The sequence below is a fragment of the Bos taurus genome, chromosome 7 (genome assembly GCF_002263795.3).
Source record: "Bos taurus isolate L1 Dominette 01449 registration number 42190680 breed Hereford chromosome 7, ARS-UCD2.0, whole genome shotgun sequence".
NCBI lineage: Eukaryota > Metazoa > Chordata > Mammalia > Artiodactyla > Bovidae > Bos > Bos taurus.
In genome coordinates this window covers 43,513,615-43,646,672 of record NC_037334.1, presented here as the reverse complement: position 1 = coordinate 43,646,672, position 133,058 = coordinate 43,513,615, and the positions used below count along the sequence as shown (strand labels likewise).

At 58.4% G+C, this 133,058-nt stretch overlaps 8 protein-coding genes and 1 long non-coding RNA gene across 37 annotated transcripts; 4 read left to right on the top strand and 5 right to left on the bottom strand.

Annotated features, from left to right (window-relative positions):
• The first annotated feature begins 12,004 nt into the window (after positions 1–12,004).
• On the top strand, positions 12,005–54,255 carry SBNO2 (strawberry notch homolog 2). Of its 12 annotated transcripts, none has more exons than XM_024994145.2 (32): positions 12,005–12,104; positions 26,270–26,461; positions 29,038–29,111; positions 29,727–29,835; positions 40,799–40,960; positions 42,343–42,426; positions 42,718–42,814; positions 43,219–43,373; positions 43,478–43,611; positions 43,691–43,781; positions 43,880–44,023; positions 45,312–45,429; positions 45,686–45,791; positions 46,172–46,325; positions 46,944–47,120; positions 47,373–47,470; positions 48,173–48,255; positions 49,100–49,291; positions 49,500–49,669; positions 50,100–50,231; positions 50,664–50,799; positions 50,874–50,986; positions 51,087–51,158; positions 51,255–51,363; positions 51,479–51,553; positions 51,669–51,812; positions 51,909–52,003; positions 52,095–52,187; positions 52,327–52,458; positions 52,635–52,711; positions 52,798–52,988; positions 53,085–54,255. In XM_024994145.2, exons 2-32 carry the CDS (start codon positions 26,342–26,344, stop codon positions 53,570–53,572), a joined length of 4,125 nt encoding a protein of 1,374 aa, XP_024849913.1. In that variant the 5' UTR covers positions 12,005–12,104; positions 26,270–26,341; the 3' UTR covers positions 53,573–54,255. The 12 variants fall into 12 exon arrangements, with proteins under 12 accessions (XP_024849913.1, XP_010805540.1, XP_059744095.1 ...); XM_010807238.4 differs by having other exon boundaries at positions 40,787–40,960; XM_059888112.1 differs by having other exon boundaries at positions 12,005–13,805; positions 40,787–40,960.
• A 1,310-nt stretch (positions 54,256–55,565) lies between these two features.
• On the bottom strand, positions 55,566–58,013 carry GPX4 (glutathione peroxidase 4). Of its 3 annotated transcripts, none has more exons than NM_174770.4 (7): positions 57,814–58,013; positions 56,729–56,823; positions 56,507–56,651; positions 56,216–56,367; positions 56,081–56,105; positions 55,883–55,942; positions 55,566–55,810 (listed from the first exon to the last, which is right to left on the bottom strand). In NM_174770.4, the coding sequence occupies exons 1-7, from the start codon at positions 57,895–57,897 to the stop codon at positions 55,778–55,780; spliced, it is 594 nt and encodes a 197-aa protein (NP_777195.1). In that variant the 5' UTR covers positions 57,898–58,013; the 3' UTR covers positions 55,566–55,777. The 3 variants fall into 3 exon arrangements, with proteins under 3 accessions (NP_777195.1, NP_001333360.1, NP_001333359.1); NM_001346431.1 differs by lacking the exon at positions 57,814–58,013 and adding an exon at positions 57,047–57,359; NM_001346430.1 differs by lacking the exon at positions 57,814–58,013 and adding an exon at positions 57,089–57,359.
• Positions 58,014–63,081: 5,068 nt separating this feature from the next.
• Positions 63,082–67,552, top strand: POLR2E (RNA polymerase II, I and III subunit E). Of its 2 annotated transcripts, NM_001038093.2 has the most exon segments (7): positions 63,099–63,227; positions 64,652–64,826; positions 65,638–65,753; positions 66,102–66,182; positions 66,537–66,595; positions 66,708–66,786; positions 66,893–67,552. In NM_001038093.2, coding segments are annotated over 7 exon segments (633 nt in total). In that variant the 5' UTR covers positions 63,099–63,170; the 3' UTR covers positions 66,959–67,552.
• A 1,446-nt stretch (positions 67,553–68,998) lies between these two features.
• Positions 68,999–84,423, bottom strand: ARHGAP45 (Rho GTPase activating protein 45). Of its 5 annotated transcripts, none has more exons than XM_059888115.1 (23): positions 84,271–84,423; positions 81,980–82,310; positions 79,002–79,145; positions 78,717–78,801; positions 78,546–78,618; positions 78,299–78,365; positions 78,040–78,177; positions 77,896–77,960; positions 77,595–77,705; positions 77,443–77,523; positions 75,664–75,852; positions 75,302–75,439; positions 75,021–75,211; positions 74,778–74,902; positions 74,618–74,701; positions 74,382–74,486; positions 74,097–74,269; positions 73,630–73,818; positions 73,399–73,536; positions 72,940–73,166; positions 72,646–72,856; positions 71,879–71,987; positions 68,999–71,502 (listed from the first exon to the last, which is right to left on the bottom strand). In XM_059888115.1, exons 1-23 carry the CDS (start codon positions 84,406–84,408, stop codon positions 71,090–71,092), a joined length of 3,525 nt encoding a protein of 1,174 aa, XP_059744098.1. In that variant the 5' UTR covers positions 84,409–84,423; the 3' UTR covers positions 68,999–71,089. The 5 variants fall into 5 exon arrangements, with proteins under 5 accessions (XP_059744098.1, XP_024849921.1, XP_024849920.1 ...); XM_024994153.2 differs by lacking the exon at positions 84,271–84,423 and adding an exon at positions 83,213–83,411; XM_024994152.2 differs by lacking the exon at positions 84,271–84,423 and adding an exon at positions 82,992–83,185.
• Positions 79,140–85,096, top strand: LOC132345740 (uncharacterized). The gene is made up of 2 exons (XR_009495247.1): positions 79,140–80,265; positions 81,954–85,096. It is a non-coding gene; the product is annotated as an uncharacterized lncRNA (long non-coding RNA).
• On the bottom strand, positions 84,847–103,304 carry ABCA7 (ATP binding cassette subfamily A member 7). 8 transcript variants are annotated; one of them, XM_059888085.1, is made up of 48 exons: positions 102,368–103,304; positions 101,583–101,652; positions 101,293–101,482; positions 101,113–101,206; positions 100,795–100,936; positions 100,599–100,717; positions 100,386–100,462; positions 100,055–100,135; positions 99,610–99,820; positions 99,377–99,516; positions 98,990–99,106; positions 98,598–98,765; positions 98,239–98,456; positions 97,776–97,952; positions 97,219–97,441; positions 96,862–97,083; positions 96,565–96,766; positions 96,199–96,309; positions 95,806–95,977; positions 95,294–95,425; positions 95,056–95,195; positions 94,697–94,834; positions 94,337–94,521; positions 94,172–94,244; positions 93,613–93,815; positions 93,307–93,355; positions 92,996–93,100; positions 92,766–92,920; positions 92,422–92,546; positions 92,237–92,335; positions 91,816–92,103; positions 91,563–91,595; positions 91,283–91,460; positions 91,027–91,196; positions 90,428–90,605; positions 90,078–90,193; positions 89,664–89,808; positions 89,447–89,570; positions 88,958–89,087; positions 88,766–88,886; positions 88,616–88,678; positions 87,496–87,602; positions 87,136–87,277; positions 86,320–86,454; positions 86,142–86,245; positions 85,893–85,985; positions 85,209–85,449; positions 84,855–85,107 (listed from the first exon to the last, which is right to left on the bottom strand). In XM_059888085.1, the coding sequence occupies exons 3-48, from the start codon at positions 101,356–101,358 to the stop codon at positions 84,961–84,963; spliced, it is 6,459 nt and encodes a 2,152-aa protein (XP_059744068.1). In that variant the 5' UTR covers positions 101,359–101,482; positions 101,583–101,652; positions 102,368–103,304; the 3' UTR covers positions 84,855–84,960.
• A 94-nt stretch (positions 103,305–103,398) lies between these two features.
• On the bottom strand, positions 103,399–111,515 carry CNN2 (calponin 2). Of its 2 annotated transcripts, XM_059888327.1 has the most exons (8): positions 111,402–111,507; positions 107,554–107,946; positions 106,960–107,081; positions 106,406–106,472; positions 106,161–106,298; positions 105,138–105,254; positions 104,869–105,015; positions 103,399–104,399 (listed from the first exon to the last, which is right to left on the bottom strand). In XM_059888327.1, exons 2-8 carry the CDS (start codon positions 107,713–107,715, stop codon positions 104,124–104,126), a joined length of 1,029 nt encoding a protein of 342 aa, XP_059744310.1. In that variant the 5' UTR covers positions 107,716–107,946; positions 111,402–111,507; the 3' UTR covers positions 103,399–104,123.
• Positions 111,516–116,116: 4,601 nt separating this feature from the next.
• Positions 116,117–122,988, top strand: TMEM259 (transmembrane protein 259). Of its 3 annotated transcripts, none has more exons than XM_024995108.2 (11): positions 116,117–116,498; positions 119,425–119,700; positions 120,145–120,244; positions 120,356–120,466; positions 120,713–120,835; positions 120,921–121,021; positions 121,110–121,167; positions 121,258–121,338; positions 121,427–121,559; positions 121,632–121,731; positions 121,818–122,988. In XM_024995108.2, the coding sequence occupies exons 1-11, from the start codon at positions 116,253–116,255 to the stop codon at positions 122,361–122,363; spliced, it is 1,875 nt and encodes a 624-aa protein (XP_024850876.1). In that variant the 5' UTR covers positions 116,117–116,252; the 3' UTR covers positions 122,364–122,988. The 3 variants fall into 3 exon arrangements, with proteins under 3 accessions (XP_024850876.1, XP_024850875.1, XP_024850877.1); XM_024995107.2 differs by having other exon boundaries at positions 121,255–121,338; XM_024995109.2 differs by lacking the exon at positions 121,258–121,338.
• Positions 122,916–132,199, bottom strand: GRIN3B (glutamate ionotropic receptor NMDA type subunit 3B). Its single transcript, XM_024995110.2, has 9 exons — positions 131,641–132,199; positions 129,293–129,885; positions 127,806–128,838; positions 124,774–124,919; positions 124,574–124,689; positions 124,320–124,471; positions 123,851–124,015; positions 123,690–123,748; positions 122,916–123,523 (listed from the first exon to the last, which is right to left on the bottom strand). Exons 1-9 carry the CDS (start codon positions 132,064–132,066, stop codon positions 123,121–123,123), a joined length of 3,093 nt encoding a protein of 1,030 aa, XP_024850878.1. The 5' UTR covers positions 132,067–132,199; the 3' UTR covers positions 122,916–123,120.
• Between the last annotated feature and the right edge of the window lie 859 nt (positions 132,200–133,058).

Here is a 133,058-nt window from a genome sequence, read left to right as displayed (position 1 = left end):
TCCCCATCTATTTCCCATGAAGTGATGGGACCGGATGCCATGATCTTTGTTTTTTGAATGTTGAGCTTTAAGCCAACTTTTTCACTCTCCACTTTCACTTTCATCAAGAGGCTTTTGAGTTCCTCTTCAATTTCTGCCATAAGGGTGGTGTCATCTGCATATCTGAGGTTATTGATATTTCTCCCGGCAATCTTGATTCCAGCTTGTGTTTCTTCCAGTCCAGCGTTTCTCATGATATACTCTGTATATAAGTTAAATAAACAGGGTGACAATATACAGCCTTGACGAACTCCTTTTCCTGTTTGGAACCAGTCTGTTGTTCCATGTCCAGTTCTAACTGTTGCTTCCTAACCTGCATACAAATTTCTCAAGAGGCAGATCAGGTGGTCTGGTATTCCCATCTCTTTCAGAATTTTCCACAGTTTATTGTGATCCACACAGTCAAAGGCTTTGGCATACTCAATAAAGCAGAAATAGATGTTTTTCTGGAATTCTCTTGCTTTTTCGATGATCCAGCAGATGTTGGCAATTTGAACTCTGGTTCCTCTGCTTTTTCTAAAACCAGCTTGAACATCAGGAAGTTCACAGTTCACATACTGCTGAAGCCTGGCTTGGAGAATTTTGAGCATTACTTTACTAGCGTGTGAGATGAGTGCAATTGTGCAGTAGTTTGAGCATTCTTTGGCATTGCCTTTCTTTGAGATTGGAATGAAAACTGACCTTTTCCAGTCTTGTGGCCACTGCTGAGTTTTCCAAATTTGCTGGCATATTAAGTGCAGCACTTTCACAGCATCATCTTTTAGGATTTGAAATAGCTCAACTGGAATTCCATCACCTCCACTAGCTTTGTTGATAGTGATGCTTCCTAAGGCACTTGACTTCACATTCCAGGATGTCTGGCTCTAGGTGAGTCATCACACCATTGTGATTATCTGGGTCATGAAGATCTTTTTTGTACAGTTCTTCTGTGTATTCTTGCCACCTCTTCTTAATATCTTCTGCTTCTGTTAGGTCCATACCATTTCTGTCCTTTATCGAGCCCATATTTGCATGAAATGTTCCCTTGGTATCTCTAATTTTCTTGAAGAGATCTTTAGTCTTTCCCATTCTATTGTTTTCCTCTATTTCTTTGCACTGATTACTGAGGAAGGCTTTCTTATCTCTCCTTGCTATTTTGTGGAACTCTGCATTCAAATGGGTATATCTTTCCTTTTCTCCTTTGCTTTTCACTTCTCTCCTTTTCACAGCTATTTGTAAGGCCTCCTCAGACAGCCATTTTGCTTTTTTGCATTTCTTTTTCTTGGGGATGGTCTTGATCCCTGTCTCCTGTACAATGTCATGAACCTCAGTCCATAGTTCATCAGGCACTCTGTCTATCAGATCTAGTCCCTTAAATCTATTTCTCACTCCCACTGTATAATCATAAGCGATTTGATTTAGGTCATACCTGAATAGTCTAGTGGTTTTCCTTACTTTCTTCAATTTTAAGTCTGAATTTGGCAATGAGGTGTTCATGATCTGAGCCATAGTCAGCTCTGGGTTACTTAGGTGGGCACTAAAGCCAATGACAGTTGTCCTTATAAAAATCATACAGGGGAGATCTGACTGCCAGAGAGAAGCCATGTGAAGATGGAGGCAGAGACTGGAGAAGTGCGGCCACAAGCCAGGGCACCTACAGCCCCCAGAAGAGGCAGGAAGGCCCCTGCCCTGGAGCCTCCAACACTGCTGTCACCTTGACCTCTGAAGTCTGGCCTGCACAGTATGACTGTGTACAGTTTTGTTGTTTAAAGGCCATTTGTTATGGCAGACCCAGAAAGCTCATATGCAAGTTTCTGAGAATTATTTATTACAGAAAAATTCACCCTTTTTAAGTGCACAGTTCTATGAATTTTGACAAAAGGATATAGTTGTGTAATCACCACCATAATCAGGAAATAAAATATTTTCATCACCCCAAAAGGTCCCCTTTGCCCCCTGTAGTCACCTCCCTCCACCCCTAGCCCTCCCCAAGCACGCATTGAGTTTGGCCTCATAACTTGGTCTTCTCTGAGGTACCATGCAATGGAGTAGGAAAGTATGATCCTGGCTTCCTTCATTCACCCACAGAATTCGTCTGAGATGCATATGTTGTGACCACTGGCTCCGTGTTAGGTCTGGATGATGTCCGTTCATATGGACATTCTGTGTTGTTGTTTTTTTCCATCCATGCACCAGTTGAGGACCATCTGGGCTGTCTTCAGTTTTCTGCGATTACAAATCCTGCTGCTGTGAATACATGTGCACAGCTTTTTTGGTGTACAGAAGACTTTATTTCTCTTGGGGTAACACCCAAGAGTGGAACAGCTGAATCACCTGGCAATTCTGGATTTCCCATTTTGAGAACCCTTGATCCGTCTCCCAAAGTGGCTGCATTCCACTGGCCAACAACATCTGAGGGGCCCGGTGGTTCTGCCTCCTTGCCAGCAGTTGGTTTTGTCTACTTTTTTTTGGTTTTGGCTTTACCATTCAGATAGGTGGCACATTAACATATGTGTGCGCAAACATGCAGCCACATAGAGGAAAGGATGAATGTTCAGTTATGTGCTAAATAAAGTGTTAGTCGTAGGAAGTAGGTTTTGTGTTTTTAACCACAAAATCCTTTCAATTCTTCTCCACACTTGAAAATATTCATAATAAAAGGTTGGAAAAAAATAATCCAAGGGTGGACTAGAGGGAACACAAGACTCATCTGGAGTCGATACTGGTTGAAGCTAGATAGGGGGATGGAGGGGTCAGTCTACCTTTTCCTCTCCCATGTGTCTGAAGTACTCCACAGCGAAGAGTTGGGAAACTCATACCTCATGCTCCTTAGAATGGCTATGAAGAAAAAGGAAAGCCAGAAATAACAGGCATTGGTGGGGATGTGGAGAAATTTTTTGGAAGCCTTGTGCACAGCTCATGGGAATGTAAAAGGGTGCAAGCACTGTGGAAAGCAGTCAGAAGTTTCCTCAAAACAATTAAACATAGAATTACCACATGACCCAGCAATCCCACTCCTGGGTATAGAACCAAAAGAGTCGAAAGCAGGGACCTGAAGAGATATCGGTAAACTGGTGTTCACAGCAGCATGACTTAAAACAGCCAAAAAGTGCAAGCAACTGAGTGTCCATCGATGGATGATGGACAGACACAATGTGGTCCATTCACACCACGTGGTATATCCATGATCATCCCCAGCCATGAAAAGGACAGAAGCCATGACTCTCGCTACCACATGGACAGACCCTGAGAACACAAAGTTCAATGGGAGAAGTGGACACAGAAGGACAGACACACAGTTTGTGATTCCACTCATAGGAAGTCTTTATGGTAGAGATGGAACTCTCTATGGTGAAGATATAAGTCTTTGTGGTGAAGATGGAAGTCTCTATGGTGAAGATGGAAGCCTTTATGGTAAAAATGGACATCTCTATGGTGAAGATGCTGAGTTTTATGAGGGGGGCATACCTTTTTGTGGTAAAAATCTACATAACATAAAATTCACCATCTCAGCCATTTTTGAGTGCACAGCTCAGTGGCATTAAGCACATTCACATTGTCTTGCAACCATCCCCACCATCATCTCCAGAACTTTCTCATCTTCCCAAATTGAGGCTCTGTCCCTGTGAAACACTGACTCCCTGTCCCCTCCCCCAGTCCCTGGCCCCACCATCTACTTCCTGTCTCTGTGGATCTGACTCCTCTAGGGACCTCCTGTGACTGGAATCAGACAGTGTGTGTCCTTCTGTGTCTGGCTTCTCTCACTGAGCATCACGTCCTCAGGATTCATCCCTGTTGTAGCAGGCGTCAGAACCTCCTTCCTTTTTAAGGCTGAGTAACATTTCACTGTGTGTATGGACCATGTTTGTTCATCCGTCATCCATCGATAGACACTTGGGTTCCTTGTAACTTTGACCATTGTGAACTCACTACCAGGAACAGTCCCACACAAAGGGTAATTGGTCAAGTCTCTGCTTGCAGGGCTTGGGACTCACACCTGGGAAAAGAACTTCTAGGTCAGGTGGTGATTCTGTTCAACATTTTGAGGAGCTGTAGGAGTCTCTCCCTGCAGCTGCCCTCTTGGTGGACTTTTGACTCTCGAGTTTTGAAACAAGGGGATGAACTACATCTTTGAAAATTTAACTCATCACAGGGAAACACATCAGCAAGTTCTAGACTGTGGGAAACTTAACAGGAAAAACAACCGGGTTTCAAGCAAAAAAACAAAACAAAACACACAAAGAACAAAAAAACCCACCAAACCACAGAAAAGAATGGGGGAGGGGAGTACAAAGTTATAAATTGAAATGTGAGCGGCATCAGCTACACTTTGTTTACATGTTTATGCATGAGCAGGTCGGACTGGGTCATCAGGGCTAGCATCTACTCAGACGCTTGGGCACCAGAAACCCTGAGTGGATGAATGGGCGATCAGGGTGACGAGGGGGAGAAAGCCTGCCCAGTGCTAGCCACACTATCCATGCCTGCTCCCGCTCACTCAGGACCCCAGTTCCCAGCTCCAGCTCTGGGGTCTCATACCTCCTTTGGGCCTTGGCAGGCTCACCTGTGCAATGGGCCACTCACTGGGACCCAGGATTCCTGGATGACTGTGGAATCACCAAGGAAGGGGCAAGGCAGGTGGCTAGCCCCGTGAAAGCGGGGTCCTAACAGGCGGGGGTCACTGGATATTCATCCCCAACTGTGCCCAGGACTCTCCTCTCCCTGACACCCACAGCCTCACATTGATCCCTCTTGGCCTGCATGGTAGGGTGGAGGCTCTGGGAGAGAACTTACCAGAATCAGAGAGCAGGGACATTGTCAGCATCCCCCAGCCCCGGACCATTGGCCCATTCCATTGCTCAGTTTGGCCTGGGGAGCCAGAGATGTGGTGGCCAGCTTGGCACACAGTCAGGCCAGCACAGACCTGAAATTCCAGGACATCACTGGGCTCTGGCCACCATTCTGCAACTGGGGTCAGTGAGGCTTGGGGGAAGCTGGACTGGAGGTGGAGAGGGCCCCGCCAGCTCTGTGTGCTCAGGTGTGGCCTTGGCTAGGGGTCATTTTGCTCCAGCCACATTGTCTTTTCATCTCCAGTCATCAGACCAACTTCTACCTCACCCCAGGGCCTTTGCTCTTGCCCCTTCCCTGCAAGTGTCCACACCACTCCCTCTTTCACTCATTCTAGTTGCGGCTTCATGTCCCCTGACCTCCCTGGCTAAGCCCCTACCCCTGATATACACTTGCTGCCCCCATCAATGCAGGCTGCAGGGTCCTGTTGCCCCATTTGAGATGATCTCACAAGGTTGTGCTATGGTTCTAAGACCATTAGAATGTGCAGAATGTGGCTGCGTTTCCCACCTGCTGCCTGTGGATGCCCCTGCCCCAGGCCACCCGAAGAGCGACAGTGATCATCACCCAAAGGTCACCTCTTGCTGGCCTGGTGGCCAAGGTCCTTCCTTCCTCTCACCACCCCATTTGAGAGAGGAGATTTCTGGGCTAAGAGAGATTACAGCATCCTTTTTCAGGGGCATCATCATCGTTCAGTTGCTTAGTCATGTCTGATTCTCTGTGTCCCCATGGACTAGAGCACACCAGGCTTCCCTGTCCTTCACTATCTCCTGGAGTTTGTTCAAACTCATGTCTGTTGAATCGGTGGCCATCCAACCATCTCATTCTTTGTTGTCCCCTTCTCCTCCTGCCTTCAGTTTTTCCTAGCATCAGAGTCTTTTCCAATGAGTCAGTTCTTTGCATCAGGTAGCCAAAGTATTAGAGCTTCAGCTTTAGTATCTGTCCTTCCAATGAGTATTCAGTGTTGATTTCCTTTAGGATTGACTGGTTTGATCTCCTTGCTGTCCAAGAGACTCAAGAGTCTTGTCCACCACAGTTCAAAAGCCAGGAACATAGGACCACGTAGAGCAGGGCTCAGCCAGCCCTTTGTGTCAAGGGCCTGAGAACAAACATTTTCAGCTTTGTGACTTGCTGGACTCTCTTGATTGTCCACCTCTGTCCATCATGTCATGGAAGCAGTCACAACAGATGCTTAGTGGGAGGTATACATCTTTGCCAGGGAAACTTTACTGGTGGACACCAACATGTGAATTTCATGTCATTTTCATGTGTCACGAAAGAAGTCTCCTTCATTTTTTTCACCTACTTTGAAACGTAGACATCACTCATAGGGTGATGCAGTCCTCATACACACGGACGGCAGTTGGCCCGGGCTCATGGGCCGGGATCTATGGATGTCCCTCCAGGCGATGTCACTCTGACACTCAAGCTCTGAGCTACACAAGGCTGATGTTTCCGCTGCTGAACCTGGAGGCTGTGTGGATGACAGACCCTAATGTGACCCAGATCCTACCTCCTGCTGGCCACTTCCCTTGAGAGGGTGGGGCCAACAGACTGTGGACAAGGTGACATCATGCCATGCATGGTCAGACCTATATCCCCTCCCTGTGGGTTTGACAATGTGAGTATCCGAGTTGGAGGAGCCCACGTGTGGCTGAGGGCAGCCTCCAGTCAACACCTAGCAAGAAAAGGGTCCTCAGTCCTAAAGCAGCAAGAGTATAAATCCTGCAACAATGTGAGGGGGCTGGAAAGTGACCCCCTCCCCAGTCAAGCCTCCCAATGAGCTCTGATCCCTGGTCAACACCAGTGATGCAGCCTATGCAAAGGACCCAGCTCCACTGGCCCTTGGAGGGCCACATAATCAATGTGTGTGTTGTTTTAAGCCTCTATTGTTTGGGGAAATTTGTTACATGGCAGCTGCTAACTAATACAGGCCACATGTGGTGATAACCCCAGCTTCTGCCATTTGTCCATCCACTCACTACTTTACATCCAGCATGCATTTACTGAGCACTACTGGAGAAGGCAATGGCACCCTACTCCAGTACTCTTGCCTGGAAAATCCCATGGATGGAGGAGCCTGGTGGGCTGCGGTCCACGGGGTCACTAGGAGTCGGACATGACTGAGCAACTTCACTTTCACTTTTCACTTTCATGCATTGGAGAAGGAAATGGCAACCCACTCCATTATTCTTGCCTGGAGAATCCCAGGGATGGGGGAGCCTGGTGGGCTGTCGTCTATGGGGTTGCACAGAGTCGGACACGACTGAAGCGACTTAGCAGCAGCAGCAGCAGTATACCACTCACTCATTTATTAATGCTGCCCTGCTAAAGCCCACAGTGGGATGACAGGCCAACCTTGCCCAGCAGGAGACTCTACTGCCCAGGGCTACTCCCCCTGCTTCCAATCCAGTCCACAGTGTACTCACCCCATTGGCTGACTCCATATACCCCATTGGCTGACATCATGGGGTTCTAACCCCATTGACTGACTCCGTACAATCATGTGATCCCAGTTTGGCCAATGAGGGCTTTCCCTTACCTGGCCACAGAGACTGATTCAACAAGGACATGTGACTAAAGTTGGGCCAATCAAAACCTTCCCTGGGACTTTTGCTGCTTCTCTTGCAGAAGAGGTGCTGACCTTTTGCTGGGGCTGTTAAGCTCATGTGGGGATTTAGTCAAGGGCTGCTGCTACCATCTTTGTCCCAAGGTGGGGAGACTTGAGGAAAAAAACCAAGAGCAAAGATGGCAGAATTGAGAGATGGAGAGGTGGACAAATCTTTGTGACACTATTTGAGGGTCCTGGATCCAGCTGAGTCTGAAACCAGCTGGATCAGAGGGAGTCCTGCTCCCAGGGATACTGGGGCATCTGTGGTTGTCAAGACTGTGGGGCTCCTGGCATCGGGTGGGTAGGGAGCAGGGATGCTGTCCATACCCCATAGTGCCCAGGACAGCTGTAAAACACAAAGAACCATCTAGTCCCAAATGTCAGCTGTGCTAAGGGGGAGAACTCTGAGTTAAATCTATCCCTGGACCTTTCAGTTCCACAAGCCCAAAATTCCCATTTAAAAGAGGAAAAAAAAAAAAAAAAACCTGCCAGTTTCAGTTGCAGTTTCTATCACTTGCAACCAAAATATTCTAACCAAACTTGGAGGGAAGACTCATGCAGGGGGTTTTGGCAATGGAAGCTGCAGGCGTCCAGCCAAGGTGGGCTTCATCCCATGGGGTGGCGTGGGAGGATGGATCAGGTCTTATACTTTGATCATTTTTAATATGTTTAGAAATCTAAAGTTGCAGGGAATGGTACAGGGAGTTCTCGTCTTCTGGCACCCATTTTGTCCTGACGTTAACATCTTCCATGAGTGTAGAGCATGTCATTATATTGTGAGCGACTAAATTTCTCACTTCAAAAAAAATATTTCTTTAGTTTTTCCCTAAGGTCCTTTTTCTGCCCCAAGACTCCCCATCAGGATCCCACATGACATTTAGTTATTACATCTCTGGGTTGTGACAGTTTTTCAGGCTTACCTTGTTTTTACTTATTTATTTATTTATTATGGCTGCATTACAGGGTATTTGGGACCTTTGTTCCCCTGAGCAGATGTCGAACCTGTGCGCCCGCGTTAGAAGTGTGGAGCCTTAACCACTGGACCACCAGGGAAGTCCAGATTTTCCTTGTTTTTGATAACTGGACAGCTTTGAAGGGAGACTGGTGGGATATCTTGTAGAATGTCCCTTGATTTTTTCCAGTATTGTTCTCAGACCTTCACAGGCAGCGCTAGTGGTAAAGAACCCATCTGCCAATGCAAGTAGATGTAAGAGATGTGGGTTTGATCCCTGGGTCAGGAATATCCCCTGAAGGAGGGCATGGCAACCCACTCCAGTATTCCTGCCGGAAGAATCTCATGGACAGAGGAACCTGGTGGGCTACAATCCATAGAGTTGCACAGAGTCAAACACGACAGAAAGCAACTTAGCATACATGATGTTGTTCTCAAGGTTAGACCAGGGTGATGGGCTTGGGGAGGAAGACCACAGGGTGAGGAGCTATCCCAGCCCATTACAACAAGGGTCCCTGCTGTCCACACTGAAGATCACGGTCAGTGGTCATGGAATTTCTCCAGTGTGTCTGAAACCTGTTTCTTTTGGAGGCCTTCCTGGGATCTGAATGCAACTTTAGGATTTCATGACAACTTGATTGTGACATCTGTCACCCCTTTGATTACAGGGTTGATTGCCTTTTGCTTTCTCCTTCGTTAGTCTGGTGAAATTCACATGACATACAATTAACTGTTTTAGTATTATTGCTTATTTATTTTGGCTACTCTGTGCCCAGACTTTGTCTAGTTGTGGCAAGCAGGGGCTACTCTCTAGTTGGGGTATGCGGGCTTCTCTTGTTCATGAGCATAGGTAGGGCACTTGCGCATCAATAGTTGTAGCACATGGGCATATTTGTCCCTTAGCTTATGAGATTTTCCCTGACCAGGGATATTGAACCTGTGTCCCTTGATTGGCAGGTGGACTTTTAACCACCAGGGAAGTCCACAATGGACCATTTTAAACTGTACAGTCCCGTGGCGTTTAGTACATTTACCTTGTACAACCACCACCTCTAATTTCAAAACATGGTCATCACCCCTTTAAAACATCGAATCCCCAATAAGCAGTCATCTTCACCCCCTCCCTAGCCCCTGACAACCAGGAACCCACTCTCTGTGTCTGTGGATCTTCCTGTTCTGGATGTTTCCCATCAGTGGAATCACACCCTGTGTGTCTGTCTGTCTGCTTCTGTCACTGAGCATCATGTTCTTGGGGTCCATCCATGTGGTACGGAGTGTCAGGGCTTCATCCCTTTTCATGATGAATGATGTTCCTGTGTGTGGAGGGACTGGTGTGTGTGTCCACCCATTAACTGAAGTTGACGTTGTTCTTGTTCAGTCGTGTCCAACTCTTTGCGACCCCATGGACTGCAGCACACCAGGCTTCTCTGTCCTTTTCACCATCTCCTGGAGTTTGCTCAAATTCATGTCCATTGAGTTGGTGATGCCATCCAACCATCTCATTCTCTGTCATCCCCTTCTCCTCCTGCCTTCAATCTTTCCTAGCACCAGGGTCTTTTCCAACGAGTCAGCTCTTCGCATCAGGTGGCCAAAGTATTGGAGCTTCAGCTTCAGCATCAGTCCTTCCAATGAATATTCAGGGTTGACTTTCTTTAGGATCGACTGATTTGATCTCTTTGCAGTCCAAGGGACTCTCAGGAGTCTTCTCCAGCAACATAGTTCAAAAGCATCAATTCTTTGGTGCTCAGCCTTCTTTATGGTTCAGCTCTCACATCTGTACGTGACTACATTAACTGAAGTACATGGGGTTGTTTCCACTTCTGTTATGAATTGTGTTGTGATGAATGTTTTTTTAAAACATTTTTACCATAACGTCCCCAAGCTCACAGTGATCCTCACCAAATTCTCACAAAAACCCTCCAAAGGAGGTACTGTGATTTTTCCATTTTACAGGTGGAGAAACTGAGGCACGTGGAGGTTAAGTAACCTGCCTGGGGTCCCAGAGCCACTAGCAGAGCTGGGATTTGAACCCAGGAGGTAGTAACCTCATGCTCTGCTACTGGAGCTCCATCCTCTTGGCTGGTCATTTGTACAGCCCTGGGGATATCAAATGACCAGCTCAGTATCCCACTTGGAGAACAGCTCTGATACCCCCAAATTCTCACCCTTTGTAACCCAGCTTCCTGGCTTCACCCAGCAGGTTCTGATGGGGACTCCTGAGCTGAGGCTGGGGAGTCTGGCTTCTCCCTAAGCCTGGGGGCAGATCCCACAGAGTGATCCAAATGCCCCCGATGCCCCTCAGGAACCTGGCCACTTGCACGCCACTGGAGCCTGGACATGAGTCAGCTGGTCCCCGCCTGGCTTGGAATTTCCCTGTGGGTCTGGGCAGATCCAAGGTGAAGGTTCAGGAAGTCCCAGCACAGGTGACATCAGTGCTCAGAGCTGGCTGTGGTTTATAGCCGGGAGGTCAGGCTGGGGCAAGGCAGGGCCTGGTCCACCTGCCTGGATCCTCCTCTGGCACTTGTGTTGCAGGGACCTGTCCTGCGCCACAGGGGCAGGGGGCCCATTTCCTTATGACCCAGGAGCATAACGGATGTGTCCGGTGCTCTGTTCTATCCCTCGTGCCTGGCCCCGGGATGATAAACATTTAGTGGATGAATGCATGGCATGGCACCAAAGCTGAGGTCCACCTCCTCCCCTCACCACAGCCCTCCCACCCTCCTCTGGGTAAGCACCCCCCACCCCTGGCCTACATCTACTCCTGCTCCCCTCACCAACCACCCCCACCTTGGCCAGCTCACTACTGGCCCTGGATAGAAAGAAATGCAGAGGGACTTCCCTGGGGTTCCAGCAGTTAAGAATCCACCTTCCAATGGAGGGGAAGCGGGTTAGATCCCTAGTTGGGGAACTGGGATTCTACATGTCTCAGTTAAGCCTGTGCACTGCAAATAAGATTCAATGCAGCCAAAAAGAAATAAATAAGAAAGAAATACAAACTTTGGCTCTTTTGGCTTTGGGGCAACAGCTCCACCTCCTCCAGCCTCTGTCTTTCCACCAGATGAAATTCGCAGATGTGGCCTCTTGTCCAGCATATGTGGCAGATCAGGTGACCTCCAGCCCCACCCTGACCATACCATACCATTGCTTCAGAACCTTCAGTGGCTCCCTAGTGCTCCAAAGGCCTCGCCCTAGCTTTCTGTTGGGTGGGGGGTGGGAGGAAGGGTAACAACACCTCCTCCCTCTTCGAAGCCTCACTGCCCGTGCCCCCCATAGGTGTTCCTTGGGACCTTGGCACATGCCAGCTCTCCCCCTACACTTCTTCCCCTGTGGGCTTGGTGGGTGAACTGCTGATCTTTCTTCCCCTCCCACCTGCTCCCCAACCTCAGGGCCCAGCCAGGACCCAGCCTGGGGTTGGGGGGTAGTAGTCAGGTGTCACATTTAACCCCTGCAACCCTGGTGTCCCCGGCCCAGCGGAGAGGCGGGAAGCCCTGTCTGGGGCGGATCTCAAACCTGTTGGACAGGTTTGCGGTTCCCAGAAGTGGCCCCGGCTCAGAGGCAGCCTAACCGAGCCTGGCAGGATCCAGCTCCCGGTCAGACCCGGCGGGAGGGAGCTGTAGGGCCCTGGAAATCGCCAGCCAACGCCGGTGACTGAGGACGCCTCGGGGCAAGTGTCAGGTGGGCACAAAGGGGGCGTGGTGGCTGGACAGGGCGGAGTCGGCTCCGTGTGTGCGGGAGGACTGGTGGAGCCGGGGACAGAGGTTGGGACGAACCGAGGGACAAGGGGACAGCGATCGAGAGAGAGACTCGGGGTGGGGGCGGAGGAAAGACGGAAAGTGACCGGAGGCCGGGGGACACGGACATGGCTCGTGGGACCTTGCTGCCTCGGTTTTCTGTTCTGCACCCTGGAGGCGCCGACTGGGTCTCCAGGAGGAGAGAAAAAAGGAGAGCCGGAGAAGAGATGGGAAAAGGAGAGGAGGCGGGGAGAGGAGGGGAGAGGGAGCCGGGAACCGACCACTGGGCTGGGGGGAAGCGGGTGCAGAAAGGAGAAGTGGTGAGGGACCCGGGCCCGGAGGAGCGGGGAGGGAGGAGGCGCTCCGCGGCCCGGGAACGCTGGGGCTTTCCAGAATGTGGAGAAACAGGAAGTGGCAAGTCCCCGCCCCTGCCCCCGGGCCGGGTCCACCTGCCCCGCCTCACCTGCTCATCACCCGGCTCCTCCTCCCTGGGCGGGCCTAGCTCCGGGGTCCTTCCCGGGAGGGAAACCGAGGCTGGTGGGGGACACCTGACTTAGGCCGAGAATCGCCTGGCTCAAAGGGAAGCCCCCAGTTATCTGACCTCCATCCGTGTGAAGTTTTCTGCTCTTTTGAAATAATGATCCGCATGGGGAACTCGCCTGTGTGTTTGGTGCTAACATCTCGCCCATTTAGCAGGTGGGAACGCCAAGGCTCCGCGAGAGGGAGCCGCTCGCCAGGGCTTCTCCTGGGTCCCATTTCTGTCCGTGGTACTTCCCACGTCGAGTGCCTGAATTTCACCAATAAAAACATAGGACTTCCATCCCAGTTAGATGTGAATTTCAGATACACGGAGGGTAGTTCTTTGGTATAAATATAGCCGTAACGTTGCCTGGGCTCTACTGGCAAGAAAAATTATTCTTCCTGTACTTGAAATTCACACTTAACTTTGTGTCCTGCATTTTATATGGCGACCCTACTTCCTTGAGCCTGGTCAAAGTGTCTGGGGGACAGTCAGGTGCCCCTCCATGGGGCAGGGGCAGAGGGAGGGGTTGAAGAAGAGGCTCTTTAACTTTAAACAGAACTCCACCAGCAGACCCGTGGTCTTCTGTGAGCCTGTCCCCACCAGATGAAAAGCCTTGGTCACTTCTGACGATTGAATGGGGTCACTTAGGTGACCCCATGATCCAGACATTCACCTGGAAACATTCATAACATCTTAATACTAGGCACTGTTCATTTAGCTGTCTGAAAAATAATAGCCACTATTATCTGTGGGAAATGGAGGCACAGAGAGGTTAAGTCACTTTCTGGGGGTCACACAGCACCTAGGGCCAGGTTTTGAGCTCCAAAGCAGCATCCATTCTGGTCTCCCAGGCTGCCTTTCGCAATTCCCTGGAAATCCCCAAATCTGACTAATTCCCTAGACATCCCCAGACTTGGCAGTTTCCTCCATGCTGAGATGGCTGGACCCACCCCGGCCTGGGCAAACTGCCCCCATTTCAGGCAGAATTACCCATAGAGATCTCGTGCTTTTCTGAGGTGGACGTGGTGGAGGTCAAGTCCACGCCTTTCAGCGGCTCTCTCTGTGACCTGGGCCATCTGTGGAACAGTTCTGCGCCTCAGTTTCCCCACCGGCAAAATGCAGGTACTATCAGTCAGACCCCAAAGGGCCACAGTGGGGGCAGGGCCAGCTTCATGGGTGTGTAACTTGGGACTTCACTCAGGCCTGGAGCTTGGGGGGCTGTGCTCAGTTTAACGGTCCCAGTCTTGAAGTTCTTGCTACTTTTTGAACAAGGGGCCCTGCGTTTTCACATGTCACTGGGCCCTGCAAATTGTTTGATGGTGTTGTGTGAGCAGAAACTGGAACATGCCACCAGATGGTCCGCAAATCAGTTTATTCACCCTTTTGAAGCTTAAGTCTGTTGCTCAATTGGATTTCTTCTCATTAGCTATAAAGAATAGTTCCAGGGTCAGGGTTACAACTCAATTGCCAAAGAACGCACGCCAAAGTGAAGCTCCATCTGGATATGACTTCTCTCTGGGTCCCAGTTTCCCCATCTGCTCCCTTGTGCCTGTGGGTTTGGGTACAGGAGGTCCTGAATTTTTAGGGCAAACAGATTTTTTTCTTTTTTTGGCCACACCCCATTGGGTTGGGATCTTAGTTTCCCAACCACGGATTGAACCCACACCCCCTCCAGTGGATGCAAGGAATCTTAACCACTGGACTGCCAGGGATGTCCCAAGGCAAACAGATTTTTTAAACATACTCATCTTCCTTACCAGATCTGGCCTTTGAACAGCTTTTAATTTGCTCTTCCTAAGTTTAACTGTCTGGGAAACTCCTACTTGAACTTCAAAGCCTCAGCCTCAACACCCTCTCAACACCACCCTCCATGATGCCCTAGGCAGACTTTGTTCCTCACTGGCCCTATGCCTGATCTTGCAGATGGGAGTGTCTGGTCCCAGCTCTGTTTCCCCTAGACTGGAGGCTTCCTGAGGGCAAGGATGAGAACTGAGTCCTCTCTGGGGGCCCCGGACTTGTCCAGCTCAAGGCCAGGCACATAGCAGCATCCATAAGAGTTCACTGAATAGACAAGCAAGTGAAGAGGTGGCCTCTAAATTCAAGGGGTTGGACCAGGTACAGGAGGTCTCTGGCTGGCTGGTGAGGTGGGTCCAGCAAAAGGCGGCAGTGTCTTCATTCCCTGCTGGGGAGGGGGTGGTGCCTCCTGCACTGGCTCTGTCTGACCTGCCAGGCCCAGCCCCTGGTGGGTCCAGTAGTTGCCAGTCACAGGAACACAGCAGGCCTGTGCCACAGCTGAGTCCCATCCTGTGCCTGACAATGAGGCAGATCCCAGCGTTGTTTGCATGAGGCCCCTGGAAGCCCTGATGGGGAAGGAGACAGCAGGGAAGCCACTCAGGTCTCAAGGCCCCTGCCTGAGAGGATCCTGCTTTTCTCAGGGTGGCCTCTGGGGCTAATCAGACCCTGTGTGCCTGGCTCCCTGTCCGGGGGCGGGTGGTCCCAGGACTCCTATTCTAGACTGGAGATAGATTAATGAGGAGACTACTATTGGTAGGGAAGCAACAAAGAGAGGGAGCATGATAGGGGGACCCAGGTCCCTTTCAGATGGTTGCGAGGCCAAGGTCTGGGCTGTCCGAGAACCCCAGTGGCTGAAAGGTCAGGGTCAGAGTGCACCAAGGGAGGGCAGAGTTATGCAAAGATCTGCAGGTAGGCATTGTACTTCATGCTGCAGAGGAGGAAACTGAGGCTCACTCGAGAATTCGAGCCCCTTCCAAAGGCAGAAGGGCTTCAAGGGGCTGGGGGAGGGGGGTCACCGCGAGAAGGCCCCGCGCCCAAACCCCGCCCACCAGAGGTTCCGCCCCCACGGCATGACCGGAAGTGCGCGAGCCCCCCCAAGATGGCGCTCGAAACCCGGAAGTGAGCGCTGCCGCGGCGAAGCTCGGAAAAACGGAGGCGCCGCGGGCTCCGCGCCCGGCCGGACCCGGGTCCGAGGTGAGGCGCGCCCGGCTCCACCCCTGGCCCGCTCCCGCTACCCCTGCCCGGCCAAGCCGCTCTCCCCGGCCCGCGCAGGCCATGGCACCTCGCGGCCGCCCGCGCCCCGAGCCGGGGGTTACGGAATTCTGGGGTTCCGGGACCGCGGGCGGGGGGAGCGCGGCGGCGTATCCCCGCCCTCATGGGCGACCCCCTGATCCCGCCCTCCGCCGCGACCCTCCCGATCCCGTCCTTCGCAGTCAACTCTAACCCGGTCCTCGGCGACCCCGGACCTTGCGCCGCTCCGTCACCCCTGCCTGACACCCGCCTTGGCATGAACCCTGAAACAGGGCGACTCCCAACCCTTTCCTCTTTCCTCGCTGATTCCCTGATCCCCCTCTATCTGGCGCTCCCTGGTGATACCCGGACTTCACTTTGGTGACCCTTGACCCCGTGCTTCTCTGCTACTCTCCTGCACTTGGTGATTTCCTGGCTGCTCCCGGGTCATTCCTTGACTCTTCTCTTCTTGTGACTCTCCAGCTCCGTAACTATAGCCCCTCCCTCTCTGGGTGACCCCTGATCTCAGGCTCCTCGCAGATTCCCACCCTTTCTCCGCAGTGACCCTTCTCCCCAGATTCCTGCAGTCCTGGCTTCTCCGCCCTGCGTTTTTACTGGTGGGATCCCATGGCCTTGGGATGGGACCCTTGCTGGTATAAATTGAGCAGGCAGAGCATGTTGGGTGGGAGTGTCTCCTGGAGCTGGGCGGGGAGCGCTGGTGGGCAGAGGTGGCCCCCACCCCAAGGCTGCCGAGACCTGGAGCCTGTGGAGCAGTAGCCTGTGTGGATTGATGGGGAAGGTGAGGTGTCCTCCCGGCACCAGAGCACTGGCAGGGAGAAGCTGGTGCCTGGGAGCAGAGGCGTGGATAGCCCGGCAGGAGTGTCTAGCATCATGTTGTTACATTCTGGAAAGGGAGAGAGAGCTGAGTGTGGGAAGTGTGTTGGTCCTGCCTACCCTGGGCCTCCTTTCTGCCTGTCCACTGCCTGACTGGCCAGGTATGGTCCCCTCTGTTTGCACCTGGCCTGGAAGCTGTCTGGGAGGAAGCCTGCTGGCAGTTGGAGGGGTGGTGAATGTTGCACCTGTGATGAGGGGGACTGGTGTTGGACAGACTTCAGGTGGGAACCTGCCTACCTCCTGCCAGGCTAGGTGACCCAACTCAGAGGCCAGTGTGGTGGATCTGTCCCTGCAGGAAAGATTTGAGGCAAGTGGGGCTGGGCCCCCAGAGTCCAGAGGGAAGAAGGGCCACCTGTCAGAGGCTGAGGTTCCAGGGAAATCTGGAAATCCAGCCTGAGCTGGATCTGACCCTGATTTTGTGTCCCCGCCTGGGGCTCTGTGTACCTGACTGGGGGCGGGGGGGCTCAACAGTTACAGAAGCTGCAAGCAGAGGAGTGGCTGTGTACCCCATCCTTGGGCTGAGACTTGGGCCTGCTGGGCGGCCTGGGGAGGCCACTCCCTGCCCATCTGCACTTTTTCTTCCAAAGGCCCTGTATTTTCCTAGGGGAGTCCCCAGAGGTGGGTGATGGCTCCTCAGGGCTGTCTGCTTGGGCCCTGGGTGAATGGGCAGGAGATGGGTGATCCCTGGACACCCCTGAGCCGGGGAGACCCAGGTGGGCATCGGACAGACCCTGGGGAGTCTGACAAGCGTGAGATGCTATCCCCAGGGACAGCCAATGTGAGGACCTAGGGGAAGGCATTCGGGGATTTCAGAGGGCGGGAGGGCCCTTTGTTTAACTCTGCCTCTGAGCAGACGTCTGCTCACACCTGTCTGGAGCTGGACCTGCCGTGTGTGTGTGTGTGTGTGTGTGTGTGTGTGTGTGTGTACGCGCACGCACATTTGGGGGAGATGTCTATGCTTTGATAAGCGGGTGAGGGGCTTTGTTTCCAGGGGAACCTGTGTGGCAGAGCACAGAGGAGGCAGTTGGCTTTGAAGTTGGGGTGGGGCAGCATTGGCCTCAGGTGTGCAGTCCAGGGCCAGGTCTCTCCAGCTGCCTGACCACCCCGACCCTTGGTGGGGTGGGGAACAGAGGCTGGACCGCCACTGCGGACATGACCAGCTGGCTGGCCCAGCTCATTTCTAGTAAAGTCTCAGAGCACCCCCCACCCCACCCCCACCAACCAACAGGAGCTGGGCCGGAAACGCTGACCCAGCAGAGGGCTCTGGCCTCATGAGCGAGCCGGCTGGGAATAAAGAGGCAACTGTGTCCAGTCTCCAGAGGCTGCCTCCCTCCTCACAGGGCCTCCGCCCCGTGAAGCTTTCACAGTTGCTGGCGGGGGCGGGGTCTGCCTGTTCCTCATGTGGGGTCAGGTCATGGAGAGGTGGGGGCACCTAGAGGCTGACACGAAGAGTGGGGACATGGGCCCCCTGGGCAGCCGCACAGGTCCAGGGTGTGTGTGTGAGTCTGCCCACGTATGTGCCAGTGTGTGTCTGTGGACACACATGTGCAGCAGTGCACGTACTTGCTGGAGTGTGCGTGTGTCACGTGTGAGTGCTGCGTGCACACGTGTGCGTGGTGTTGCCTGTGTGCATACATGTGAGAGTTGATGCATGTGTGCCTTGCGTATGTGCAATCAGTCAGTGGGCCAGCTTGGAGCATCTCCAGCCACTTTTCCGCAGCCAAGGGCTGCGTGGTCAGGCTCAGGGAGGGCTGGCTGCAGCCAGCCGCCTGGGGTGGCCAGGAGCAAGGTCACTCAGGCCCAAGCTTGGCCAGCCCTGCTCGCCCACCATCTCCCTGTCTGCTCAGCCCAGATACGGCCTGGTGTCTGTGGGCCCGTATTCCCCCTGGAACTGCCCTCTCCCCTGCTGCTGGCAGGTCAGTCCCCCTTGGGACAGCTGAGCAGGGCTGGGACAGAGCCAACTTTCTGCATCTTTCTGCCATGGTGACAGCCGCCAGCCTCCCTCGCTGGGGGGTGTGGCTGCCCTGTCCTCAAGTGGGTGTCTCAGGTGAGGGCGATTTCTGATGCTCTGGGCTGGCCCAGGTACCCAGGGGTGCCAAAGCCTGTCATTTATATATGGTGATGTGGATCCTGAGAACACAATGCTCAGTGAGGGAAGCAGACACAGAACGACACGCACGGTGCGATTCCACTGATGGGAAATGTCCAGAACAGGCAGATCCACAGACACAGAGAGTAGGTTCCTGGTTGTCAGGGGCTGGGGAGGGCGTGGGGGAGACTACTGATGGGAGTGAGCTTTTCTTTTGGGGGTGATGGAATGTTCTGGAATTAGATGGAGGTGGTGGTTGCACAAGTCTGTGGATGTATTGAAGGCCACTGTGCTGTTCACTTTAGATGGATGAAGTGTATGGCACGTGAATTGTGTCTCCATAAAACAGAAAAGTAGTTAAAAAAGAGAGACAAAAAAAAAAAAAGACAGCAGGGCCTGGCCTGGGGTGAGTGGGTGTTGGCTGGCCCCACGAAGAGGGCAGAGGAGGTGCTGTCTCCCTGTTTTATGGAGGGTGAACAAGACTCCCCTGGGAGCTCCCCAAGCCCCAGCTCTGCCCTGACAGCTGCCGGCAGGAAGTGGGCTTGTGGGGAGGCAGGCTCCTGGTGCAGGGGTGCCTGAGCCGGGTGTGGGCAGTAGGAGGTCCAGGAGCCCCTCCCTGAAGCCTGGCCCTGTGGGAGGAGGCGCCCTGGTAGCTGTAGATGGTAGTGCCCTGACGCTCCTGTAGGCTCCCGGTTGGCTGCGATACCTGGCACGTTTCCCCAACCCCTCCCCCTCCACCCCCCCATTACTGTGACTCCTCTCCGGTCAGCCCTACACTCCCCCTGTGCTGCCCACGGGGCAGAAAGGGAGTCCACGGCCAGCTATGCTGGGACACTTCAGGGAAGGCGTTGACTTGACCCCTGCAGGGGGTGGGGCGGGGGAGCAGTGGTCACCCAGCACCTCCCTGGGTCCTCAGGCACCCCTTCCGTGCCAGGCGCTGCCTAGCCTCCCCTGGGCCCCAGAGAGGGGCAGGTGCCTCCAGCCTGGCCTCCGTCCCCAAGTGAAACCGAAAGTGGCCTCCCTGGCCTTCCTGCCGGGCCACATCCCGGAAGGCTGGCGCCTGGCATTTCCCGGGAGTCCCGGGTGGGTGGGAGTCACAGCAGGCTGAGGTCAGAGGCTGACCCAGGAAGTGGGGACGAAGTGGGGAGGAGTAGTATTGCGGGGCAGGGGGCCTGTGTGGCTCCGAGTCACAAACTCGGATGGGGTGAGAGTCCCGCCCAGAGATGCCCAGAGCCAGCAGGAGCCAGGGCCGCCCCCCCGCCCCCCGCCCCGCCTCCGGAGGTGAGGTGCAGTGAGGGAAGGCTGATCTAGGAACTGTGACAGTAGGGGCAGGGGTGGATGGACAAGCCTGAGCACTCCGCCCCTGAGCTCTCTCCTATTCTGAACATTCGGGTGTGTCCTCAAAGATCAATGCCACCAGGGCCACTCTTCCCCAGCTTGAGGGTGTGGCTTCGCCCTGGAAGCTGCAAAGTGGGGTAAGAGACCCCTCCCTACCACCTACCAATAGCCCTGTGGGGGCCCTTCTGCTGTCGCTTGGGGTATGTCAGCTGACTGGAGATTTGAGGAGGGGTTTCATCAGATTTGGGAGCTCAGCCTGTTGTCTGGGGGCAGGACTCAGAGTGAGTGAGCCCCCAGGTGGGCGTCGGGGGCTGTCCGGGACACCCTTGGGGGTGGGTGATCTTTACCGTGGGAACCTGGAGGAAGGCGCCCCGTGCTGGGACAGAATTGGAGTGCAGCTGCCCCCACCAGATCCAGACCTGCCACTTGACTTGCAGAACCTGCCCATCTAGACTCCCCAGCACATTCCTGCACTTGAGAGGGGGAGGCCCCACCAGCCTACAGCTCCTCCGTGGCGCTGAAGAGGCTGCCCCGTGAGGGGCCACTGGGGGCTTCATCACCTCCAGGCACTTCTGGGGTCTTACTGTGCCTAGCCCTACCGGCCACCTGTCTACTCACGGGCTGTGTCCTAGCTGTGTTCTGGGGTCAGCTCAGTAAGGGCCCCGGAGATGCCCCCGTCCTGATCCTGGGACCTGCAGATGTGTCCCTTCACATAAAAAGGGATTTCGCAGGTGGGATTAAACTAGGGGCCCTGAGATGGGGTGACCCTGGGTCCCTGGGGCTCCAGCATCATCACGGGGTCCTCATGAGCCGAGGACTCTCTCCAATGAGGCCAAAAGGGACGGAGGGTCAGAGTTCAGTGTCTGTGTGCTGCGACTGCGGCTGCCCTAAGCATGGGGCAGCCCCTTGGAGAGCTCTGCCCTGCTGGCAGTGTCAGCGCTGAGCCAACCTTGGGAGACCCAAAGCCAAGGCTGGTAAGCTTGCTTGGACGTCTGACCTGCAGGCCTGGGGGAGGATTTGAGTTTGTGGATGCTCATCTGCACAGGAAAAGCAGACATAGGCCTGTTGGTGGGTCTTGGGACCCCTGCTGCTGCGACTTAGGAGTGTCTGCCCTCTTCCCAGCACAGACCCTTTCTCCTGCGGCACAGGGGTGCCCTTTGGCTTGGGCGAAGGTCTCTTGTGATGTTCTTGGCACCAGGCTGGACCATAGGAGCCCAAGGAGGGCGCTGGCCAGTCTCACCACTCGCCCAGGACTAGTGTGATCTAGCCGTGGGGAGCACCCTCCTCTCTCCATCTCTGGGCTCTCCAAGGAGCTGGGCAGAGGGACGTGGTGTGCCAGCTGGCCTGAGACTCTTGTCATCAAGCAGCAAGCGTCAGGAGGAACAGACTCTTCTCCCTGCCGACCCTGGACATCAGTGTCCAAGGACTAGGATGTCAGGCCTGCGGGATTCAACTTAATGTCCACTCAGGGGAGGAAGATCCGGGGGTCCAAGGAGACCACAAGCTCAGTGTATCTAAAGCCTTTTCAAGACCACGAATAAACACGAGCCCTGAACAGGCACTTCCCAGAAGAGGAAGCCTGCGTGCATGTGCCCTGTCATCATGGGCAGCCACTCCAAACCTGTCCACACAGATGCAGGTTGGAAGGTCCATCAGCTGCAAGGGGAGGCCAGCTGGAGTGCCATCCTGCGGGCTCTCTCCTGATAAGGCTGGACTGCACCTGAGAGTGGGGACCAGGGATCAGGGCCCCGAGACCTAGGCTCAGCATTTCCAGCTGTGACTAAAGAAGCTCCTTGTCCTCATCCCCCTTCCCTTCTGGGCTATTGACTGGGTATGAAGGGCTCCATGCCCCTAAGCTGTGTCCTCAGAGCTGGTGGGGGTGCTGGCTGACCTCCCGAGGGCTGTGAGACTCTGACAGGTCCTTATAGATTTGAGGTGGCCCTCTAGGTGTGGGAGCTGCTTTGAGAAGCACCTGGCTTGCGGTCAGCCCTCAGAGTACCCTGGGCCAGCAGCTCTGTGCCCGCTAGCGCACAGGTCTGCGGGCGCAGACACAACCAGCGCAGGTGACCCTGAATCGGTGCCCACAGGACTCAGCCTTAGGGTCTCCTCTTCTCCATAAACGTTCATTTCCTCAAACATCACTCCGTCACCTGGGTCTGGGGTTGGTTCTCCTCCAGCTAGGGTTTGTCTTTGCCTTCCATCTGAACGTCCATGGGCGGCTGTAACAGCTGACCACAGGCTCAACTTAAACCACAGGGATTTACTCTCCCAGTTCTGGAGACCAGCTGTCTGAGATCAAGGTGCAGCAGGGCGGTGCTCCCTCCACCCACTCCAGGAAAGGGTCCTTCCTTCCTCTCCCAGTTTCTGGAATGGCCTGTGGTCCTTGGTGTCCTGGCCTTGTGGGCACAGCACCCGTCTCTGCCTCCATTACCACACGGCCACTCCCAGGGTCTCTGTGTCCAGATTTCCCTCTTGTAAAGACACAGGCCCCACCACCCCATCTTAACTGGTTTTGTCTGTGAAGAGCCTGCTTCTAATTAAGGGCCTGTTCCTGGTGGACCTGAGCTTGGGGGTCACCCCTCTCTCCAGCATGCCTCCTCTGTTCCGTCATTTCCGCCCACACACGCTGGGCCCTCCTCCATAGCCCTCTGCCTCCATTGCCCACCAGCTGGCCCTGTGTCCCCATGTGTCCCACCTGAGTACCTGGCCTGGTCAGTCAGTGAGGAGGGGCCCCTGAGGCTTCCCTTGGGACCCACCCCCTCCCTTTTTGGCCCACCCACGGAGATGGCCATCCAGGGGCCTTTGCCCTTCCAGGGGTCCTGACAGAGTAAGCTATGCCAGCCAGCCCAGATGGGACCTCAGGACGTGGCCAGTGCCCCCAGAACAGAGCTCCTTCCCCTTGCCTGACCTTCCCTACCCCTCTGCCCCTCCGACTGCAGCACATCCTGACCCGGCTGGACCCCTCTATCAGGAGCAGAGGAGACTCTCCGACTACCCCTGCTGGGGACTGACCCTAGGCTTTCTCTGACCAGTAGGGCAAGAAGGGGCGTCCCCACCCCAGCCCTCCCCCAGACATCCCGGCCCCGGCCCCCTGATTCCACCCAGGCCACTGCCCCCACCAGCCCCCCAACTCATTCCCCCATCCCAGATCCCAGGGCCAATGCTCAGAGTCTAGCCGAGGGGTGGCCAGAGGGACTGCTGTCCTGTGGCCTGGGGGAGACTGGCAGGTCCCTGATGCCTGGAGAGGGGGTTCCTGGGGGGCCTGGTAACACGTGACCACCTGGGCCCAGGCAGCACCAGGCAGGGGTCCGGGTGGCTGGTTCCGAGGGTGCCTGGGAGGCTGAGCCCTTGGTGCGCATCAAATGGCCCACTCTTGGGGCACTGGCCCTGCACTGAGGTCTGGCCAGGGCACCGAGGTGAAGTGGGCTCAGCTGAGAGGCAGGAGTGGCCATGGTCACCCACCAGCTGGATGTATCCCAGGGATCAGGCTGCCCCAGACCTGGCCTCTTCCCACATTCCATCCCCTGCCCCACCATCGTCCTGTCCAGGCCACCAATTCCTTGATCTTTCTGTTGTACAATGACTCATTTGAAATGTGATCTCAAAAGGAAATCCTGCAACTCAAAGCTGGATGAAGTGCTGGCCCCTCCCCGAGAGCACCTTGCAAGCAGCCCTGCTGCACGTGCCATGGGGCTCACGTCTCAGCAAACATATGCTGTGGTCCGGCCTCCTTCATACCCGGGTAGTGCAGCCTCTGAAGCTTGGGAGCTGGTAATGCTGTCCTGACCCCAGGGAGGTGGGCAGGTTGGGGCCGCTCAGCAGAGGTCAGAAAGTTAGGGGATGGGAGGACTGTGTTTGAGTGTGCAACAGGGTGAAGTGGGCTGAAGTTGGTGGTGGGCCCCAGAGATGACCTTGAGTCTGGGCATCCAAGGACGGCGATGCTGTAAGGGTGGCCTCTGGGGCTGTGGGGATGGTGGTGGGCACAGTGTCAGCCCCACCCCAGCCCCTGACAACCAGGAACCCACTCTCTGTGTCTGTGGAGCATCCTGTTCTGGACATTTCCCGTCAGTAGAATCACACCCTTTGTGTCCTTCTGTGTCTGCTTCTCTCACTGAGCATTGTGTTCTCAGGGTCCATCCACATGGTAGCGAGTGTCAGGGCTTCACCCCTTTTTGTGGTTGAGGGGTGGTCCCAGGTGTGGAGGGACACGTGTGTTGATCCATCACCCGCTCGGGGACACTCGGGCTGTATATGCCCTTTGGCTTTTGTGGATGTGAGTGTTCAGGTTGCTGTGTGGGTGTGTCTCCATTCCCCCGGCTGGACACGTGGGAGCAGGACTGCTACCTCCGAGGTTACTGTGTAGCCAGGGGAGGTGCTGCCAAGCCCCAGGTGGCACCATGTCCCCTCCCCCCATTTGGGTTCACGATCCCCAGCGGCCCTCTTGACTCGCAGCCCCATTGATCCCCTCCCCACAGCCCCCCCCAGGTCTAGGTCTGAATGCTCTGCTTGGTCAGAGAAGACCTCTGGGGTCCCCAGGGCATGCCCCCCCACATGTCTTGGTAGGACAGGACAGACAGGTCCCGTCACAGTAACCCCCCTTCCAGTCATGACTTCCCCATGGAGCATAGAGAGGCCTCCCCACGGGGACAGCCTCTTCCTCTGGAAGGATGTGATGCCCTGGGTTGTGATGTGGGGCCTGAGCCTGCAGGGCCAAACGCTCAGAATGGGTGTAACACAGGCCTGGCCTGCTGCCAGTGGGGGTCCCTGGGGCTCCATGCACCCCAAGGACAGCCCAGGGGTCCCCCTCCTGTGCCATTCGGCCATGGTCTCTGGATGGTGCTTCCCAAGGGAGCAGCCCCAGCCTCTGCAGGTGTGGAGCTGAGAAGCGCCTGGGAGTGAGTATAGTATTGACCCCATGTAGACCTGTTGAGGAGTCTCTTAAATCAAGGAGCTTGAATTGAGGTTTTCTGTGATAGCGCAGTCACTTGAGTGGCTTGGGGTCTTGGAGGCTTCAGGTTCCATGGAGCTCCTGACAAGCCTTATGCCCAAACAGCCCATTCTCCTGATGATCAGACTGAGGCTCACGGAGCTCTGGGCCCTGAATCTTTGGAGGTTATCCAACCCTTAGACGTGGAGCTGGGTTTGACCATCCGCTTGACCGAGGCCACGGGTCCCAGAGCAGCCATGTGTTCCTCCTGGTGCCGCCAGGTCCTGCTGAGAGCCGGGGGGACTGGCGTCCTGCCAGCGTCTCTAGCCGAGGCGGGGCGGCCCAGCCCCCAGGCTTCCTGAAGGGCTGGATGCAGCCCCTGTCCCTCTGGACCTCGGGTGAGGCACTCACGGTCAGCGAGTGGGTGCAGGCGGCTCTCCCCGCCCCCCCGCAGGATTGCACAAGACTACGTGTGGCAGAGATTACTGGAAGTCCTGAGGATTTCTTCACTCAGGGCTTGGCCGGGAGTGGCAGCCGCCTCCCCTTCCTGCCTCTCTGGGTGATTAACGTCCCGAGGCCTTGTCCTGAGGGGCGCTCAGTCAGCCTGGGGTCCCCACCCTCCACTGGCGATGTGGCCTGCAGTATGTTGGTCTTACCCAGGCCATGGGCAGGTGGGCATGGCGGGGTGGGGAGATCACATGGGGCTGGGTCGTCCCCTGTGCTTTCCCCAGCTGGGTGTCTGCCCCCTTGTCAGTGGGACCCTATGTGACCCTACCTAGCCCCACCCAGGTCTGGGGGCTCCTCCTGGCTCAGCCCAGCTGCCCAGAGAGCCTCGGCACACTTGACCTGGCTGCAGTAGGATGGGGCTCCCGTGGCCCTGCGGCCCCTCCAGCTCAGAGCTGCCAGTTGGCCAAACCTCTTCTCTTCCAGACACTAGTCACAGATCTGGGGGTGTGTCCCTGTGGCTCAAGCTAGGCTCCCAGGGCTCAAGGTTCCCTTTGTGGGTGGTGGGAGCAGCCCCGGAGCCCACAGGATTCAGGGGCCTGAGAACAAGGGTGGGAGTGCAGCAGGGCCCCCACTCCCAAGGGGCTGCCCTCATCCTGGAGGTCTTGGCCATTTGCCTAGGAGGGAGTGATGGGGCAGTTGATGGATCCCCCAGCATAGCCCCCGTGTGGGTGGGCTAGTCAGGTGGGCTGGGGTCATCTGAGGGTTCCCCTAGGGATCCTGCCGCCCCCAGCCCACTGTCCCCAGAGGCACCCTTCCCCATCCTTTGGGGTTGGAGGGCAACCTTGGGACATGCCTGTCTTTCCCCAGGTCATGATGCCACCACCGCGGAGCAAGAAGCCCAGATAGCTGCCCCTGCAGCCTGGCTCCTGGAGCCCCCTGATGCTGGCAGTGGGGCCCGCCATGGATGGGGAGCTCCCTCCGCACGAGGCCCCGCCAGCTGGCAGCGTCCTATACAGCCCGCCGCCGCTGCAGACCCCACTGTGTGGGCCCAGCGTCCAGGTGAGCCCCAGCCCCGGGTGTGTGGGGAGGACCCTCTGGGGGTCATGCGCCACCCCCGAGTCTCTCACACATTTGCTGTATGGTTTCTGATGCCAGGACCACAGCCGGCCCTTGGGAGGCTTGGCCTGGGTTACTGGCCCCACCCACGAGACATCAGTGGCTGGGATTGCTGGCCAGTCACGCTCATCCACTCTGCCACGGCGCTTCTTTCTCCTTATTTTTCAAGACTTTATTTCTGAAGCACTTTTAGGTTCATGGGAAAACTGCACAGAAAGTTCCCATACAACCCTCCCCGCTCCCCTTCCCTCCGTTAGTGTCTCAGGGTCCTCAGGGTGCTGAGCCCAGGAGCCGGTGCCCGTCAGCATCACTGTCTGAGGACCATAGTGACATGTGGTTCACTTTTATTGCTAGGTGTTCTGTGGGTTTTGACAGATGTCAGGTGACCTGTATCCCCTGGTCGGCATTACAGAGCAGTGTCGCCACCTAACCCCACTGCCCCATCCATCCTTCTCTCGAGTCTCACCTTTTTCAGAATGTCCTAGGGAGGACACTAGGACACTGTGTAGACTCTTCAGACCAGCTTCTTCCCTTTAATGATGTGCGTGCAGGGCTCTTCTGAGTCTTTCCATGGCTTCACAGCCCATTTCTTCCCATCGTCCACATGTCCCACGGTTGGTTTATGCTTCCACCTGCCGAGGGACACCTCACTCGCATCTGAGCTCTGACGGCTGCAGTAAAGAACCACAAGTGATAGAATGACTGTGGGTGCTGGGCCTCCTCATGTCACAGAGGGTGTGGAGGCCTTGCACAGAGGGGGCCAGCATACTCCAGAGAGTCCGGCCTGCCTGGAGCAGAACAGGGCTCCTTCCCTGCAGAAAAGAAAAGAAGTTGAATGTCTTGGTGGGGAGACTTGAGCTGCTCGGCAGGGGGAGCAAGTGGGATGTGGGCTGTGTGGGCGCAGCAGCAGCAGCAGGTACACTCAGGCATGTCTTCCCCCGACATCTGCTGGGATGGAAAGGAAAGGCCAGCAGGGGGAGAAAGCAAGGATCCAGCTTGGGGTTCAGAGAGGCTGGGCACTAGGCCACTGGAGCAAGGCAGAGTTCCAGGTCAAGGGCCCAGAGCTGTCAGGAGGCACCCCAGACTTCCAAGTGTAGTATCAGATGGGGCTGTAGGTCATGCACAAACCCAGGATCCACCCCATGCTCAGCTGTGCCCACGAGGCGCCCTGACATGGCAGAGCACAGCACCAGGTCAAGTCGAGCAGGCCTCACTGTTTGGTAGGGAGGGAGTGAAAGCAGATCCAGCTGAAGACCCCCCACAGCCTCAGGCCAGGCCTTCCCCCAGGCACACCTGTACCCATGTAGCTATGCCCACAGGGGCCCTGCCCTCCTCGGCCCTGCCTGTCTCCAAGCCTCTGCCCACCCATGCCCTCTCTGACTTGTGGCATGAGGTGTGTTCCTTCCTCACATGCCATGTCTCTCCGTTTCGTGGGCTTGGAGCCTGTGCCTGTCATTCTTAATAACCCTTCAGGATTCCTCCTCCTCAGCGTCTCATCATCTGCTTAATTATTTCCCCGTTGTTGCGCCTTTGGGGTGACTCTAGTTTTCTGCCGCTATAAATAGTGCCACTGTTTTCTCCCCGCTCCTGGATGAGTCCCTGGGGGTGTGCTTCTGGAGTAGAATTCCTGGGTCAGAGCAAGCCCCAGCTCAGGCAAGTTTGCAGACGAGGGAGCTCTTCTGCAGGGAGTAGGCTCCTGCCATGTCCCATGGTGGTGACCCAGGAAGCCAGCCACAGGCCAGGAGGCAAGCTCTGCAGGGACAGCACATGCGGACCATAGGGGCTGAGATACTGGAATCTGGGGGAGGATGTTTGGGCCGAGATGGGGACCTGAGTACAGGGAGGTGCTTCGTGGGGGCTGAGCTTCTCTCTGGGCAGTTGGAGCCCACAAAGCAGGCTCTTGGGCTGTGCACAGAGCCTGTCTGTCTCTGGCCACTGAACGTGGGGGTGGCCCCTCAGGCCACACTGGGACTGGCCCACAGTATTGACACTAAGAGCTATCTTTTCTTTATCTGAAATTCCAATTTCATTGGCCAGGTTTCACTGGCTGTTCTGTATCTTATCTGGCAGTTCTATATTATCTGCTGCACTGCCTGAGCAGGAGTGTCATCTCCTTCATCAGTTTACATGAGGCCTGGGAAGCTCCTGGCTAATCTCCCAGGACGTTTTCCTCCCCAGGGGAGGGCCAGCCTCTTTTCTCCAGGCAGGCTCTGATTGGCTAGCCTGCATAGGGACCCATCTTGGGACCAGTCAAGTCCCCCAGGCCTGCCTTCTGAAGGCGGTGTCAGTCCCACTGGCTGTAAATATAAAATCCCAGGGAAGGCTCTGACTGATAGGTTGGGGTCATGTGCCCCCTCTCTGAGCCAGTCATATTCTATGAACCTTCCTGTTCACCCTGGCCCTCTGGAGAAACGGAGGCACAGTGAACCTGCTGGGAGGCCCCTGGTGGGAGAGGGGCTCAGTGCCCTCTGGACCCTGCCCCACCACCCCCTCCCCTGATGCCCACTGCTTTGTCATAGGACACCATGCTGCACTACCCCTGGTGGAACAGCTTCTCGCCCACGACATACCCAGCCTTCTCCAGCGAAAGCCAGTAAGTGTCCAGCTCCTAGGGTCCTGCTAAAGGGTCCCCACCCACAGGGCTTCACTTTGCTTCTCCATCCCACAGTTGGGACTAAATGGAACCAGAGCTGTCAGTTGGGGAGTGGGGCCTCAGTGTCCAATCAGGAGGGTTGAGACCCAAGCCCTAGACTGACCTGCTATGATCTGCCTTAACGAGAACCCTCCAGGGAGACAAGCAGCAGTAGTGGGGACAAGGGGCCCAGGAAGGGTCCCACTGTGGGGACATCATGTGGGCAGTGAGAAACTATGGGGCTGAAAGGAGCCTGGAGGGGAACTTCTCTTTGAAGGGCATTGGCAAGCTGGGTTTTGAAGGATAAATAGGAGTTTGCCGGGCGGGGAGCAGGCCTGGAATCTGGCCAAGGAATGGCCCGTGCAAAGGGCATGAAAAGAGCATGCAGCCAGAGCCTCAAGGTTTTTCTGGGGTTCCGTGTCTGGGGATGTGGGCACGTGGGCCCTTCCTAAGCAGGGTTTCTGAGGTACCAGAATTGTTCTTGCAGGCTGGTGACCCCCACCTCTGTCCTGCATGCGGGGTGGGTGGGCAGAGTTCTACCACGCCCACCAGCTCAGCTTCCTTTTCCTCCTGCAGCCAGTTCATGAATTCCTCCTTCATCATGGGCCAGCCCTGCACGGACCCCAGCTATGGCCCCGCGGCCACCGCCCCCAGCTTCCCGCCAAAGAGCAGTGATTTTCCTCAGGTAGGAGACCTTGGCTGGGCTGTGCGCCTCTTGGAGGTGTGAGTGCCAGCGGACGGGGCTTGTGTGGGGGGATAGCCGGTGTCACTTTTCCGTAGCAGGGATGCTGGGTCAGAGGTCATGTCACTGAGGCCAGGGGCCCATCTGCTGTCACTCTCACCTGCATGCAGGTCATAGGCCGTATCACAAGCGCTTTGCCCATGCGCTTTCTCCATTCAGGCGCCTTGGTGGGTCCACAGTCCCCATGCCTCGTCCAGGGGGTTCACAGGTGGTGCCGCGCTTCCCTCCACTCAGCAGCCCTTGATCGAGAGCTGCAGAGGGGTCTGCGGGAAGAAGCCCAGTGCTGTCCTGGGGGGGCCTTAATGCCAGGGTGACCCCCACCTGGGGGCAGGAAGTAGGGGCAACAGGGGCTGTGTGGTGCTGAGTCTCCCTTGGAAGCTTGGAATCCTCGGCCCCCAAGCGGCTTCTGTGTCTGGGCAGACTCAGCGCACAGTCTGGGGACGATCCAGTGGACCGGCTGGGGTGGGGGTGTCAGGTGCTCAGGTTTCCTTCCATAAAGTGGGAGCTTGTGGGCCCCACCAGGTGACAGGCTGAGGAAGGCCATGGACACACAGGCCAGTGCAGGCCTACTGGGCTCTCATGGACGAGGCCAAGGCCCTTCCGACTGGTCTACACCCACTGGGGACAGCAGGACTGGCCAGAGAGCTAGACGGGGCGGTGGGAGTGTGTGCTGCGATGACTGCATCCCCCCAAATTCACATCCTCCTGGGACCTCAGGATGAGAACCTACTCTGCTGTCGGGACTTTGTGGGTCAATTAGTAAAGACAGAGCTGAGGTCATCCTGGTTAGAGTGGCCCTAACCTTGCCAGAAGTCCCTGTAGAGACACAGCATGGGGAGGCATGTGATGAGGGAGGCAGAACCTGGGCACTGGGGAGGCAGGGAGATCCCAGAGCCTGGAGGCGTTTCCCCCATGCCATGCCCTGGACGCCTGCCCTGAACGCAAGATGTGTCTATCATTTGAGCTGCTCCATCAGTGACCTTTATGGCTGCCCAGGAGGTGACATGATGGTCTTGTGGCCTGGGGAGCAGAGCCTGAGACCCCGGGGGACACCTGAGACCCTCAGGGCAAGGGTAGTGGGGTGGGGACAGGAGTCCCGTGGATCTAGCCTCCCGGACTCTATAGAAGGATTTGCGGTTTCCACTGCCGGCCACTGGTCCGTGAGGACACCATTGACCACCAGAAGAGGAAGGTTGGTGGGTTCACACTCCCAGGGCATCTGCCATGACCCCTCATCTCTGGGCATTTGCTAGCCATGCGCTGGCAGCTGATGGGCCTCTTGTCCACTGGGTCCAGGGCCTGACTCTGTGTCCAGGCTTGTTCCCTTGCTGGGACATCCTGTTCTAGATGAATGAGGCCTAGGCCATGCCGAGTCTAGGGCCAGTGGAAGCCTTTGTGGGCTGACCCAGCTCCTGCGGTGGCTCAGGGGCCTCGCTCCCCATCCCACTCAGCGCTTCCACCGTCTCCTGGGCTCTGTCAAGAATTCACACGGCTTCCGAGCCAAGAATCCCCTGGGGCACTACTGCATCCGCTTCTTGCCCCAGGTGGGAAAGAGCACCCTCATTGGAGGTGATTGGAGGTCACATTGGAGGTCACACATCCACCCAACAGAAGCTCAGAGTGTGGCCGCGGCCCACTCATCCTCCAGTCTCCCATGCGGGGGCCGACTTGGACCAGGTCTTCCTTTAAAGCAGTGAAACGTCTTCAAATGAGCTCTCACCCCATTGCCGACCATGGGGTCACACAGGTGCGAGACTGTAGTGCAGCCAGCGTCTGACTCTGTCGTCAGCATCCTCCATCTCCCCTGGGACCCCATGCCTGTAGCCAAAAGCAGGACAGAGTCCAGAGTGGGCCTGGCGTTCAAGGTTGTTCCCAGCCCAGCTCCTGCCTGGTGGGTCCACTCTGCTCCTGGTTCAGACTGAGTGACATCGCATGGTGGTTGGCACAGGGACAGCCCCAAAGACATCCTCATCTTGGGACCTGTGGACGTGTCACCTCATGGGGCAGAGGGGACTTGGCAGGTGGAATTAAGCTAAGGCCCCTGAAATGGGGTTGACCCCTGGGGTCACAGTGTCATCACAGGGTCCTTATAAGAGGGAAGTAGAGGGTCAGAGACATAGAGACAGGAGATGCTGCTCTGCTAGCTGTGAGGATGGAGAGGGAGAGGCTGTGAGCCAGGGATGTGGTACCTCTAGAAGCTGGAAAAGCGGGGAGCCAGTGTTCACTGGAGCCTCCAGAGGTTACCAGTCCCATGAACCCATCTCGTACTTCCGACCTCTAGAACCATGAAGTAATAAATGTGCTGTTGTAAGCCATGGAGTTCGGGGTAGTCTTATTACAGCCGCTTCATCACGTGAAGCCCTCATGAGGCCCATGACACATACCAGCAGCTGTTGCTCCTGTTAGTACATCAGGAGTTTTGGAATGGGGAGTGCAGACCTGGGCTGGCGGCAGGCAGTGGATGTACACCTGCAGGCCCTAACACATCCCCCTGGTAACTAAACCTGAGCCCTGAGTTTCCTGCTGGCCAAAGTGAAAAGGGAAAGACTGTTGGGGGGCTGTGTGACTCTCACAGCCCAGAAGCAGAAAGCTTCCCCCTGCCTTCCCTTGGGGCCTGGAGCAGTTCCCTGGAGGCTCCACACAGCCAGCTTGAGCCCAGGACCTGGTGGGGTCAAGCCTGCCTCTGTGTGGGGTCCCCATCCACCAGTTACCTGGGAGGGATCTACAGCCGAGGGAATTTGTTCAGCCGAGGGAATTTGTTCTGGGGGTCTAGGGCAAGAGGTCAGTCTGGCTCCCACTTGGAGGTAGCTCTCTTTGTCTGGACAGTCCTGGCCATCAGACCAGGCTCCCGCTGAACTGCCACAGCTGGGGGCCCTAGTTCCAGCCAGGGAGGGGTCTGCTGAAAATTTCATCCCTGATGCTCTTTTCTGTATGTTTGAAGGTTTTTGTAAAACACAATGAACTTTAAAATGTTTTAGCCTTACAGGGACTTGGCTGGCAGTCCACTAGATTAGAACTCCTTGCTTCCAATGCAGGGGGATGTGGGTTCCATCCTTGGTCTAGGAGGTAAGGTCCTGCATGCCACATGGTGTGGCCAAAAAATAGAGAAAAAAAAAAATCTTAGATTCTCAGCAAAGTGGCCAAAATGATACAGAAAATCCCTGAGCGCCCTGCCTCATCTTGTGGCTCATATGGTAAAGAATGTGCCAGCAGAAAGAATGAGACCCAGGTTCAATCTCTGGGTCGGGAAGATTACCTGGAGGAGGAAATGACAACCCACTCCAGTATTCTTGCCTGGAAAATCCCATGGACAGAGGAGTATGACGGCCTATAGTCCTTGGGGTCGCGAAGAGTTGGACACGACTGAGCGACTAACACTTCCACTTTTCTCACTGCTTCACCCAGTTTCCCTGCATGTTACATGTACCAGCTTACACGGCCAAGGCCGACATCACAGGTGCAACCCACATGACTACACTTGTGTGCTGAGGCTTTGAGGAGAACCAACCAGGTGTCTATAGGGTGCCCCATGCTGGGAGGGGTCAGAGTCCCTGGCGGGAGGCCCCCAAACATAACACATCAACTCCAAGGCCCTGTGTCAGTGTATCTCGTTGCTGATGGGTTGACTTAGACCCCTGCTGGGGCAGCGTCCACTGAGTCCCTCCACTGTGCACCACGGTTGGCACTAAGCCACTCAGACCCCTACACCCCTGACGGCTCGAGGGGCCCCATGTGGGGTCTCCAGGCCTGGGGTGTACTATGTGTTTGGGGGATATGGCTTTTCTTCATTATTTTTTAAATTAAAATATTATTTGAATTTCTTACAATTTAGCAGTTTTAGTACATTCATAGTTGTACAACCATCACCTTTAGATCCAGAACATTCCATCCTCCAAAAGAAGCCCCACCCCCATGACCAGTCACCCCCACCCCCTTTCCAGTCCCTGACAACCAGGAACCTACTCTCTGTCTGTGGATTGTCCTGTTCTGGACGTTTCCCATCAGTGGAATCACACCCTACGTGTCCTCCTGCCTGCTTCTCTCACTGAGCATCGTGTTCTCAGGTCCCCTCCGTGTTGCAGCCAGGGTCAGGGCTTTAGCCTTTTTCCTGGCTGAATCATATTCCACTGTGTAGAGGGACCACATTGTGTTTATCCATCCTGTGGATGAACTTGTGGGTCATTTCTGCTTTTCCACTACTGTGAATCGTGCTCGTGTGAACATGCATGTACAGACTTTGCTGTGAGTGTGTGTTCCAGATGGGACTGAATCTCCTCGGGGGGATGTTTGGGGCCTTGTTAGGGTCCGGGCTGAGGGGGAGTGCTCAGCCTTCCAGACAATTGTTCAGGCTTTGTACCTCCAGCTGCCCCTACCCCTCCAGGCCCTCCTCTAGTCCTCCTTTTTCTGGAGTCCTGGCTGCAGGGGTAACCAACCCGCCCTCCTCTGTTGCTCCCCAGTGCCCAGCCCCCTGCAGCCCCCCGGGAGCAGGTGCTACCCTGTCCCTTCCTCAATCTTCCCTGGATCCTTGCATCTCTGCCAGGCCCTGGGGAAGGGGACTCTTTGCAGTCCACTGAGCCCTTCTCTGTCTGTCGTCAGGGTGAGCATGTGCCGAGGGTCCCTCCAGGCATCCCAGGTGGGCCTGGATGAGGGTGCTGTCCGTTTGCCAGCTGGGCTTCTGGGAAACAGGATGAGGTCATAGCTTGGGGAAAGTGCTTCGCAAACTCTCAGCAGCATCCTATGCGGGTTGGGGGGAGGAGCAGCATCATCTGCGTTGCGGGTGTATCTCCCACAGTTGGAGGCCCCGCCTACCCAGCCAGCAGTTCCCACAGCTCCTGGTACTGGCCGCCAGCACAGAGTTGCTTCCCACGGGAAGCCCCTGGTTCACTTCCATGGCCAAGGCCCCTGCTCTGGGGTCCTCTGAGGGGAGGGCCTGTCCTGCCTCTCTCAGCACCTGGGCCCCAGGTGTCCCGGGATTGTGGTCCCATCACACCCCTCTCACCTCCATCTTCACCCAGTCTTCTCTTGGTACACATCCAGATCTCCTTTTGTAAGGGCACCAGCCATTACTTTAGCATGACCACATTTTAGTTGACTATTTCTGCAGCAACCCATCCCCAAAGAGGGTCCCATCATGGGCCTCACCCACCCCTACGTGCCCAGCCCGGTGGTGGCCTGGGGACCCGAGAGCATCCTGGCAGCTGGGCAGCCCCATGCCAGTCAGGGACGACCAGCCATCTGGTGATGAGATACAGGGGACCGAGTGTGAGCCCACTCCTGGCAATCTGACCAGTTTCCTGCCCCTGAAATCTAATAACAAAAGTTTGTGCTTGTCCTTTGTGGGTCTTATCATCATGTCAGTTTCCTAGTAGTTCTTTTTAAAACTGAGACAGAATTTACACATCTTAAAATTTATTCCTCCAAAGTATATTTGCACAGCTGTACAACCACCACCTTTATGTAATTCCAGAACAATTCCATTACCCTAAAAAGAAACCCCATCCTCATTAGCAATGACTCCCCAGCCTCTGATAATCAGGCACTCTCTATGTCTGTGGATTGGCTTGTTCTAGACATTTCCCATCAGTGGAATCACACCCTGTGTGTCCTTTGTCTGCTTCTCTCACTGAGCATTGTGTTCTTGGGGTCTGTCCACATGGTAGCAAGTGTCAGGGCTTCCCTGTTTTCCATGGCTGAGTGATGCTCCCGGATATGGAGAGACACGTGGCTGTGTTCACCTTTGGGTGCTTTGCATGTGTGGGTTTCCATGTGGACTTGTGTCTCTGTTGCCCCTCATGGGTGCCTGGCGGTGGAATCACAGGGTCGTGGGGTGACTTTTCTGAGGACGCTGCCCCGTTTCACAGCCCACCTGCTGTGTGGGGTTCCAGTTTCTCCTCATCCTCCCACACTGGTCCCTGCCGGCTTCATGGATCCAGCCATTTGGGCTGGTGTGGAGTGTGTCCTGCTGGTTTCAGTTTGCATTTCCCTGTTGCCAGACTGTGTACGTCCTTACCTCTCCTGGTTGCCATTTCTACATGTTCCTTGCCTTCAGCAGTGGCCTCCAGGCCATGTGCCCCCCCACCTCCTCCCCAGCTGTGGGCTGCAGACTGAGTGGGGCTGCAGCATTGGGCCAAGTTCTCCCTGACCTCTGGGACCCTCCCCAACTAGAGTCCCGGGGCACTGGGCAGGTGCAGGGAGGCCTACAGGCCCACCTGCTTCTCCTGGATATGGGCCAGCATTAAACTGTCCTGGGATGGGGGTGATCAAAAGAAATAGTCCAGGATGGGGCGCCCAGCCTGATGGCTTTGTGCTCCCCAGCCACTGGCCCTGTTTGTATCTCTCCTTCTGTGCTGGGCTATGGGTCGCAGGGGGAGATGGAGCTGGGGAAGGACAGAAACCCCTCGCCAAGGCAGGAATGGGAGCTAGGTGGGATCTCAGAGCCCTGCCAGGGTGGCCCTCTAAGTGGGAGGTGGCGGGGAGGCTACAGCATAGGCAAAGGCCCTGGGCTGAGCCTCCTGGAGAGGCAGACACTGAGGGTCAGCTCTAGGGCAGCCAGGACAGGCAGTGAAGGTCAGGGTATAGGCTGAGGAACCGAGGGCAGACCCAGGAGGGGCCAGCCTTGGTTTCCTCCCTACAGCACGGGGTCTATGCCCCTTGAGTTCCTGCTATGGGCACCCCCAGGACAGCCATGGTCCCTGCCAGGCACAGTTGGGCCTGGGCTCTGGGGGGCAGCAATTTGGGGAAACTGAGGCTAGGGCGGGGAGGGTGCCAGGGCAGCAAGGTACAGGCCAGCAGCAGCAGGGTTCAGGCTGGTGGCGGCAGGCCGGCATTGTTGACAGCCGTCTGTGGCTAGAATCCGCCCCGTTCAGTAATTCTCTGCACTCTGCCAGTAATCGCCCTGACTTACCAGGCAGGCATCATTTCCTGAAAGTCAGCCGGCCTTAGGGGAAGTAGGCGCCGGCGGTGACTAAACCAACATGCAAATGCAGCCGGGCGGGCGCAGGCTGAGGGCTGAGGGCCGGCCGGGCTGAGCCCCCGCGGTCATGAGGCAGCCGCTCCCGCCACCTCCCAGAGACCCTGCCATCACCATGTCCCAGCTGCGCTTCTGGCTGCAGTTCGCCACTATCGGCAAGGTAATCCCGCTCCTGCCAGGCGCCCAGGGCTGGTGGGGTGGTGGGGCGGCGCGGGGGGAGGGGGGGTGGGCGGGCCGGCCCGTGGGAACAACCAGGGTGGGGGTGGGGAGGCGGGCTCCGTCCGGCTTTTTTGGCAGCCAGGGTGATTCCGCTGGAGTTTTCCGGGCAGAGCCACGTGGGATGTGGGGACAGCCAGGGAGGGTAGGCAGCGGGGAAACAGGGGGCCAGAGCCACCCCACCTGGAGTCTCGGGGGCATTCTGGGCACAGCGGCACTGGCTCCATGGGACCAGGTGGGGCACGGCTTGAGACGGGCTCTGATGGGACAGGTAGGAATGGTCCTTTCCTGTCCTTCTGTCCTCCCATCCCTCCGTCCCCCCTTCCCTTCATCCTCCTCTTCTCCATCCCCCTGACCCCATCCTCCCATCCCTCTGTTTCCCGGTCTGCCCTCTGGGCCCTGGATCTGTGTCGAAGGGCGTTTCTGGTGTCGCTTCCCCAGCTGGGAGGGGTTGCTGAGCAGACCCAGAGCCAGGTCCAGCCTCGGGGCTGTCCTATTCCGTCCTGCTGGGTACTCGTGGTGGACGTGAGGGGGCATTGCTGCGTGGGCAGCTCCTCCAGGTCCCCCCAGCTCCTCACTGGTCCGGGGTCTCTGGGATGCTGAGAGAACTGTCAGGGTAACCAGCCAGCTCCCCACTCAGGGGCTGCAGTGGAAGAAGCAGGGTGGGGACACAGGTCAGGAGGTGACAGGGGGTGGGGTGGACACAGGCTGCTGAGTTGGCTCTGGTGAGGGCCGGGGAGCTGCTGCCCTGGCCTGACTGGGCCCTGGGACCCAGAGAGGGTGGATCTGGGTTCAGGTCATCTTGCAGGTCTGTTGTGGCTGCCGAGGGTCAGGTCCTGACATGGGCAGGCGCCTTCTCACTCGAATCCAAACACCCACCCTGCGCAGGGCAGGAGGGGCCCTGGGAGCCCCACCCCCAACCCTGGTGACCCCAGTGAGGCCCCACCTCCCTTTGCCCCTGAGGATTCAGGGGCCCCCAGACGATGCTGGCTGCCCTTCTGGGCATCTGGTAGGGACAGTGTCCACAGACAGGGGAGAGGGCACCCACTTCTTTAATAAATTGTACTTTTCAGAACAGGGTTAGGTTTATAGCGAAGCTGTGGATCAGTTCAGGGTCCCCATGGGTCACACCTCAGCTCAGCACCGCCTGCATCCCAGCTGATGGGCTGGTGCTGATATGTCATCCTCAGCCAAGGTCTGCACGTCCCCTTGTCCTCTCTGCCCCAGGACCCCATGTCACCATGCCCCCTTGGTCTTGCCATTGTCTCCCCTTGGGAATGGGGGCCTGGGCAGTTGTGGGTGGAGAGCTCGGGTCGGTTGTCCTGCAGGATGTCCCCAGTCTGGGCTTGTCTGGTGTTTTCTTATGGTCACCCTGGGACCATGGATTCCTAGGGGAGGGACCCAGGAGGAGACGTGCCCTTCTCATCTGTCACACCAGGGGTTCCTGCTGCCAACCTTGACCTGACCTCCTGGCTCCTCCATGGGGGAGGGGGTGTCCTTCCTCTGCACGCTGTCCTGGGAAGGGTCTCCATGCAGCCCTCTCAGAGGGTATAGTTCCCTTCAGCCCAGGGACTCTACCATGGTCAGGGCTGGCCCCCCAGCCCTGCCCCGCTTGTTGCCCACTGCTCAGCAACTGTTCTGCCTTCAGGGAGCAGGGCAACCCCTCAGGGCTCCAGGTCTGCTGGCTAATGGCTCGGGCCATCGTCACTCTGCCCAAGCTCAGTGCCATGCACTGAGGAGGACCACGCAGATGTGGTGCCAGGGGATTTCAACAATGACAGCTGTCCTTGCTTGTACCCAAACCCACCCCAGCCAGCCTCAGTGTCTGGGGACCTCCTCATTGTCCACCAGGCTCAGGATGGGCCACCTCTGACCCCAGCTGACCAGGGATGGGCTGGGGAGCAGGCAGGCCAGACCCCCCAGCCCTCACTGCCTCAGTGTCCCCTGAGATGGGTGCTCTGGCCTGTTGAGTCACCCAGCTCTTGTGTGAGGGTGCCAGGAGCCTCAAGTGGATCACGGAGCACCTCTTCCCACTCCTGGGGTTGGCATTCCCCTCCTGCTTCCCTTCCTGTTCTGTCCCAACCTCGAAGATTTTATTCACTGCCTCGCCTAGATTTCACCAGGTCATGGGGTCCTGCCATTGCAGGCGGTGGGGGAGGCTGGGGTCTGTCCCCGCAACACCGTGAGACCAGGCTGTGGATGGCAGGGGGCAGAGGCCAGTAGGAGCCTAGTGGGCAGAAAGCTGTCCTTACAAACCCCCCAAGCCAGGGCAACCGGGTTGTGGGAAGCCGTCTTCCCAGGGCCCCCAGCCTCAGACTGGCTGACCTGGCCCTGACCCTGCCATGCCCCTTCCTGCCATTCCCCCTGTCCTCTGGGCATGGTGGGTCCCACCTGCCTGTTTGGGTTCCCCTGCCTGCTAGCATGGGAGCATGGGGGTCTGGGGAAGCTGGTCAGTGTCACCTGGAGGTTCCTTCACCCCAGGGCCGGGGCAGGTGGTTTGCATGTAGATCAGTGGGAGGGGAGCCCCAGAAACACTCTGCAGGGGGGTGGGGCAGGGCTTGGCACTGCCTGAGCCAGGATGCCTAGTCTTAGTGACTTGGGGGGGACGTCCCCCTCTACCCCCCCCACCCAGCCAGGAGCTAGCTCACCTGTGGCCTCCAGGCCCCAGCTGGGCACATCGGGTGGGCCCCACTCCCCAGCATCCCTTCCTCCCCAGAGTCCACTGATCTTGAGTCCCTAGGTTGGAGACCCAGCTGGTCTGTCCCTCCCATCTTCCTTGCCTCCCCCACCCCCTGCCACAGGTTAGTGGGACACATGCAGCCTTCCTGGCAGCCCGCCTGAGCCCACCTGGCTGTGGCCCTCCAACTGCCCTAGTGGGCGGGTGACCTGTGGAAGGTGCGCTGGACTGGGTGCTCCCAAAGGGCTTGTTCCCTCCTCCTCTGCCTTGGCCCCACCTCCTCTTTGGCCCCTCCCTGCTCAGGAAATGCTCTCACTGACATGCCCTCTGGGACCACAGTCTGTCCATAACCCCTGCCCCATGTCAGGCAGGCTTGGGGGCTCATTCCCTGGAGTGATTAGCTGAGCGTACCCCACATTCGGGCACGGAGGGGCTAAGGGAGGTGGTTGGGGCCTTCACCTTCCCCAGCTTCAGGCACTGGGGGGGCCCCCTGCATCTTGGTATCACCCTTCACAAGGATGGGTGTGCCCTAAGTAGACTCCAGCATGTACTTGTGGGGTCTGCTTTCTCTTACCTCCCCTTCCTTTTCCCCTTTCTTTTTTAAAAAGAAAAACCAGCTTTATTACTATAATTCACATACCATACAGTTGACCCATTTGAAATGTGTAATTCAGTGTTTACAGTGCATTTACAGAGTCATGCAAGTGTCATCTCTGTTTAGTTCCAGAACATTCCATTACCCCCCGAAGATACCCCATCCCCAAGAGCAGTCACTCCCCTCTCCTCCCCAGCCCCTGACCACCAGGAACCCACTCACTTTGTGGGTCAGCCTGTTCTGGATGTTTCCCATCAGTGGAATCACATGCTACGTGTCCTTCTCTGTCTGCTTCTCTCACTGAGCATCATGTTCTCAGGGCCCATTGCGTGGTAGCGAATGTCAGGGCTTTATCTCTTTCTATGGCCAAGCATCATCAATGGCATGGCTGGGCCTGTGGCTCTGCCGGTGTGGCCTCACAGCCGCCCATACCTAGCCTGTCTTCCAGGACTCCTCATACCTCGATGACCTCTCCAACGCTTCCATCTTCTCCTCATCCGTGGACTCCCTCTCGGACATAGCCGACACGCCTGACTTTCCGCCCGCTGACAGCCTCAGCCAGGTGCCTACCATCTGGGACGTGAGCACCGGCCCCTCCGCCCACGACAAGGTCAGTGCGCCCAGCCTCCAAGCTGGCAGCCATGCCAAGGCCACTCAGACCCAGACAACACTGCTACTCAAGGTTGCTCCTGTCTCCTATGTGGGCCTAAAGATGCAGGGGCTACCAGGGGGAAGGGGGACTCTGGGGAGCACAGCACACACTAGTGGATATTGGTGGATATCTGCCCAGCTGCCTGACAGGTTCAGTGCCTGTGAAACCCCTGGACCCTCAGGAAGGGTTAGGGAGATGTGACATGCCCAGAGCAGGTGCAGTAGGCAACGCAGGCCCAACCCACCTCTGGCTGCAGGGGCCCAGTGGGGCAGTAACCCTGCCCTCCCCTCACCAGGGCCCTCCCACCAGCTCCTAGCCTCTGCCAGGCCCAAGCGGGCAGCTGAAACCCCACACGTACTCCTGCTGCGGCCAGCAGGGCTGCAGGAACCTGACTCAGCCTTCCAGGAACCTGAGCCCGAGGCTGTTTGTTTGTTTTTGTTAATTAAAAAAAAAAAAAACGGGAGAGGGAATTGAGGGTAGGTTTCTGATCTCCTTGTACCTCATTTCCATTTTATTTTCATTTCAAGAAAACTTTGTGTGTTTTTTTTTTTTTTAACTTCCCTGGTCCAGGGGCTAAGATTGTGCTTCTGCCATAGGGAAACACAGGTTTGATCCCTAGATGGGGAACTAAGATGCCGCATGCTGCACAGCACAGGCCCCCCCCCTCCAAAAAGAAAAGAAAAGGAAACTACACTTTGATTAAAAAAACAAAAGTTTGTTTTTACTTTCCTTCCAGTTTTATTGAGATGTAATTGACACATGGCACTAAGTTTAAGGTGATGCCCACACAGCACAACGATTGACTTGCATATGTCATGAAAAAGGACCACAATAAGTCAGTGAACATCCACTGTCTCGTATCGATATAACGATAAAGAGATAGAGGGACTTCCCTGGTGGTCCAGTGGTTAGAACTTGGCACTGTCACTGCTGGGGGCCTGGGTTCAATACCTGGTTGGGGAACTAAGAGCCCACAAGCCACACAGCATAGCCAAAAGAGGAAAAAAAAAAAAGTAGAAAACCTCTTTTTTTTCCTTGTGCCTAGAACTCCTTGCATTTACTGTTAATTTTCATATACAACGTACAGCAATGTTGTCTACTTATCATGCTGCCTCTTGCGTTCCTAGTTCTTATGTGTCTAGTGCTTTGTATGCCCCTAGTACTTATTTATGCAGCAGATCTAAGCAGGCAGACAGCAGGAGGGAGGCTTGTAGCCAGCTGAGGGGCTTGAGGACAATCAGGCGAGCCCTCCTGGAGGCTGGGGGCCTATCCAGGCACTTCAGCCCCACCTCTGGCCTGCAGGCTCATGCCCCCTCTCCCTGCCTCTCTCTCCTCTCCAGCTGTTCCCGCCCAGTGGGACATTTACAGGCCTCGAGGACCCTGTGTCCTCCCTCTCCAGCACCCCACTTCTCATCAGCTACCAGGTGAGCCAGGTACCTTCCCTAGCCCTGCCCAACCCTCCCGGACACCAGGGAGGGCCACTCAGGCACTTGCTGTGTGCAGTCTGGGCCAGCTTGGGAGCACGGTCTATTTTACAGACGGGAAACTGAGGTCCCAGGAAGGCACCATGCTGTGGGGGGCAGGTGGGGAGGGTAACACCTTCCCATCACCTGAGTCACTGGGCTGGCTAGTGGTTCAGGCTCCTGCCCCTGACGGGGAGGCTGGCGGGCTGCAGGGGACAGGACAGTCCCCAGTGTGACAGCACGTCTCCCCAGGCTCAGAGTCAGCCTGAGGAGGACGACGAGGCTGAGGAGGATGAGGCGGAGGAGCTGGGTCACGCGGAGACGTACGCTGACTACGTGCCATCCAAGTGTGAGTATCCTGCTATGGAGACTCCTAGCTGCACAGCGCCCAGGGCCTGGGTCCTCTGGCCTGGGGCGCCCATTTCGGGGGTCTCTGAAGGTCCCAGGGAACCTTAAACTGCCAGAGCAGGTGTGGGTGGGCTCCTGAGGGACTCTTCTGTAATCAGGGTTGTTTGTGGTCCTCACCTGGCACAAAACCAGCCGCAGGCCAATGTTGCAATGGAGAGGCAGGCCGCCTTCCTCTGCACCTGGGAGGGTTTTAGGAATCTGCCACTAGCTGGCACTATGCTGATGGGCCCTCCCTTCCACTTCGTGGGGCGTGCCCCACCCATCCTGGCCCCAGGTGGACCTCCCTAGTGCCCTGGTCACATCCGGGCCACACCCCTGACCTGCCCCCTCTGCACATCCCTACAGCCAAGATTGGGAGGCAGCACCCGGACCGTGTGGTGGAGACCAGCACGCTGTCTAGCGTCCCGCCGCCAGACATCACCTACACCCTCGCCCTGCCCTCCTCAGACAGCGGGGCCCTGTCTGCCCTGCAGCTGGAGGCCATCACCTATGCCTGTCAGGTGATCCCGGGGTCTCCCACCTGGTCTGCGGCCTGCGTGGGGATAGTCTCAGTGCCCACTCTGACCCTGTCGCACGCTGACCCCCTCTTCCCCCACCCCCGCAGCAACATGAGGTCCTGCTCCCCAGCGGGCAGCGCGCAGGCTTCCTCATTGGCGATGGCGCGGGTGTGGGTAAGGGCCGCACGGTGGCCGGCGTCATCCTGGAGAACTATCTGCGGGGCAGGAAGAAGGCCTTGTGGTGAGCTGCCTCCCCTGGGTGTGGGGCGGGCCCGCAGCCGGGGAGGGGGCTCCTGAAGCCTACTGGCCCGCAACCCCAGGTTCAGCGTCTCCAATGATCTCAAGTACGACGCAGAGCGCGACCTCCGGGACATCGCCGCCCCCGGCATCGCGGTGCACGCACTGAGCAAGGTGGGGTGGCCGCAGCCCCAAACCTGGTGTGGGTCGGGGTCACGGAGCCCAGCTCTGGCCAAGCCACCTCATGCACAGATGTCCGCCCTCTCCCCCAGATCAAGTACGGCGACAACACTACCTCAGAGGGCGTCCTCTTCGCCACCTACTCTGCCCTGATTGGTGAGAGCCAGGCGGGTGGGCAGCACCGCACGCGCATCCGGCAGATCCTGGAGTGGTGCGGGGAGGCCTTCGATGGCGTGGTATCCTCGATGGGATGGGGGCGGAGCCAAGCGCAGAGGCGGGGCTAGAGGGGCAGGGTCTAGGACAGGGGGCTGGGAGACCCTGACAAGTCCCATCCTGGCAGGCTCTGGAGAGGTGGAAGTGCGGGAGGAATTCCCGGCAGGGAGGGTCTGGTGTTGCACGCTCGCCCTCAGTGATCGTTGCTACCCGTCCCTGGCTGGCTGCCTAGGCCTCCTGGCTTCAATGGGCCGGACCCATGTCCACAGGGTCAGGGTGGTGGTGGCTGAGACACTCCAGGGGGTGAGACTCAAGGCCTGGAGAGCACTTCCTGCCCTGTCCTCATCCACCTCCCTAGTAGTGGAGCTGAGTGGGCCGGCTAGGCCAGGCGATCCAAAGGGGAGCCAGGCCAGAGGGCCCCCCTGCCCCAGCTTGGCCAGCTGGTGTGGGTCCCAGGCCTCTCTCCCTCCTTTGCTCTTAAGTCTGAGATCACTTCCTTTTTGTTCACACCAAACTGTAGGAAAATGAAGTGTAGGAGAGTATAAGCTAGAGTCTGATGTTTGTGTCCTGTCCACCTCTTCATGTTTCCACATACTCCTTTTGCCAGTAACAATCTTCCAGAGGACCCACCTTGGCCTCCCTACAGCTTGGGCATTCAAGGGCCACAACTTCTCCTGGGGATTTCTGCAAGGGCCCACAGAGGATCCTCAAGCTCTATCCTCCCAGGATCCACCCTTGTTCCCAGAAGTGGGGTGGCTATATTCTCTGGGGGCTCCCCCTCCCTCTTGATGAGAGGAGACCTGGGGTCCTCTGCTCACAGGGCGAAGTCTGTACAGAGGCCCTCAAGCAAGACACAGCAGCAGGTCTACTGATGCATCAGCTTAGCAACAGCATGAAAAATAACAAGGTTGATCTCACACCCGGGGGCAGCCTGTCAGCATCAGGCTAACCTTCTCACCCATGTTCCCACAAGTTCTCCTTCGACCTTCTGTACATTTGTGTGGACACGTGTGCACACACATGGCACTCACACCTTGTCTTTCAGATAGGTTTGTGACAGACTTACTTGTTCATAACTTGCTCCTCTGAAAACATGAAGAACTGTCTATGTTTTCCAACTTCTGTGAACATCACTGGGGTCTAGAGGCTGTTTTCCAGTGGCCCTGGTGGCCTCACACCCCAAGGACCCCGCCCTGTGGCCAGAGACCCCAGGCACCTTCTGGAGTTCCCCCAGCCAGGAAGGGAGGCAGTGTGGTGGGTCTGTGGGGTGGCCTGCCTTCCAGAACAGTCCTTAACCCATGCCCAACCCAGATTGTGTTCGACGAGTGCCACAAAGCCAAGAACGCAAGCTCCACCAAGATGGGCAAGGCCGTGCTAGACCTGCAGAACAAACTGCCCCTGGCCAGGGTGGTCTATGCCAGCGCCACAGGTGAGGGCCCACTCATCGATGGGTGATACCTGCCCCAGCGCAGCTGTAGGGGCATCCAATCTGCAGCCCAGCTCCTGCCAGCCACCTTGCAGCCTGTCTGCAGAGATACCAGCCCCTGTTACTCTGCCCACTGGCTGTGGGCACTTTTCCAAGAGCCTCAGGTCCTTGTTGCTGGCCCTCATGCCATTTCTGGGACCCCATCCAAGGCTGCCAACCTAGCCAGGTCAGAGGAGCTGACAGTGGCCCCCTTCCCCAGGTGCCTCTGAGCCCCGGAACATGATCTACATGAGCCGCCTGGGCATCTGGGGTGAGGGCACGCCCTTCCGGACCTTTGAGGAATTTCTGCACGCCATTGAGAAGAGGTGCGCTCTTCATGTCCACGTGATGGAGGTGGGGCCACAGAGGGCCCTGCTTGTCATATGTAAAGGTGCACCCCTCCCACTCACTCTCCTGTAGCAACCAGGGGGGGTTTAGAATGAAAATTCCATGCTTTGTCTGCCTGGTACTTCCAATCATCTCAGGATAAGGGCCCTCCCCTGCCCCCTGCCAAGGTAGACCACTTTCTCTTTCCAAGGTGCACCCACAGGGCCTTTGCATATGCTCCCTGCCCCACACACCGCACCCTGTGCACCTAGTCCTTCCTCACTCTCCACAGTGACAGCCCCCACCTCGCTGGCTCCATCTCTTGGGACCCAGCATGTGGTCCCTAGCTGGCACCCAGGCAGCCTGTGCTTGCCCACAGGGGTGTGGGCGCCATGGAGATTGTGGCCATGGACATGAAGGTCAGTGGCATGTACATCGCTCGCCAACTCAGCTTCTCTGGTGTCACCTTCCGCATCGAGGAGATCCCGCTGACCCCGGCCTTCGAGCGCATCTATAACCGGGCAGCCCTGCTGGTAAGCCTCTGACCTAATGGACAGCCTTGGTGTCCCCTTGGAGTTCTGCCTCATGACCTTCAGTGTCTGCCCTTGAGGGTGCCACTCAGATTAGTAAGACTGTAGACAGGAGGAAGCGGCTGACCCACCCACCTCATCCTTGGCGGGAGCCCAGCATCTCAATCCCATTCTAGCTGGGGATTCTGTCGGACTCCCCTCCCCACTTTGCCCCCAGGTGTGATCCAGAGCTTCAGGCTCTCTCTGTGGGGCCGTTCTAGGTGTTACAGGGTGTGGAACAGCCTCTGGCTCCACCAGGTCAACACCAAGAACCCCCTCCCTGGTGACAACTACAGATGCCCCAGACATGGCCCGCTGTCCCCTGGGGGCCAGTGGCAGGAGGCGGGCAGGGCAGATATCCCCACCACTCTGGAGGTGTTGTCCATTTACCCTCTGATTACATGAGTGCCGTTTTCACTGTGGCTTTCTGAATGTTACACATTTTGGATTTTTGGCATTTCTGACCATCCAGCTATCGCCAGGGCCTCTGTATAGCCCCACTTACAGCCCCCATCCTCTGGCCCTACATTTCTGTGGGGCAGGGGCTGGCAGTAGCAAGCTGAGCTGGGCATGTCGTTGCAGTGGGCCGAGGCCCTGGGCGTGTTCCAGCAGGCAGCCGACTGGATCGGCCTGGAGTCGCGCAAGTCCCTGTGGGGCCAGTTCTGGTCAGCCCATCAGCGCTTCTTCAAGTACCTGTGTGTGGCTGCCAAGGTGCACCGGCTGGTGGAGCTGGCCCAGGAGGAGCTGGCCCAGGACAAGGTGAACTGGGCTGGGCTGAGTCCCTAGAAAGAAGCAGGCACAGGCTTATGTGGAGATCGGGGTTGTCTGGGAGCTGAGGCCAGCCATTGGTGCCAGGTTAACATCCCAGGGGATATGGGCTTGTTGGGGTCTGGCAGCCTGAGTAACACAGGGGAGGGGAACGGAGTAACAGGTCAGCCCCAGGTTCCCAGCTGCAGGGGCAGGTGTGGGGGCAGGGGTGCCAAGCCTGCTCACACACACCCACCCCCGCAGTGTGTGGTCATCGGGCTGCAGTCTACAGGTGAGGCGCGGACCCGGGAGGTGCTGGGCGAGAAGGAGGGACAGCTCGATGGCTTCGTGTCCGCTGCCGAGTGAGTGACACATTAGGGCCCTTTCCCTGTGTGACCAACCCTGGGGCCTGGCCCTGCCTGTGACCCCAGCCGAAGGAGCCGACTCCGACCCTCAGAGACCTTAGGTCCAGCCCAGGTTATTAAGCCAGAAGGGGTAACCATGGGGACCTAGGACTCGGTGGGCACCAGCCCAGGGTCCTGAGACTTTTATCGAATGAGGTTTTCCCAGCCTTGCCCCCTGCATGCGTACTGGGCTGATTCAAGGACTGCACAGATTTTAGGGACTGTCCCTGGTGGTTCTTAAAGCCCCTGGCCTCCCTTCTCACCCTGGATGAGGATCCCAGCACAAGGCCCCTTGTCCGCTCTGCCTCATCCCGTCTCTTCCCACATGGTCCAGCATGTCCTTCCTTCCCCTGGGCCCCCCACCCTGGGATGCCCCCCTTCTACTTCAGAGCCATCAGCACTTGCAGGCAGAGCCCCACCCAGCCCCCCACCTATATTTCATCCATTGCCCACCATGTGTGGGTAGGACCCCAGTGGGACCCCTGCCCCGTCCCTGCAGCTCCTTCCCTCTCTTACCCATCTTCTCTGAGCCCCTGTGCCCAGACCCACCCTTTGGGGCCCCTTGGTGCTAGGTGTCCACTCTGCAGAGTAGCCCTTAACACATGGGACCCAACCCCTCCATGTCTCCCAGTGAAAACAAACTCTGTGTCTCACTTTCAGAGGCGTCTTTTTGTCGCTAATTCAGAAGCACTTTCCTTCGACCAAGAGAAGGCGAGAGAGAGGAGCAGGCAGTAAGAGAAAGCGTAAGTGCCCACTGCCTGGACCTTGTGCCTATGGCCCCTCACTGCTCCTGCCGGTCCTCCAGCCTCCCTCCTTTCTGACCCTCGACCTGGGTTGGTGTGCTGCCACACAGCCACATGGCCTGAGCCCGTCCCCACCCTAGCTCTCCAGCGCAGCTGCTCAGTCAGCAAAAAACCCCAGTGCTGCAGGATGACGGTGTGGCTAGTGCATCCCCAAGGCCTCCAGCCTCATCCCCAGAAGGCAGGGCCTCGTATTCCCCAGGTAAAAGTGAGCCTGAGGCTGAAACTGCACTGGTTCAGGGGACCAGGATGGGGCTCATACAAAGCACCCCAGGATAGGGGAGTGGCCCGAGCACCTACCTGCAGGCACACACTGCACCCTGTTCTTGCAGGCAAAGGCTGAGCATCCTCTCATCAGGGGGAAGTGAGGCTCAGAGAGACCAAGCAACTCACCTGAGAGCACACAGCCAGCCTTGGGGCCCAGTCCTGCCCCTCTGGCTGGGAACACCCTGCAGGGTGTCTGGGACAGTATCCAGGTTACTTGGGCCCCTGGACTGCCACCCCCCAGGGTTTGGGCATGTCCTCTGGCCTACCCACCCAGTGCCACCTTGTGAGGTGGGGCACGTGGCCTCCCCGGGCACCACCCAAGGACACACTGCTATGTCAGGAAGTCTGGCAGGGTCGGTAACACGTCCCCACCACCAGCAGCGCCCAGACATGCCACAGCTGCACAGGGGGAAAGGGCTTGGGCTATAAGCCCTAACCATCCAGGCATGCAGCCTGTCCATGGACCACTGGGAGTCTCCCTGGGACCAGGCTGCAGTGACCCTTGACTGCTCCCCTGCAGGGCGGCCACGGGGCCGTGGGGCCAAGGCACCCAGGCTGGTGTATGAGGCAGCAGGTGTGATCCGCATTAGTGACGACAGCAGCACAGAGTCGGACGGTGGCCTGGACAGTGACTTCCACTCCTCCCCCGAGTCCCTGTTGGACGACGATGTGGTCATCGTGGATGCCATCGGGCTCCCAGCCGATGACCGCGGTGAGGCCCAATGCCGCCTTCCCCATCCTTGCTTCTCATGCTCTGAGCAGGAAGTCAGGGGCACATGAGCAGGAGCAGCCAGGGGTTCGGGGAAAGATTCTAGACCCCCACTACCCAGGGACTCCCTCACCCTTGAGGGCCCAGGGAGGGGAGCAGGGCTGTGGACAGGCAGCCTGGCCCAGTTCCCCCTGACCCTCTGGCCCCACAGGCCCCTTGTGCCCCCCACAGCGGGACCTGCATGGCCCCGGAGTCCTGGAGCGGGTTGAGCGGCTGAAGCAGGACCTGCTGGCCAAGGTGCAGGCGCTGGGCCGGGAGCTGCCAGTCAACACCCTGGATGAGCTCATTGACCAGCTAGGGGGCCCAGAGTGCGTGGCTGAGGTGAGCTCTGGTGCCCCCTGGTGGCCAGCTTGGTGGGGGTGGCTGCTGGGTCCAGTGTCCTGCTCTCCCCTTCAGGCAGTGCTGCCCAGGCCCAACCCCCAACCCCCCTCCCTTTCCCTTCCTCTCCCCCTGTGTGCCTGCGCGCTTTCCCGGGACGGGCCCTGGTGCCACCTCAGATCTGTCTTGGTCCTGTGTGGTCGGGTTGCAATAAAAAGACTCAGGAAGATGTAGTGACCGTGCCTGCTGACGACCCCATGGGTACCCGAGCCTAGGGAGAGGCCAGGTTCTGGCAGCCCCCACCACCCACCCACACCCAGGAGCCCCAGGAGCCAGGTGGGGGGACAGATGGGGAAACTGAGGCCCGTGGGGACCAGCCCCTGGGTGGCCACACCAGCTGACAACCTGTCCTCTCTCCCCACCACGGCCATAGATGACCGGCAGGAAGGGCCGTGTAGTGTCCAGACCTGACGGGACGGTGGCGTTTGAGTCACGAGCGGAGCAGGGTCTCTCCATTGATCACGTGAACCTCAGGGAGAAGGAACGCTTCATGAGTGGGGAGAAGGTGGGGGCCCTGGGGCACCCCGGGTGTGGCTGCATGTGGGCTGAGAGGCGCAGGGCTCTTGATAGACTGGCTGGAGGACCACCAGCTGTGTATAGGGGTGTGTGCTGTGCTTGTGTGCCTGAGTGGGCCCCCAGCCCTCACCAGTCCCACTTTCAGTTTGAATCGTCCAGGCCCTCTGTCAGTGCCTAGCCCGCTGATGCTGAGCCACCCCATGGGAGCTGATGTCTGCAGGGCCAGCAGACTCTAGGGGTGCCTCAGGATGGTCCTGACTCTAAGCCCACAGAGGCCCCTCAGGGACACACATACCTGACCTTCTTGTGTGGGTCACCCTGAATGCTTCCAGTTAACCCAGGGCACATGGGGTGTGGGGCAAGGTGGAGCAGGCTGCCCGCCCTGCCACCCCTCTGATCCATCCCCGACCCTGCGTCCCAGCTTGTGGCCATCATCTCAGAGGCCTCCAGCTCCGGTGTCTCCCTCCAAGCTGACCGCCGGGTGCAGAACCAGCGGCGCCGGGTGCACATGACGCTGGAGCTGCCCTGGAGCGCTGACCGAGCCATCCAGCAGTTTGGTGAGCCCTGCTCCCGACCCAGGCCACGCCCCCAGGGGGCCCACCTGGTCCCTAAACACCTCTTCTGCCTCCAGGCCGGACCCACCGCTCCAACCAGGTCTCTGCGCCGGAGTATATCTTCCTCATTTCAGAGCTGGCAGGGGAGCGCAGGTTTGCTTCCATCGTGGCCAAGCGGCTGGAGAGCCTGGTGAGCCTTAGGCCGGGGGCGGGCTGGTAGCTCCCCAAGTGGGGTGGGCCAGGGAGGAGCAACATATGAGTAACATGTGACGGCCTCCCATCCTGGGCAGGGGGCTCTGACCCATGGGGACCGCCGTGCCACTGAGTCCCGGGACCTGAGCAAGTACAACTTTGAGAACAAGGTACCCAAGGAGGTGGGGCCCAGGAGAGGAGTGTTCCCGGGGTGCTGAGACCTGGGGTGCCCTGGTCTCTGACATGGCCCTTGGGCCTCCCCGCAGTATGGTGCCCGGGCGCTCAGCTGTGTCCTCACCACCATCCTAAGCCAGACGGAGAGCAAAGTGCCACTGCCCCAGGGCTACCCTGGAGGGGATGCCGCCTTCTTCCGTGGTGAGCTGGTAGACCCCCCCACACATACACACCAGGGGCACAGGAGACACTGGTGGTGAGGGGGAGCCCTGGTAGGCTGTGGCCAGCAGTCGTGCGAGGCTCCCCCTCCCCACAGACATGAAGCAGGGGCTGCTGTCAGTGGGCATTGGCGGGCGCGAGTCCCGGTCCGGCTGCCTGGACGTGGAGAAGGGTGAGTCCCTCACTGGCTGGCACCTCCAGGATGGGGAGGAGGGGGCAGATATGAGGGGAGAGGGGGAGACAGGGAGGCTGCCTGGACATAGCCTGAGGCACCCTGCCATCCGCAGACTGCTCCATCAGCAAGTTCCTGAACCGCATCCTGGGGTTGGAGGTGCACAAGCAGAACGCACTCTTCCAGTACTTCTCCGACACCTTTGACCACCTTATTGCCGCCGACAAGAGGGAGGGCAAATACGACATGGGCATCCTGGGTGAGCCCTGTGGGGACGCCCTCCCCTGGGCCAGGCCCCAGACTACCACTCGCCCCACTCACCCGCTCGCCCCACTCACCCGCTCGCCCTCTACAGACCTGGCCCCTGGCATTGATGAGATCTATGAGGAAAGCCAGCAGGTGTTCCTGGCGCCTGGACACCCGCAGGATGGACAGGTGGTCTTCTACAAGGTGAGCAGCCCTGCCCCTCCCCGCCCCACTCACTGTCCCTTCCCGCCCTGTTCACTGCCCCTCCCATCACCTGACACCTGCGTGCCCGCAGATCAGTGTGGACCGTGGCCTGAAGTGGGAAGAGGCCTACGCCCGGTCACTTGAGCTGACGGGCACCCACGACGGCTTCTACCTCTCCTACAAGGTGGGCCCTACAGCAAACCCCCAACGCTCTCCCAGGGGCAGGAGCCAGGCTGGTGGGTTGGCAGGGGAGGGCGGTGGCCATCCTCATGCCGTCTCGCTTGACATGCCTTCTCGTATATGTGGTGCACTGCCCCATCCAGGTCCGCGGCAACAAGCCCAGCTGCCTGCTGGCCCAGCAGAACCGCGGCAAGCTCTTCACCGTGTACAAGCCCAATATAGGGCGGCAGAGCCAGCTGGAGTCCTTGGATAGCTTGAGCCGGAGGTTCCGCCGGGTAGGTCCCCGGGGCACCTTCTGTACCCTTAATGCTCCAGTGTCCAGCAGCCCCCAGGCCGCTCTGGCCGCTAGGTGGGGGATGAGCAGCCCTGGGTCCTTTGCACCGCAGTTTCCCCCGACTGGCTAGGGAGCGCAGACAGGCTCTTGCAGGGGCTCAACCCGCTGTGTCCACAGGTGACGGCAGAGGAGGCCAGGGAGCCCTGGGAAAGCAGCTACACCTTCTCGCTGACGCACTGCAGCCACACCACATGGTGAGGGCCCGGGGTGGCCTGGGGGGGACTGTTGGGGGCACGCGCTCGCTTGCGCGGCAGTTGGTTTGAGCCGTGGTCCCCCACAGGAACCGGCACTGCCGGCTGGTGCAGGAGGGCAAGGACTGCGCGCAGGGCCTGCGGCTGCGCCACCACTACATGCTGTGCGGGGCCTTGCTGCGCGTGTGGGGCCGCATCGCCGCCGTCATGGCCGACGTCACCAGCAGCAGCTACCTGCAGATCGTGCGCCTCAAGACCAAGGACAAGAAGAAGCAAGTCGGTGAGTCAAGGCACCAGCGGGCTGGGGGAGGTGGGCGGCCTCAGCCCCGCCCAGCAGGCCCTGATGCTCCAGCCCCGCTCCACCCCGCCCCCACAGGCATCAAGATCCCGGAGGTCTGCGTACGTCGGGTCCTGCAGGAGCTGCAGCTGATGGATGCCGACGTGAAGCGCAAGCAAGCGCGCACTCGGGGTCTCCTCGCGCCGCCTTCCACCCCACGCCCCCTTGCTTTGCCCTTCGGCCCCGGTGAGGTCCTGGACCTCACATATAGCCCGCCGGCCCAGGCCTTCCCCGCGCCCTCACCCTTCACCTTCCCGGCCCTGGGCCCCGGCCCCGGCGGCCAGCTGCTGGGCGCCCCCGACACCCCCGACGCCCCGGCTGACCCCGTGGCACTCCTACACCAGGGCTGCGAAATTAACTTCAAGGAGGTGCTGGAGGACATGCTTCGCTCCCTCAACGCCGCGCCACCCGCCGAGCCGCCCGGCCCTCTGGGCCCTCTGGGTGCAGGGGCTGCGGGCGCACCGGCAGGTGGAGCACCAGAGCGGCAGAGCGTCATCCAGTTCAGCCCCCCCTTTCCCAACTCCTAGGTCCAGGCATCCTTTCCGAACGAAACTTATTTATCCGTAATAGGCTCCCGTCTACACGGGGAAGAGGGTGGCTAGCCGAGCAGGGCCAGGACCCCAGCCGACTACTGAGAGGAGCAGGGCTAGGGGTCCCTCGTCCAGCCTCCCGAGGCCTCTATTGCAGTGCCTTCCCGCCCGGTGCCTGGGCAGATCCCCAAAATGCTGTCTGCCCTGGGGGGCCCTCCAGGGCCTTGCCTGGTGGGCAGTGGCCTAGTGCAGCCCCCACTCAGGATACTTGGGGGCCAGGCAGGGCCTAGAGTGGCGGCCCTTCTTCTCTGTGCCTCTATCCTCTACTGCCCCACTCCAGGCCTGGGTTGGGGCTCCCACCCCACCCACCTTAGAAGGCCCGGTCAGGCCTGTACCCCTGACATCCACAAAACTGGGTGGCCCCAAGAGCTGGAAACTCAGGAAACCCCAGGTGCTCAGGGCCCCACCGCTTCTGGGGGGCTCCAAGGGGCAGATCCCCTCTTAATATATGCAACCCCTCCCTGCTCTCTGTGCCCTAAATTATTGTCCAGCCACCTCTCGGGGGCCTGGAATCCCTGCAGAGCTGGTGGCTGGCCCCCTGATTTCTATGTGTATTTATAATTAATTCAAGTGTATATATGTAAAGAGATCTTTTTTTAAATATATGTGCCTTTTCACTACTTCCCAGGCTGTCTGCTGCTGCTATCTGCAGGGCAGCGGGGCGGGAGGTGGGGCAATGGTGGTGGGTGTGCCCTGCATGTTCCTTCCCAGTGGGGTGTGGGTGAGATCAGAGTGACTTCTGGCCCTCATCTCTGCCAGCTCATCTCACCCACGATGGCACCTGGCCTTGTGGATGCCTGGGGCTAGGCTAGGGGAAACCCCACCCCACTGGGCCCTTTGTCCAGTATGATCCTGGCATCCCCGCAGCAGGCCAGTTGCCTCTGAACTGACTATACCAAGCCCCTGGAGCCTTGGACCAGATACCCTGCTCCCTGCCCACTTGAGATGTGACCCGCCCACCCATCCCACCCCACCCCCATCCCACCCCTCCCCAGGCCCCTCTTGGTGATGCTGAGTCCTGTTCCTTAGAGCCCCTTGATCTGAACTGACTGCCATCTCTGCCTTGGTTTCTTCCCAGGTCTGCTCCAGATGGTGTTGGGTATGGCAGGCAGGGCAGCCCAGGGACAGGAGAGCCCAAGAGTTGGGCTCAGTCTGGAAGGCAGGACCGGATGCCCAGCTGTTCCTGGAAACTGGGGAGCATGCCCAGCCCATAGCCTGGAAGTTGGAGAGGGACTAGGGAGCAGTCAGGAGACCCTGCTATAAGCCGCCAAGGGTGGTGGAGGTGGCTCTTGACCCTCCATCCAGACCCAGCCAGTCCCCTCCCTCATAGGTCCCCCACTCCTGGGGGAAGGCTGCTGATCTTTCTGGCTGGTGGAGGCAGGAGAGGAGCCAGCTCAGCCATTCTACAGCTGTCTGCCCGCCCCCCACTCTCACAGGATGGCCCCTTTGAGCAGCAGGCAGGCTGTACCCACCCACAGCCCTTCCCGGGGAGTGGGGCTGCATCCACCAGGTAAAGCCCATGGGCAGGCCTGATGCCCGGACTCTGTGTCTTCATCACAAGGCCAGCATGGTGAGCAGGCCCTGCCAGGCATGGCTCGGTGCTCAAACCAGCTTGGCCTGATGCCCAGCCTGGGTGCAGCGGGCCTCCCAACAGCAGGGTCACCAGCCCAAGTCCCCTGATGTCCCCACACCTGGGTACACTGGAGGAGACCAAGGCTGAGAGCAGTAGCCAATGAAGAGGCATTATCTCCCCCAGCGGCTGGGCCGGGCTAGGCTGGGCTGAGGAGATTAGCAACCCCAGGCAGGACAGGTGGAGCCCTCTGAATCCTGAAGGAACTCCACCTCCCACTTGCCCCCACCCCCCTCAGCCTAGGGAGTTGATGACACCTGCCCCTGAGCCCTGGGTTAGCAAAAGCCAGGAGCAAGCCAATCTGTGTTGTACATTTTATTCCCACAAGGCAGCCAGAGGTGGGGTTGCCAAGCCGCAGCCAGGCCAAGGGACCTTCCTCCGGAAGGAGTGCACGCCAGGTTCTCAGGTCTGCCCCACCAGGGGCTGGTTTTCAGACAGACCGTCATAGGCACCGGGGGAAGGCTTCTCGGAACACAGGCAACAGGCTTGGGTAGGGGCAGCACCTTGTGGAGCTAGAGGTAGCACGGCAGGTCCTTCTCTATCACCTGCGGGGGAGAAGGGGGTGAGGGATGCCTTTTCCCGAGTCCCCCCAGCGGGCTCCCCAGACAGGCACCTACCAGGGGCTCTTCCATGGGACCATACCGCTTCACCACACAGCCGTTCTTGTCAATGAGGAACTGCAAGGAGGCCACCGTGGGGCTGAAGTGAGCCAGTGGCCCCTACCTGCCGTCCCCATGGCTCTGGACTCTCAAAGCAGTACATCTGTGGCTGGTGGCTGTGTCTGTCCACCCCGCCAGGGCCCCTAACCCCCTTACCTTGGTGAAGTTCCATTTGATGGCGCTACAAAAGAAGCATGAGGTTGTGAGGAATCCCCTGGCAGTTGCAGATCCCCTCTCCACTGCCCTGGGGAAGCCATCCTGTCCTCCCCTGTCCCCCAACCCCCAACTCACTTTCCCAGCATGCCTCTCCCCTTGGGCTGGACTTTCATCCATTTCCACAGAGGGTGGGCGTCGTCCCCATTTACACAGATCTTGCTGAACAAATCGAATTTGACGTTATAGCCAGCGGCGAACTCTTTGATCTCTGCATTACTCCCTGGCTCCTGTGTAGACCCGGGTTGGGAGGAGGGGGTGAGTGGGGAGAGGCCTATACCCACTTCAGTCCCCGCTTCCACAGACAGCTCTTCTCCCCAGCCCGCACAAAGGGACACACAGGGACACCCAGGGCCAGCCACGACGCACCTGCCTCCCAAACTGGTTGCAAGGGAAGGCCAGGATCCGTAAACCACACTCGGCGTATCGGGCGTGCAGGTCGACCAGCTGAGTGTAGTTTACGTCAGTCTTGCCTCATTGCGAGGCCACATTGGTGACGATGCACACGTGGCCCCTGGAGACGGGATGAGGCGGTCAGGTCAGGGCCACGACCTTACCCTCGCCGCCCCCACCAAATGGGCAAGGACCCACCGGTACTTGTCCAGGTTAACCATGCGCCCGTCGATGTCCTTGGCTGAAAATTCGTGCATGGAGCGAGCACAGCGCCAGTCGTCGCGGGACGCGCACTACAAGGCAAGGACTGGCTGAGCGGCCGACTGACCTCGGGGCGTGGCGCCCGCAGCCGTTCGGCCCACTCACCCAGCCTAGGGTACCTAAGGGAGAAAAACCCGGGCCCTGGGACTAAGCAAAATATGAGGCTCCTCCTCAAAGGCTCCCCTGTACAACACGGCGCATTGGGCCGGAGTCATTGAGACCTAGGGAAGCTCGGAACCCTGCCAGGTGCCCCACCGGATGGGGGAGGCCGCTGGGTGTGGGGGCCTCCGTGCGCACCGGGTCTTGGGATTCGGTGGCGCAGCCGCTCTCCCCGGCCGGGGGTCCCGCCAGCCCAGGGCTCTCAGGAGCTGGCCTCCTCCGCCGGGGGCGCGCCCTCCTGCGACGGCATATCCGAGCCCTCCTCCTTCGGGGGGCTCGGCGCCGTCGCCCGGCCGGCAAGCGGCGCCGCTGCCCTCGACGGCCCGGGGAGCAGGCGGCTGCGCGGCCCATGCCCGCAGGTCTCTGACTGAACTTGTGCCCACCGAGCGCCGGGCCCCGGGGACAAAGGGCCGGTAGCCAAGGGCGCCAGGCCGCTCCTCTGTGACGCCACCGCAAGGGGCCCCGGGGCGCGCAGGGCTGGGGAGGGGCAGTGACGACCCGCGGCGCGTGATCCCGGATTTCCACCCCTTCGGCCGCCCCCGCTCTCCAGGCCGCAGTCGGGGAGCCAGAAACCGACGGCGCCACCCTCAGCTGCCCCGATACAGGAGCCTGTGCGCGTCAGGGGCTTCAAACCGTGGGTTCCGACCGCCCAGCCCTGTCCCCGGCCCCCCGGACGCCGCCTCGGTCCCTGACCCAGACTCGGACCGTGACCCCACCCCCCACCCCCCCCCGCGCTCTAGCCCCGGTCCGAATGGCCGCGGAGTGGGGGGGCGACCGGCGCCCCCCGCCCAAGGTCGCCAGAAGGCAGGTCGCGCGCCCGCCCAACGGCCCACTGGCCGGCCGGCCGGCGGCGCCGCACTCACCATGGTGCTGGCCAGGCCCGGCGCAGCCAGAGCCCCGCAGAGTAGCGCTGGCTTGAGCAGGCGGTACAGACGGCTAAAGCTCATCTCGGCGGTGGGGGGCTCGGGAAAGCAGCGCTCCTCCCCTCGCCGAACCGACCAATGGACGCGCGCCGGCGGGCCTCACCTCCCCGCCCTACGCCACGCCCAGCAACACTCTCACTGGTTGGATGCTCAGGCGTCGCAGACGCGTGCCCACACAAGCCAATGGGAGGCCGGAGTGAGGCTGGCGGGGCGGGGCCTGGGCCGGGCTGCGGTTTTTTTCGCTGTATGTGACTGCGCATGCTTATGCGCAGGCGGGCGGGCGGGTCTACGCGGGCGGTGCGTAGATGGGTTGCGGACAGTTATCCGCACTGAAGGATGCCCGACAACTTGAGATACTACTGGAAGCCCGTGGCAGCGGATCGGGGTGGTGGGGGGAAAGGTTGGCTCGAACTTTCAGAAAACATGCCTCAGCTTACTGAAAACGTATTTGTTTCTTTGAAATGTAAATAAAACCACGCTGGGCGTCGGACTACCCCCACTCGGGCTGCGGTGTCGCTACGAGGGCCTGGAGGTCACCGGCGGCGATAGGCCCGGATGGCGGTGGCGCTGCCGCAGGGATGCGCCATGAGCGCACGGCTGAAGGTTGCCGCCCTTGGACAGTGCAGGCTTAGTCGTTTATATAAGTGACACGTGAGCCCTGGGGGGGAAGGGAAGCTCGGGCAGTTACATTGTGGTCCCGCCCCCTTCTCTGAGTGGACTGGCAGGTGTGTGCTTAGAAAGGAAAACACCAGAGAGATTTTTTGTCACTTCCAACGTGACACAGCACGAGTGCACGCGGTAGGGGACAGAGCGCCCGCTGATCTGGCTCCTGGAGCATTTCCCCTCGAGGCTCAGGCGTTGGGCCACCGGCCAGAGAGCAGGCCCATCCCATTCTCGGGACCTGAGTCACGGAATTCCACAGCCCGCCTGGCTGCCCCCCACCCTCAGCCGCGGAAGGACGTTGACCTGCGGCCTGAGGGTGGTTTCAGCTTGTGCTGTTGGTCAGTTTCTCTCTTCTTGGATCCTCCCCCGTGGACGTTTCTGCAGAGGTCTTGGGGGCAGGACTTTTGGGGCTGGGATCATTTGGGGGAACGCCCCCACACACACATACACACACTTCCTGCAACCTAGGCCTGCCCCAGGGGTCTTAGTAGGCCGCATTTGGTGGCAAAGGGGACAGGATCCCTGGGGCCAGGTTGCCACACTCCTGTCTTGCACAACAGCCTTCATGTACTTATGCCTCTCAGCCTGATCAACCAGAGCCGGTGAGTTCTGAAGTCACAACGAGCTGGAGCCCTCATTGTCTCAGCTTGGCTATCTCACTTCTCAGGAAATGCCCCCTCACTTCCGCCGGGGGTGGGGGGCGGGCAGCACTGGGTGTCATCGCCCACACCAGCCAGTCTGAGTGGCCCTTAGAACGACACAGCTGTTCCTAGTTTCCCTTATGGTGGGATCTGTAACTTTGTCATGAAGATGGCCACCCTCTGACTGGTTACTTGAGGGTTTCCAGGAAAATAGCTTAGGATGACTCCCCCTCCCTGTGGAGCCCACTGCAGGGGAGACATGGGCAAGGTCTCACCCCATTCCTGACTTCATACTAGTTACAGTGAGAGCACAGGGGGCAGGACGAGCTGCTGGCTGTGGTTCCACTGGCTCTGGGAGGGCTTTGTGCCTGGGGATTCACTGCTTTTCCAAACATTCCTCCCCTTACAGAGGAGGCAGTGGAATCCTGGGGAAGCCCCAGCCAGACTCCAGGAAGGCTCCCCTGGTGGTGGCCTTTGAGTTTAAAATTCACATGACATAAAATTCACCATTTTCACCAAAGCATACAGTGATTTTTAGAATATTCACAATGTTGTGGGACCATCACCACTACGCAATTCCAGAACATTCTTATCACCCCAAAATAAACTCCATCCCCGTTTGTAGTCACCCACCCCAACCCCTGGCCCCCACCATCTATTTCCTCACCCCGTTCAAACTCCTGTGAGTGGAATTAGACAGCACTTCTTTGCTTTCTATGTCACTTATGTCATTCGAAAAGAAACCCTGTCCCCATTACCAGTCTCCTCCATCTCCTTACCTCAGCCCCTGACAACCATGAATCTACTCTGTGTGGATTTGCCTGTCCTGGACTGTTCACATCAATGGAGTCATATACTGGTGGCCTCTTGTGTGAGGCTTCTCTCTATGAGCATCATGTTTTCAAGGTTCATCCACATTATAGTGTGTGTCAGTGCTGCTTTTCATGGCTGAGTAATATCCTATGATATGAATGGACTATATTGTGTTTACCCATGTATCCATTAATGAGTATTGTGCTGTTGTACCATTTGGCTTTGTGATGCTGTACAAGACTTTTTGCATGGGCTTGTGTTTTCATTTCTCCTGGGCATGCACCATGGAGTGGAATTGCTGGCTCACATGGTCACTTTAGGTGTTAAAAGGAGCTGCCAGGTTTCCCCACAGCTGCTGCTGGATTTCACATCCCTGGCCAGGAGTGTGGGGGTGGTGGCCTGATTTCTGGCCCCTGGGCTCTGCCAATTGGCAGAGCTGCATGGTGGCGGGTTCCCAGGAGAAAGTTGCAACTCCATGTCCCATTGCTGAGGTCATGCAGTCACAGGCAGAATTCTGATTCATGGGCGATGGGGTGGGGCCCACCTGCTTCTGTGAGCCCATTCTCCCCTCTTCCCTGCCCCAAGGAATAGCTGCTGCTGCTGCTAAGTCACTTCAGTCGTGTCCGACTCTGTGTGACCCCATAGACAGCAGCCCACCAGGCTCCCCCGTCCCTGGGATTCTCCAGGCAAGAATACTAGAGTGGGTTGCCATTTCCTTCTCCAATGCATGAAAGTGAAAAGTGAAAGTGAAGTCGTTCAGTCGTGTCTGACCCTCAGCGACCCCATGGACTGCAGCCTACCAGGCTCCTCCGTCCATAGGATTTTCCAGGCAAGAGTACTGGAGTGGGGTCCCATTGCCTTCTCCCCAAGGAACAGCAAGGTCACCTAACATCCCCTGCCACCCACACCTGGGCCTTCCCCGGCTAACCTCTAGGCTGCCCTCGGGAACCTCCAGCAGTTCTGCCCCCTCCCCCACTCAGATTTGCCCATCACCTAGCCAGACACTCTTTCTCCTGTCTTAAAACTCACTCTAGGACATCCCTGGTGGCTCAGTGGTTAAGAATCCACCCGCCAATGGAGGAGACATGGGTTCAATCCCTGGTCCAGGAAGATCTAACATGCTGGAGTAAGCCTGTGAGTCACAACTACTGAGTCCAGGCACCCTAGAGCCTGTGCTCTGCAACAAGAGAAGCCACTGCAATGAGAAGCTTGTGCACCACAACTAGAGAGTAGCCTCCACTTGCCACAACTAGAGAAAGCCTGTGCTCAGCAGCTAATACCCAATGCAGCCAAAAATAAATAAAACCGACTCTAGACTGCCTCTCTTTCTCCCCCGGTCATCCACATCTCCAATTTCTTTCCTCCCATAAAGAAAGTCCCCCTCCCTGGATCTGCCCTCTGTGGTCACAAACAGTGGCCCCTGGGCCAGTCCCCTTCTCAGTCTGCAGACCTGCTTTGACAGCTGCTCCATCCCCCCTCCTCCAGATACCTCCTTCACCTGGCTCCCTCTATTCTGTTTCAGGAACACTTAGGTAGTGCCAGCACCCTGCAGTCTTCAGCCAAGTACATATGCAGTGGGTGCTGTTCTTGCCCCTGTTCTACAAAGGGGGAGGGGGACATTGAGGCACAGAGAGGTTAAGTAATGTGCCCAGGTCACCCAGCCAGCACTGGAGCCCAGGTAGCCACATCTCTTTGCCTTCTGCCGTTTCCTTCCCCCTCCTCCCAGCTTCAGGGCTCAGGCCTGACTTCTGACGTGCTCCGTGACCTCATCAGACTCTCAACTCCAGTCTGCACTGTGAGCCCACAACACCCACATCAGCCTCCACTCCAAGCTCATCCTGAGTTTCAGGCTTGTACCCTACTGTCCCCTGGATGTCTCCCCGTAGGGTCCCCCAGGAGTCCCAAGCTCACTATGTCCAAGATCTGCTCCTGATCTGCCTCCTACGCCTCCCCACCGAGGTCTGTTCTTCCTCCTCTGCTTGTCTCTGTGTCTTTCCACATCCTGTCCACCTACAGATCCTGTGAGCGCTGCCTTCCAGACACCCTGGACCTACCCACAGCTCACCCTTCACTTGAAGCCTCATCTATCTCTGGCCAGGATGGTCCTCCCTAGCCCACTCCTTGGTCTCCCTGTTTCTGCCCTGTGGAGATGCTGAAAATGGCTGCAAACACAAACTTCTCAAACCCAACCAGCAAGGGCTCCCAAGATCTGCCCCACCTGACCTTCTGACCCACAGGCCTCCTTGCTGCCAACACACTAGGCCTCAGGGCCTTTGCACACGCTGTACCCTCCACCTGATACACTTTCCTCGACATCCCCAGGGCTTCTACCCTCTCACCCTTTGGATTTTTGTTGGAACCTTCCCTGACCACATTTGAGAGTGCTCTATTTTTTTTTCCACAACACTGTCTCCTTCTAACACACTGTATCATTCACTTATGTCTACTGTTTCTGTCCTGTCTCTCCCTGGCATGTAAGGATGCTTGGTCTGTTTTGTTCCCCGTCCCTTTGGCTCATTAAATATTGAATCATTGAATTAATATATTACTGAATGAGAAGTTACTGACACAAGTAAGCTGGGCTTAGCAGGCCTGAGCAAACCTCCTGAACGAACTCGGAGGGGAAGGGCCGATGCAGAGGTTGTGCACTCTTGGGGTATCCAAACAGGGGCTGGGCTGGGCCTCAGGGGACAGGAAAGGGGGAGAAGAGAGATGGGTGCATTTCATAAGCACCAGGAACTATACCAAGCTCCTCCCAAGTACGAGCATCTCTTTAGATCCTCTAAAATGGGGGACACTTTATTCTTTCCGTTATAAAACGGAAAACCGAGGCTCCTCTCACACCTCCTCCGACTCTCCAGATTCTAAACACTGTCCAGACTGAAGTTGAGCAAAAACCACCACTCCCGAGAGGGCTTGCGGTCAAAGCATCGCGAGAACTTCCGAGGGGCGGGTGGGCGGTGCTGTTTGAAAAGCTGCTCGCGCAACCAACAGCCGCTTTAGTAAGGCTGGGGCTGCCCTTGGCAGTGCCGCTCCCGAAGGTCGCTGTATTCAGGCGTTCGCCTGCGACAGCCGTGCCCGGGTAGACGACGTGTTGGGGGCCTGATCAGGACTCGGAGTAGGCACAGTGGGCGCGGGTCGTACCGGTCGCAGGCGCAGTGTGTGAGAGCGGCGGCAGTCATGGACGACGAAGAGGAGACATACCGGCTGTGGAAGATCCGCAAGACCATCATGCAGGTGAGCCGCGCGGGGGCCGCCCTCCTTGGAGAACGCGGTGAGGGCGGGCCTGGCTGCGCCAGACGAACTGGGCACGCGGCGGCCGAGGCGTGAACGGCGGGTGCAGGGCCCACTGATGGTGACCAGCCTCTCCATCCGGGGCCGCGCGGCTGGAGCGGAGGAGTCGAGCCCCAGAGCCCCCCGAGAAGGGGTCAGGATCTCGCTCGAGCTGGAGGGAGGGAAGGCGGGACACGCTGGGCCGCCGTGTATTTGTGTTCCTGGAAGGTTGTGGTGTTACAGCCCCTGATCCTTGAAGTTCTTAATCAGTAAGAATTGATAAAAGGCCAGACTAGAAGTTCAGGCAAGGCTTTGTTGGAGCTTATGCTGCAGCAGGAGGGAGCGAAAACAACAGGCGCCCTTCTTAGCTCGTCTTGAATGGGGTGAGGGTGGGCGCGGGTCCAGGGGTCATGCCAGAGTGATGACTTGGGTGGTCTGCCTACCCTCTGGGTGGTGCTGTGTGCAGGGATCACGCCTGGCACCCAGCTTTTGCTCCCGGCACCTCAGAAGTGGCAGTGGAGTTTTTTACTTTTTGTTGTCTATCATTTGCTCCAGCTGGGCCATTGCACAGTTATTTTTAGTCCCGCATAGTTTCTGGGTATTCTTTTGCTGGAGGAGATGTTTGTCCAAGTGCAGGCACTGCTGCAAAGGGTCTCAGCTCCCAGCCTGTCTTATCAGCACCACCTTAAGTGCATAACGCAGAATCCCGGGTTCTTGACGGTGGAAGGAACCCTGGGGCTGGTCTGACCCCTGTCTGGTGGTTACTTAGATGCCTTGCCCACCAACTCAGTCTCAGTGTCACAAAAGTCATACCAGCTTTTTCTGTATACCACATGCTTTAAGCCACCTTGTGAGAGGGGTCCAGTGTGATGCCTTGGGGACTTGATCAAGAGCACCCAGCCTCCTGGGAATTGTGTTGGAGCTAAGGCTGGGCTGTGACCTAGCCTCTCCAACACTTGGCAGAGCTACCCAAGACAGGGCTGGACGAGCTGCGCTTCTACCTGATGGTGTCCGGGCCGCGGGAGAGGAGACCCGGGTCTCTTAAGTGGAGACTCGGTGGGGGGGTGGGGGATGTGGGCAGGGCTGGGTGGCAGCTCCAACCTTCCTTTCTCTGTCCAGGTCCTCACCTAGTCTGTGTGCTCACAGAGCCCCAGTTTCTGAGCAGGACCTTGAACTCCTGGGCCTCACGCTTAGGCCTGGTTTCCCAGCCGACACCCTCCCGGCCTGCTGTACCTGTCAGACCTACATCCTGGGGCCTGGCTCTGGACTCAGCATCCCCGCTTGCATCCCAGGCCTTTCCCCAGTCTCCTCTGTGGTGGCCTCACCCACCGGAGCTCTGGCTGCTGTCCCATCTCCACTGTGCGATCACCTGCCCTTTCTCTCTGCAGCTGTGCCACGACCGTGGCTACCTGGTGACCCAGGATGAGCTGGACCAGACTCTGGAGGAGTTCAAGGCCCAATTTGGGGACAAGCCCAGTGAAGGGCGGCCGAGGCGCACGGACCTCACGGTACTGGTGGCCCACAACGACGACCCCACCGACCAGATGTTTGTCTTCTTCCCAGGTGAGGGCTGCTCAGGGCCAGCTCACAGCAGCCACCTGCTGTGCACCCCAGAGTCATGCACCCACCCTTATCCTTCTGTCCCCTGCCCTCCTTGCTGTGGGGACCCCTTCTCCAGCTTCCCTCTTCTCGATCACCCATCCATTCTCTCTGGGCCTAAAGATCACATTTCCAAATACAGTTTCATTCTGAGATTCTAGGGCCAGTACCCCAACAGAGGGACTTCGGGGGCAGAGTGGGTTAGTGGAATGGGAAGTGAGAGCAGCTTGCGGGGGTGGATGTACTGCACACAGACCGTGGGACTGCCTTAGGTGCTGACCTGCTGGGCTCCTAGGGTCCGGCTGTTCTGTGGTAGGCCCTGCGTGCTGCCAAGATCATGAGGACCCCCACTGCTGCAGCATGGAGATGGGTGGTCTGTGTCTGGCAGGACCATGCTTTCCGGGTCATCTCACCTCAGCTCAAACTCTGAGAACCCCAGCCCTTGTCTTATGAACTCCCAGACTAAACCACTTAATCCAGGGCTTCCCAAACCTCAGAGCCACTGAGTCCTGGGCAAGCCCAGACTCCCAGACCCCACTTCTAGAAGAGGTCCCCGAGGTCCAGGGCGCCTAGGGCACTGTCATCTCCCATGTGACCTGGAGGCAGCCAGCCCCTCCATTCTGGGAACCAGCGCCCAGTTCTTGCTTTGCACATGGGGAGGCTGAGGCCCGAGAGTGGGAGTGGCACCGCAGTGCCTTGGCAGAGCCAGGCTAGAACCTGGGTGCCCGATGGGAAGGGGCCCAGCAGCACAGACCAGCCTGTGCTCTGCCTGCAGAGGAGCCTAAGGTGGGCATCAAGACCATCAAGGTGTACTGTCAGCGCATGCAGGAGGAGAACATCACGCGTGCCCTCATTGTGGTGCAGCAGGGCATGACGCCCTCTGCCAAGCAGGTAAGCCTGCCCCACTGGGGTGGGATGGAGCCTGGCCAGCACCTCTGTCCCCAGGCCCAGGGACCGGCTGCCACACTAGCTCCCAGCAACCCTGGGAGCATCCTGACAGGTGCTCACCTTTCTTGATGTGAGACCAAGGCCTTATTACTGTGCTCAGAGCCTGGGCGGAGTTGGGTGGTGTTTCCCAGTTTATGATGCGAGATGTCTTTCTGAGCCACAAGGGTAAACCTTGCTCCATTTCCAGGGTGCCAGCTGCCCACGAGGAGGAGCTGGGTTGGGGCGGGCCTGGGGGCCACACAGGGGCAGGCAGCTGCCCCTGCTGCACTTGAGGGTTGATGTCTCTTCCAGTCCCTGGTTGACATGGCACCCAAGTACATCTTGGAGCAGTTTCTGCAGCAGGAGCTGCTCATCAACATCACAGAGCATGAGGTAGGGGTGCGGGAGCTCGGGTGGGATGAGATTGGAGACCCACCCCCCAGCCCCTCACCTTTTTAGGAACAGCAGACGTCCGGGGGCCCCCCAGTGTGGAAAGAAAGTAGGGCGATCCAGCCTTCAGTCAGGAGTTGGGGGGCGGGGTGCAGTTTCTATCTCTCCTGGAGCCCTGGCTCCCAGGATTGTGCCCTGTGGCCCATCTGCAGGGCAGGGTTGTAGGCTCCAGACACCACCCCCTCCCTCGCAGTGTGGAGTTAGGACTGGCGCAGACGCCTAGATCCCGAGCTGTACCCATCCCCTGGGGGCTCCCAGGGTCTGTCGTCCCATGGAGCCCGGGTTCTCTTCTCACAGCTGGTCCCGGAGCATGTGGTCATGACCAAGGAAGAGGTAACGGAACTGCTGGCCCGGTAGTATCCTTTCTGGCCCTTGACTGGGCCTAGCTCCTCTCCCCACCCTGCCTTTCACCCCGACCCCAGACCCCCAGTCAGTCCAGCAAGGCCTTTTCCCTGACCTACTACCCAGTAAACTCCGAGAGAACCAGCTGCCCAGGATCCAGGCAGGAGACCCTGTGGCGCGCTACTTTGGGATAAAGCGCGGACAGGTAAGAAGCCCTCCCAGGGTGGAACTAGAGCCAGGGCTTCTGGGCAGGGCGGAGGGAACCCAGGCTGCTACTCCTGCACTGCTCCAGCTCTGCTTCCTGCCCCTAGGTGGTGAAGATCATCCGGCCGAGCGAGACTGCGGGCAGGTACATCACCTACCGGCTGGTACAGTAGCTGCTTGTGGACAGACAGCTGGTGTCGGGCCACGCAATGGTGTTCATCCCACTCCTGTGAGCGCGCCACACCACTTCCCTCTCTGGAGGCAGCCCCAGTTCTGGCCTGGTTGTGCCCAGCTTCTGTGATGAACAGTCACAGATCACACGACTAACTGCCCGTTTTTCTGCCAGCATGTCCCCTGGGGGACAGAGAGATAGATGGTCGTGACCACCCCCTCACCCTACCCCACCCCCGCTGCTCCTGGCCAGGAGTGTGGGAGCTGGTTGCCTTAGGAAACTTGCCTCTGCTTCTCCTGGATCCTAAGGCACTTCGCCTTGGGCCTTGGATCTGCCGTTCCTGGGCTGAGAGTCCCTGCAGCCTCTCCTGGATGCCAAGCCGTGGCCCTGGATCCCAGCTGACGGTGCCTCTGGAGGGGCCAGGACACCTCAGGGTGGCCCGGCATCCTCTGGCCTCCCCTCGCTGTGTCCCCCACGGTGGCCCTGATGCTGCCTGTCCAGGGGCTCTGAGGACAGTAGCAGTGAGAAGAAAACTGGAATTGGTTGCTTTGGAATGCTGGGTGTCTTAAAGAATTAAAGCTATTTTGAGTCATAAGTTCACTCATCTGAAGACCAAGGCAAAACAACGCTGGGTTTGCTGTGAGCAGACTTGCTCAGGCTCTAGGCCACTCCACAGGGTCACTGCCCACTTCCCCTGGAGGAGGCAGGGGTGGGGCTCCAGCACACCCTCTAGCTTTGCTTCTTGGTGCTCTTCCATAGAAGTTGGGGGTCAGACCACCTAGTTTTCCTCTATACTAACTTCAGAGGCCTCCCTCCCCAGGCTAAGTGCCACTGTTTGTATTTCTTATTAATAGCTTCTTTGACGTGCGATCTACATACCATACGGTTCACCCGTTTAAAGTTCGTGGTTCTGTGATTTTTAGTACATGCACAATTGTGCACCACAGTCAACTGTGGAACACTCCATCACTCTAAAAAAAAGCCCCATCCTGTTAGCAGTCACCCCAGCCCGACTACCACTAGCTCTGTCGATCGGCCTGTTCTGGACATTTCCCACCAGTGGAATCACACCCTGTGTGTCCTGTGTCTGCTTCTCTCCTGAGCATTGTGTTCTCAGGATCTGTCCACGTGGTAGCCGTGTCAGGGCTTCTCCTTTTCCTGGCTGAGGGACACTGTGTTTCTTCTTCAGTTGATGGACCCAGGTTGTTTCCATTATGAGTAGTGTTGCTGTGAGCATCCAGGTACACATTGCTGTGATTGTATTTATTTTTCTGGGTGTGGTGTGTACATTGGAGTAGAATTGGTCTTGCAGAAGCTCTGGTCACGCTTTGGAGAAGCTGTCAGACTGTCTTCCCTGTGGCTGCCCCATTTCTTGTTCCTGAGCCCCATAGAGAGGTCCCACTGTCTCCACCTCCTTGCCAGCACTGGTTCTATGGCCTAGGGGATGGGGAGGGGGTACAGGGTGGCCAGTGGTGGCGCTGTGGTTCCGGTTCCCTTGCCAGGTGCTGTGGTGGTGAGCATGGGGCTTGCTGGCTGCCTGTGGGTTACCTCAGATACGTGTCTGTGCACAGGTCCTTTACTTCTTGTTTAACTGGGTTGTCTTCCATTACTGAGTTTTAGGGGTTCTTTATATATCCTAGGCACAAATTACAAAACGGTTTCCCCACGTTTTATATCTCTTAGGTGTCCCCATGTAGTGTTTTTAGTTTTTGACTGCCTTGGGTCGTAGTTGCAACATGTGTGAGATTTTAGTTCCCCAACCAGGGATCAAACCACCTCCTGCTGTGCTGGCAGGTGGATTCTCAACCACTGGACCCCAGGGATGTCCATCCCCCTGTAGTCTTTATTTGTGGGTCTCAAATTCTGGGTTTACTCCTGGGCATCGTGTGACCTGGGGTGGTCACTTTCCCACAGACAGATGGTGCTCTTGACGCTGCTTACTGAGGAATAGTGCTGCCCTGAGTCTCCGCTCTTGGAGTGAACGCATAGACCCATGCGAGTCTGTGTGGAGATCCTCTTTTCATTGATAAATTTAGGTTTGTTTTTTTTTAATTTCATTTATTTTTAATTGGAGCATGATTGCTTTACAATTCTGTGTTGGTTTCTGCCACACATCAACATGAATCAGCCATAGGTATACATATGCCCCCTCCCTCTTGAACATCCCTTCCCAAAGCTTAGATTTTAAAATCGTAATTTTACAGTACATCTTAACAGGCAAACAGGTCTCCCCTTTCTCCAAAACAGATATACATTGTTTTCCAAAACTGTCTCAGCCAGAATAAGCCAGATGTAGATGGACAAATTCTGTCTGATTCCATTTACCTGGGATCTCTAAGCAGTCAGGTCCACAGAGACAGAAGTAGATGGTGCTGGGGGGCCAGGGACTGGAAGGAGAGAGGGAGTTGGTGTTTCCTGGGGACCAGAGTTTCGGTTTGGGAAGATGAGAAAGTTCTGGAGATGACGGTGGGAATGGTTGCACAACTGTGTCAATGTGCTGTGCTTGTGAACTCTGCAGGTTAACATGGCAGAAACAGTAAACATGTAGTTTACAGTCTTGGATGTTCTTAGATTTTTACTCTTGCTAATGAACTCCAGAATCAGTGCATTGATTCCCTGAAAACTCCTTTTCTTCTGGTTGGGGGCCTAGTGGGGGGCACTGGGTGCAGGCCTGTCCACAGGTATGGGGCCTCAGATGCGAGGTATAGATGTTCCACCAGCGGTACCAGCTCTCCTTTGGGGTCCCCCCCAACCCCCGCTTGTTGCTTGGGGATCGGTTCTGCTGCCGCAAGTCCCTGAGATTGGTCCAGACGCCAGCCTCAGAGCTTCAGGAAGTGGGCACCTTCCCGATTGTGACTCTGGGTCAGGCCATGCCTGAAGGTGGCACAGCCTGTTAAAAGTCCTTTGGTGGGGTCGCGTCTGGAACCGTTTGCAGGCCAGGCCAGGCTCCTCACAGGCACTTGGGTGCCTGGAGCCGGGTGCTTCTTACCTCCTCCATGGAGAAGTGGAGGTCCCCTCTGCCCTGCGGAGCACCTGGAAGTGTTCATAGATCTTTTCACGCATTCTGTCTTAAAAACTTAGGGGTCAGCACACTTGTTCTGTAAAGGCCAGAGGGTGAGTGTCTTGGCTGTGCTGGCCAGGTTGCCTTGCTGCAGTTACTCAACTCTGCTACCCCGCGGGGCAGAAGTGGCCATAAGTCACATGCAACCACAGGGTACGGCCTGGGCTTTTATCTTTGTTTGCCAAACTGCAGGCCACCTTCTGGGCTCTTAGGAAGCTTAGGCAGGGGCAGAGCTCTGACCACCACAGCTGGTCTTACCTAAGCTTGGGGAGGACAGCCGTTTTGGGGGGCTGTCCTGTCAGAAAGGGAGACCTAGCAGGTTCTACCATGATGGGATGTGAATCCATGTCATTCATCTCATGAGTAGTTGGGTCTCTGCTTAGCCATCCCTGGCCCTCCAGGATAAACCTGTAGGAATGGAGGCAGAGCCTCGCCTCTTCCTGGCTATGCTGTCTTGGACAGTGGCTACTGTCTCCCTGAGGCTCTTTAGTCCACGTGGGTTTCCTGAGCCAGGAGTGCAGGGAAGTGATGCCTTGTGTCTATGTCCCCACGGCCACCTGGGCTCACACGCCCTATTGGGGTTGCCCTGCCCTGTGGTGGAATTTCTATTCACAGCTCCCCCCACTGCCCCAGGCCCAGCGAGGAGCTGGGAACATTGCTGAGGAGCTGGGAACATTGCTCAGGCTGCTGCTGCCAGAGGAGGCAGGCTCAGGTTGAAGACTTTATTGTATGCAAAAGGAAAGTACACATTGGAAAACTCCACTGTGGGAACTTCCTGTATCCTAACACCAGTATCCAAACCCGCTCATCTGTAAGAACCAGTTTGTCTTGAGGCCAGCTGGCCCACTCTCCACAAGGCGTCCAGCCCTCCTCCCAGGTGCCCTGTGACCTCCTTGGCCTGGCTCAGAGTGGGCAGGGTCCTCCATCACATCAAGTCTGAGAGCGGGTGTGCAGAGTAGCGCAGGCAGAAGCTTCTGGGAAGGCGGATCAGTAATGCCCTGGCCGCTGTGGCCGGAAGGAGAGGCCTCTCAGTGACGTGTCCACGGGGGCGGGACCTGCCCACTACCCCAGCTACACAAACTCTGGCTGCCTCTTGCAGCTGTTGCCCCCTACCAGCCGCCCACCACGCAGCCTCACAGCTGGCAGCCAAGCTGCAGCCACGTTGTTGCACCGGTTGGTGGCGTTGCACTGGGTGGTGGTGGTGCACTGGCTGGTGTTGTTGCACTGGTTGGTGTTGTACTCGGAGAGCCTCCGGGCTGGCTCCTCCCCAGGGCCCTCCCAGGCCCCAGGCCCGTACTCGCCGGCTGTGGCACCCAGCTGCTCTTCGCTGCCGCTGCGGCTGCCCTGACTGCCCTCTGTGCCTGCCTCGCCGCCCTGCCTCTCCAGAAAACTGAGCCGGTGCAGTGCAGCCCCACCCACCGGGGACTGCAGGTCTGAGGCCTCCTCCAGCTCTGAGTCGGAGTCATTGGAGGCGACATGGGGTTCTGAAAAGTCCAAGGGAGAGGGACAGAGATTCAGAGGGACAGATGGACGGCCTGTGAGCTGGGGGTGGAACCACTGGGCATCTGCCTCTGGTGACACCAAGAGGCTCCCCCACCCCCCCAGCAGGCCTGTCTCCCTGCTCAGAACCCTCTCAAATCAGGTGCAGGGTCTCAGATACATGGGGTTGTTTCCACTTCTGCGTGCCTGTTTCTTGGACCTGGCAAAACACCTTGAAAGGGTATCTCTTTGCAAGGGTTTGTAACAGATTAAAGACAGGTAACACTTGTGTCTGGGGAAACAGTTCAGTCTGCAGCCCTTGACATGGACCCACTACATCACCCCCCATCTGCCCAGCACCTCCAGGGCCACCCAACTCACCAAGGACCCCATCCTCAGCCTCCTCTGTCAAGGGAAAGGCTGCACCCCCGCTGCCCCCCAGGTACGGTGCCTGGACCACCACCTCGGGTCGCTGGCTGGATACCCCATCCTGCAGAAGCAGAAGAGAGGTCAGGGAAGCGCCACGGTTCTGGCCATGCCACGTTCCATTTACTTTCTTGTAAGTTAACCAAGTAAAAACCCTAAAAACCATTAACACCCGCTGCAGCTGAGCATATGAGGGCTCTCAGCCCCCCATCCCATGTCTGGACAGTCTGAGCTCATACAAAGGGGGCTGAGTCCCTATGGACACCAGCACTGGAGCCACTGTCCTGAAGCTACAACCAGGCATATCCCCTCCACAGCCTGCCTCCCCTAAAGGCAGCTGATGAGGCGTTAAAGATGTGCAGTGGGGACTGAGCATGGGAGCCAATGCTGCCTGGAAATAAGACCCTCTACCAAGGAGAGCAGCAGGCTGGACCCAGCTGAGCTTGTGGGAGCCAGGACACAAGGACAGGCTACAGAGCGGGCAGAAGTGGGAAACCAGAGGGGCCAGGACGGCTGGTCAAGCGCAGGTTCCACCCACAGATCTGAACCCACACTTCACCCAGTTCTTTGCTTAAAATGTGCCTTGAATGCCCCGGACAGCCCTGTCCAAGCCAAACATCTCCCAGCAGAACCCCCTGTATAATCCCCCCATAGGCAAGCAAGGTTCCTAGCCCCCACCATGCTCAGCCCTGCATCCCTTGTCCACAGTGGGAAGCCCTCACCTGGCCCCCTGGGGCCTCTTCGGGCTCCTCCTTGAAGACCAGGCTGAAGTGGGTGATGAGGGTCTCCACGATGCAGGCCTGGTGGGGGTAGTCCACCAGGGAGGAAAGGGACACCGTGGCCTCAGTGGGCCGGGGCCGCAGCAGCGTGGGCCCAAACACAATGCCCAGGTTCCCTGGTGTCATCTTGTTGTCCTGTTCCACCTCCACGATCCTGGGGGGTTGTAGGGTGCAGGGGCAGGTGTGAGCAGCTCCCAGGACCCTGCCACCCTTGACCCTGGCCGACTCGGCCCTCACCTGCGCAGGTGCCGCATCAGGTACCGCAGTGTGGCCCAGTTATCCCGAGGCAGGTCCCGTAGGAGTTCCCGCAACCGGCTCGCCATGGCCATGGCTGCAGCCTCCCTCTCTGTGGCATCCGGCCGACCCCGAGATGCTGCCTTGGCCTCGGCCTCGGCCTTCAGACTGTCTTTGGCCATCCCCACAAGCTCATGGTAGAAGCGGAAGGAAATGAGCGGCTCAGGGAGCTGCAAGGTGGCAAGGTCAAGTGTGGAGGGTCAGTAGGCAGGGCCCACAGACTGCTAGTCCTGCACTGGCCCCGCCCCTGACAGCGGCCCCGCCTCTACGTACAGGTCCCATCCACTCAATACTGACCATGCCCCAGCTTAGCAACCACGCCCCTTCCTAGCGCTGGTCACGCCCCCAGCAGGCTCCCTGTCCAGCCTAGGAATTGCTCTGTCTTGTCACCATTTATCTTACCTGGCGCAGATAGAGCTTGAGGACATTGCTGATGTCGTGGGGTGAGGCTTGCGACAATTCCACCAGCTCCTTGCCATTCTCGAAGGCCTGGCACAGCTTCTCTACACGTGTCTTCACCCCATTGACCCGGTAGATGCCCTGTGAAAGCCTGCAGTCAGCAGGGGCCCATGCCTCTCCCTCCCTGTGCAGTCCCTTGGCTGTAGTCCCCGCTGTTGTGCCGGCGGTGGTCACCTTGGTGCGCAGCGCCCGCTGCTCGATCTCAAAGATGCACTTCTTGATGATGAAGGGCACGCCGTCGGGGGTGCTGCAGGCAGCACGGCTGAAGTCCTGGCCAAAGAGCTGCAGACGGCCCTGCAGCTTCTTGTGGCCACACTGGATGGCCAGGGTCTCCAGGCACTTCTTGTGGCAGGCCAGGCAGCACTGGGGGTGGGCAGTGTGAGCAGCCCTACCTGACTCTGGTCCAGCTCAGACATCCCTGGCTCCATCTCCTGCCTCATCTCAGTGCACGCGCACACAAACACACACCCCCACCCCACCCCTGACTCCCCACCACAGTGCAGCTTCTGAAATAGTTTTCACCCTTCAGCCTGGGCTCCTCCCACTGCTCTGGCCCCACCTCCAGACCGCAGGTGCTCTCTCCCGACATGGGACGCACATCCAGGTGCCTGGCTCCCCTGGACCCGACCGGAACCACTCACCTCCTCACACTCGGCGCCCTGGAAGTACACGTAGCTGTTGCATTCCCGGCACTTGGCCGGTGTGCGGAGCTTCCGAAGCCGGTGGGTCCGGGCCGCCTTGGACAGCCCCACGTGGCGGAAGGGCCCGCTGGGCACAGCCACAGGCAGCTCTGGAGTCATGCCATTGAGGTCAGCTGGTGGGGGAGGGGGAAGGTGGTCAGTGTCACCGAGGGAGGTCAAGGCCAGACCCACAGAGAGTCTCCAAACCCTTCCTTCCCCCACTGCCCCGTTTAGAGGCTCCCTCACCCTGATCAAAGGCTGATGCCCCTGCACTGCCCTCCTGGTCGGCCAGCTCCTCGTTGGACGACATGGTGCCACAGGAAGACATACGCTCAAACTTCTTAAAGTCCTCTGAGCAGGAAACAGGGTGTCAGAGGCTCCCCCTGCACCCCCACCCCTGCTGCCCGCTGCACAATGAGCCCACTGAAGCCTGGGATGGGTCGCAGTGTTCCACCTCCCGCTGACCCAGCAGGCCCCTTCACCTGAGCCAGGGCTGGGGTCCAGACTGGCCTCCGAATCGGAGATGGAGATGGGCCACGACTTGTGCACCTGGTGGCCCCGCCCACCTGTGAAAGAAGTATCCCCAGTGAAGGTCTGAGGGGGGCTGCAAGGGGGCTGCGTCCGCCCCCTCTTGGCACTCACCCCTGCGCTCCTTGGCAATCTCTCCCTGGCTGGGCCCGCCGTCCTCCGGGGGGCTACTGGCAGCCTCTGCCCCCACAGCATCGCTGACATTGAAGCTGCTTTTCCGAGCACGCAGGACTGGGGACCTGGTGGGACCAACAGCCAAAAGGAGGGGCTGTGATGGGGGTCACAAGGGCTCCCTGCCCCTGCCCTCATCTCAGGCAGGAAGTCTGGCTCCCTGGGCATGCGCAGAAGGTAGTGTACCAGGCACTGGCGGACACGTGGGGCTCGAAGTCGTAGTGCACATCAGGCTCCTCGCCGCGCTGCAGCTGGCGCACATGGGAAGCGTACTGCTGGCCTGGGTCGTACAGCTTGCTGCTCTCATACAGCATGTGGAAGTGCACGGGCAGTGGGGCCGTCTGCGTGTGCATCATCTGGTAATATGAGATGGTGGCCTGTGGACGGGCGGGAGGTGAGCGCTAGTGGTCCTGGCACCTGACAGGTAGGTGCTCCTCCCACCTCTCCAGGGGAGCCCCAGTGCGCACCGACTTGATGGTCTGGTCACTCTGCCGGATGACCTCCTGGATCTGCCGTAGTGCCGTCACCTTGGTATCCTCCAGCTCCTGCTTCTGTGTCTTAGCATCGGCCACGCATGTACGGTAGGTGGCCATTGCTTCCTCCGCCTGGGGTGGGGGTGGTAGGTGGGCGGTTGCCCAGGGAAGCATTAGCCCACGGTTCAGCCCTCAGGGCATCTTCAGGCCCCACAAAGAAATCAACTAGGTACAAAAGGATGGGAAGGCATTCCTGCCAGGAGGCAGAGCCTGGACAAGGGACCAGAGGTGGGCAATTCTGTACAGGGCGTGAGGATCTGTCACCATGGGCCTTGCCCTCCATCACTGGCCCTCACCTTGTTCTTGGCCTCCTCCTCCAGGCGACGACGCTTGTCCAGGGTCTTGGAGGCTGCACCCCCTGCACCGGGCCCAATGTTGGCTTGCTCCTCCTCCGCCTTGGCCACCAGGAAGCGGGCCTTGTCATGGTCCTCGCAGCGCTGCATGTAGCCCTGCTTGGCCTTGCGGAGATTGGACTCTGCCTCTTGCTGTGGGTGTGGCAGTGAGCAGATGACCCCAGTCAGTCAAATACACATTAGAGACCTCTGCCACCCACATCTCTTGTGCACAGATCCTGTGGCCAGTGAAACAAACGGGACTCTTGGTGGAAGAGCAGGAGGTGACACCCATAGTGGGACCCTGGGAGGAGCCAGCATCTGGCCTGCCCATTTTACAGCTGGGGAAGGTAAGGCTCAGCTAAGCTCTGAAGGAGACACCGACGACATCATCCTCTTGACACCTACACCCACGCCCACCACAGTGACTTGCGCTTCTGTCTCTTTCACTTCCCTTCTTACAGACGAGACCAGTGAGGTCGCCCAGACAGGAAGTGAGGCACCCTCAAAGAGCACTCAGTTAAAACCCAGTGAGCCTTCTGGGGGCCACACCTTACAGCCTACACCATCAGAAGCTCAAACATATAAGAATTCATATGAGTACTAGTAGAAACATAGCACAGGGAAGGCCTTTCCATGTGACACAGAACCGAGAAACCATAAAAGGAAAGACTACTACTAACGATCACGGGTTTCAACTGGGAAAACAGGCCAACGGGTTAAATCAAAATCAAAAATCAAAACAATAAACTGGGGGTGAAGGAGTCTGTAACACGTATCATCCAAAGCTGGGTTCTCTAATAGGTAGAACGCTCTGGGGAGTCAATAAGAAACAGGCTATTGTCCAGTCCAAGGTAAACAAAGGATACGAACTGAGAGCTCACAGAAGAGGAAGAGCGTGGCTGTGGCTCTGGAGGTCAGCCTCCCACACTCATCCCCCATGACCCAGCCATTATCTTTTGGGCACTGATCTGAGATGAATGCTAGGTCACAGGTCTGAGTAACAGGGGCACAAGCTCATCAGAGCAGTGATGTTTGAAACAGCAACAGCTCAACCACAACTAAACTCCATCAGTAGGGACGTACTGAAATGCGCCACATGGCTCTGTAGCTGAGAATGCCTAGCTAAGAGAAAGGCAGGACGGGTTTCACGTGGACTGAGACGGGGCAAGTCCCTGAATATGGAGGTGTGTTTAAAAGATCAGAAGCAGAATGGGGTACTCGGCAAGCTGTCATCAGGTGTGCAAAAGTTGGGGAGAAGGGCATTTGCCAGACATGCTAGATGGAGCTGCAGGACTCCACTAACTGGAGCTGGTTTCACCACCGACCCTGTTAACACACCTAAAAAGCAACACAAAAGATTCTAGTGCCTTGGAACTGCCCAAAAAGAGGTGAGAAGAGTAACCTGGAGGAAGAAGCTGGAGCATCCACCAGACCTGGTGAGCCCGTTTGGTCTACCCCAGACCTGCTCCTGGCAGCCACAGGTGACCCTGTTCCCCCGTGACAGCGAACTCTGACACTGAGGGGGGCCCCAGGGCCAGGGCCAGGGCCTTTCCTGCCACAGCTTGGAGGTCAGGAGCCTGAAGCAGCTTGGAGGCAGGACCCGCCTCACATGGGCACAGAGCACTCTGCACGATGTCGGTAAAACTCGGGAAATCTTCATCTGGGTGCGTACCAGAGGACTGTGCATGTGTGAGCTGGCCGCCCTGGCCCCTCCCAGCCCCCGTGCCCCACCCGTGGTACCAGCTTCCTCTGGGCGCGGTGCCAGGACTCTTTGATCTCCTTCCTTCGCTTCTCATGTTCGAGCCGCCGCAGATTCAGGGGCTTGGGAGAGACAAGTGTGAGTGGGGACCCCGGCACCTTCCATCCCGCCCACCCTCCCAGGTACAGCCTACCTGCATGAAGGTCTGGGTCAGCAGCGTGCCCACTGCCTGCACCAGGCCATGGCCGAACTCCAGGTCCTGTTCCAGCGCCAGTGAGTAGATGGACAGGAGGGGCATGTGCGGCTGTGGGGTGGGGCCGGCATCAGGGTCACGTGGGGGTGGGCCAGGAGCCCCCCTGCTCCCTCAACCGCCTTTGTACAGACTGGAAACCCCTTTTTTCCGGTCCATCCTGGAGGTATTGAGACTCACATCCAGGCCTGAGGAACCCTGCCCAGTGCCCCACCCACCCAGACACTCCCCCCAAGTTCCCCACCTCCTGCATGACACTCTGTCTGCAGTTCTGGACGATCTTCTGCAGGCCTTTGGCAAAGTCCATCTCTGCAGGGGAAGGGGTGTGAGGGCAGGGGGGCAGAGGGGGCCTCCAGCCAGACCCCACCCTGCAGACCCTAGCTCTCACCCAGCGCACTCCGCTTCTCCAGGTAGCCGATGAGGTCCTTCATGTATTTGGCCATGTTCTTGGCGTACTGCAGGGCAGCGTCCACGCCCCCCTCACAGCGCTGCAGCAGGGTGTCCACGTCCTCCGGGGACAGGCAGCCTGCAGAGTAGACACCCCTCAGCCCAGGCTCCACTCCTGCCCAGCCCTCCCCTGCCCCAGCCCACCCCTCCTCCCATCCACCACCCCAGTCCTCTGCCACTTGCTGGGCTCAGGGACTCACCCGCATCACACTCCTCACCGCTGGGGGGGGCACTCTCACTCGCCTGTCCATACAGGTTCTCCATGGACTATATCAGAAGGAGACAGGTGAGTCCAGCCTGGGCTTGGCCCTGTTTGAGGCCCACCCTGCAGGAGACAGTCGCCACCCCCCTGGACAGAGCGAGTGGCCGTGGTCCACAGAGGGAACAGGGGCACTCACCCGCCCTGCCAGCCTGACCCCAAGCGATATGCAGGCCACCCTTGCTCACCTGGCCTGGGTCCCCAGGGGGCACGGACAGGAGGATGCTGCTGTCCACTTCACCCATGAGGAACTCGGATACACTGCAGGGTAGAGGGGCAAGTGTCAAGGGGCACATGGGTCCACATGGGTCCCCACCCTTCCCCACCCCCACTCGTCCCCACGCCTACCCCAAACTCACGTGCTGCTAAAGGAGACAGCAATGGTCTCCAAGGCCTTCTCAAACTCCTGCTTGTCTGACTCATTGTTGCACTCATAATGGAAGGCTGGGGACAGACAAGGATGAGAGAGGTTGGCCCAGTCTGTTTGGGAGGTGACCAACCGTGCAACTAATTGAGGGGGGAACATTGGAGCTGTTGTGTCCATCACACTCCTATGCATCCTTCAAAACCCACTTCAAACATCCCCTCCTTCAGAAAGCCCTCCCAGACAGAAAGCTCTCTGTGCCTCGTCCCAGCTGGCTGACCTTTGACTTTGGCAATGAGGGTGCCAGCAGCCGTGAGTGTCTCCACAGTGTTCAGCAGTGGGTACTTGGAGATGACCTGGTGCATCACACGGAGGGCCTCACCCAGGCACTCATGGGCCAGTGGCCGGCGGGCCTCAAGGAGTTCTGCCAGGTAGAGTGGGTATGAGCAGGGAGGAAGGGAAAGCCTGTCCACCTAACCACCCAACCCTAACACTTCTCTCCCCAGGTGGGGAGACTGAGGCAGAGGAGGGAGAAGGCAACTGCCTAAGGCTCAGTGTGTGATCTCAGGGGGTGGGGTGGGGTGGACTGTCCCTCTCTGGACTGCTGGCCAGGTCGACAAAGGCCAGATGTCAGTCTAGACAGTCCTGCTTAGAACACCCTTTCCTGTCACTCCAGAAAATAACCTTCCACTGTCGTCCAAGTTGCAAAGCTCTGTTCAGTTCTCTCCTGGCCCTGCCGGCCTGGGAACTGAGGCTTAAACACCCCATTATCTCTCTCCAGACAACCACCCTATGAGGCAGGCCCTGTTATCACTTCCATTTAGAAGATGAGGAAACTGAGGCACACAGGGGAGAAGTCATTTCGCAAGGATCACACAGCTTTTCTAGCTCTGAAGATAGAAGGACACTGCCTGGCTTTATCACGAGGGCAGTGGGAAGCCATGGAAGGTGTCAGAGCAAAGAAAGGTCAAGGTCTGACCTACATCTTTGAGGGAGGCTTTAAGTGCCCTCCTCAGATATTCTTAACTGGAAAAAAAGCAGAGTGTGCAGGCAGAACATGCACCATGTAGTGGAAACAAAACTAAAGAAGCTTGTAGATGGTGAAGGAATGAGCAGACCTGCTGACACCCAGGAGGGTCCTACCTGTACCTCCCCCACCTGTGCGCTTCTGACTCAGCCTGGTAGGTGATACTCAAAAAAAAGGACTCTGGAAATAGGTGTCTGATCCCTTTTCAACACCGAGGACTTCCACTGAATACCAGACTCCCACTGAATACCACCGACAGGGAGACCCCTATGGAGTCCTTGGCCCCAACATTCCTCGGATTCAGGACTTGCGCCTGAATCAGTGGGGAGCTTCGGGAGGCCGGAAGGAGCTTCAGGAATCCAGGGAGGCCGGCCACGCCCCTTCCCCAGACATTCCTCCCAGGCACCCCGCCCCTCGTGTCTCCTGGGCCTCCGCCACCTGGGTCCCCGCAGCACCCCAACCTGGGCAGGTGGGACTCTGACGAAGCCCAGACATGCCCAGCTCTGCACCGGCCAAGGTAAGCGCCCGGCAGCCTTGTGTCCCCAGTGGGCCGGCAAATGCCCAGAGCACCACGTGCTCCTGACCAGAGCCTGCACCCCCACACCCCGCCCATCCCCTCACCTCGGGGCCCTGCCTGGCAGCGCACAGGCCTCTGGTCCAGCGCGGGGTGCACCGTCCCGCAGATACACATGGTATACCATCAGAGCACAGGGATCGTGAATGCGCACGACGGCCTAGGGTCTTTGGTACCGGGTTTTCATCAGCCAAACCAGCTCTGGCCGGTCCGAAGACCCCGCCCCCGCCGAGGAAAGCTCCGCCCCCGGAGTCCCGCGAGCCCTGGCTGGGGTTCTCGGCTCCCCAAACTCAAGGATCAGGACTCAGACCTGAGTAGACGAGGAGATGTGACTCCATTCGGGATCGGGCTGCCAAGGGCAGACAGAGAAACAGGCCCAGGTACATGGTGTGGAGAGGTGCAGGGAGACCCCGCCCACGTGGATCCCTGCACTTACTGCCTCCCAAGCTGAAAGCCGTTCTGGCTATCCCACAACTATCATTGTAGGCTGAGGACCTCTGGTCACAGCCAGCATCCGTGCAGGGCGTGTCGTTGCCCCATTTCACAGATGAAATACCAGGGTCTCCCAGGCCGGCAGGGGCAACACCAGCATTCAAACCCAAATCCTCTCTACTCCAGTCCCTTCCCTCTGCCCAGGGCTGCCCCAAGGTGCAAAGAAGGGGGCCCCTGCCCTGGCCATCCTCCTGCACAATGCCCACAGGCTCAGCTCCACCCAGGCCTGGCCTCCAAGGAAGCGCTAGGATCGGAAAGGAACCGAGATTAAAGAGTTTCCCCAGGAAACAAGTCCAGCTCCACCCCAGGACCAGATAACCCCACAGGCTGACACCACCCCCACAGCAGAGGCTTGGCCAGCAAGGGAGCTCCCCATTACAGCCTTTAAAGCTGAGGTCCCTCTCCAGGTGGAGGTTGAACCTGGGCTCTGGCTCAGGTGAGCCAGAGTCAGGGGGCCACCCTGGGCCTCAGTTTCCTCATCCGTAAAATGGGCACATGAAAGGAGCAAGCCAGGGTGTTTAGCATGGCACTGGCACTGCGGTTTCCTGCAGGAGAGATCACAGTGCCCTCCTTGGCTGTTAGGGACAAACAGGAAGCAGATGAAAATAACTCGGCAGGAAGCTGAGCTGTCAGCGGACGCGTGGAGAAAACGGAACTGCCATCCACAGCCCGCTCACTCCTGCAGCTTACGTGCCGGTCCTGCCCCTCATCCCTCCTGAGTCTCTCTCTGTCCAGACCTCAGCGTGCCTCTCATTCACTTCAGTCCAACATGCAGATCTGACCTTGTTCCACCTCTGCTCTGACACCTTCTATGGCTCCCCAGCACCCTCAGGATAACATCCAGGGTCCCTCTGCTTGCCATTCTCAATGTCTTCAGCCTTACACATTTCATACACCTGAACCTTATTCCCCCCAATGCATCTCTACTTTGTATTTCTATGCACATGACATTCCCTCTACCTCAATGCCTTTCTTTCCTAGTTGCCACTGAACTCCTATTCATCTGTCAGAACCCTAGCTGCAATGTCTTTTTCCACAAAGCCCTCCGAACCATTTCCATCTGAGCCTCCCCAAGTCCTTCCCCAACTCTGTGCTGACCCCCTAGGTTTTAAGGTCTGACCCTGCTTTCCTCCACCCAGGCCTTGGTGTCCCTGCCAGTTCTCACCATCATGCAGAACACACTCCTTCAGTTTCTCAAGACCCTCGGCAAAGCGGGCCACGTCAGCCAGCAGGTGGGAGATGTCCTCCACGGTGTCTGGGCAGGGTCCCTGGATGGGTGCCTCGGCCGGGCTGGCCGCAGACAGTGGGCTGCGATGGCTGCGGCCCAGCGTCCAAGTGCTGGCCCCCGACAGAGGGAAGCCAGCAGCGCTGGCATGGCGGCTCAGGCTGGTTGGCCTCTTGAGAGTGCCTGTGGCCTTAGCATTCGAGGCCACACTTGGGGGTTCTAGGCTGGGCCCCAGGGACACTGCATCAGCCCCGTCTCTCCTAGGCAGCTCCTGGGAGGGTAGGGGGAGCTGGTAAAGCAGGTGCTCCCATTGGGCCCTGCCTCAGTTTCCCTGGAAGTGAAGTGGGGCTCTGGAGGGTCTTCAGCCTGACCCCATAGGGGTCAGAGGCCACAGGTCAGAGGGCTGAGATTTGGTGTTGGGCCCCTCCCACACCTGTTACCCAACGTCCTCTCCTGGAGCTTTCACAAACAACGTCTCTGCCCAAACCACAGCCGGGGTGGGGGAGGGGCGCCCCACTTCCGGAGGTAAGGAAGGGAGGGGGGTAAGGGGGAAGGGAGAGGGGTAGGGCTGGGGTCTCCTGAGCTGTCTCAGTAGAGGCCACTGCAGATGCCTACTCATTGGTAGACACCTCCTCAGTTCCTGTCCTCTGAGGGTCCAGCAGACTCCTGAGCCCACAGACACCGCAGGCCCTGTAGATGCCCCCAGGCTTGCACCAGGCCTGCCCCCGTGGGTCTCCTTCCACAGTCTGCTCCCTTATAAACCTTCTGCCTAACAGCCTGGCTATAGCTCTCACATCTAACGGTGCCTGGAGACCCCAAATTCCCTGAGCCCCCACCTGAAGGAGTCCAGGCCCAATGTACCCATACCCTGGTACCCACCCCACCACTCCTGGACCCCACAGCCGGCACTGGACAGGGTGGGAGGGTGCATGGCCGTCCCAAGGGCTCCTACCGTAAGCTGAATGCGAGGATCCCAGCCCATCCTGCGAAGCCCCTGCAGTCCAGCCTGGTGGGGGCTGTAGCTGGCTCGTACCCCCCGCCACTGGCCCAGCATGTCACTGCCCGGCCCTGCCCTGCTGGGCCTGATCACAGGGTGTCCTCCTGCCCTGGTGCTGCCCAGCTGTCGCTCTAAGGTCCCCGCCCGCCCCGTGCTCCCCTTAGAGGCTCACTCACCCCCGAGGGCTGTGGGCAGGGGCTTCCCGCCCTGTTCTTTTTCGAGATAGACGGGGTTTTCATGAGCTCTCTCTTCTTCCTGGAGAACATGGCGGGGCCAGGCCCGAGAAGCCCAAGGGGGCCTGGCTGGGGGAGGTAGGCCAGGGGTCTCAGTACCACAGCTCCTGGTGTTGGTGGCCTCGGGACCACATTGCCGCTGGCCACCCCCTCCTCAGCTGTCAGGCTCACGTGACAGGCACAGCCCTCATTGGCGGGCGCTTCCCCCCACAGGAAAAGGCCTCCGGAGGCGGTGACTCAGACCCGCCCCTGACCCTCCCCAGCTTCAGCCTCAGCCTGCCCCTCTGCACAGTGGGCTCAAAGGTGGGGTCCCAGGCCCCACCCCCAGCTTCCGCTTTCCTGAGCTCTGCGTGTGCATGTTTGCTGAGGTGCCCTGCCTGGCGGCAATGCCCCAGGCAAGACACTGATGCCCCAGGCACGATCCCTGCAGGGACACAGCGATTGCAGAGATGCTCACCCCCACTCAGCCACACCCAGATGCACCCAAGAGTGCAGATACCTGAACACGACGGACATGTGGGGACACAGACTTTGACATATGCTCAGAAGCCACCCAGCTCCACTGATGCAATGGGTACCCTGGACACAGGCACCTGCCTTCCAGTCCTCCCACCGCTCCTCTGTGTGGCCGCCTTCCACCCTTTGGCAACTCCCCGTGAAGACCCCAGGGAACAGTGCATGGTATAGTGGGTTGCCTTCCCTCCATCCATCTCCCACCCCCACCCCTGATTCTACATTCTGGGGACACTCAGCAGAACAGGTTAACCCTAACGCTAACTGCTGAGGCCACCATGCCACCTCCTCCCTCCCTGGCTTGGCCCCCAGACCTGGGGTGTTGGCAATGTGTATAGCACTCCCTGTACCCTCTCCCCCATAACCACCTCTTCTCTTGGAACCCCCCTAATCTGAGCCTTTTCCCCTCCCCCAGTCTTCCTCCCCTCCCCTTCTGGAGTCTCACCCTCTCATCCCCTACACCTTCCCCACTATTGGCCCCCACTGACCTCAGGTGGGAGGGGTGGATCTCCCGGGCACAGGGCACGCAGGCCACAGCCCCTCACGGCAAACCCAGTTCTCCAGGCCCGGGTCCATCCACTAACCCATCCCAGAAGGCCCTTGAGGATCCTCTGCCCACCACTCATCGCTCTGGATGCCAGGATCGGAGGGTGAGGGCCCACTGCAGGGCCGGCTAGCTGGTGGGCCTCTGCCTGGTTGGAGGCCTGAAGTCTGGGCCACCCCTTCCGGGCTTCCCCAGCTGCCCCAGACATTCCTGAGCCCTGACCTCATGCCCACTTCAGATCCAGCCATTCACAGGTACCGCCTTCAGGCGCCAGAACTACAGGGGCACTCAGGGGCTCCAGGAGCAGTGTCCAGGCTCTTATGAAGGGCACACCTGCACAGGAGACACTCCCCAGCCACCACACAAGCTTTCACAGCTGGGAGTCCAGCTAGCTATAGCTAGGTTCACATCTGCATCCACACACGCACTCCAGCACACACTCTGTGCCAAGCCCAGTGTCCAGGCACATGTACAGAGCCGTTTTGGGATGAATATGCAACCTGGCACAGGGACACAGGTACACAGTGCTTCACACCACAGCTTCCCTTTATTTCCTCCAGGGCCTCTGGAGTCTGGGTCAAGCTTCAGCCCCTCTGCCCTGCTTTGGTCCCTCCAGCTCCACAGAGGAGGAGGCTCAGAGGACCGTCTCAGCCATGCTGTGGTCATCGAGGAACTGGGTTATGAGTTTAGGGTGCTGCGGGCCTAGCACAGGGTCAGCCCCCACTTCTGTCTCCTTCTCATCTTCCTCTTTGCCCTGATCCTTGGAGAAGTACAAGAATACCTAGAGGTGGATGGCCCAGGGAAACAGGAGGAGAGGTCACCTTGAGGGCCTAGCCCCCAACCCCATCTTTACCCCCAGCCCCGTTCTGGCATGGCGGTCACCTCCTCCAGCGTGGTCTGGCTCACAGAGAAGTCCTCCACGCCATGCTCTGCGCCGTGTGCTGCCAGCAATCCAAAGACTAGCGCCAAGGTGCAGCGCCCTCCTGGCAGCAGCTGGAAGCGCAGGCGGCCACCATGCGCCTCCCGCAGCTCAGCTCCCGGGAATGCCTGGGCCACAAAGTCGGCCGCCAACTTGGATCTCGACAAGGGCACCCTCAGGGTCAGTGTATGGCCAGCCCCGAATCTGGGGTGGGTGGGGGAGACGATAGCTAATGGACCCGCCCATACCATCTTCCAGCCCTCTTCTAGCCCCACCCCTATACTTGGCTCCTCTAGACCCCCAGGCCAACCTGACCCCAACCTCTGCTCCTAGCCCTGGCTACATGCTCATCAGTCTCTAACCCTGCTGCTCCCCAGTCCCACCCACGCAATGCCATGCCCCACTGCAATATCCAGGTCATGCTCACTTGCCGGACCCTCTTTGGCCTCTGCCCATGGACACACCTGCACCCATCAGACCTCCTCCCCATCTCCGTCCAGCCTTGTCCCCTCTCCAGGACAGTCCATGATCCTTGCCTGTTCCCTGGTTAGAACCCAAACTGGCCCCACCTGATCTCCCCTCCAGGCCCACCTACACCTCCACCCTGATCTGCCCGCACCCAGGCCTTGAGGCCTTGCCCCGCTCACCTGCCCTTGAGGTGCTGCGCACTGCCCAGGCAGCAGAACCGCCCATTCACCATGATGGCCAGGCGTGTGCAGAGTGCCTCGCACTCCTCCATGCTGTGGGAGCCCAGTGACGTGAGCTCCAACCAGGCCTGGACCCACGGCACTTGGCTCTGGGCTGCCCCTCCCAGGGACCCTCAGCCTGCAGCTCTGGGCCACCTTGTGCTCTGGACATTTCCTGTCAGTCCCAGACTGCTCGTTCCCCAGGCCCACCTGTGTGAGGTGAGAACCACGGAGCGGCCCTCCTGCACCACGGCCAGAAGACTGTTCCAGAGGAACCGCCGGGCACCAGGGTCCATGCCAGTGGTCGGCTCGTCCTGGGCGCAGAGCAGGGAGATGCTTAAATGCGGCCCCTTCCCCCTCCTCTGTCCTCCCATCCTCACACACATACCAGAAAGACTAAAGCCGGGTCCCCCACCAGAGCCACGGCTGTCGCCAGCTTCCGCTTGTTGCCCCCGCTGTAGGTGCCAGCGGGCTGGTCAGCATACTGAGAGAGGCCCAGGCGTGCCAGGCCGTAGCTTGCTGTCTATGGCAGGATGGAATGGGAAGGGCAGAGTGAGAATGGGGTGCAGGGTGAGTGGGAGGGGCTAGGGAGGGGATATGGTGGTGGTTTAGACGCTCAGTGCTCAGTGGTGGACTCTTTGTGACTCCATGGATTAGAGTCCGCCAGGCTCCGCTGTCCATGGGATTTCCCAAGCAAGAATACTGGAGTGGGATGCCATTTCCTTTTCCGGGGATCTTCCTGACACAGGGATCGAACCCAGATCTCTTGCATTGCAGGCGGATTCTTAACCGGCTGAGCCACCAGGGAAGCCCGGGGATACCGTGGGAAGGTAACTAAAGAGGGTGGGGCCAGAGCCAATACGGGGCGGGGCTGCGACTGGAGACGGGGCCAGACCAAGAGAGGCAGGGCCTGGCCTGGTGGCCGGAAGCAAAGCCCTAACCCAGAGGTGAAAGTAGGCGGGGCCACAGCCAGGAAGGTCTAAGAGAGAAGGGGCGGGCCCCTAAGCAGAGACGGGGCGAGTGCAGCCTGAGGATGGTGGGAAGGGCTGGGGGTGTGGGGGTGGACCCAATGAGTGTGTAGGCGCTCAGGGAGGGCAGGGCAGGGCCAGAGGACCTAAGGTCAGGGGACCGAGAGCAGCAGAGACTGTAGTCCAAGGGAGAGATTGGGGTGGGGACCGGAGGGGTTAGTGGGGAGAGTGATCACCTGGGCAACTTGGGCTTCGGGGACTCCTCGCAGGCGTGCATACAGCTCCAGGTGCTCACGACCGGTCAGCAGCTCGAAGATGGCATCCGACTGAGGGCAGTAGCCCATGCGGCGGTGAGCTGCAGCCGGTTCCTGGGCCACGCTGGGGATGGGGGATGGGGGACAGGGAACTCAGGGCACTGGCTGGCCCTGGCCATGCGAGGGGCAAGCAGGGGCCTTGGGGCTCACCCACCCTGATAAGGGACAGGAGGTAACTCAGGGCCGGGTCCATTGCAGGGGGACTCAAGGCCAGGCTGATCCTGTCCATATATGCGAGAGCAGGGGAAGGTGGGGAGGAACAAGAGCCCAGGAGCCCCTCACCTGTGGCCTTCCAGAATGGCCTCACCCCCACTGGGCAGCGTGTCCCCAGTCACCATGCGGAATGTGGATGTTTTCCCTGCTCCGTTCACGCCCAGCAGCCCGAAACACTGCAGGTATACCCACAGAAGGCACTCATAGAAGCCCGGACAATTGTCCCAGCATCTCTGACTTCTGGGACAGGTTTCTCAGCTTCCACTGGGAGGGCTGTGGGCAAGGGGATCCCTGGGCAGATACTGGGGTGTGTGAGTGGGCACAAGCTGTCACATAGCAGAAGTGCTAGATGACACACAGCATGTATTTAATCAATGGACACAGTAGATGTTCTATAAAGGTCACTTGCAGTCAGTGCTCCATAAATATTGAGGCAAGAGTTGGCTGAATGTTTCCTGCCATGCAGTGGGTACCGACAGCAAGAGCACCTGGTGAGAATTCATGCTGGGCACACAGTCAACCCAAGATGGAGAGGTTGACTGAACACAGTAGGCATTTGCTAAAGAGTGATGGCAATTTATACCAACACACCACAGGTGTTCACAGGTGTGTGCTAGCCCCTAGTAGGTGGCCAGGAAATGGACCACAGCAGACAAGTTTGCACAAAGTAGTTGCTTGAATGTGCATTGGTACAGAGCAGGTGCCTACTAAATATTGGTTGTGAGCAAGTGCTTAATACAGATAAAGTATGGACTCATAAATGTTGGTGTTTGATAAAAGTTGATCATCACAAAGGTGGCATTCAATACACTTTTGGTACACCAATGGTGGGGGGGTTCAACAAGCTTTACTGTATACAGTTGGTACTCAATAAATGCTAACATATAGTAGGTGCACATAGTAACTGGCACATGTATGGGAGGCCAGGAGGTGTTCAATAACAAATTTATCCTCACTAAGATCTTGTTAATCCTATTGCACACAGTGGGGATCAATAAATGTAACCATGCAATAGGAGCTTCATATTTGTTGGCTCTAAATAGGAGCTCAAATACTGACAGCCAGTAGGTACTCAGTATAGGACAACAGACAGAGTAGGTGTTCCATAGGGGGAGGTAGACACAAACATGGTAAAGACCAGTGGGTGTACAATAGGGCAGCCTCTCACCCTTGCACCACCTGGACTTACCTCACCAGGGGGGATCCCCAGGCACAGGCGGTCAACAGCTGGTGTCCTCTGCCCAGGGTACACCTGGGAGGATGAAGTCCATGAGAAAGGTGGGTGGGCCAGTGGAGGCCCCCCCAACCCAGCAGTGGAGGCCCCCCAACCCACACCCACCTTGGTCAGGTCCCTCAGTACCAACACATCCCCCTGGGTGGCCCCTTGTACTACCCGTTCCCGCTCACGGGCCACATCCTCATCCTCCTCTCCCAGGGCGGGTAACGGCCTCAGCTTGGGTCTAAGGACAGAGATATGAGTGGGCCCAGAGCGAGACCCCAGTCCCTGCCACCCTCCCTGGTCCCCACTGACTGTGGTAGGAGGCGGTTGTGGTGCTGAAGCAGTAATGTAAAGAGGAGGAAGATTGGCCCCTGTATGAACATGGCCAAGAGGTTCTTGCCGACCACCTCCCAACGCAGGGGCGACTGGAAATACCCCTCTCCTGTGGGGACACAAAGAGGGATAGGGTCATTTTAGGGTCTTGGTTACTGGGCCTCTCCCCATTCAGGTCACCTTGGGTTCTTAAGGGAAAGCACCAAGCTGAATAGACACTCAACTGAGGTCTAATTGGCATGGAAAACAGTGGCATTGCCACCTCCTTTATTTAGTGCCTTAGACCTCTTGTGACATGACCAAGATGGAGTTAACTTTTATGGCTGCTTTGCTGCACTTTTAACTTTGCCTACCCACCCTTCCAGGTCATCTAAGACCTCAAGTTCTCTTCCTAGGGGCTGCTGTTTGTCCCTGCACTGTAGGATTGACTCTTGTCTGGCACTTCCCCTCCTGGAGAGAAGTTCTCACCCAAGCGCTCAAAGGCATCAGCCATGGCCTGGTTCCGCACCATGTCGATGAGGCCCCGGCCCAAGCAGAAGTGAGGAAAGATAAGGAAGACCTGTTTCAGGATCCGGCTCACCTTCTGCAACTTCTGCTCAGGGGCAGATTAAGAAGGAGGTGGGTCAGAAGCCGAGGCTGAGGCCCAGTCTGACCCCAACCCAAGGCCCAGCCTTGTGGGTCCCACCTGATCAGAGAAGAGCTCAAGCACGAAGGTGGCCATGCTGCCATTGATACCAATGAAGAGATTGATGCAGGTGAGCACAACATAGGCTGTGCTGGGCACGGAGAAGAAGAAGGAGGCTGGGTACATGAGTGGCGTGATCGACCAGCTGAGGGGGAACAGGAGCCACTGTTATTGCCAGACAGGCTGAGCAGCCCTGAGAAGAATATAGATCTCCCATCCCAAACTGTGTTGTAGACCTCTGTAACATGGTCAGGTCAAGATGAGCTTTTAAGGCCTCCTTGGCATACCCCTGAATAAGATCACACTTGGAGTCCTCTCAGATCTCCATATCCTCTCCTTAGGATCTGCTATAGAGTCCCAGCTCCCTCAGCAGAGTTGAGGGAGAACAAGTCCTGGAGGGGCTGGGAACCTCACCCATACAGTAGTAGCAACAGCAGGAGGGCAGGCAGGTTGGCAGGGGCCACATACGCCCTCTGCTGGAAGGCCAAAAAGATGAGCACCACGATGCAGGCTGACACCAAGTAGTTACACTGCATTGGAGATGGTGGTTATACTTCAGTATGCTGAGCTACCAGGGAAGCCCACAGGCATCCTTGGCATTGTGTCCCACCCCAACCTCCCTGTGCTTTGGATAATAGGACGAGGTCTCCATCATCCCCAAGACTTCAGGGGTGCCATCCTAGACAAGTTCCTGACCAGAAAGGGCCAGAAGAGGCAGTGGCAAGTGGTGGCAGGGCCCCCAACCCTCCAGGCGGTCTGCGTACCATGTCCCAGAGAAAGTTGCCAAGCCAGTAGAGAGTGGGGGGCAGGCCCCCCATGCACTGCAGGTGTTTGGCTCGGGTGACACGCTCGTCAATGAGGACAAGGATGAAGCTGGCCGGGACAAAGGACATGGCGAAGACCACGCAGATGGAGACAAGCACGTCCACCGAGGAGGCCATCCTGGGAGTGAAGGGGCATGAGCTGCTCAGAGAGGAGCTGTGCTCACCACTGATGGGACTGAGGTCCCCAGGGCTAGACACAGCTGGTGGGGAATGTCCTGAGCCATTTTGAACTGTTAGGCAGGGAGAGATCGTCCAGGTCTCTAGTAGGATAGAAGTGGATGTGACAAGGACGTGCAGGCAGATGGGGGAGACTGCAGCCCATGAAGCCTGATGATGCCCCATTACCCTGGCCTAAGGGGTGGAGAGGGGAAGTTCTTGTTCTCTGTTTACATAGCAAGAGTGTGGCAGAGCGTAACTTCAGCTTCTACCACCAGAAACAACAGAGAGACCAACCGGGGTGGGGGGATACATGGGACAGGGGGACACGCAGGGTGGAGTGGCACACAAGGCGGCGGGACACACGGGGTAGGGGCACTCACAGTGCAGCCTCAGACAACTGCTCCTTGGTGAGGTTCAGGGGGTGATTGAGCGTGGTGATGCTGTGGGCATGGTGGGAGGAGCCTGGTGGCAGGTGGGCACGCAGGAGAGCGTTGTTGGCTCGGTTTACAAAGGCCACCATGGCGTGCCAGCCCTTGTTGTTAAACCAGATCTGTGATGGAATTGGGGCCAAGGGGTCAGTGACCTGGGATCAGACCTCCCCCACCACAGTGCCAGCTGGCCACCGCCAGTTACCACCTTGAGGCCATCTTGAGTGTCCAGACCAACAGCCCATGCTGTGAGATTGTTCAGGAGGTGGTCGAGGGCCTCGCCTGGTGCGGGGTTCAGCAGTGCCCGCAGTTCCTCCAGGGAGCGGCCCACCTCCAAGCCCGAGGGCAGGCCTGGGTCTCGGCCCTCCAGGGAGAAGCCCCCATACCTGAGGGGCAGTGGAGGTGGGAGACAGCTGAGGGTTGGGAGGGTGGGGCGGCAGGCAGGCAGAGGGCACAGGAAAGGAACCCATGCAAGGGACCCTCCTTACCTGACCTCATTCACCCATTTCTTGGTCTTCAGGCTGTGAGAGAGACAGACACAGAGAGGTGAGTGGGACAGAGACAAAGATGCTGGTGAGTTGAGTGAGACAAATTAAAAGAAGGAGGCACAGAGGGCCCCCAGTAGGCCCCAGGCCAGAGCCCCAGCCTGGGCATCCCCCCAACCCCTCCCAGGACTGTACCACATCCTCCCCACTGGACCCCTGCTACAGCTGGCCACGCCAAGTCCAGGGTGGTGCTCACCCTTGGCGCACCAGGCGCGGGTAGGTCTTGACCAGGAAGTCAGACAGGTTTCGGCCCGTTAAGTTCTGGACCACTTCACCAGAGCTGGTTGGCGCCTGGGGTGGCGGGGGACCACCGGCCGCAGCAGGGCAGTCAGGCAGCAGGCGGCGGGCACCAGGCTGGCTGCACTGGCAGGCGGGGGATGGAGACTCCGGGGTCCAGTTGCCACTGGCCAAGACCTCAGCCATGTCCGCAGGGACATCAGGCACCGAGAAGTGGCAGAGGGCAGGCCGTGTGCATGCTGGTGCCCTGTGGGGGTAGGAGCAGGGTGGGGGTGGGACTGGAGGCCCCCTGCTCCCAACCAGGCATGGGGGATGCTCCAGAGCCCAGACAGGGAAACCGAGGCCAGAGAGGAGCCAGGCCCAGGCTGGAGGGCCCTCACCTGCTGGAGTTACTTTTCAGGTAAGGCTCCTCCAGTCCAGCCTCCTCCAGCAGGGCCTCGAGCAGGCGGGCATGTTCAGGGTCCCCTGGAGTGTCATCACTGTGTATAGTGGGTGCAGGGTCAGGGCTGTGCCCACAGGCCCCTGGGCCCCTTCTCCCCACCAGGCCCCTCTCCTCTGCACCTACCTGAAGAAGGACACCTGGGAGCCATACATGCTGGGGCTCAGCTGCAGAGCTGGGTAGTATCCAAATGGGGGTGCAATGAGGCTGAACACCAGCGCCAGGCCCACAAAGAGGGCAGGTAGCACAATCTGAAGGGCCAGCCCATCAGTTCCCCACCCATTGGCTGCCAGGCTCACCTGCAGCCTTCCCTGATCCTGTTCTAGAACCATCCATGGCTCCCCAGTGCTCTCAATAAAAGTGTTCAAAGTGGGGCATACACCTGGGCTTATGGGGATGAATTAGGTCGTAGAGTGTAAGAAAGACACCAAGGGGCTTCCCCCACACTCCCCTACTAGGTGGCCCCTCACCTGAGCAAACAGGCCACGGCGGCTGCGGCGGGCAAGCAGGAAACGCTTGAGAAGTAAGGCCCGGAGTTGCTGGTAGGTGAGCGCCCAGCTGTGTACGAGGCCTGCGGTGGTCGGCCCAGAGCCCTGTAGTGCCTGTGTCTCAGGGGCAGAGCCAACTGTGGGGGATGGGAAGGTCAGTGCTCGGCCCTGGGGACCAGGAAGGGCCACAGGGTGGGGCAGGGACAACTCACCCAGCCCTCCATTCTCCAAGGCTGTCTCTTCTGGCGGAACCTGGAGCTTCCTAGTCGCATCGGGATGAGCAATACCCAAGCACGGGCCCTGCCTGGGCCTACCATCTGCAAAGTCACCAGTGTTGGGGTCAGGCTTAGTGTTTGGCCTGGGGTCTGGGCCAGTGTCAAGGCTCACAAAGGAGGGGTCAGGAATCAGGGTGGAGGTCAGGGCTGTAGGTTGGGTCATGTTAGGCAAGAGTGGGGACTTGGTCTAAAGTCAGGTTGGACTCTGGACCAGGGTGAGGGGTTAGGACAGGGGCCTGCAGGCATACCCTCTGGGCCTGCGTCCACAGCACAATCCTCCACCACCTTCAAGAAGATCTGGGAAGACAAAGCAGGGGGCTCAGACAGAGCCTGGGGACACACAAGAGGGAGGGGGACTCAAGGGCCACATATCCCTCAAACACTGGGGGTCCCCAAGCCTCCCTGAGGGCCTCTGAGCCTCCAGGCCTCCATGTGGGCCCTGCCTCCTCCCTGGGACACCCAGGTGTCCACAGGCAGACTCTTCTTCATCCTTCCAGGCACCACCTCCTCCAGGCAGCCCTCCTCCTGCCCCCCACCTCATCCAGCAGCCACACCTCCTCCAGGCTGGTGTCAGAGATCCCATAGCCAGCCAGTCCCAGCTCCCCCAGCCGCTGGTCCAGATCATGGAAGAGCTCAGCGAAGCTGCCATCCAGGGCACCCTTGTAGGGCAGCGCCAGCACCAGCTCATGTGGCAGATCCTTGACCAGCCGTGTGCCGGGCACGTGGCGCTGCACTATGGCCCACAGCTGGGCTGCACCTAGGTGGGCGGCAGGCATGTCAGGGGCCCTGGGGTCCCATGTTGCCCTGGCTCCTGCCCTACCCCCTTGAGGAAGGGGCTTGGGTGACCCACAAGGGACCAGTCCCTGAGGGCAGAGGAGGTCAGGATTAAGCACCCAATGGCAGGACTTGACCTGGGGTCAGGGCCAGAGTCCACTCAGGGTCAGAGGTAGGTTTGTGTGTCAGCTCAGCTCAGGGGTCAGGTCAGGGGTCAAGCCTGGGGTCGTCAGGCCTGTTGCCCTGAACCAAGTCACTGCCCCCCCACTGGCCCCTCCCTCTGGCTCTCCCAGCCCCATCCACAGCCCCTCACTCAGGCTCTCCCACCCCCGCCCTCACCGGCAGAGCTGGCCTGGCTGCCTGGCTCCCTTTTCTGCCCAGCATCCATGCTGTTCTTCAAGCCGGCTTCACCCTGGGGGCAGAGGGGCACCAGCTGCCATGGCCATCGCGCCTGGATGGGGTCTTAAGAACTGGGGTCGGTCGGAGGTCAGTTCCAGCCCTCACCTTTTTGCTGGTCGCCAGAGGCGGGGGACCCTTGGCCAAGGTCAGGTAGTATCCGGAGCCCAAGTGACGTCGCAGGAACAGAGGAGAGCCACAGCAGCACAGGCGGCCCCCTGCCACTACTGCCACCCTGTCTCCCAACAGCTCCGCCTCATCCAGGTGGTGGGTGGAGAGGATCAGTGTGCGACCTAGGAAGGGGACCCAACCCACACATGTCATCAGGCTGCCCAAGCTGTGGTCCCTGCCCCATGCAGTAAACTCCTACTTATCACTCAAAACCCCATCTTCCATCACCTCTTTGTCAGAAAGATCTGACCTTTCAATCAGCATCCAGGGAAATCTCAGGCCACTCCCAGTTCTTACCTTCACGATATTTGAGCAGTAGCTCCCAGATGCCTCGACGGGAAGTGGGGTCGACACCAGCTGTGGGCTCATCCAGGATAACAACTTGGGAGCCACCCACAAAGGCAATGGCCACTGAGAGCTTCCGCTGCATCCCGCCTGGGTTGGGACAGGGGTCAAGATCTCCACAGTCTTGGGCAGGGCTGCCTCCCTTCTTCCTGTACCTTTCCCTACCCACCTGGACCACAGTGCCTGATTCCTCCTGGGTCCCCAAGTCTGCCCATCTCCTCTGGCATCCCACAGTCCTCAATATAAAGTCCCAGCACCACCCCCCAGCCTCATCTCTGCAGACCTGGAGGCTCCCCCAAGTCCAGGCTCACCTGACAGGTGATGAGTCTGTGCATGCCTCTTGGGGATCAGCCCCATGTCCTGCAGCAGCCGGTCCTGCTCGGGACCCACGGCAGCTGCGCTCAGACCCTTCAACCGCCCATAGAACCAGATGTGCTCATCCACAGTCAGTCTGAGGCCGTGTACAAAAGACAATGGGGGGAGTTACCATGGCAGGCAAGGCCCCAGAAAGCACCCAGCACCCCCACTGCCATGCCTATGGAGACTCACAGGTCAAAGAGCACGTTGTACTGCGGGCAGACACCCAGGCAGGGCCGGATGGCTACCATGCTGGTCCGGACGTCGTGGCCCAGGACAGAGGCGGAGCCAGCCGTGGGTGGAAAGAGGCCACTCAGGATGGACCTGCAGGTGCAGGGGTCTCAGAGCAGCTTCAGAGGGGAGGCTGAGGCTCCCAGAGCAGAGGTACCAGCATTTACAGGGCACCTACTGTATGCCCAGACCAAAGAGGTATTATGTTCCCATTTTACAGGGGAGGGAAGACGAAGCTCAGAGAAAATATTCATCACCTGCCTACTGTGGATCCAAAGTGAACTACAGGGGAGGTCCAAAGGGAACTGGGGCTGGGGGGCTGCAGGGGGGCATCAGGGTCCTCTGTCACTGTACAGATAGGGACCTTCTGACCCCAGAGGTCCTTTCCCTTGAACAAGTGTGCAAGTTGAGACCCAAGAAGAGGAGCTGGAGGGGAGGGGAGCTGTGAGGGGAAAGGAGTGATGGCTGCTCACATTGTGGTCGTTTTGCCAGCCCCATTGTGACCCAGGAAGGCGGTAATGTGGCCCTGGTAGAAGTCCAGGCTGAGTCCGCACAGCGCCGGCTGCGGGTTGCCAGCAAAGCGCTTTTCCAGGCCGCGTATGGAGACCCCCGGAATCAGGCCAGGGGGCGCCTCCTCCACCAGCACTGAGGAAGGAGGGCAGACTCAGTTATGGGCGCCCTCAGAAGCCTGGGGACTGTTCAAGCTGGTCTGTGGAGTCAGGGACTTGTGGGGCTGGGGTCTGTGGGAGTTAGGGGAGCCTCAGGACCTGGGAAAGTCCAGAGAATTGGGATCCATGAGGACCTGGGTTTTGTAGGGGCTGAGAATCCAGACAGGGAAGTGACAGCCAAGGTTTGTTGGGCCTTACCCTTGGGGTCCTGTGCGGTCAGAACTGGGGCAGGACCCTTGGGGGTCTGAGACCCAAACCAGTAGCTCCTCCGAAAGGGAAAGTTCCACGGTTCGGGGATCCCATACTCGCCTGTGGGGAGTGGTGCTCAGTTACCCCTGAGGCGCTCCCCCTGGAGTGTGCCCACCTGGGATGCAGGGATGCAGGTAAGGGGTAACCAGGAAGCCCCGCCCACCTGCCTGCCTGCCCCAGGCCGTCCCTCAAACACAGCCACCAGTGCGCAGGTGCCAGGAAGACCCACCCTTTCATCTGTATTCCAGGCCCCCTCAGCCCCACCCCGTCCGCGCCGCCCTCAGCCCAGTCTCCCCTGCGTCTCCTACGGCCCACCTGGGCACACCGCCTCCAGGTACCAAGTGGCAAGGCCATAGAGAGCAGCATCGAGCAACAGAAGGCCAGAGACCTGGGCCAAGCTGAAGACATCTGCTGTAGGCCCGGTGCCCAAGTTGTGCCACTGCGCGCCCTCGCCCTGCTCCTCCAGCAGCGCCAGGCTCTCGCAGCCAAAACCGAAGGCCACGGGCGACAGAAGGCTCTATGGGTGGGGGCGGGTAGCGGCGGGTAGGTAGGTCAGCAAACAAGGGCAGCTAAGGGTGAAGCACCCCTGCACCCACACGGCCCGGCTCTCACCGCGGCCACGCGGCCGCCCATTGGCAGCTGGTCCCTCCAGGCCACGCACAGCACGTAGGGCAGATAGAGTACGAAGTAGGCAAGACCCCCACAGGCGGCTGCCAAGTTCGCGCGGGAGAAAAAGGCGCTCAGCAAGAAACTCTGGACCACTGTGGCCACAGCGAAAGCCGCCAAGAACAGGAACAGCACCCCCGGGTGGCTGTAGGGGAGGATGTCTCCGAGCTGCAGGAGGACAAGGGAGCTGGAGGGAGAGCGCGGATTCGCCTAGGGACGAGCAACCCCGCGAGGTGCCCCCTGCCCGTTACCTCCCCGTACACACGCACCAGTCCCGAGTCGGCAAGGCGGGGGTGCACGCACCTTGAGTACCAGCACAAGCAGCGCGGTGCTGAGGAGGAAGGGCCCGAGGCAGCTGAGGAACCAGCCCAGCCACAGTGCAGTGGCGCTGAGCCCCATGGCGCGCATCGTGTAGCGCAGCCGAGTCTCCTTCTCACGCACCACGGCCTTCACCGTCAACGCCACAGAGTAGATCCAAGCCAGTGTCAGGAAGAGTGGCAGTGACCGGCTCAGCACGCGCAGGAACCTGGGGCAGTGGGCAGCTGCGGTGGATGCCAAAGACCCCCGCGCTGCCCCCATCTGGCACGACAGTTCCCGCCCTGGGACCCCAAGGTGCGGCGAGGACATTGGCCCTTCCTTGTCCTCGGACTCCTGATGGTGCTGTCAGGTTACGTTCTCCCTGTATCCAGAGACCCCAGACCCTGAAGGATCCCGGCTCCTCCAGCTACAAGGTCACGGGGAGTGGTCCCTCTGAACCGTAGTTCTCAGCTTTGACTGCGTGAATATTCCAGATGGCACCCAGGCCCCCACCCTGAGACCCAGGATCTGGCATCTGGGAGAAGTGAGGAAAGGGTGCTCACGTATCGTCCACATAGCAGGGGTAGGGCATCTGCTGGAGGTAGAGGCCGGCATGGGGGGTGGTGCCTGTGAGCACGCGCACGGCTGCGCGCTCCAGCAGGTCCTGCAGGTACACGAAGCCACCCCACACGTAGCGCAGGTCCGTCAGGGGGTCAGCGGCCGGACCGGGGTCCCAAAACCTGAAAGAAGTATGGGAGTAGCTGGGACCTGCCCATCACAACTTTAGCTCCGCCCTCACCTGTGTACAAACTACCTAGACCCACCTGCCAAGTGCTTTAATCTTATCCCAGAAGCCAAGGCATTGACCCCACCCACCAAGCCCTTGGCTGTGCCCATCACACCATAAACCCCGCCCATCGTGGGTTCCTATTGGTCTAAGGACTTGGGCCCCACCTACCAAGATCTCTGATAGGTGAGATGCTCCCTAGCACTCCCCCTCTGGTTCCGACCCACAAGGCCCCCCACCTGTCCTTGATCTTATTGGTTCTTTCGACATCATCGATATCCATGCGGATCTTGATGCGCACGTGGCCAGGGCCTGGGGACTGCGCGGGGTCCGGGGAGTCCTCGGGCCCCAAGAAGACGATGCCGGCCCAGAAACGGTGCTCGGAGAGCAGCTTCAGGGCCCGCTCCACCAGGGCGGCCTCTGAAGGGGCGGCCTCCAGCTTGTCCAGAGTCACGCACTGCGGAGGAACCTGGGCGTGAGTTCGAGGCCCCAGGGTCCTCCCCTGGACCTGAAGGCGGAGCCGCGCTTCCTCCTAAGAGGCCCTCAGCAGGGCTGCCTCTCCCCTCGGAGATGTTTTCCCAGGTGGACGGTCCCTCACCTCCATCACACGGCCCAGTGTGACCGCCAGGTGTCCCACATCAGCGTGGGCCTTCTGCCAGCTGTAGCCACCGCTGCGGGGATTCAGAAAAGCACGAAGAGCTTCCACTCTGGCCCCACCTCCAGGTCTTGGCTGCCTCCTTCCCTTGTCCTGGATCTGCAGGAGCCTCTGTAGGGGTGTCAGAGAAGATGGGGGTCTGCATTGGACGTTCAGGGCCTGTTACCCCTCTTTCCATCCCAGTGAGCGGCCTGAGCTCACCGTGGATACCACTCCCCACCTCCACACCCTCGCCTGGAAGTCCCTGCCCTTCTCCCAAATCCTCATCAGGGGTGACCCTGCTGCCACACACCCCTGCCCCCCACACCCCTCTCCCACTCCTGTCCTGGCCCCACCTGTAGCATGGCGACATTGGCACTATCGTTCAGGAAGTTGAAGAGCTGGGGTCCCAGCAGCCCCCACACCTCCTGGATGTCCTTCAACAGCGCCAGCTCCTGGAAAGTTCGGTTGACCTGGAAGAGGTGGGTGCTGAGGTCCACACTAGCCTTAGCCGTTCATGACCCTTCCCTCTAGTGAAGCCCCCTGCCCACCCCTCTTGCCTTCTCCCCTATGCTCTATCCTGCACCTCTGAGCACTGTCTGAAATCTGGCAATCCCTCCATTTCAAACCCCGCATCCTGGACCCAGCCCAGGAGCAGCCAGTCTCGGGACTCAGAGCTCTCCTGTGGCCTGGCTCTCTCCTCCTCAGCCGAGGCTGGGACTGAGGGCCCCTCGCACTGTCACCTGGGCCATGATCTGCCGGGTGAAGGGTGTGTCAGGCGTGAACAGTACTTTCCCCAGGACCAGCGGCTTCAGGCGCCTCCAAAGTAGGCGGGACAGGGGGTGGGTGTCCAGGCCCCCCGTCAGCTCAGCGCAGGTGGGGCCTAGGGCCAGGGTGGGAGCACCATGAGGCCCTGTGCCCACGTCCTGGCCCTGCTTCCCCAGGGAGAGGGGTAGAAACCAGGTTGGTCACTCACTCAGGCTGTTGTCCCGCAGGGCCTGCGCTGGCTCCTGCCCCACAAGCTCCTTCAGGTCACTGGCCTCATACCAGTTGAGGGAGGGCCCGCCTGGTTTGCTGGGCCCCCTGGCACTGCAGAGGGCTTCTGCCACCGCCTCCAGGGGACCACCTGGCCTGTGGGGTCTCTGTAGCAGGGCCCACAGCTCTCCCAGGCTGGGCAGCTCCAGGAGCTGGAGGAGGGGGGTCACCAGAGGGCTGGGCAGGCTTCCCTTCCGTGTGACCCCACCACCAAGCTATAACCAGGGCAGGGCCCTCCACCAGGAGCACCCTTGCCCTCTCTTTCTGCCCTAGTACCCCCATACAACTACTGAGGACAGGTGCCCAGGGTTGCTCTGTCCTCTCCCCTTCCTGCAGCCCACCCCTCTAGTTTCCTGGCAGGGGCGGAGACTGCATTGGCCTCCTACCTCCTGGGCCATGTCCTCTGCAGTCTCCACAAGGCTGCCCACGGACTCCTGGGCATGACCCAGCACAGAGCCCAGGGACTCCTGGGAAGAAAGATGACAAGATGACAATGAGGTTTGCGGACGTCTTACTCGGGATCCAAGTTCCCAAGGGGTCCATGCAATCATAGCCTCATTTTACTAACAGAGAAACTAAGGCTCCAAGAGGCACCTGAGCTTGTTCAAGGTCTCAGGGCTGGAATCTAAGGAATATCACTGCAGGCTGGCCCCTGAAAGGGGCAGGGTGAGACTTGGTGAGGTCAGGGTCCCAGATCTTGCCTTGTCCCCACCTCACCCCTTGCAGCAGTGTCCCCAGCAGCTGAGTGGCCAGGGACAATCCCTCCTTGGGCTGCTCACTGGGCCAAGGAAAGGCTGAGGGAGTAAAGCACAGAAGACCAGGGTGAGGCCAAGTTTAGCTGGAGCCATGTCCCACTTGTCCCACTCCAAGCTGTGCCATCAGGTGGAGGCGCAGAGCCCAGCCCCGCCTACCACAGGCCCGCCTTCTTACTTGCTCGGGCTGTGTGTGCAGCCTTCAGAATGGGCATCAGCTTTCTCAGGCTAGCTAGCATCCTATGGGCACTGGGGCCCCCCAAAACAGTGCGAGCATCTGCCAGGAGCCGCGAAACCCTGGATACAGAGAGAAGGCTGGAGGCGGAGGCTAGGCGAAGCTGCCCACCCCTGTCCCGCCGCTCCCAGTGGTTTACAGGGAGTCCTTGAAGTTGCTGAGGACGCCAGGCTCCTCGCCAGGGGTTTGCCACGGGAAGCAGGTGTTGTTCACATTGCAGATGAGGCCCTGGAGCCAAGGGATGGTGCCTGCTGAGGGCAGCGGCTTGTTGGGAAAATGACCTGCAGGGACACCAGGTGTGGGGTTCTTGGCTGAGTCCCCACCCCCAGTGACAGAGTGTCCCCCTCAGCCATTATTTGAGCGTCCGGTCTGTGCTCCGGGTTCTCACTGGGGCCCCTGTGCATAGAGTGACCACTGCTAATCCTAATCCCAAAGCTCTGGACGCTTGGGGGCTTACATTCATGCTGCTCGAGTGGGGGGTGGGAATGGCGAACGGCCACCAGGATGAAGAAGAGAAAGAGCGGCCACAACAACTCCACCAAGAGTTGGATCTGCGGGGGCAGAATAGGCTTGGGGAGTGGCGGCCTATGGGGGGCTGTGGGCCGCCCCACCCCCGGCCCACCCGACTGGACATTACCGGCTGCCTCCTGCGATATAGGAAATTCTTCCAAAGCAGCAGCATCAGCTGTGTCCAGAAGGCCATGGTGGAAATGGACAGCAGACAGGACGGAGAGGTCAAGCTGAGGACGTACTGTGTGCTTGCGGGCAACTCTCTGTTCCTCTCTGAACCTCATCATCTATTTCATTGCTCAGCATTCTTGGAAGCTCTGCTTGGAGCCAAGAAAACAGTAGGTGCTTATTAAAGGGGCTCTATTCTCCGGAGGGGTGGAGTAAGCCAACGGGAGACCTGCTCGAATCCTTCCTCACATCTGATTGGTTGCGCGGGATCTGTCGCTTCCTCCACAGCAGCTGGGGTCCCAAAGGCGGGGAATTTATCCTGCAGGGGGCGGAGCCTAGGCTTAACTCTTTCATTATCAGGCTCCACCCTAAGCCCTCCTGGGGTGGGGGGGCTTCCAGGTCCCGTCCCCCAGCCTCATCCTTAACCCAGGCAAGGATTCCCTTTCCCCCCTCTCTCCTCCAATAATGATAGCTAGGAGTATTTTATACTGCTGTCTGGAAGAAGGGCTATCCCAGGCCACCAGAGAGGCGAGTCACCCAGCTGGAAGGGGGCTCCAGCTCTGCCCACCCGTCACGTACTATTCGTCGCTCAGAAGAACCCCAAGATCCAGAAAATGAGTAAGAAGCAGGGGCGCTTCTGGAAGCAGCTATTATTGATAGTGTACCTTGCTTGGAGTCCAGCCTGGCCTACTTCATCATCGTACACACGGAGAAACTGAGGCCGCCAGAAGGACAGGGAATGGACCCAGGACCCCTGACCCCCACTTCAGGACTCATTTACAAATGGGATCGGGGGGCGGGGAGCGGCCTCAGTTTTTCTATTGGTAAAATGGGGGAGAGAGCTTAGCGGCGTATCAACTTGGAGAGCGGCTGCAGGTAGGTGAGTCTATTGCCCAACCTCCTCTTGGAAAATTAGTGGTCAATTCTGCAGCTTCCAACACTCCCCGGCCAGGGAGTGAAAATGAGTGAGAGTCTAGATTCGGGCCACACCCTTTAATTCCCACGGAATCTGCCTCCCTTCTACCCATCCGCACCTCGGCATCCTCTCAGGACCTTCCCACCATTCCAGCCCCCAGCTCTCTCCACTTTCCCTACCCTCCGCAGTGGCCGCGGAGAGCGGCTCCTTTAAGAGGAGCCCTTGCCGCTGGCGAGGCGCCCCTGCTGCGGATAGTACCTAGCACCCGGGGCCTGCGGCCGCCGGTCTCGGGCATAGCCCCGCCCCGTCCACTCCCATTGGCTTCTATATACGCCACTCAAAGACCTGGCCAGCTGGAGCCCCTCGCGCTAACGCGGGAGGCGGTGTCACAGCGAGGCCGCGCCGAGCCGGGTTTCTTAAAGGGATCGCTCTTTTCTTGCTGCATCACCGCGAGGAGGAGGAGCGCCCGGGTCAACTCGCACAGGTTGTCCTCGGCACAAAATCTCCAGGCTCTTTGCACGTTGCATAACCGCCTGCAATACCGCAGCTCTGGGTCTCAGATCTCTTTCTCCCCTCTTTCTCCAGAGGGGGCCCCAGTCCTAACCAAACTCGCCCTGGTACCCTGGGACTCTATTTGTCCATCCAGAAAAGGGGAGTTTGACTAGAATCATTTGTTCATTCATTCATTCCACAAACATTCCTCGGTCCCTACAGTGGGCCAGGCTATAGCAGAGGGGGAGGTGGCCCTCAACATTCTAAGATTAGAATCTGGGGTCATAATGGTCACCCCGATTTTGAAGAAAACCTCCAGAAGTTTCTCCTTCCAGGAAATTGGATATATTTCACAAGATAATGATGAAAATGAAACAAGTGTGTGAATCCACAGCTCTGAAGGTGCTGGGAAGGGTGAGCAGTGTGGGAAGGGCTCCAGAAAGGGGTTGTTGCTGATGGGGCTTTGAGGATGAAGAGGAGTTTGTCAGGATAGAACTCCTCTGTGAGGAGTAAATGCACTAAGGCCTGTAGGCTGGATGAAGCTGCAGTCCTGAGGACCCACTCAAGAGATTTGCCCTTTGCCCGACCCTGGAGGCCCCAGAGGGAATCCAAGACAGGCACCACTTCCAGGTAGTCTTGGACACCAGCTCCAACACCTTCATTTCCAAAAAGAGGTTTTATTTACTTTGGTCCACAGTTGGTATTTTCACATTATTTCTTGGTCCTAGGGCTCCCGGGCAGGGGCTGGTCCCTGTGGAGGCCTTTGGGTGGGGGTCCCTGTGCAGTACTTGGTGGGGGAGTGGGGACAAGTGGGGGGGTGGGGGCTGGCTTTGTCTCAAGCGCTCAGAACTCCACTGTCCTGCCTGGGCCTCAGTGTCCCCACTGGGCCCCTGGGAGGGCCCAGGATTGGTGATCTGAGAGTCCTAGGGAAATCCATGAGGCCTAAAATATTTTGGGACTGTGGCCTGACCTTCTCTCAGCATCCTCACCGCCCCCCGCCCCCATTCCCCTGAACAAAAAGTATTTTCATTTCATTAAAACTGCCTGAAACTTCTGTGGGTACAGAAACCACAAACTGATCGGCAGAGAAAAGAGAAGCAGGGAAGATGTAACCGGAAACCACTTGGGGCCAGTTCCCCTCCTTGCCTGGGTTTCTTCTTCCCCCTAACAGCTTGGCCTAAAGTCTGCTGGGAAACCTGATGTCTGGAGCTGCCCTGGTGGGGACCCCCCACCCCACATGCATCTGGATATGGCCTTCACCCCTTTCCCCCAGAGTCTCAACTGGCAGCATTCAGACATGTAGAAAAACAAGACAAAAATCACAGAAAGACCCAAAAACCCAGATGGGGCAATGATGTGGGGAGATGGCCCGCATGGGTGTCTTAGTAGCCTGCCTCCTCCTGGTAGTAGGGAGGACACTCTGAGGGTTCCCCTGGGCCTGGGCCATCTCCAGCAGCTGCTGGAGCCCCGTCGGCCGCTGGGCCTTGAGGGCAGTACTTGGGGTCGTATATCTGCCGGCCCAGGCCAAAGACCTGACCACTCTGGTTGGCACCCTGTGTGTAGCCCATCTGCAGGGACATGGAGGAATTATCACATTTGTCTGTCCCCAGCTTTGTGTCATAAATGTGCCGCCGGGTCCCTGGAGCCGTCATGCCCACCTGGAGAGAGAGAAAAGACATCAGGGAGGGAAGAGGAGAAACAAACCCCAGAGGAGAACTTCCTGAGGGTTCCCACACCTTTTCCCGCCTCCCTGTGTGCACTCACAGTGGACATTCCTTTTGTACAGATTCTTCCTAGCCCTGCTCGGAACCCGCTTTTTTCTGACTCTGTGTTGAGTCGATCTGACATTTGGGTCCAGATTCCCTGCCAGCCAGGAAGCTCCCCAGGCTGGGGCTCAGGCCTGACGCGGACCTGAATGCTCCAAAAGCATCACACTGATACATCAAACTGATACACAGCAGGAAAAGTGATGACTGCAGGATCTAAAAATATCAGAGTTGGATGGGCCTCTGGGCATCCAACTTTGAAGGAAACCAAGGCAGAGCTGGGTAGTAACTTCCCTGGGGACACACAGAAAGCTGAGGCAGAGTCAGGGCAGGGGGGTCTAGGGGAACTGGGGCGACCCACCTGGCTGGCACACTTATTTGTGCCCATCTGGAGGCTGATGGTCGAGTGGTCCATGGGGGGCAGGATATGGTTTTTGGGGTCATACAGATGCCGTCTGGTGCCATAAGCTGTCATACCGGACTGGCTGGCACATTTGTTGGTGCCCATCTGCAGGGAGGCAGGAAAGGTCAGGCTGCCTCCACAAAGCCTCCAGACCCTGCCCCGAAATTGAGGAGCCACCAGAAGCCCACCACCTATGCACCCCGATGCTGAAGCAGCCAGGTGCCCACCTGGAGCCCAATGACGCACTGGCCCGCCTTCATGGTGGCATCATCAAAGTTTCGCTCCTGCTTCTCTGAGTATTTGACGCCAATGTCCACACCACTCTGCAACCCCTTTGTCTTGGCCTGGGGAGAAAGTGGGAAGGGAGTATCATGGTTGGGGCAGCCAGGTCCCAGGTATCCAAGTCCAGAGGAGGACCGGTGATCCAGCTGCAACCTGGCCTTGTACCATCCACCCAGCACTGTGGACTCAATGGCTTTCCCTGACCCCTGGCTTTCCCTCCCCAGGCAAGAGCAGCCCCACCCTTCCAGCTGCACAGGCCAAGAACTGTGGGGGGCATCCTCACCTTCCATCTCTCTCACCTTCTATCACCTCCTTCTACCCAGCCCCAGCCACCATCTCTCCCCCACACCTGTCCCCTACTCCTCACTGGTCTCCTGGCCTCACTGCCCAAGTAGTAGCCACAGGGGGTTCAAAACACAATTACCTGACACAACCCCCCCAACCCCCCATTCCCATGGCAGAAGCTCGCTGTTCCCTCCTCCTGAAATGCTGTTCCAGCCTGCCCTGGTCTCAGTTTTAGACCCTAGATGTCACCATCATGCTTTCTTCTTTCAAGGGGCTTCTCCAAATTTATAATTTGTAAAGCAATGATTTGAAGAGCAAACCCTAATGTGAACTCTGGGTGTAACAAGGTGCCTGTGGAGGGTCACTGACTGCATGAGAAGTGGGGGAGCCTGTGCAGGGGTGGGGCCATGGGAGGTCTCTGTACTTTCCACTCCATTTTGTTGTGAACCTAAAAATGCTAACAAATAAATTTTTAAAAAATAATTTAAAAAAATAGGTTCATTTATTGCCTGTGCATAAAGGGGTGGACTGTGTCTGCCTTGGTCACCCTTGAATTCATAGTGCTGGGCGCCTCATGAGTGCTCAGAAATCTTTGTAAAAGAATGAATGAAGAGCATCTGAAAAATCTCTGCCTGGCTTGCTGTGTGACTTTGGGCAGGTTGCTGACCCTCTCTGAGCCTCACCTTCCCAGCCAGGGCAAGAAGAGACACCTGCACCTGAGTCAAGTTCCCACTTTCAAACAGGTCGTTGGCCTCAAACAGGTCAACAGGATTCATGCCGTAGCTCACCATGGCCTTGATGAAGTTGGAGAGGTTTTCTAGCTGGGAGGAGACAAGAGAAGGGTGGTGAGGGGCCTTGGTCTCCCCACCTGTCAGATAGGGTCCCCCAGCCCCATTCTGGTTCCACTTCCCTCCCCCTGGTCCCTCACCTGGTGCCAGTTCTGCATGGAGCGGTTGATCTTAGGGACTGAGCCTGGCTGCAGCTTATTCATGAGTCTGAGGAGGACACATGGGGTGGGGGGAAAGGGGGAACCTCCATTAGTGTAGGGGAACCTCAGAGACCCAAGACTCACTCACGGCTTCCTGGCCACCCTCTCTCTGGACCTAAGTTTCCCCTATTACAATCCAGTCTCCACCCACCAAAGAAACAAAGATGCCAAAAAATGACACCAACCAGTGCTGGGAATGCAGTTCAGAACCACTGAGCTATCCAGTGATTCTGGGAATTTCCATGAAGATTTTTAACGTGCAAACCATGGAATGTTTGAACCACAGCTGAATTAGGGGCAGCAAAGAAAGGCCTCCAGAAACCTTAAGGCTCTCCTAAGAGAATGCTCCCTGTTAGAGATCAAAGAAGTAACACAGGAAAAAGAAGAGCAAGACCAGACACTCATCAAGAAGCAGCAGGCAGGAGTCACACACAGCATGACCTCATCATGCATAGCATGTCAGGGTGATGGGCACAGTGCACACACACACTCACGTGCACAATATGATCCCATCCTTCAGACCCTTCTGGAAGTCTGGGCCAACGGAGAGACCAGTGAGTCCCTCAATCCAGCTTCGGAGCTCCGCCTCCTTCTGAGGGTCATATTTGGACTGCAGCTGGAGGGGTAGAGGGCACAGGGTTGGGATGAGCCCAGTGGAGCTCCTCATAGGGCAAGACCCAGTGTTTGCGGAAAGAAGAAACATAGTAGTCAGGAGGTCCCCACACCATTGGAGGAGACTCTTCCCTTTTCCCATCAACACAGATAAACTCCAGTCTCTCTCTGATAAACATCCGGGCTAATCTACCTTCAATGGTGCTAACCCCCCAGGGCAGCCAACATGGCCCTGCCACCACCCTCCACCTAAAGGATCTGCCTCCATGCCTGCCACCTCCCTGTTGTTTTTAAAATTATGGTGAGAAACATACAACATGTACCACTCGAAAGCTCATAAATCAGTGACATTCAGTGCATTCACGAGGTTGTGCAACCGTCATCTATTTGGTTCCAGAACATTCCATCACCTCAAAAGTTAGCCCCTCCCTATTAGCTCTCCCCACCTCCCCAGCCTCTGACAAGCAGGAACCCACTCTCTGTGTCTGTGGATCTGCCTGTTCTGGCCATTTCCCATCAGTGGAATCACACCCTGTGTGTCCTTCTGTGTCTCCTTCTCTCACTGAGCATGGTGTTCTCAGGGTCCATCCATATGTAGCAAGTATCAGGGCTCCACTCCTCTTTTTATATAATTTCATTTGTTTCGCTGTGCTGAATCTTCATTGCTGTGCCTGTTTTTCTCTAGTCATGGCCAGCGTGGGCTTCTCACTGCAGTGGCTTCTCTTGTGGAGCACGGGCTCTAGGGTGAGTGAGCTTCAGTAGTCGCAGCTTCTCGGCTCTAGAGCATAGGCTCAGCAGTGGTGGTGCACAGGCTTAGTTGCTTCATGGCATGTGGGATCCTCCCAAATCAGGGATTAAACCTGTGTCTCCTGCATTGGTAGGCAGATTCGTCACCACTGAGCCACCAGGGAAGCCCTTCACCCCTTTTTCTGACTAAGTGATGCTCCTGTATGTGGAGGGACCACACTGTGCTTATCCATTAACCCGCTGATGGATATTTAGGTCACTTCCATCTTTTGGCTCTTGTGAGTCAAGCTGTATAAACATCCATTTATAAATTTTATTTGAAAACCTGTTTTCAGTTCTTTGGGGTATATACCAGGGAGTAGAAGTGTTTGGTCACATGATAATTCTACCTTTAATTTGGAACCACTGAACCTTTCTCTGCTCCTTGAACTGGCCACACTAGTGGCTGCCTCAGGGCCTTTTCATATGCTGCCACCTTGGACTCATGTTTGCACAGGTCCCTCCTTTCAATCCAGTTGTAGCTTGAAGGTTACCTCCTTGGAAAGGTCTTTCCTGACCACCTGGCTGTGACGACCCTCTGCATCCCCCACCCCCAGTCCTTATTATCTTCTTTTTAAAACAATATTTATTTATTTGGCTTGGCTGTTGCGGCATACAAGATCTTTAGCTGTGGCATGCGGACTCTGAAGTTTCAGCATGTGCAATCTAGTTCCCTGACCAGGAACTGAACCCAGGCCTCCTGCCCTGGGAGTGTGGAGTCCTAGCCACAGGACCACCAGGGAAGTCCCTGCTTTATCTTCTTCCTAGCTTTTTCTACCTTTTGGGGTATGATCTATCTCCTAGCTGATGGTCCAAGCTCATGACAAGTGACAAGACGTAACCCAACTCAGGCTCTCTCTCAGTAAGGAGGCTCATCCTCCCCCATCAACACACACTGCCCACACATACAGCACTGGCTGCCCCCAGGGCAGCATCCCACAGTGTCCAGGGAAGCCTAGGACAGGGTGTGTGTGTACAGCCCCAGGGCAGCTCCCTGGAGGGGTGGTAAAAACCTGAGGACCTGGCTGCCCAGTTGCTTTAGTTGTGTCCAACTCTTTGCGACCCCACAAACCATGGCCCACCAGGCTCCTCTGTCCACAGGATTCTCCAGGCAAGAATACTGGAGTGCTATCCTCTAGGGGATCTTCCCAACCCAGAGACTGAACCTGCGTCTTTTATGTCTCTTGCATTGGCAGGCGGGTTACCACTAGCACCACCCGGGAAGCCCCAACCCCAGACCCCTCTTTCACCTCTACTCACCCTGTGCCCGCCGTGCTCTCTCCTCCACACCCCCTAGAGACAAGGACTCAGAGTTGCCCTTGCAGCCCCCACCTCGATGACCATGGACAGGTTTCACCTCATGCCTCTGTCTCCCCAGCTATGTTTGAATGGTCTTCCTAAGGCTTTCCAGACCTGGGCTCCACTTCCTGCTTCCTGCATATAAACCCCTAGACATGAGATCAGGGCTGAGCTGCTCAGAGTGCAGGGGAGACAAAGGCGGGAGGCTGGCCTGTGAACCTGATCTGTTCAGCCCACTCCCTCCTTGGATCTCCTCCCTCTCCTGTCTCTGGTTCCCACGCCTGGCAGAAGGGTGGTGGGGGAGGAGGGGGTGTTATTAGGGTCGCTGAACTTGAAGCAGGCAGGCTGGTCTGGATCTCTGGCCTGCCTGCCCAGCTGGGCCCCATCCTCGTCCTCGACAGCTCACTGGGGCTGGGGCCAGGGAGGGTCCTGGGCAGGGGTGCCTGGTCTGGCCCCACCCGCTAGGCTGCCTTCCACCCTGCTGCCCAGCTGGCCTTCAGCACATTCCTCCCCACCGCAAACTGCCAGGAATGCAGCCGCTGCCTCCTTGCTAAATCAGGACCAGCTGTTCCCAGCGGTCCAGACCCCCCAGCCAGCCAGAGATCTCAAGGGTATGCACTGGACCTCAGCCTGCCTGTATGCCATCCAGCAGTGGGACTGAAGCCTGGGGTGGGGGGCAGGGGGTCTTCTTCCTCTCAAAGTGGACGGTCTAGAAACAACAGGAACCTGGTTTCCAATTCAGGTGGGTCCCTGAGGTGACTCCGGTGAGGGGGTGAGGGCCCCGCCCATTCTCCAGGCCCGCAGACTGAGGGCTGGTTACAAGGAGCTTCTGACCTCATCCCCCACAGGGCAGGTAACAACCTGCCTCCATCCCACTCCATCACAGGAAGCTGCCCCCACCCCGCTGAGGTGCTGCGCCCTCACCCACTTCCTGCTGCTTCGGGGGAGATGCCCGGCTGCCCAGGAGGACTGCTGGCCATTGGACACTGCCTATGCCAGGTCTGGGTTCGAGTCCTGACCCTGCCTCTGATCTGCTACGTGGGTCTGGGCCGTCTTGAGCGATGTCTCTGAACCCCATGTGCTAAGCAGGGTCTCGGCTGGGTGGGGACTGTCAACACTCTGCACCCACCAAAGCATTACTGCTGGAGTGTGGAATTGTGTGTTCAAGGGGGAATCGATGGGGAGCTTGCCGGGTGACCATGCTCAGATCCTGGGCTTCCCAAATGGGCTAGTAGCTCACAGAGTTGAGATGTGTAAATTCTCCCTCTGGTCTGATGACCTGGCAGAGACCTGGGGGCCAGCAGGGCTGTGTCCCCAGTGTGCCCAGGCAGGCTCCTGTCAGCCGCTTCCCTGGGGCCACATTCCCAGGTGCCTGGTGACAGTGTGTGCCTAGGGGGTGGACAGGGATGACAAACTTCCCTCCAGCTGGAAAACCCTTGTGTGTCCGGCTTAGGACCTCTCCCCCTGCCCTCCAGGGCAGGGATCACTCTCTGCTCCTGTTTCCTTGGATGCACTGAACCTGCTGTGTTACCTTGCAGAAGTCCCTGCCCTCTTGGGCTAGAACCAAAAGCACTTTCTGAAACAGAAGTGTGCCCCATCCCCCCATGCCCTAGCCCGCATTTTCAAGTTACAAAACCCACATGCTAGGGTCACATTCAGGGGACTGGTGGACCTCTTTGCTATTTCTTTAAGTGTGTCAGATGGTGACAAAGAGAATGGGGAAGGTAGGCCCCCTCGATTCTAACTCCCCCCACCCACCCAGTGCCCCACCTCCCAGGTGTAAGAAGTCAGGAAATTCTTCTGCGGGGCCACACCCTTCTCAAAAACACCTGGCCCGCCCCTTTCCTTCCCCGAAGCGTTAAGTGGTCCAAAAGCAGAAGTGGGGGAGGGGATGAGAAGGGGCCGCTGGGGTTCCCTCAGGACCTTCTCAGGCCTTGAAGCGCTAGAGGGGCCCAGGGCTGGGGAGTTCAGAGCGGTGGGCGGGAGGCTTCGGACGAGAAGAGGCTGAGGGAGCAGGGCTGGGTAAGGGGTTGGACCCAACCGCTCCTAGATGTTGGGGTGGGTGCCAGAGCACAGACCTCACTGTTTCCCCAGAGTTTAAGGAGCGTCGGAGGCACCCTCGGAGTTTCGGGGGAGGAGAGCCGCCCCCGATGCCCAGGGAGGCCAGCGGGGCGCCCGCCCTGCAACCGCGGAGGGTGTGACGGACTGGGCTGGCGGAGAGGGCGCTCCCCTCACTCACCCGGTTCTTGACCTCGGCCGAGAGCCCGTACGAGGGCCCCTTGTTGAACTGCGTGGAGCTCATGGCTGGCGGGCGCGGCGCCGCGGGACGGGACGGACGGACCGACGGCCGGGCTGGCGGGCGAGCGGACAGGGGACGCGGACCCAGCGCCCCGCCCCCACCGCTGATTGGCGCGGGGCGCACATGTCCTTATATGGCTGCGCCGCGCCGGATTCCTGAGGCCTCGGGCTTCCTGAGCCCCTGAACCGCCCGACCCCCGCCCCGCCCCCTCGGAACCCCAGGGAGACTGAGGCCGGGAGGGACGGGACCCCGCACAGCGGAGACCCGGCACCCTCTCCTACTCAGTGCTGGGAGCCCCCGGGCGGCTCTCCCCATGCTTTCTGGGCCTCAACTAACCTTTCTACATGATGATGGGAGGGGGACAATGGTTGAATGAGACCCTAATTCCCTTTGGACACTAATGCGGGGAGGGGGGACCCTTCTCTGATGCTTAGAAGCACCTCCCAGTCTAGGTCCGCTTCTGGAAACCCTCCTAGCTGGGTGGTAGGCAAGGGAAGTAGGACAGGCTCTTCAGCGGAGGGGGTCATTGGCGCTGGGACTTTGATGGAGGAGTAGGAGTTTGCCAGTCCAAAGGGTATTGTTTGTCCTGGCAGAACAAAAAGTGCAAAGACTTGGAGGGACCATCAGTGGTTGAAAGTGTGCAGAGATCAATCAGATAGGTTGGGGAAGTGGGGGATGAGAAGGGACCCTAGATTCTGGGTTGGGGGATGGTGGGAATGGGGAGAAGATGTAACATCAGAGAGTTAAAGTCAGGAGATGCCTTGGGGGTAGAGTTGAGGACACCAAGGGAACCAAGCCAGGCACACACTTGCCACTCAATACATGCTGCCTGCTTGTGCAGATAAATCAATAAATTAGTAAAGGAATAAATTTCACTTTTTCAGTAACATTCATTCACACACCTATTTACTTGTTTATCAAAAGCTCTATGACAGGGTCACTGGGCCAATCCCTTGCTAAGCTATACTGACTCCCTCCTGGCTCTGGCCCTGCCCATCCCTGGGAAGACAGACCCTGGCATAGACACTCCCACCCCATGTGAACACGTACAGGACAGAGAGAGGTGTCTGGGGTGGAGGAACCCCAGGAGGGAGTGGGTGCTCCCCTGGAGGGGTAAAGGAAAGAGGCATGTAAGAGTGGGCATGGGAAGTGGGGTTTTGAAGCATAAGTAGGAGTTTGAAACATTTGACAGGTGATCTGTGAGGGCTTAAGAGATTACTCACCCTGCCCTTCCCAGGAACACCCCTCCCCAGTGCCCCACTTTCTCAATGTCTATTGACTCTTTCTCTGACTATGCATCTTCTATGCTATGTGAAGGCTCCTTTCTTCAGAGCTCAAGTCCTAGCTGGATGGTCTTGGGTGAGTCCCTTCCCATCCGGGTCTCAGTTTCAGTATCTGTGAAATAGGGACCAGTGGTCAACCAGACAGTGTGGCTGAGTATGGGAACAGGGTGGTTTCTCAGTGTCTAGGTGGGGAGTTGTTTGGGTGGGGGCTGTACTGGTGGACTCCTTGCAGATTCCACAGGGGGCAGGACCAGGGCACTGTGGGGGCTGGCAGTAGTGGGAAGGAGGCTCGAGCCAGCCTGGTGGGCTATAGCCCATGGGATAGCAAGGAGTCGAACACAACTGAACAACTGAGAACACACTATATTCTTAGCCTCCTGAAACCCAGAAATTCAGATCAGACATATGAAAATTCAAAACCCTGAGGTTCCAAAAGCTTAGAATATTATAATTTGAGAAACTCCCCTCAGGACCTGAGGCTTACAGAACTATGTGGTTCTGTGTAATCTTACAACCTCAGTGGGCCCCACCTGGGTTCAAATTCCCGGTCAGCTGAGATAAGGGCATGTCAAAATCTCAGGAATTTTGGCTCAGCCTCGGAACCTGGCCAAGAGGCCTGGGGCCTCTGCAGTTGCCCTACAGCCTTGAACGCTGGCGCCCATCTCTCCGTCCAGGACTGACCCTGGGGACACTGTAGGGGTAAGGAGGGCTGTGGAGTGACGCAGGCTCACTGGGGACAGATTCAGGTACTCTGGGATGGGGGCCACGGCTGGAGGACTCAGGGTTGCAGGAAACCCTGGAGCCTCAGCCTTGGGTGCTGGGCCCCAGGGTCTGGGTGGGTGAGCACAAGGGGCTGCAGGTGCGATGAAGGCCTTCTGGGCTTTGCATGAGACCCTGGGGGTCCTATGCGCCAAATGATGCAGTAACAAGAAAACAATGATAGTTACAGTAAAATGACAAGCCTGTTAACTCAGGTCAGCATCTCCCTTGCTCACAATCCGCCAGGCTCCCTATCACCCCTCAACAAAGGTGTCCTCCAGGTCCCCAGGTCTCCCTAGCTCACTGTGTTCCAGAGGCATGGGGCTTCTCCTCGCTCTGCCTCCAATAATCAGCCACAGGCTTGCCTCAGGGCCTTTGCTCCCGCGGTGCTCTCTACCTGAAACTCCGCTTGGCTTGTTCACTGTCTCCCCTCTAGAACCTTCTCAGTAAGCCGTAAGCAGGGCTCCCAGCTCCAATGCCACTCACACATCCCAGACAGGTCCCAAGTGACACTCACAGCGTTCTGTGAGATCCAGCCATCTTCTGAAGTCCCCAACAGAAGATGAACCCAAACCAAAAAACAGCAGAAACCAGCACAACATTGTAAAACAGTTATCCTCCAATTAAAAAAGAATAAAATAAAGTAAAATAAAGTCTCCGACTGTCCCCAGAAGTGCGGAGCCTGGTCCTTCTCCGCATCTTTGTCTCAGATTTAGAACTGTTTCCCCCCATTTTCCTTTTTTGTGACAGTAACTTTCATTTGCTCCCCTGGGTCGAGTGTCTCCCTAACATGGAAGTAAGCGCTAGACGGGGATTACTGGTACAGCAGTCGCTTGCCACACGGCCCTACTTCAATACAAATTACCTCAATAAAAATAAAGTTTAAAATTCCATTCCTCAGCTGCACTGGCCACATTTCCAGAACTTAGGAGTCACATATAGCTAATGCATTAGACCTCGCTGCACATTTCAGGGACCCACAGCCTCCTCACTCACCCCCACTGAGTGGCTGGGTTTTCTCCCCAGGTCAAGGGTACATCAATTGGCCTCACCATTATAAAAGATGAGTTTGTGTTCTCCTTTTGTGACCAATAAATGATCTGGGGGTGACCTGTAACAGTGTCAAGAATGTGCATTGGTTGAGCAGCCACTGTATGCTAGGCCCCCATACAGGGCATTCTCTATGAAACAGGCAGAGATGGGATGACCTCAGCTTCCTGTCCACCTCAAGGAAGTGGGGCTCCCTGGATTATGAAGCCAGGCAGGTAGGTCTGGAAAGTTCTCTGAGGCTCTAGAACAGCTGAAAAGTCTCCTCCCCGCCATGCCTGCCTCACACCCTGGTCTTTCTCAGAGACCCTGACTGTCCCTTCTTAATGTTCCCTGGGTGTCCTTCCCCAACGTCTGTACTCAGGTGTCCTCTCCCACACCCAGCCTCTGGCTCCTCCTGCCCTTCCATGCTCCAGGCTGCAGCCCACCCGTTCTTGCTTTGGAGAATGGGGTGGAAGTACTGTACCTGGCATACAATAAGTGCTTAGTGAATGTTGGATTCTGTTACTACCGTGGCTGCTAGGAGGCGCCCGGGCTTTTCAAAGATGAATGAATGAGCATGTCTGTAGTCCATATGTGGGCTCTCAGGTCTGGGACATCTCGGGCAGTCAACAAGGAGGGCATGGTCAGGTATAGACCATTTGCGATCCCGCTTTAGTTGACAAAGGGCTGTCCGCTCAGCCGTCCTGGAATGACTGGAACGGCAGGTCTGGCGCCCTAAGAGCCGGAGAGAGACGGGTGGTGCTGAGCGGCCCGCGTTATCAAAAGGAAAACCTAGTCAGGATGAGACGGTTGGATGGCATCACCGACTCAGTGGATACGAGTTTGAGCAAAATTCTGGAGATTGTGAAGGAGAGGGAAGACTGGCGTGCTGCAGTCCATGAGATCGCAGAGTCCAATAAGACTGAGCGACTGAACAACCAAAAGTCGGGAACGGACCGAAGGCTGGAAGGTTGGGCAAAAGTAGTTCACTTAGCCTCTTCTGGACCCCTAAAATCCCCCGGACCGCCACCAAGTGCAGAGAGGGTGAGAGGTCCGCCAGTCCTTCCATTCACCGACCTCCGCGAGAAGGGGGAGGTGGTACTTAAGCAAGGCCCTGCAACATCACGGGCCTTTATGACGTCACGGCACATCAGGTTAGTCGGCTTAGGGGAACAGCGGTCCCGGCCGAAAGGAGAATTCCGCACACGCTTTCTGGGGACGTAATTTAAAGACCGCAAATCAAATCATTTTTCAGCCAGAACACTCTACTGTGAGCCTATTTTCAGTATAGTTTTCTAGAGTGCAACGTAGAAAACAGCTCCAACAGTCGTATTTCCTTTCAGTATATTTTATCACTTCTAAACGCCTCAGATATTGACTAATTTTGACGCTCGAATTGCAGAGGTGGAGGCTACTGGGGGCAATATGCAAAAGACCGAGGCCAGACGCAGCCCCACCCCTCGGCGCTCCCGAGCCGGCTGAGACTCCAGAAGGCGGAGCCACCGCAGGCCGACCGCCGGCTTCCCAGAGTGCCCCGCGAGCGCAAGAAGGCCGCTCTAGCCTTCGCGGCGACTCGCTGGCGTCAGCTGGGGTGCGGAGGCGGAAGATGGCGGCGGCGGCCCGGCGGCCGTGAGGAGCGCGGCGGCGGCGAAGATTGCCGATGGCGGCCAGGAGGCGCCCTCGGGGAGCCGCGGGCCGTTAGGGTGCTACGCTGGGCGGCATGTCGGAGCACGCGGCACCCGGGGCCCCGGGGCCTGGGCCCAACGGCGGTGGTGGCGGTGGCGGCGGTGGCGGCGGCGGCCAGGCCCCCGCGCGCGGGCCTCGCACCCCCAACCTCAACCCCAATCCTCTCATCAACGTGCGCGACCGGCTTTTCCACGCGCTCTTCTTCAAGATGGCTGTCACCTACTCGCGCCTCTTCCCGCCCGCCTTCCGTCGACTCTTCGAGTTTTTCGTGTTGCTCAAGGTGACCGCAGCCCTGACCCTTAACCCCAGCGGATGGACCCCTTACCCCTGAGTTTCGACCTCTGACTCCGTCCGGGGCAGCGTGCCTCTCCCTCCCGGAGGCATAGACCCGGCGGGGCCGGTTGTGACCCTTCCCTTAAGCCTGCCACCCCCGTCACCCTTCCCAGAAACTTCTACCCGGCAAGGCCCGAGCCTCCCCGAGTTAGTGACCCCTAATCCCGATTCCAGGAACTCACTCCCAGCCCCTCCAGGCCGCACCCCACCGCTGGCCTCGCCCTTCCTGGCGTCCCCACCTCGGGAGACCGGAGCCCAGTCCCGCGACCCTCGACCCTGTCGCCTGGGATCCTCATCCCGGGACGACCCCGTCCCCACTACGAACCTGACCTCTCCGCGAATCACATACCCGGGGATTCCGGGCCCTACCGCCACTGCCGCCTCTTTGGACACACCCCCGGACCGCCCACCTGCACCGGAAGCTGCTCCCCACTTTTCTCTCCCCCTTTTTCTTGGGGCGAGCCTCCTGGACCCTTCTGCTCCAACTCAGATTCTACTCCTTCTGAACCTCTGGGGGAAGGTGACCAGGCCGAGATCACGTCACCAGGGTTCCTGGCAGAGCCCCAGCCAGCGGTGCCACTGGTGGCTCGGTGAGGGGCGTCCCGCGGACCCGCCCCTCGTCCTCCCTCGGCTGTGCAGGCGGTTCGCCGGTTCCTGGAGGGCCGGCGCGGGTCCCTCCAAGGAGGGGTCTTACTCAGGGAGGGAGCCGCTGGGTGCCGGACCCCGGCTGTCTGGCGGGTCTGAGGAAATGGAGAAATGGCTGGTCCTGTTTGTGTCCTGTCCTGGGGGGCCCCCTGGGTGGGGGCCGGGGCTACGGTTGCCGACTTACGAGGGAACTTGAATTCCTTGTCCACAGAAAAGGGTCTGAGGCAGGTGAGGCACGGGCCAGCGAGGTTGGGAGCCACCAGCTCTTTGGGGTTGGGTAGCAGGGGTGCGTGCAGGGCTGTCCTACAGACCTGGGAGTGGGTCCCCACTGAGCCTCCCATTTCCTGAGCAGCAGCAGGTGTCCCCCTCCAGGGGCCTCGACTCTGGAGGGTTCCTCAGTAGGGCTTCCCTTACCTGGTGTGTGGGACCCATGAGCAGCTTGAGAGTGGGCAGAAGGCCGGGTGTGGGCGTGGTTGCCTCCTGGAAGGAAGCCCTGGCCTCCCTGCACCCTCAGGAGGAGCCCGTGTCACCCGAGGGAGTGAGTGCCCTGTGTGAAGTGGGCCCCCACGGACCTCAGCCTTCCTAAGAGTCTGGCCTGAGGCCTTGGCTTTGTCCTTTCACTTGCTTCCCAATTTGGGACCAAGGAGCAAGTCAGGGATTGGGCCGACTGGGCAGACAGGCCACACATCCAGGCTGTGCCCCTGGTGTGGGGGCCCGTGGGATCAGGCCACCCTTAGCTCCCTACATCTTTTCTCTCCATGGAGCTGCGGCCAGAAGGCCCCCCTCAATTCTCAGGTCCTTCCCTGACCCCTGGTGCTTTTGGTTTCCCTCCTTTGCAAAGTGAAGGCTGAGTTAGCCAATCTCTGAGGTTGCCTGAGTTCCAGAAAGCTCTCTTCTTTGCTTTCCGGCTGCCTAGCTTCTGGACTCTTGCTGCAGAGATCAAGTTCCCCTCCCCACCTCACTTGGTCGCCTCTTCCTGTGGCACCTGTTCTGGTCCCACCTGCAGAGCTGGTTCCCACCCCCTCCCGCCCCCGCCTTGCTCCCTGCCACCACGTGCCCCCTGCCACCTTGTGCCAATCTTTGGGACCAGAGATGAGTGGCTGACCAGGAGGAAGAGGGGAGAGGCAGCAGCCACCAGGGCAGGGTCCAAGTCAGAGCAGACAGCCTCAGGCTGGGAGGAAGGAGGTGGGTGCAGGGATGGCGTGTGCAAAGGCCCTGGAGCTGGCGGGACAGCGTTGCCAGTGAGGTGGAATGTTCAGTCACAGGGTACCAGAGGTTGGGGGCTAGAGTACCCAGGGCCTGTGATATGGCCAGGCCAGCTGCCAGGCAGAGGACAGAAAAGGCCTTGGATGGATTCCTGAAATGCTGAGGGGGATAAGGGGGCGGGGCCACCGGGTGTGTCTGCCGATAGGGTCTTAGGAGGCAGCTGTTTGCCAGCTTGTTCCATGGAGGCCGTGGGGAACCAGGTCCAGCTCAGGGGCAGGCCTTGTCCAGTGGGGCGAGACTCTTGGCCCATCTCTAGGCACCCATCCAATTGGTCAGGGTGATGGACCCTACCTGGGGTTTCAGTTCATGGTAGGGGGGTTGTGAGGGGCGCTGGAGGGGACTTCAGGGTGACAGTGGGGACTTGGCCACTCTGAGGTCACAGGTCCCCCATCTATCCATATGCCCCTCTCAGAACCTAGATACCCTGCCTGGTGTTTCCTCCAGGTTTAACTCCTGGCTCCACCCTCTCCTGGCTGTGTGGCCTCTGCCTTGGTTTCCTGTCTGCAAACTGGAGATGATGGCAGGCACGTGCCTTGCAGGGACGAGCCCAGGCAGCCCCTGGCATCGTGCCACCTGCATGTCAGCACTTTCTGTGATGTCTCAGCATGTGGTGCAATGTTGTCCTCATGGCCGAGGGTGAACAGTGTCCTGGACATGGCTCCTGCTGGTCATTGGGGCCCAGGGAACACAGCTGGAGCTGTGGGTCAGCTCTGACCGCAGCCTTCTGCCACTGTAGGCCCCACACTTTGCTGACTCCCATCGTCAGCTCACAGGTCCCCATACACGTTGTGGAGAGGTGGTTGGGGTTCCCAGGGACACTGAGCCTGTGGCCACATCTCTGGCCCCGGTGCAGGCTGGCCTGTGGGAGGCTCTACAGCTGTGGGGGCCTGTACTGGGAAGGATCCTCCATCTGGGGGGGCGGGTCCCAGGCAGCTCCCCCCTGACCACTCCCTGCCCTGCAGGCCCTGTTCGTGCTCTTTGTCCTGGCCTACATCCACATCGTCTTCTCCCGCTCACCCATCAACTGCCTGGAGCACGTGCGTGACAAGTGGCCCCGTGAGGGCATCCTGCGGGTAGAGGTGCAGCACAACTCGAGCCGCGCGCCCGTCTTCCTGCAGTTCTGTGATGGTGGCCATGGCAGCTTCCCTGGCCTGGCCATGGAGCCAGATGGCCTGGAGCTAGAGGAGGAGGAGGAGGAGGAGCTGACCATGGACATGTTCGGGAATAGCTCCATCAAGGTGAGCAGCCGGGGCGTGGTCAGGGCTGCAGGAGACACTCCTGATCTGCTGGGCTGTTTCCCAGCTGTTTACTGAAGGCCTGGTTCTGGGGTGCTGAGGGCAGACAGGCTGAGAAGCAGGTTTTGGGCTTAGAGCTCTGAGGTGATTCTGGCCATCCTTGGTGGTGTGGCTGCCTACAGGATGGGGAACCTAGAGGGAAGGCTGTGCTCAGGTGGCCAGAGGCCAGGGGTGGGTGTGGGCGGAGTGTTGGTACAGACCCAGCAGGAGGCCCCACCTCACTGATCCTATCCCTCACACCCTCACCCAGAAATCTCAGGGAGCTCAGTGTTGGGGTTAGGGCTTTCATGGGTCAGCAGTACATCTCCTTCCATTGGGGGGTGCAGAGACCTTCAGGCCAACCCTTAGGTACCAAGGGCCTGCTGACCTCTGCCTCTCACTCTGCAGTTTGAACTGGACATCGAGCCCAAGGTGTTCAAGCCACCAGGTGGCCCCAAGGCCTTAAATGACAGCCAGGAGTTCCCATTCCCTGAGACGCCCCCAAAAGGTACCACCACTCCCTGGGGCTACGTCCAGTGATGGTGGTGGGGGTGTGGTACAGTCCCCCAAGCCCTTCCAGGAGAGGGCTCCTTTGCTGACCAGCCGTCCCTGCACGCAGCCTGGCCACAAGACGAGTACATCGTGGAGTACTCGCTGGAGTATGGCTTCCTGAGGTTGTCGCAGGCCACACGCCAGCGGCTCAGCATCCCCGTAATGGTGGTCACGCTGGGTGAGTGCCCCTGCCGAGCAGAGCAAGGCCCAGGGGAGGGAGCTCCTTCCTCCTCAATCTTGGGTATTTTCCTTGGGGAGAGGTGACCCAGAAGCACTTGTGTCCAAGGTCTCAGGGTTGCCCTTGCTGCCCAATTGCAGGAAACTTCCCAAGGCTCCATTCCTCCACACTTGTCAGTCACAGCTCTGCTGGGCAGTGGAGTTCTGCAGCCCTGGACTAACATCCCTGTCCCGGTCCTGCCCACAGATCCCACGCGGGACCAGTGCTTTGGTGACCGCTTCAGCCGCCTGCTGCTGGCTGAGTTCCTGGGCTATGATGACATCCTCATGTCCAGCGTGAAGGGCCTGGCGGAGAACGAGGAGAACAAAGGTGCGGGGCGAAGGCGGGGCCTGTTTAGGTGGGGCTTGGGCTGAGGTGCTTGCTCACTGCCTCTTTCACTCCACCCCTCTTGCAGGCTTCCTGAGGAATGTGGTGTCCGGGGAGCACTACCGCTTCGTGAGCATGTGGATGGCCCGCACGTCCTACCTGGCCGCCTTCGTCATCATGGTCATCTTTGTGAGTGCCTCAGGCAGGGTGGGGTGGGGTGGGGTGGGGCTGGAGGGGCGGGGCAGCCATCCAAGGCCTCACGGTGACCCACTTGCAGACCCTGAGCGTGTCCATGTTGCTGCGCTACTCCCACCATCAGATCTTCGTTTTCATTGGTGAGTGTCCCCTCTGGCCATCTCCCTTGCCCCTCCCCCATTCCGGGCGCCTCACCCGGTCTGCCCGCCCGCCACCCTCTCCCGCAGTGGACCTGCTGCAGATGCTGGAGATGAACATGGCCATCGCCTTCCCCGCAGCGCCCCTGCTGACCGTCATCCTGGCCCTCGTGGGTGAGGACCCTGCGCCCCCACACCCTGCCCCCTTACCTGGCATGCTGGCCACCCACCTCAACTGGTGGCTCCTGTCTCCCCCCACCAGGAATGGAGGCGATCATGTCTGAGTTCTTCAATGACACCACCACGGCCTTCTACATCATCCTCATCGTGTGGCTGGCTGACCAGTATGACGCCATCTGCTGCCACACCAACACCAGCAAGCGGCACTGGCTTCGGTGGGCACCAGTGGCCATGTGGTCCGGGGTGGAGGCAGCCGGGTGGGCAGCACCTCATTGTTCCCCTTGCAGGTTCTTCTACCTGTACCACTTTGCCTTCTACGCTTACCACTATCGCTTCAACGGGCAGTACAGCAGCCTGGCACTCGTCACCTCCTGGCTCTTCATCCAGGTGAGGTGGGCTTTCCTTGGGACTGGCGGCCCGAGGGTCCAGCCTTTTGGGGGTCCCTTGCCTGACCCAGTGCCTACCCCCCGCAGCATTCCATGATCTACTTCTTCCACCACTACGAACTACCTGCCATCCTGCAGCAGATCCGTGTCCAGGAGATGCTGCTGCAGACACCACCACTGGGCCCCGGCACCCCCACAGCCCTGCCAGACGACCTGAACAACAATGGAGGCATCCCACCTATCACCCCCGACGCTGCCAGCCAGTCCCCTGCCCTGGGCCCTGGCTTGCCAGGTGCTGGCGGGGGCCCCGGGCCCATGGCTGAGGCACCTAGCTCCCTGGTGGCCGCAGCGGCCTCAGTGGCTGCAGCAGCCAGTGGTGACCTGGGTTGGATGGCAGAGACGGCTGCCATCATCACAGACGCCTCCTTCCTGTCTGGCCTGAGCGCCTCTCTCCTGGACCGGCGGCCAGGCAGCCCCCTGAGCCCTAGTGGGGGGCTCCTACGGGCCCCCCAGGACAGTGCCCCTGCAAGCAACTCTCCAGGGTCTGATGCAGTCTCTCAGACCACCGGCGGGGGCAGGCCCAACCCTGTGTCTACCGATCTAGTGGACACACCGTCGGAGGTCGGCTCCTGAGCCCTGGGCAGCTGACTGCCTCTATCCCTGGCTTTCCAAGCCAGCTGGGTGTGACCTGGCTGGAGCCCTTGGGGGTCAGGGAGACTGTCCCCAGTGGCTCTGGGAATGCTCAGCCTGCCTTGGGTGGTTTGGGGTCCATCAGGTTTGCTGGGAGGCAGGCGTTTCTCCCCCAGGGCATGGGGCCGGCCTACAGCCTGTCTCTGTCCCTGGTGGGTCTCCTCAGCTAGTAAATCAAGACCAGCCTGTGAACCAGGGTAGAAGGGGTGGGGGCTCCATGGAAGGTTCTGAAAGGGTGGTGAAAGGTCTGGAGCAAGCTGCCCCGGAGCAAAGCATCGGGTGGGGCTGGCTTAGCTGGTGCTCTGTCATGCCCAGTGCCTTTCCATGGCCACCCTACGTGCCCGGGCTGGGGGCCCGGGAATGTGGAGCTCGGCCCCGATGGCGCATAGACGCCAACATCTAAGGCAGCCAGGGGAACCAGGGTTCTGCCCTGCTGTGGGTGGGGAGATGGCCGGTGACCCAACCCAATCACTCTGTGAGGAATGCAGAAGAGCGCTCATTCCACTCTTATTTAATTGCAGTGTACAAAATGGTGTTTGTATATAGAATAAACTGTTGACAGCGTCCAGCCAGCGTCTGTGTGTTGGGGGGTGGGGTGGGGGGATCCTGGAGAGCCGCGCGGGAAGGGAGGTTCCACCCTATGGACGGGTGGCCCCCCTTCGGAGCAGGCACTGCAGGTGGAGAAGGGCTGGATCCCACTTCAGGAGGCCACCTCCGGTGCTTCCTCGCAGGCCAGAAGCCATGTGCACGGCGGCTCGCAGGTGCTGTCCCCAAGCTGGGCCAGGAGCGCCCTGCGCCGCAGCAGCGCCTGGCGGAGCCTCTCCTGCGCGCCCGCGATTCGCTGCTCCAGCTCCTCCAGCTCCCTGGGGAGTGGGGCGCCAGACCGCAGCTCCGCGGGCGGGCCATTGGAGCACACTGGGGCCTCGGGTGGCGCGGCCGGATCCGCATCTGGGACGGCCGCGTCGGGAGGAGAGGCAGAGACCACAGTATGCTCCAGCAGGAAACGCACGCGACGCTCCCTCACCGCGGCCCGGCGAATCCGTGTCCAGCCCCCCGGGCCCGCGGGGGCGGCCTGTGTGTTGTTCTGCGGCTCCTCGAGACCCCTGGGGGATGGATGGGCTGGGCAGCCACGTCCTACCCACAGTCCCCGTCTGCCCTTTAGGGTCAAAGTTCCTGAGGAGGCCGCCAGTGGAAGGTGTGGACCCAGTCGAGGTCGGAGGGCAGGTGTGGGAGTTGCTGGGGTGGAGAACCGCCCCCCAAGCCCCTTACCTTGACTCCGCCTCCTCCTGCCCCTCTGGTGGCTCTGTGTTGAGGGCGCGATGAATTCTCTAGGAGCCAAGAATTTGGCTCAGCGGGAAGACAGGCCCCCCTCCCCCCCGCCCCAAGCCCGGCTCCCGCCCCACCGCCGGCTGGGTTGGCCAGCTCCTCACCTGGCTCGTGTGCAGCCAGTACTGCAGCTTGTTGCCCCTTCGGATGCGCGGCAGTGCCAGGTGGTAGAAGACGTGCTCACCCAGGGAGCTGAGCAGAGCACTACCCAGACCCAGGCAGAGCAGCACGAAGAGTCCGGAGAAGTGGTAGACGCCCATCTGCAGGGTCTGTGGGCAGGATGCAGGCACATAGTCCCTCCAGGTCATAGCAGACCCCGGGGGAGCCCGGACCTTGGAAGGGAGCGGGAACAGAAGTTGGGCCAGAGAGAAGGGCCTGGGGCTACATTTTCAGAGGTTTCATGGACAAGAGGGCACTAGAGCTGGGGTTTTGTAGGATGAATAGAATGCACAAAAGCAGGCAAATACACTGGTCTTGGGAATGAGCAGAGGTTGACTACCCTGGTGAAGGACCACGGAGGTTCGGGGGCTTCCCCACGCCGACCCCACCCCACATGCGGGGGACCTGCCGCACCTCCGTCACGGCGAAGACCCGCTTCCCACAAGGCACCATCTTGTACCACTTGTCGTGCAGTAAGTCGATGAAGCCGGAGGACTTGTAGCGGCTGATGAATTCGGACAGGTTGGAGGTGAGCGGTGAATTTCTAGGGAGTCCGATACCATAGCCTGGGGGAGGCCGGGCAGTGGGTTGGGACCAGGCTGGACGCAGACCCAGAGGAGCGGAACCCTCCTGGAGCCCGCAGATCACTGGTTCTGGGGACTCCTCACCCTCGATGACAAAGGGTTTGCCCACGGTCAGCAGCCTGCAGTCCGCGTCGATGGACACCTCATAGTCCAGGAGCGACTTGTCCATGATGAAGGCATTGAGCTTGGGGGGATCGCTCCTGAGGAGGGCATGGGGACAGGATGAGCACCCGCGCCCGCCCGCGTGGCCCCGCCCCGCGCCCCGCCCCGCGCGCCCTCCTCACGTAAGCATGGCGACGCCGTGGGGAGTGGTAGGTGCACTATGGCGCCGCACGTGCGAGTACATCTCCGGGAAGCTTTTCTTGATGTAGGCCTCAGCGCTGCTCTCCCACACCGTGCCGAAACGGAAGCCCTGAGACGGGTGGTGCAGCTGCGGGCCAGTGCCCAGTCAACACAGAAGGGCCTCGACCCCTGCCCCCGCTCCCCCCTCGCACCCCACTTTCGCCGAAGAATTGATGCTTTTGAACTGTGGTGTTGGAGTTGAGAGTCCCTTGGACAGCAAGGAGATCCAACCAGTCAATCCTAAAGAAAATCAGTCCTGAATATTCATTGGAAGGACTTAGGCTGAAGCTGAAACTCCAATACTTTGGCCACCTGATGCAAAGAACTGACTCCTTGGAAAAGACCCTGATGCTGGGGAAAATTGAAGGCAAGAGGAGAAGGGGACAACAAAAGATGACATGGTTGGATGGCATCACCGACTCGATGGACAGGAGTCTGAGCAAGTTCCAGGAGTTGATGATGGACAGGGAAACCTGTCATGCTGCAATCCATGGGGTAACAAAGAGTCTGACAGGACTGAGCGACTGAATTGAACTGAACTGAGGCCACACTGACCGGGGCCTCCTTGGTGGGGCTATGAACCTCCAAAAAGCTGGACCTGAGGTAAGCAGGGCTGTCCACAATTTTCTGTGGAAGAAAAGGCTCTACAACTGTGCTGTTCTCAAATGGCTGTTGCATGCTTTCAATTAATCAATTTAAAAAGTAGCCACATGTGGAGAGTGGCTGGCCCATCTAGATCTCCTTAATGGTTTACAGAGGACACTGGGGTGGTGGTGGATTGGGCGGGCAGCATGTGTGCTAAGTTGCTTCAGTCATGTCCAACTCTTTGCGACGCTATGGACTGTATAGCCTGCCATGCTCCTCTGTTCATGGGATTCTTCAGGCAAGAATACTGGAGTGGATTGCCATTGTCTCCTCTAGAGAATCTTCCTGACCCAGGGATCAAACCCATGTCTCCTAATATGTCTTCTGGATTGGCAGGTGGATTCTTTACCATTATCGCTAACTGGGAAGCCCTGGATTGGGAGTGGACAGAAGAGGCTAAACACCACTCAGAGACAAGATCAGCCAGATCCAAACACTGGGAGATACTATGGGGCAAAACACAAAACAACTTCAACAAACAAATCACTAGTGAAAAAGACAGGAGTGTCAAAATAACCCTCTGGGGCCTTCTCAGGACAGACCACCCCCTTGTCCTCTGCCTGCCTTTTGTCTATAGGAAATAGCCTCCTAGGTCTTCCCTGAGTTCAAAAGAATAAATCAAAGAAATGACAAAATACAGAAACAAAGGAAAAGAGTCAAGACAAAAATAGTTTAGTCATTAAAACCAAGGACTTTTAATTCCTTCTCAGGTGCTATAGCTAATATCCAGAGCCAGCGGATCCTCGGTGGTCCAGGGGTAAGATTCTGCACTTCTACTGCAGGGAACATGGATTCAGTCCCTGGTCAGGGAACTAACAGCCCATATACCATACAGTGTGACCAAAAAAAGAAAAAAAAAAAAAAAAAAAATCCTGAGCCAGAGGTCCTTTAAGCTGTTTCCCCCACCTCCGCCCCCAGATGGTAGAAGTTAACTATGCTGCCCATAAGCACAGAGGCCCTAGGCTAATTAGAACCAGAGGGTTAATGATGTTGACTCCTGACTACCTCACCACCAACCAGTCAGAAGAATGTCCACCACCTGATCAGGGTACAGGGTACACATCCTAAAACCCCGCCTCCCTCACCCTGTCTTTAAAGTCTTTTACCCAATATTAAAAAACAAAGGAAAACCACTTTTCCCTAAGGGCCACCTAGGCGTTTGGGTCTTAAGCACTAGCTGCCTGGACTCCTTGCTTGGCACCTGCGATAAACCCCGTGGTTTCCTTTGCCATGACCCCATGTCAATAGAATGGTCTCACTGCCCACCAGTGAGTGGACCTAAGTTTGATTCAATAACTAAGAGGTTTCTGCCATCCTCGATGTCTGTGCATTTTGGATCCAGATTCAAACAAACTGTGGCAGGGTTGGGCGAAGACAACTGAGAAAATGGGTCCCTGATGTTTAAATTTCCCAAATATTCATAATGAAATGACAGGAGGCCTGGGTCTTACTTTAGGATAATTCAGTGACTGGGGTTGGTGTGTGAATGAAACTGGCCAGGAGTTATTTTAGAGCTGGGCAATGGTTTCATTCATGGTTGTTCTTGTTCCAGAATATTAAAATTTTTTTCATTAAAAGAGAAAAATAAAAAAAGATAAAAATAAAAAATAAAAGAGAAAAATATGTAGGCCAGGGTATGCCCTGCTCTGCCCACAGTCCTCTAGGACTCCTGGAGAAAATTCTAACCAAGCTATTTTCAAGGGCCACATCCTCCCACACCTGCAGGCCCTCCCCTGTCCCCTTCCTGCCCTCCCCTCCTCCCTCTACCCTCCTCAACCCCTCTTCTCCAGACACAAGGCTTCCTCGCTGCTCCTCCAATACATCAAGCACAGTCCTGCCCCAGGGCCTTTGCACAGGTTGCCACTGCTTACCACATTCCTCCCTGATACCAAGCACCTCATATGTCACGCCTCTCAGAGGCATTCCTGACCCCCACTGGAGAAATCTTCCACTCCATCGTGCCCTGTGTCCCCAACTCTAATTTTCCTCCATGGTCCTTTTTTGGGGGGCTGCGCTGGATCTTAGTTGTGGCATATGAGATCTAGTTCCCCAACCACCGATGGAACCCAGGCCCCCTACATTGGGAGCACGTAGTCTTAGCCACTGGACTGCCATGGGAGTCCCTGCCTGGAACTTGAGCACCACCTCACACACCATCCTTTTTGCTTCTCTCTCAGTTCTCACCAGCACCCTTGCCTGTGTTGTCCCAGCTTGGGGCTGGGCTCAGTATGAGTTTGAGAGAAGGAACAGCTGCCCTCTCTGGGGTGAGGATGGGGGTGGGGGGATTAGACTTCTCAGCTCTGACCACAAACCCCTTGCAGTTGCCCACCTTGGGGTCGTGGATCCCAGACAGCTCCTCGAAAGTCTTGTCCCCAACCATGACGGCAGCCAGGTTGGCTGTGTAGCTGGACAGCACGAGCAGGCAGAAGATGGCCCACAGGTTCATGAGGAGGCGGCCCGTTGGGCACTTGGGCGTCTTGCTGGATACCGTGCGTCCAAAGAGGATGGCATAGCAGAGGTTGAGGGCAGAGGAGTAGGAGAACACGGTGTCCCGGTTGCGTCCGCGGGGTGTTAGGCCGAAGGGGCTGCGCCACTCGTAGAGGGTGAGGAAGAGTGCGGTCAGGTGCAGCGCAGCGAAGACGCCCAGCCACATGGACCAGTGCAGCGGCCACATGAAGGCGCCAATGGGCGACGCCGTGTCGCGTGCGCGCACCATGATGCCCAGGCTGGTGGAGAAGAAAGGGCTGGTGAAGTCCACCACCTGTGAGCGGGCCGAATTGATGCTGAAGCTGGTGACGGCCATGTGCGCCCGGCCGGCCAGCAGGTCGCCCACCAGGCCGGTCCAGCGGCCGTCGCGCAGCGCGCCGTACTTGCCGTCGCCCACGATGTAGAGCTCGAAGTCGAAGGGTGCATCCTCCGCCAGGCGCTCCAGCAGGTCGATGCAGTAGCCGTAGCAGCACCTACGCAGTGCGCGGGGTGCTGAGCCGTCGGCCAGCGCGGCAAAGAGTGCGTCCAGAGCGGCCGAATCATTGATGCCAGGGGCCAGGCACAGTTGCCCTGCCGGGCACCGCCCATCTTCGTCTGGCTGGCGGGCGAACACAAACGGATGCTCCACCAGCGTCACCACCCGCAGCTTGGGCCGCTCCTGGGCGCCTGGCAGTGGTGGGGGCCGTTCGGCTGCACCCCACGCCTCCGACTCCAGCTGCCCGTCCTGCCAGCGACCCAGCGTGGCCCAGGCCGGAGCGCCCCTCAGGTCCCGGCGGAGGCTCCACAGGCGGAAGCGCCGGGAGATGTGCACCTGCGAGGAGTTGGTTACCCACACCGGCCCTGTGCGGCCCCAGAAGGATGTGTTGGCCAGGAACCTGGTAGGGGTGGGGGCGGCGTCAGGGTAGAGGGATCCCTCCCTGCAGGTGAGACCCTTGGCCTTGCGGCTCAGACTCACCCAGGGCCACTGGAGGCTCTATTGAGCCCCCCATTCCACGACCCCTTCCAAGCGGGGTACCCACGCCCTGGGGACTGGGGCGACGTCCCAGCCCTGAGCCAAGGGCTGCTGCCCAGTTCAGAGGCCCAGGTGGGGCCTTCTGGTTCCCGGGCGGTGTCCCCCTTGAGGGCCCTGGCGATCAGAAGGTGACTGATTTCAGCAGTCTCACTCATTTCTTCTCCTCCCTTCCCTCTTCTCCCAAAGCCCCCACCCCAGCCCTGCAGAATCCTCTTCTTAGGTTTTGCTTTCATGCAAGATCACAGCAAACACTCGATCTTGTCACCTGTCATGGCCCACTGGCAGAGGTGGCTTCCCGCAGCCAGGGCCCTGCTCACCGTGTCAAGAGGCGGCCCGAAGACTCGGGCTCTGGTGGCGGTAGGTCACTGCAGTTGACTGTGGCGGGAAGCAGGGTGTGCTCTGGCTGCACTCGGGCAGCACTGTCCAGCGCACGGGCCACTAGTTCCACCACATCTTGGATGGCAACCTCTAGCGGGGGCCGGGCCACCTCACCCAGTGCCAACACTCCAGGTGGCAGGCCCTCAGTGGGCAGGGCCTCAGCGGGCAGCGGTGTGCCCATCAGCCAGCGGGGACCAGGGGGTGCAGCCTGCAGCACCTGTTGGGAGTGGGCCACATCGCAGCCTAGGAGTACGGCTGCGGGGACCGGGGCCTTCCCTCCAGCTGGTGCCCCCAGGAGTGCCAGGCGTGCGCTCAGCCCTGCATCACCCAGCTCCTGCCGGCTCAGGTCCAGCACAAGCTTCGGGGCCCGGCCCGCCCGGCTTGTCCACAGGACCACCAGGCTGCCAGGGTCACGTACGCAGCAGAGCACCAGGCCGATGTCCTCCCAGGTGTGAGCCTGCAGCACGGATACCAGCACATCCAGCAGTGTCTCAAGGGGGCTGGCCCAGTCCAGCTGCAGGTGGAACGGGTTCTGGCAGAGGGGTTGGTCAAGTTAGGGCTGGCGACCTCACAGTCCCACCACACTCTTCCCACCCCCATCTGTACATGTCCAATAAACACATATCACCTTGAGCCGATGTCGGGAGTGGGCCTTATGGCAGCCCAGGAGTACAGCTGCGGGGACCAGGGCCTTCCCCCAGCCCCCCGTCCCCGTCTGCTAGTGCCCCCAGGAGTGCCAGGGGTGCACACAGCACCTGCTCCTGACAGGTGCTACAGGCTGCGTCCCCGTCCCCTGGCTGCCGCTAGCTACTCAAAGGACCTTGAGTCTACCTCCTCCCACCCCAGCCCCTGCTCTATACCCCTCTGTGGCTCCCCATCGCCATCAGCACAAAGGGTGGCCCTGCCTTGACCTGCAGGGCCTGCTCTTTTGACTCCAGTCACTCTGAGGCTTTTTGGATTCCCCAGCTGGAAGACCTTTCCTCATCTAGGTCAGCCAACTCCTACACATCCTTCAAAACCCATCTCCATACCATCTCTCTATTCAGACGTACCCAGGCCAACCAGGCACTGAAGGGCCCCACTTTGTGCCCAGGACACCCCGAAAGTTCTCCTGGATTTGCTTTCAGTGTGGGATGAGAACTTTACCAGACACCTAGGATAGGCAGGATGTTGTCTGGGTGGGGACAGGGTGCTGAGTGCCCGGAGAAAGGCTGGAGACTACTGCTCAGTCCCTGGCGTAGGCAAGGAGGGGGAAAGGGAAAGAGGGGGCAAGCCATTATCCCCACAAAGCCTGACAGGTCCAACTGCAGGGGTGCAGTTCCTGGATCTGGCTGCAGAGGGCCCACAGGCTTGGATTTGGGTCCTGCATCTCTCCCACTGGGAAGGGGCAGGAACGGAGTGGAGGTGGGTTAAAGAGACCCCAGGCCTCCGCTAGGATCAGGGTCTCCCCGCCCTCAGAAGAAGGAAGACCTGGAGGGGGCTTCAAGGTGGCTTGGGAGGCCCCCTACCAGACCCCACAGCCGGGCGTTGGGCCCCTCCCAACGTTGTATCCTGAGAGGAGGGGTCTCTCCCTGGGGCATCGCGGGGTCCCCAGAGCCCTGCCAGTCACCCTCTCTCCTCTTTGTCCCATTGTCTACTTATTCGGACCCAAATTCCAGTCTAGGGGTGGAAATAAGAAGAGAGAATGAACTCCAAGGTCGAGGAGTGGTGGAGGAAGACGAGGGTTTTGATGTCTGGGGGAGGAGGCTGTGGGTCAAGGAGGCTGTGGGTGGGGGCGGCCTAGCCTCGAGGGCCTCTGGGAGGATGCTGACGGGAGGAAGGCTTCCAACTTCAGCCTCTGAAACTGTTGCCCCTGGAGAGGGGACAGGGAGACCCGCTTCCCCATCCCAGCCTCGCGATCCCGCCGGGTGGGGATCCGAAGGCGCCCTCGGACCCTACAAGGGGGTCCCGCTCCCAGGGGGTCTACACTTCCAAGGCCCAGGGAAGCGCCCTGTGGGATCAGCCGTCTGGAGTCCAGAGGCGTCCCGCGGGGTCCCAAGCCGCAGGTCCGTGGCTCTAGGTCCCTGCGTCCCAGGGCTCCAGTCTTCCATTCCGGGTCCCTGAGCCCCGGGGACATCCGTGGTCCAGGGATCCTGGGCCTCTGTCATCCGGACTCCGAGTCTCCGCTCTTCTACGGTCCAGAAGTCCGAGTCCCGTGCGTCCCAAGGACTGTCTACAGACCCCCGGACCCCACGCCCCAGGAGCTTCCCGGGGCCTCTCCCATCCGGCCCCGGATCCCCGCGCGTACCGGGGAGCCGAGGGGCGCGCGCGCTTCTCGCCGCAGCACGCTGAGCACGGGGGTCTCGGTGGCGGACGCCAGAAAGTGCAGCTGCAGCAGCTCGGGTCGCGTCTCGGGGAAGGCGATAAGGGCCGCCACTCCCGGTGCCGCCAACACCTGGCACAGACCGCGGGCTAGCGAGGCGGGGTCGCGGGCGGGGGGAGAGGCGGCTACCAGCTCCAGGCTCAGGTTGTGGGGCAGCCGCGGCCCCAGGGAGGCCCGGGCTAGGGCGGCGCGGGCGCGGGCGCGGGCGGCGGGCGCGCGGGGCAGGAGGACGCCCAGGCGCACCGAGCCCCCCAGGCGTGCCAGGACGCCGCACGGGTGCGGGTGGCCCCCGGCGGGCCCCGGCCCCAGCACCAGCGCCAGGCCGAGCCACAGCGCCGGCACAAACTCCATCCCAAAGTTGCCGGCGGGTTCCACGGGGCGGAGCCGCGGATGGCACCCCGGGAGGCAGGATCTCGCGCGCCCACGCCGCACCCTCTCCGCCCCTGCCGGGCCGGCTCCTCCCTCCCTGCCGGAGTCCACCCGCCTTTGCCCGCCTTCGCCCGCCCTCGCCCCTCCTGGTCCCCTAGTGCCAGGGAAGCCACTTGGGAGGAATCGGATCCACGACGCAGGGGGAGAAACTGAGGCTCAGATGATCTCAACAGGCGGGGGTGGGGGTGGGGGTGGGGTCTAACCACCGCTATCCCTGGCTCTGTGCCCACTCTACAGATGAGAAAGCGGAGGTTAGCAGCAGGGAGGGATTTTGCATCAAAATTGGTCCCCACACTCACCCCTGGATCCTTCATCCCCCTCCTCCAGCCTGGAAATATTTCTCATTGATAAGGCAGGGAAACTAAGGCCCAGAAGGGGTCTGTTTGCCTCCACAGTCACACAGCAGCACTGGTTCCTCCCCCAGGAAACAGTGTCTACCCTGACCAACCCCCCGGGTGCGCTCTACCATCGTGGGCAGCTGGAGAAACTGAAGCAGACTTGTCTGATGGGAACCTATAGGGCAGATCTCATGCCCTCCAGCTGTGGGCAGGAAACTTGACTCAGACAATTCTTCTTCACCCTTCAAGACCCAATGCCAAATGCCCCTGCTTGAAAATTTTCCCTGAAAGATGCAGAACAGCCACCCTCACCCCTGCCTACATTAACTCCATCACACACTTGTCATCTTTTTTGCTTTATTTACTTTATTTAGTGGTCAACTCTGGGAGACAGGAGTGAGCCTGGCTTGTTTAATGCTGTGTCTCCAGTGCTTGCACACAGTAGGCACTCTGCTTGAGCAACTGTTTGGACAAGGACACTTGATTACATGACTCTCCACTGCTCTAGAACCTTCCATAGCTCCCCGCCACCTACCAATCCCTCAGCCTCCTACGTTCTCTGTGCCTCCCCGTGAG

Coding starts and splice junctions, on each gene's coding strand:
- ABCA7 (XM_059888085.1), bottom strand. CDS start 101,358: ATGGCCTTCTGGACACAGCTGATGCTGCTGCTTTGGAAGAATTTCCTA. Junction 99,821..100,054: donor CAGAGGACATGGCCCAGGAG/GTAGGAGGCCAA, acceptor CCCCTCCTCCAG/CTCCTGGAGCTGCCCAGCCT. Junction 95,196..95,293: donor TACAACGTGCTCTTTGACCT/GTGAGTCTCCAT, acceptor ACACGGCCTCAG/ACTGACTGTGGATGAGCACA.
- SBNO2 (XM_010807238.4), top strand. CDS start 26,342: ATGCTGGCAGTGGGGCCCGCCATGGATGGGGAGCTCCCTCCGCACGAG. Junction 51,364..51,478: donor GGATGCCGCCTTCTTCCGTG/GTGAGCTGGTAG, acceptor CCCTCCCCACAG/ACATGAAGCAGGGGCTGCTG. Junction 52,004..52,094: donor GACAGGTGGTCTTCTACAAG/GTGAGCAGCCCT, acceptor GCGTGCCCGCAG/ATCAGTGTGGACCGTGGCCT.
- GRIN3B (XM_024995110.2), bottom strand. CDS start 132,066: ATGGAGTTTGTGCCGGCGCTGTGGCTCGGCCTGGCGCTGGTGCTGGGG. Junction 129,886..131,640: donor GCGCGCCCCTCGGCTCCCCG/GTACGCGCGGGG, acceptor CCCCTCTGCCAG/AACCCGTTCCACCTGCAGCT. Junction 124,016..124,319: donor GGGTCTTCGCCGTGACGGAG/GTGCGGCAGGTC, acceptor TCCTGCCCACAG/ACCCTGCAGATGGGCGTCTA.
- ARHGAP45 (XM_059888115.1), bottom strand. CDS start 84,408: ATGAGTGGTGGGCAGAGGATCCTCAAGGGCCTTCTGGGATGGGTTAGT. Junction 78,802..79,001: donor CCTCATTGCCAAAGTCAAAG/GTCAGCCAGCTG, acceptor GTCTGTCCCCAG/CCTTCCATTATGAGTGCAAC. Junction 77,961..78,039: donor GGAGAAGCGGAGTGCGCTGG/GTGAGAGCTAGG, acceptor CTTCCCCTGCAG/AGATGGACTTTGCCAAAGGC.
- TMEM259 (XM_024995107.2), top strand. CDS start 116,253: ATGTCGGAGCACGCGGCACCCGGGGCCCCGGGGCCTGGGCCCAACGGC. Junction 120,467..120,712: donor CGTAATGGTGGTCACGCTGG/GTGAGTGCCCCT, acceptor TCCTGCCCACAG/ATCCCACGCGGGACCAGTGC. Junction 121,168..121,254: donor TCAGATCTTCGTTTTCATTG/GTGAGTGTCCCC, acceptor CCTCTCCCGCAG/TGGACCTGCTGCAGATGCTG.
- CNN2 (XM_059888327.1), bottom strand. CDS start 107,715: ATGAAATTATATAAAAAGAGGAGTGGAGCCCTGATACTTGCTACATAT. Junction 105,016..105,137: donor AGTGCGTCATTGGGCTCCAG/GTGGGCACCTGG, acceptor GCCTCCCTGCAG/ATGGGCACCAACAAATGTGC. Junction 104,400..104,868: donor CAAATAAGTGTGCCAGCCAG/GTGGGTCGCCCC, acceptor CTCTCTCTCCAG/GTGGGCATGACGGCTCCAGG.
- POLR2E (XM_024994151.2), top strand. CDS start 63,171: ATGGACGACGAAGAGGAGACATACCGGCTGTGGAAGATCCGCAAGACC. Junction 65,754..66,536: donor TGACGCCCTCTGCCAAGCAG/GTAAGCCTGCCC, acceptor CTCTTCTCACAG/CTGGTCCCGGAGCATGTGGT. Junction 66,787..66,892: donor TTGGGATAAAGCGCGGACAG/GTAAGAAGCCCT, acceptor TCCTGCCCCTAG/GTGGTGAAGATCATCCGGCC.